The sequence below is a fragment of the Tachyglossus aculeatus genome, chromosome 11 (genome assembly GCF_015852505.1).
Source record: "Tachyglossus aculeatus isolate mTacAcu1 chromosome 11, mTacAcu1.pri, whole genome shotgun sequence".
Classification (NCBI taxonomy): Eukaryota; Metazoa; Chordata; class Mammalia; order Monotremata; family Tachyglossidae; genus Tachyglossus; species Tachyglossus aculeatus.
The window spans coordinates 41,423,287-41,567,465 of record NC_052076.1 but is presented as its reverse complement, the minus strand read 5'-3'; the positions used below and the strand labels follow the sequence as shown (position 1 = coordinate 41,567,465).

The 144,179-nt window shown below is 42.3% G+C and overlaps 2 protein-coding genes across 3 annotated transcripts; both read right to left on the bottom strand.

Moving 5' to 3' along the window:
- Window positions 1–2,804: 2,804 nt before the first annotated feature.
- CRISPLD2 (cysteine rich secretory protein LCCL domain containing 2) lies at window positions 2,805–49,954 on the bottom strand. Its single transcript, XM_038754759.1, has 15 exons — window positions 49,749–49,954; window positions 43,136–43,460; window positions 38,255–38,373; window positions 36,598–36,730; window positions 36,148–36,263; window positions 33,767–33,867; window positions 30,089–30,232; window positions 27,960–28,020; window positions 27,326–27,392; window positions 26,627–26,757; window positions 25,551–25,594; window positions 23,391–23,463; window positions 22,538–22,613; window positions 13,739–13,872; window positions 2,805–4,292 (listed from the first exon to the last, which is right to left on the bottom strand). Exons 2-15 carry the CDS (start codon window positions 43,373–43,375, stop codon window positions 4,238–4,240), a joined length of 1,494 nt encoding a protein of 497 aa, XP_038610687.1. The 5' UTR covers window positions 43,376–43,460; window positions 49,749–49,954; the 3' UTR covers window positions 2,805–4,237.
- Window positions 49,955–76,375: 26,421 nt separating this feature from the next.
- USP10 (ubiquitin specific peptidase 10) lies at window positions 76,376–142,433 on the bottom strand. Of its 2 annotated transcripts, XM_038753780.1 has the most exons (15): window positions 142,342–142,433; window positions 115,630–115,698; window positions 111,760–111,820; window positions 109,709–109,807; window positions 106,067–107,107; window positions 94,473–94,564; window positions 93,871–93,980; window positions 92,715–92,770; window positions 90,115–90,218; window positions 89,172–89,271; window positions 87,836–88,016; window positions 81,410–81,575; window positions 78,944–79,088; window positions 78,273–78,338; window positions 76,376–77,416 (listed from the first exon to the last, which is right to left on the bottom strand). In XM_038753780.1, exons 1-15 carry the CDS (start codon window positions 142,360–142,362, stop codon window positions 77,229–77,231), a joined length of 2,499 nt encoding a protein of 832 aa, XP_038609708.1. In that variant the 5' UTR covers window positions 142,363–142,433; the 3' UTR covers window positions 76,376–77,228. The 2 variants fall into 2 exon arrangements, with proteins under 2 accessions (XP_038609708.1, XP_038609709.1); XM_038753781.1 differs by lacking the exon at window positions 109,709–109,807.
- Between the last annotated feature and the right edge of the window lie 1,746 nt (window positions 142,434–144,179).

Sequence of the window (144,179 nt, the reverse complement as noted above, 5' to 3'; positions counted from 1 at the left end):
ATAAATTAAGCATGGCTTTTACCCAATCCTTCCCCCTCTCCACAACTCTTCCCACTGAGCCTAGACTATTGACTGTAGGGGCGGGGGAAATGGAAAAATTACCAAGTCTATTTTAATCCCTGGATACACTCCTTAAAAATTTAAATCCATGTTTGCATGCTCTATATTTTAGATTGAATGGGCCCCTAGGGCCAGGACAAAGCCTAACTTTATTCTCTGTTTAATGTGGGCTTTCATTTCATTAACTTTAATAAAATATTAAACTTCCCTCACCTGCTTCATCTCATCATCCATTAGGGGCAAGTCTACATTCATGGTGAACTTTGGAACTAGCTCACAGCCAAATAAACTCTACTGCTCTAAAGGTAACTGCCGAGCTGTGTCTGGGTCTGGTCTTTGCTCATGGTCTTAAAACTCTTGCTTTAGCGTTTATATTTATCCAAGTGCTCTCAGTGCTGTGAAAACATGAGTGGGATGGAGTATGCTTTAAACAAAATTCATGTAGGAGGTTCTGAGTTTTTCCTTGGAAATCTAATAGAATTCCTAAATGGAAAATGTGATGAATGGGGGGAATTCTTTTCTTTCAAAAAAATAAAAAGAAAAATCTGACTCCCAACTTATTTTCACATCAACACTGTCTGGAGTCCATATACAGTGTTAAACCTGGATAAAACAGCCATAGGTAACACCCATTAATCTTCCTATAAAAAGCCAAGATTACCTTAAAGCCTTAGGTTTAGAAAGACATAATAGAAACTGCTGAGAGAGCAAACTTGCTTATTTTGAATTTTATTTCACAAATGAATCAAACACATTAAAAAGGTATTTTACAGAAATACTTTAGAAAACTGAGTTTCAAAAACAAAATATGGCCCCTGGAAGATCATGCAAAGCAAAACAATTTACAATAAAATTTTGCACATAGGAAATACTAAAATACATCATTTTTCACAGAAAAAAGCACATACATAAACTGCAGGCTGAGATGGCCTACAGAAAATACTATTAAAAATAAATTCAGATTTTAGAACAAAGTCAACAATCCAAGGAAAATCCAAACCACATATTTTAGGAGAGAAGAGAGGTGAAACAACTCCATCCCAATGTTATTGACCTTATCATTAATTTACACAAATTCCAGTAATGTGGTAGGCACTGTGTAGAACCCAGAATGAGGAACCAATAAGCTTACAATTTCTTAATGACCTGTTTGCAAATTTCAAGGCCATTTAGGAAAATGCAAAGGCTTGACTCTGAGAACTTAACTGTAATTCTGTGATACCATTTTACATTCTAGTGGAGCCAGTGATCCCAAAACTGTATTCTCCTTCAATGCGTCTCTCTCTATCTGTGATCGACTACTTCTTATGATGTACACGGGGGTGGGGAAAAAAAAGACAGTTTTAAATGCTCACCATCGCCTATTTTAATTTCTCCATGGTAGGAAATAAAAAAAAGGATCTCACTCCATTATATGATATTGATCTGCCTTTCAAAGTAGATGGCATGGAATTTTCCATGAAGCTATGAATATTGAATGCAGCTGGATAAGTCTTCTCACTAAAAAAAAACAAAACAAACAAACAAAAAAAAAAAACCAGATTCCCAGTGCCTTGGTCCTTGAATTCCATTTAAAGGTGTTGAATTCCCAGTCAGCTTCATGGGAAGACCAGAAGCTTTGGCCCATAGCTAGCCCTCCAATGGTACTTGCTTAAGACCATGACTGAATTTATACCCAATCACAATTCTGGCAACAAATAAGCATTCAGTAGGGTTTTTTTGGATCTATGACCTCAAATTACAGTTCCTCAAGAGTCAAACCTTTAAGACTGGGCCAAGATTCAGACTAGTTCTAGGTTGATGTGTTTTCATTACAATATGGAGTCTAAGTTTTTTCCTCTCTTCTGCTCCTGTTTCCAAGATACATTGGTGATGAATGAAAAGAAAAATGAGAAAGATAGTGCTAGGATCAAGGGCTCTCTCCACTATTAGAAATGAGGGCAGGGACATTTTATTTAAAAATTAAATGTACACATCAAATGGAGCACAACTGATTTTTTCTATTCCAGATTTTTGTAGGAGACTTCTTGATCAGATGAACTGCTGAGATTCCTCTGTATGAGTTTCCTATTATCCCCAAGATTCCAAATCAAGTCACCTGATTTACCTTGCAGTCTGAGTTATTCCAAGTGGTCACTTTTAAGAAAGCAAAATACCCTGCAGCTGTTTAACATCTGTTTAGCAAAAATAAAATTTTAACTGTTATCTTGCTACCAATTCCTAAATGCTACATACCTTCAAATGTCACATTCAATAAATGTCATATGCAATAAAATATTTGGCCTTGTCTTCCAAATAGTTTTCCTGGGCGAAACCTCTGGAGAATGTGCAAACCGTCTTAGGTTTTAACGTGCTGCAAAGTCCTGTCTTAGAATTCATTCCATGGCAAACAAAGTCTCTAATTTGAAACACAAACTTCTGCAAAAGTGATTTTCTTAAATATTTCATGGGATTTCACCTTCTCAGATAACAAGTCTCATTCACCTCACAGAATGGATCTTCAGCAAGGTTCTCCAATAGGGGACAGACCTCCAAACATGGTACATGGAGAAGCAGCGTGGCTCAGTGGAAAGAGCCCGGGCTTTGGAGTCAGAGGTCATGGGTTCAAATCCTGCCTCCACCACTTATCAGCTGTGCGACTTTGGGCAAGTCACTTCACTTCTCTGGGCCTCAGTTACCTCATCTGTAAAATGGGGATGAAGACTGTGAGCCCCCTGTGGGACAACCTGATCACCTTGTAACCTCCCTAGCGCTTAGAACAGTGCTGTGCACATAGTAAGCACTTAATAAATGCTATCATTATTATTACAGAAACTAGTGTGACCCAGGGTTCTCCTGAGCCTTGAAACTTTGACAAATGCTGTTTCTTGGAGCCAGATCTAGCCAGGTAGGAAATATTTCACATGGGTTACCCTCTATAACTCAGCTATTAAAACCAAGGATGAATTTGTGAGCACAAAGCTGGGACATCTGTGCATATCCTCTAAAAGGACATTTAGATAGATCAAGTTTTTCTTGCCTGATTGTAATTAAATCCAACCCATGAAAAAAAAAATGTTTATGAAGATCTTAAAGATCCAAGTAGAGCCTAAAGATCCTGAGGATTATAAAAAAAATCCATTTCAAATCCCATATCTTACAAAAAGATCAATCTTGGATACCACTCACAGATGCACCAATGTTGGAAATCAGGGTCTGGCAAATGAAGTTTGAGCTCTAAAGAAGTCCATCAGCCCCAACCCTCGACAAAAAGACATAAGAGAAAAACGAACGTACTTCACATGAATGAAATGAATGACAAAATAACATCGATCTTTTGGATCATTGCTTAACTAGATAAAACCAGCACTGCTGTATAGAATAAACTGCATTGGGTTGTTAAAAACAACAACCGGTTGTGTGCTGTACCATGGAGATGTGCCAGAACAGGAACCTTATTCCTTCATTTTCCCACAGGTAACTCAGGCCTCTTATTCCCTACAGATTGTTTGACCAGCAAACACTTAATCCCACATTTCTCCATTGGTAGAGCTCCTGTGTTTACGATTCCGCACACCGCATTCTTCATCCTGCCTGACTCGATCCCTCTCACCCACAATATAACCTGCCATATCACCCTGAACTCACCAGCTGAGCTGGCCTGAACCAAACGATAAACCATTTCATCCCAAACCACATTCTACAAAACCATCCCTCTGCCCTGTCCCCCATTTCCCACCCTCATCCCCCAACACACATGAAGCTGTGAGAAAATTCCTCTCTTTCTGTTTCTGAGGTGCCTGACTTCCATATCAGGGGGTGGTTGGCTTGCCAGAGATTTGAGGTAGCCTCCTATTAACAGGCCACCTGAGCATTGGCAGCAGTCCCAGGGTGTCACCAAGGGATGCCCACGTTCGGAAGTGCTGATGGCTTGGGTTAGGCGCCTTCCCTCTGAATGCCGGATGTCCCGGGGAGAAACAGAGATGCTGAACTGGTGGAGATGAGATGTGGGCAGCTGCTAAAACCTGGGTGGTTCTCCATAAAGGAGATGAATGGGGCGGGTTTGCTCAGACCGGATGCCATAGCCAATGCCATTTGATAAGTTTCCTGCCTCTCCAACTTGCAAAAACAAAAACAAAAAGAGTTTTAAGAAAATCAGTCTCCTGAAGAAGCGCACTTCTTTGCTGGCCCTGGAGGTCTACTGCTTCACCGCGAAGATTCGGAAAGCCTTCCCATCACGAGGAGTCCTCAAGCTGGAAGAGAAAAAGAATCATGAGCCTGAATCAGGAGTTGTCTTCCATCCGCCATCCTCTTTTTCAGACAGAGAGCCAGGGATCTCTGCACAACACACCATGGGAACTCAGTCACTGACATTATCCCACTGAAGTTCTGCACAGAAAAGTCAATCTGTGGCAAATCCATTTGCTTTGCAAAATCTCTGTTTGAACCTAGGTTAACTCATAAATTTGGTGGCCGTAAGCAGCTCATACTCTCCCAATGGTCTCACCCTCTGATTTATTCCAGTTTTTTATCAAGTTCTTTTACCAGCTTCTTGTCATGGCAGTGTGAAGTAGAACAGTGTCTGCCTGCCTAGATTACTGTCATATTAACGGTGGCTCTAACAGGTGCGACTCTCCTCATGTCTGACCTTAGTATCTCCATGATGCTCACTAAAACACTGTTGGTAATGGTGAGGATGACCAAGGCATTCATTCATTCCTTCATTCAATCATACTGATTGACTGCTTACTGTTTGCTGAGCACTGTACTAAGCACTTGGAAAGTAAAATTCAGCAATAGAGACAATCCCTGCCCACACCCGGGCTTATAGTCTAGAAGATGAGCATGAAATTTGAAATGCAACCAGACATTCTGGGGAAAAAAAAAATGTTCAATGACAAAGTTTTCTATTGCCAGCTCTCATATTTTCTGGACAGCCTCACACATTTGGCTACCCTTGAGTGCCCTTTTGGAATATTAAGCAGAACGGAGTACATCATTTGATAAAGACATGAGACATGAGCCAAGACACGAGACAGGAATCTTCTGACGTGCTTACTTTGTAGCTAGCTCTTCAGAACTGGTGCCAGCAAGGAAAGCGAATGACAGTAACACTCCTGCGAGGGTCCCTCACACGAGGACAGTTATTATCCAATGACTGTGGGGATGATTTATGAGAAACACTACTCAAAGGCCTCCCCTAGTTTTATGGAAAGCAAATTTCCCAAAGTTTCTCTTCCCAGATGAACTAAAATTTCCCTTTCTGCAGCACACAGGGACCTAGGCCTCCCCCTCCCCCAGGGCCTGGAGTTTCTAATATTGCAGTAAATGTTCGCTGAAGCTGGCTCCAGTGAAAATGAGGCATCACCTAAATTAATAAGCACCGATATTTCTTTCCAAACCTTCCTTGGAAGGTTCATTCATTCAATCGTATTTGTTGAGTGCTTACTGTGTGCAGAGCACTGTACTAAGCACTTGAGCACTGTACTCCACACCCACCTCAACAATGTGCTACAAACCAAGAACTCGTTGGCTAAAAATTGGGCTTTCAGGAGCTTAACGACTCAGCTCTACATTTGGAAGATTCTTGGACCAAGTTCAGCAGCACCCAGAAGTTCAAATGGCTCACAGAAGCTCTCAGATCCCAATTATCTTCTATCATCCTCTCTGGCTTCCTCTCAGCCACCAACCTTCTTCTGCTCTGTCACAGGCTCTCCCCTCCACTATTCAGGTTTATGAGCCAGTAATCAGACTGGGACATCTTTCTGACTCTGCAGCAGGGAAATCTCAATTTGACAGCCACCAAAGGCGGCTTTCTCGTCCTTTTGGAACGTAAAGGAAACATCACCAATGCTCTTCTGAAATATCTAACTGGCTGGCAGGGCAGTGAGACCGGCAGCAGCTGGGAGCTTTAACTGCTGCCAACTATTTTGTTTAATAATAGAACAAGCTCTCCACTGCAAACCGCCAACAGCAAAAGCAGAGTTTGGATTGTGGAGTGAAAGGTGAAGGCGATTCTTCGATGGTGAAAGGCTTGAAAGAGGCTATTACCATAAAAAAAAATCAGAAAAATTAAAAGGAGGCCAGCTATGATCCCTGAGAGTGGTGGAGGGATCTTCTCCCTGGAAAGCTCTACAAATCAGCTAGATGAGCATCTGCCCTGGGTGGTTTATGTATGACTCTGTCTTTGGAGTTAATGTGAAGTAGATGAATGAAAAAAAAAATGAATTGAAAAGCTAGCTGTGGAAATCTCTCCACCTCCTTTAAGTCTTAAAATGGTCCCAACAGATTAGAAGTAGGACACGGACATACACATGAAACCAGGTTGGTTGGCAAACACTGCCATTCCCGAAGGCCAGCCATTTTAAGGCAGCCTGGAAGAAATCTGAAGCCTGTTAAGAAGGCAGGTAACTGGAGTGTTTTGATGTCTGTCTTCCCCCTTCTAGACTGTAAGCCTGGCGTGGGCAGGGATTGTCTATTTCTGAATTGTACTTTTCAAGTGCTTAGTACAGTGCTCTGCATACAGTAAGCACTCAATACGATTGACTGAATGAATGTCCCCTTCCTGCCCCTCAGGACAGTCTCTAAACAGACAGAGGAGAGACTACAGGAAGTCTCCTCAAATAAAGGTCCTCTTTAGAAGGTACATTCATGTGGGAAGGGATTAAGGGAAAGGGAGTGCTTGGCTTGCTCCTATTACTGTTCAGTCCTTGTGCATTATAAGGACCACTTCATACTTAAACAGCAAATGACTGCTCAGTGTTACACCCTGCTTCAGTGACTCAGTGCTGCCCAAAATGCCCAGCAACACAATGCCAAGAGAAGGGAGGGTTTTTATTTTTTCTCTTCCCCTCCAGCTGTATTGAAAGTGACCCAGAAAGGAACCCACTAATGAGCTCCATAATGAAAAATTGATTTAACTCTGTTTCATAAATGGGTTGCAAAGTAGGATGGCAGGGGCTATTTTGGAAGAAGTGGTCCCTCTGATATTTAGCCAAAACAATACAGAGTAAGACCCCTAAATTAGCTCTGCTCTAGTTTCCTGGTATCCCTGGCTTTAGGGAAAGGAGGGGTCCCCTATAGTGAAGAATAGTTTTCTCCCTTTTTAGAGATATGAGTTAGCTTTTCTAGGGGCCTTTTCACACCCTTCCACACCCGTCGCTCCTGGCAGCACAAGCTAAACTGCAAAAAAATCTGCTGGGAAGTGATCATCAGTTTGGAAATCTCTAGAGGAAGAGACACAAATGGCCGTCTCTTTCTTGTTTACATCTTGAGGGCCTGAGGCCCATTCACAAAGATCACCCTGCTTCTGTCTCTGTTCCAGAACAACTCCTCCACAGGTTCAATTCTGAAGTATGTCCCAGAGACTTTGATTTCTTTGGATGAGAAACAGCAGGGCTGAGTGGAAAAAACACAGGCCTTAGAGTCAAGGAACCTAGGTTCTAGTTGGCTCTGCCACTTAGTTGATGTGTGACCTTGGGCAAGTCACTTAACTTCTCTGGGTTTCAGTTTCCAATCAAATGAGGATTAAACACCTATTGTCCTTTCTATTTAGACTACAAGTCCCATGTGGGACAGGGGCTGTGCCTGACTGTACCTACCCTAGTGCTTAGAACAGTATCTACCTGACACATGGTAAGCACTTAAATACCTTAATAAGAATGATCATAATAATAATGAATGACCCTGTGCCCATCTTCTGCTGATCCTAGGTCAGTCAGGTATCCTGACAGGCAACCACTGTCTAGAAAAACTGCCTCCCCAGCCCCCTCCTCCCATCTTTCCTCCCTCTGTCAGGCAGGAGGTGTGGAACTAACCATTAACCAACTGACTGACTCAAGACTGCCCTTTCTGCCAAGCAGTGTGGTGGCTTTGAAGCAGGGATGTGAGCTTGCATACTTGACACACTCACTTGGCATCATTTAAAGTTATAAAAAGAAAAAAAAAATCACATTTAGGCAGGGAATCCACATTTGAAATTCAATGCCCAGAGGCAAACAGTTTGAGGAAGTTTGGAGGGAGTAAAAAACATGCGTTTTATAACGGAACAGCTGTTTCAACTGTCATTTACGGTGGTTGTGGAGTTGCCCACCAAGGAGACAGAGAAGGAGACTGGCAGAGGAGACAGGAAGTCTACAGCTCAGATTCCTCAGGATCTTGGAGAATGAAGGACTGTCTCAAATTTGGTTAAACTACAGAGCCGATTAGATCTGGAGTTGACAGCCCTAGAGTTTCTGTCTCTGGAAATCTCCCCCCGGCCACAAAAAAATGGGATGAATGTTCAGAAAACACAACCAAATTCCTGTTATCTGTCATTAAGATAAAAAAAGATAAGTAGTGCAGAAGAATTGTCACTGTTCCTCACAATGTTCACTGCCCAATGGAGCTTTTCTGGCCATGGATTTAAGTGGTGAGGTGAAAGGTTCCAGAGCCCCTGTCCCTCCTGGTAGCTGACAGTAACATTTTCCAGCTTCTTCTCCACATGTCTGTTCAAAATGGGACACTCTAAAAAAATAATCCCAAAGCTGGGATCCTGTCCAATTTATACCCTTTCATGGCTGATGCCCCAATTTTACTGATGCCCAAACTCACAGCCCAGTGCGGAGATGTTCAGAGTGAAATACTGGGCTACGGCAGTGGGGAAAGAGGGAGGGAAACAGAGAAAGGCAGAGAGAGAAGTGGAGTCAGAGAGAGACAGAGAAGGAAAGAGACAGTCATCAGAGTCAGAGACAGTCATCAGAGAGTCAGAGAGATTGCCAGAGACAGAGAGAAACAGAGAGAGAGAGAGAGAGAGAGAGAGATTTGGAGAGAGAGCCGAGAGAAAGAGTCAAAGAGGGATAGAGCTCGAGAAAGCGTCAGAGGGAGAAATAGAGAGAGGGGCCAACAGAGGCAGACAGACAGGTTAATGGGAGGATGAAACCTCTCTTGCCATCTTTGGAGATGGGGCAGACCGAGTTGCAAAAGACAGATTTTGACCAAGCTCCAAAATTAGAGTGGAGTCTCTGGTTTCCAGTCTGGGTTGGAAAAGCTCCAGGGTTCCATACTCTAAATCTGCTTACGCACAGTAGTCTGTCTGGTACTTCAAGGCTGCAAATCTCTGGATTTCAAGTCATGTATGCTCCCTCCATTTCCAGCCCCCTTCCTCCCACGCCCCTGGTCCCTCTGCTCTTGCTGAATCAAAGCCAAAGTCCCAAACACTTCATGACTAGCCAGGCTCAAAGTGGAGGTGGAGCCGGGGCAACAGCATCTCCTGACAGTTTAGTTCACTCCCAAATGCACAAGCTGGGTTACAAAGCTTCTAAAAAGAGTCCTTCCTTCAGAGGAGAAGTTTCCTTAGTGTTGTCCCTTTGCAAACCTATTGGCTAAAATGCAATCTGGCCAGCTTTACACATTTATCTAAATGACAAAAATCCATTTTCACTTTATATCCACAAGCCCATACAACCCTTTTGCACTTTGCGTCCGTTCCTGAAATTTCCGGAAAAAAACCCCACCGCTCCATTTTTGGAGTGGGTCCCGGGACTCCTGTTCCCACAGCCACCCGATGGGAGCTGTCTCTGGGAATATTTCTCAACCAGTTGCTCCTGGGGCAGAAGGGTGAAGGGAAGGTTCATTTAAAAAAAAAAGAAATAGGAGGAGAGAAGTGAGCCCTGCACAGATCTCTCCTCGGTCTTTTCTGCCGTCAGTCTTAGGAGACATCCTTCCTGCAGTGTTGGGGGATTAAGCCCTTGGCTTTTCTCACAGTCCATCCATTCAACCTCATATGTCTGGGACTCTGCCAGGTGAACCCTGGGCCCTGAATGGCGTCTGTGCATGGGAACTGACGTGACGGGGCAGCCGACCCCTACGTTCCACCCCCAAGGACAAGGACCAGGGGAAGGAACTAGCATTCAAGGAAGTCAGGAGGCCAAGCCTTCCCCAGCAGACTGCAGACACTGGCAGGACTGGCAAGGATGCTTTCAATCAATCAATCGATTGACTGAGAAGGAGCATGACATTGCAGAGAGCACAGGCTTGGGAGCCAGGAGGTCATGGGTTCTAATCCCGACTCCGCCACTTGTCTGCTGTGTGACCTTGGGCAAGTCACTTCACTTTTCTTTCCCTCAGTTACCTCATCTGTAAAATGGGGATTGAGACTGTGAGCCCCATGTGGGACCACCCCCTTCTCCTCAACAAGCTATCCAAACTTGGCTTCACAGACTCCGTCCTCTCCTGGTTCTCCTCTTATCTCTCCGGCCATTCATTCTCAGTCTCTTTTGCGGGCTCCTCCTCCCCCTCCCATCCCCTTACTGTAGGGTCAGTTCTCGGTCCCCTTCTGTTCTCTATCTACACTCACTCCCTTGGTGAACTCATTCACTCCCATGGCTTCAACTATCATCTCTCCGCTGATGACACCCAAATCTACATCTCTGCCCCTGCTCTCTCTCCCGCCCTCCAGGCTCATATCTCCTCCTGCCTTCAGGACATCTCCATCTGGATGTCTGCCTGCCATCTAAAACTCAACATGTCCAAGACTGAACTCCTTATCTTCCCTCCCAAACCCTGCCCTCTCCCTGACTTTCCCATCACTGTTGACGGCACTACCATTCTTCCCGTCTCACAAGCCCGCAACCTTGGTGTCATCCTAGACTCTGCTCCTCTCGTTCACCCCTCACATCCAATCCATCACCAAATCCTACCAGTCTCACCTCTGCAACATCACCAAGATCTGCCCTTTCCTCTCCATCCAAACTGCTATACTACTCGTTCAATTTCTCATCCTATCCCGACTGGATTACTGCATCAGCCTCCGCTCCGATCTCCCGTCCTCCTGTCTCTCCCCACTTCAATCCATACTTCATGCCACTGCCCAGATCTGCCCTTTCCTCTCCATCCAAACTGCTATACTACTCGTTCAATTTCTCATCCTATCCCAACTGGATTACTGCATCAGCCTCCGCTCCGATCTCCCGTCCTCCTGTCTCTCCCCACTTCAATCCATACTTCATGCCACTGCCCAGATCGTCTTTGTGCAGAAACGCTCTGGGCATGTTACTCCCCTCCTTAAAAATCTCCCAGTGGCTACCAATCAACCTCCACATCAGGTAAAAACTCCTCACCCACGGCTTCAAGGCTGTCCATCACCTCGCCCCCTCCTACCTCACCTCCCTTCTCTCCTTCTACAGCCCAGCCCACACCCTCCACTCCTCTGCTGCTAATCTCCTCACTGTGCCTCGTTCTCACCTGTCCCGCTGTCGACCTCCGGCCCACGTCTTCCCCCTGGCCTGCAATGCCCTCCCTCCGCACATCCGCCAAGCTAGCTCTCTTCCTCCCTTCAAAGCCCTTCTGAGAGCTCACCTCCTCCAGGAGGCCTTCCCAGACTGAGCCCCCTCCTTCCTCTCCCCCCCCCTCCTCCTCCCCATCCCCCCACCTTACATACAGGTGCTGTGGGGAGGGGAAGGAGGTATGTATATATGTTTGTACATATTTATTACTCTATTTTACTTGTACATATTTATTCTATTTATTTCATTTGGTTTACATGTTTTGTTTTGTTGTCTGTCTCCCCCTTCTAGACTGTGAGCCTGCTGTTAGGTAGGGACCGTCTCTATATGTTGCAAACTTGTACTTCCCAAGCGCTTAGTACAGTGCTCTGCACACAGTAAGCACTCAATAAATACAATTGAATGAATGAATGAATGGGCCAGGGACTGTGTCCAACCTGACGTGCTCGATGTGCTTGTAGGCCCCAGTGCTTAGTACCTGGCGCATAGTAAGCCCTTAACAAATACCATTATTATTATTATTTATTGAGCACTTACTGTGTGCAGAGCACTTTCACACTTTTTTTTTATAATAATAATAATAATAATAATGGCATTTATTAAGCGCTTACTATGTGCAAAGCACTGTTCTAAGCGCTGGGGGGGTTACAAGGTGATCAGGTTGTCCCACAGGGGGCTCACAGTCTTAATCCCCATTTTACAGATGAGGGAACTGAGGCACAGAGAAGTTAAGTGACTTGCCCAAAGTCACACAGCTGACAATTGGCAGAGCCGGGATTCGAACCCCTGACCCCATCTTTTATGGCCCCATCTTGTCACCTTCTACTCCCAAACCCTAGTTTTATCTTGGATGGTCCTTAATCCTGTTTGGAAAACAGACTACTCTTCCCACTTGCCCACTGCCACAGTTCACACCTCCCTCCTTATCTTCACAGATATTTCCCAAGCTGACATACATGATGAGGGGTTTCTGGGGGGCGGAAGAGGGTGGTACACTAATAGGAGCCAACACGCTAGAAATCTTCACTGTCACAGGGACAGTTTCTAGTCTTCATTTCACTTGGTTCAGTCATGAAACCCTGTACCATAGTTTGGAAAGCAAATGCTGCACTTCTCACTTGGTTTTGGATTTAGGAATTTGGAGAAGCAAAGGGTGGGTAGGAAAGTGTTGTGTAAACTGTTGTGAGGCCTGGTGCATGGAGTCAAGTTAAATGACAAAAAAGAAATTAACACACAGACTTTTGTCAGTTCCATTTTCATAGCCAAGCTGAAAATCAGGCTGTCACAGGATCTCTGATGTTTTTGGGGAGCTCCAGGAGAAAGGAGGATGCCAGTGTTCTGCATGCAATAGGTGCTCAGTAAATATTATTGATTACTTGATTGATGCACTGGGGGGGAGGCAGGAATCCATCACTTTAAATCTTTCTACCGTAAAGCCCTTTCAGTAGACCTCAGTAACAACCCTAGGATGAAATAGGGTCAGTAACCTCTTTTCCTTCCCTAGTTTTTTGTAGATGAGCCCCTTTTTTCAGATGTAACTGGTTCCAGAACTAGGGCCAAGGTTATCTAATCTAAGGACCTTTGAATTCTGTGCATATTTTTATGTTTGGTATCTTCATATTCCCATTAAATTATGGAGATTAACCTAATGAATAATTCCCTTATTATCAAGATCTACATCTAAAGAAAATGATATGATATCCAGGGGGCAAGAAACCTGCTCAGTATTCTTTCTTGAAATCCCAGTTCCTCAGTGCCAAGAGCAGTCATGGAAAAATGCTCACATTCTAGCACCAAGCCAGCTTGAGCTCACTCTCTCTCAAGGGTGTCATTTCCCTTTTCAAAAGCCCATTTGTTTATCCCTTGGGATTTTCTTTCTCTGTAGGCCAAAAATTCCACTTAATCAGCATCTCAATTTCCCTTCCATTGAGCCAATGGCATTTCCTTTCATAAAGTCTGCCGTGTTTCCAAAAGATGGGAGAGAAAGAGTAATTTGTAACAGGCCATGTGCTTATCTGCAGAATGGAGTTAATATTCCAGGACAATCAGGCCATAGCTATGGGCTCTGGGAATCTGGTTTGCTGACATCCATTAGCAATGACTTCAATGGAAAACCCAGGCGGAAATTGTGACAAACCATTTTGCACATTTTAAAATGCTCTCGGATTGACCTTCAGTGCAGGATCGTCAGCCAGACAACTACTCCACCAAGACTCAGTTTGTGGAAGAGTCTTACAAAACATCCACATTCTTAACTCACAGAGGGTCAGGAGTGTGCAAAAGATAGGAATGAATGAAACTAAGCTGAAAGTAAAATATTTGAGTTAGCTCAAGTATCACCCGTTTCCCTTTAATTTACATTTTCTGGCTTCTCCAGAGCCTGGGTAGACATTAACAGTCCAAGTGTTCCAAGAGTAGAAAAGATATGGTCCTACCTTTCAGACTGAATGCCATTCCTCATTGAACCGACATAAATCTTCTTCTTATCTACGGGCATCACATCGACGTACCCTCCAGTTTCATCTTTAATGACTCCAGCGTGCACTGCTGTCTTGCAAACACTAGAATTCTGGAAGAGTGAAATAGAATTGATTAACCAAGAGACTCAACAATGCTTAGCAAAATCAGGAAAGGATTTTAAGGTGGCACGTGGGGACTTCCCCAGCTTCAGAATCCAACATATGGAACTACTCCCACATTATTAGGTCATTTTTTGGCTTTTCAGAGTGCCCAGGTCATCTTAAGTCTTATGTAACATCAGTACCATGGTGAAGGCCATGGACCTCTTTGAATGTCAATCGAGGGCCATGAATGAAGAGAATTGCTCTTCACAATCCTTTGAGGTTAAACATATTGCAAGAACTTTTTTTTACTCTTCCCGAAGTAAATGTTGACGTCTAAAAATTCAATGTCACAATAGTGAGTGGTAGGAGTAATGGCATTTACTAAGGATCAACTGGGTGCAGTGCACTAAGCACTTAGGAAAGTATTTCAGGAGTAAGAAGTATTTTTATTAATGTCTGTCACCCCCTCTCTACTGCAAGCTCCTGGCAGGCAAAGAATGTGTTTTCCAACTCTCTACTGTACTTTCCTACACACTTAGTACAGTGCACTACACAGAGTAAGCACTCCATAAATTCCACTGAGGCATTTTCCCTGCCTTCAAGAAGTGTAACCTAAGCAACAAAAATGTTCTTTTACCAATTTTTCCTCTTGATTATATCTGTTAGGCTTTCATAGGAACATGCATTTTTACCAGCACGTTGATATGACAGATACATACACAGAAAGCCAAGAAGCAACACTGAATGCCAGAACTTGATCATAATTTAGGGTACCAAGATTTATATGCAGCTATCAATAGTCTCAAAAATATTTTTAAGAATATTGAAATGTAGAAAAAACGAATCTACTTTCCAGATCCATCCTCAGGGTCAAATGCGGGTGCAATTTTACAAATCTCAAAAGAATTTGTTTAGATTTCCTTGGAATCCTATAGTTTACACAATTTCCTCCCTGTCCATAAAAGGTAGATTTTCCTAATCCCTATGTTTTTATTATTTTGGATAACCTATCTCCTGGCAGCTTTTCACTGTTTGATTTTGCTTCTATTTATGGTAAACCCGGCAATGGAACAGTTTGTCTAAAAGAGATGCTCTGAATTTGTTCTAGACTGTATTGGGTAATTTATAAATCTAAAGTTGGCTCAGAAAATGAAACTGCACTAGTGGACTGGGAAAGCCTCCCTCTGATATCTGCTTGGAAACAGAGTTTAAGAGGTCATTTCTTAGTGCTTCTTTTCCCCATCCTGATTCTCTTTTGCCTATGTGAAACTTGCAGTTGACCCCTATAGGTTAAACTGCCCTTGCCCTTCTTTCTTAGAAAGCCGTTGGCATAGCACTCTTGCAACCTGTCAGTATGAAAGTCACCCCACAGAAGAATACTATCGCTGCTGCATTAACCACCCAGCCTTGTGTTTGACAAAAATGTCTGAGTGTCTCCCTTTCCTCTCAAGATTTAGGACTTCAAATTAAGAGGCACTGTAGCCTAGCTGGAGTGCAGACTCAGTCACGGTGAATAGAAAGACTAAGGTCTAGTAGAAAGATTACAGGCCTAGGAGTCAAAACACCTGGGTTCTAATCTCAGCTCCGCCATTTGCCTGTGTGACCTTGGACAAGTCACTTCACTGGGCCTCAGTTTCCTCAACTGTAAAGTGGGGGTGCAGGACCTGTTCTCCCTCCTACTTAGACTGTAGGCCCCATGTGGGACAGGGACTATGGCCAATCTGATGAACTTTTATCTACCCCAGCACTTCAATATAATAAGAATAAAAATATTGATAATGATCAGAAGTCCTCCTGTTCTGCCACCGCTGACTCACTGAATCACATTGGGTAAAGCCCAACCCCATGCTGTCTTCATTTACTCATTTGCCAAAAAAGGAATTGCAACATCTAATGCCAAGGAACCTTGGGTGTACAAGGCAAAAATCCTCAAAAAATGAACATAAAAAGGCATAAACAAAGGGATGAGTCTAAACATGTTCTCAAGCAGTTTGTTCACTTTCAACATTCTCAATTCTCCTGTTGGGCAAGACAAACTTATTGCAAACTATAATTTATTTGTAATTTGGGTGTTTACAGCACCTTGTCCAGTGCAATCTGGCTAAATTTATAATAAGCTTTAAAATAAGTTTATTGAGAATTGGAGGTTTTGGTTCAGCACTGAAAATAGGTCCTCACTCATTTAGAGGGAGTGGGTAATGCTTTGTGTCAAGAAAACTGAAGGGAATATTTATTTCATTTTCAAATTGTGCATTTGGTAAGATGCACTTGTCCAATGCTTATAACAGTGCTTTGCACATAGTAAGCACTTAATAAATTACATTATTATTATTATTAATAATAAGAGAAATGACGGATAAAATGTTGACAATTTTTGATAAAAAGGTGCTATTCTTCTCTGTGGGCTGATCTGAAGGAAGTTGCTTTGAGAAATTGTTGCGTCTTTGTAGTTTCTATTTGGTAACTCTATGGTTGTTTACCTGTAATACACTCTTGGGGTTTGTCAGAGAAGTGTGGTTTCCACTGGTGATAAAATCAGGTTCATTATGCAAGCTTCCTTCTTCAGGAAATTCCTCTGAACTAATTGCCTCTCCAATGAGAAATGCTTAGAAGCCAAAAAAACTTTATCTCTTATCCCCAGACACCTAATTTTGTCCTCTCCTCTCCTAAGTATTCCTGAACACAGATGGGCCACTAATTTTCCTCTCCATAAATCCCATCATGAATCGAATGAGAATATGGCACCTCTAACAGGAGACAACATTCTGATATTTTGTGGTTCGGTAAAACTCTTCCTTCCTCTTACTCCCTTCCTTTCCCACCCTTCCTCTTTCAGAGCTTTGAAGTACAGACTGTGCTCTCTGCACCTCTGGATTCTGATGCAACCAGAATTTCTAAAATTTGTTGTTGTTATTCCCACACCTCTGGGCTATAGAATCCCAGGCCTATAAGGGATTTTGTCCTCTAAAATCTCTACAGTAGAAGGGTGCCCAACTTCCCTTGGTAAAGCATTCCCTTATCACTCATTCCTTGTGGAGAGTACGATCAATTTGCAATACCTCCCGCAGTAATGGAAGTCCATTTCCCATTATTACTTCTCCTACAAGGCCACATCAAACATCTTTTCCTTGCCCTATACTGAAATGCCACAGCCAACTTCTCTTTCCAAAATTCACAAGTCCATCAAGGGAAAGATGCAAAGAGATTCCCTTCATTGGAGAAGAGTGCCCTTCAATAGCTCTTCCAAAGAAGGGGCATAGTTTACCCAAGATGGGACCCATAGGTGCCTTCTGGTTTTAGAAACTTTCACACCCTGTGTCCTGCTTGCTCTTGGCAAAACCCAACCACCAAGTTCCGAGATGAAAAACAGCAAAAGGGACAATGGGTAACTGAGAAGACACTGAGCCAAATGGCTCTGTGGAGAGCTAAGTTTCTAGGAGTCATGAACCGATGACGTTTCTTACAGAATATACCACAGGGGAGCTGCAGATGACGAGGGAAATGTCCTCAGTAAAATATGGCTTGGGTTTTTGCTCAGCCCAAAGCATTTGGCATACATCTGGGTATGAAAAAACACCCCAAACTCCTGCACAGTCAAGTAGAGAGCCTGTCTTTCCTTTGGGACCTGGGCAAGCTGGAAATCTCCTGCCTGAGCCAATAGGGTTTCTCCTCCCTTGACCTCCCCACCCTCACAAGAAAAGAGACTGTGTTTCAAAAAGAGCAGAATTCAAACTTCCTGAGAATTACTTTTAAGTGATCGGCTGGGGAGTGCTTAAGGATGGTTCAGATGAACACCCATCTGAAGCACATCACATCCTTTCCTCCTCCTCCCTGTCCCATAGCACAAAACATCCCCTCCAACAGTGCACAGTATCTCTTGGCTGCCTGGCCATCCATGTCACTGAGCATTCCTGCCAACTGAATGACCGGCCACAGTGCACTCTGTCCCAAATGAAGCACACAGTGCATACTTCTGGAGACAGAGAAGACCCGTTCTTTATATCCAAAGTTTCTGGGCAAAATGTGGATTTAATTTGTCTATTTTTAAGCATCCATCCAGCCCCAGAAGCTGGGCAAAAGCTAAGGATTTTTCTTCTCTCTGGAAATAGCCTTTTTGGGGGAGGCTTACTCTGGGACTTGAGAATCCTAGATTTTCTCATGTCTTTTCCTTCATTTCTTCCCTCAGTTGCCCAGCACCCTATAGAATTTCAGTAGTCAAAAACTCGTCCCTGGATCTTAGGCTCCACAGATCAAGTCATCACCTCAATCCCTTTACTTCTTTGCAAATGGCATTTTGAGCCCGACCCAAGGTATGCTCTTTCCTCAGGATCTTTCTTCCTAGTTCAAGAAATGGTTTCTCTACTTCTGTGAGCAAACACCAGCCCAGAACAGACCTGTGCTGTTGGTTAGGAGAGAAGTCTTCAAAGCTGATGAGCAACCAGGGATTCCAAAGGCTTTGGGCAGTGACCCCTCAACTCCTGTTGGCCCTCCGTCCATCTCATTTGGTAGGGACTTCAGGGGTGGGAAGGAGTGGTTGTGGATTTTCATAGCTTGTTGTTTCTAAATCTAAGGTTAACCCTCCAGGAATTTCTCAGTGGATTCCATTTTTCTCAGGCTTGGGTGAAAAATCCCCAAGAATGAACTTTAAGTTTAGGAACAAGCCACAGGAAGCCATTCTTTCCATATTCAAGTTCTCCACCAGCAGGGGATGACAGCATGAGATTGAACCTTGCTGGTTCAATCTCTCATCCTATCCCGACTGGATTACTGTATCAGCATCCTCTCTGATCTCCCATCTTCCTGTCTCTCCCCACTTCAGTCTATACTTCACGCTGCTGCCCAGATCATCTCTGTGCAGAAATGCTCTAGGCATGTTACTCCCCTCCTCAAAAATCTCCAGTGGCTGCCAGTCAACTTACACATCAAGCAAAAACTCCTCACTCTCAGCTTCAAAGCTCTCCATCACCTCACCCCCTCCTACCTCACCTCCCTTCTCTCCTTCTACAGCCCAGCCCATACACTCCACTCCTCTGCTGCTAACCTCCTCACTATACCTTGTTCTCACCTGTCCCGCTGACGACCCCTGGCCCACGTCCTCCCCTGGCCTGGAATGCCCTCCCTCTGCATATCTGCCAAGCTAGCTCTCTTCCCTTTGGTTACTTTAAATATGCTTTCCTTAGAACCCAGTACAGCTCTCTCACATAGTGAACGCAATGCTGTTCCCTGAAAATGTCATAAACTGTGAGACCAAGTGGAACCACCACCAAGAGGCAATAAAGATTCCAAGGAGAGAGACACACACCACTGAACATTTTTCAGTGAAGTTTTACTTCTGGGCCTAACTAAGAAGAGTCTCTGGGACCTGGGCCTCCTAACCTGTTGCAGGTTCAGAAAGGAGCTTCCATGCACATCCACCAGCGATTCAAGAACCTGCCTGGTTCTTTCCACTTCCCCTACCTCCTCACAATCTGCCTCCTCCGAACCAGGCTGGGCTTGTTCTTCCTACTGCTGCTTTTGGCCCAAGGCGCCCACTCAGCAATCCACTGAGCATCTGTTTGTTTGCTCTGTCCCAGCTCCAGGGCCCTGGGGTTTATCACTAACTCAAAGAGCTTTTCTACCTCTTCCCTCCTGATCCTGTTCTTTTGGGGCCAAGATGATCCTCATTCACTTTCTCCTCAAGCTGACGTTTCCCTGACATAATCCAGAATCAATTCTTCCAGTTTCCCTCCCCAACTGCTACTATTTTAAATGTGGGTCAACCCCCTTCAGCTTGCAGGCAGAGCTGGAGAGGAGCAGGGCCCGGGGTGGGGGGGGGGGGGGGTGGCAGAGCAAATGAATTGGGGAGTGGGGCGGGTGGCAGCGGAAATGTGCAACTCACTGCTTCATGGCGGGGTCCCTGGCCACTGGCTGGCTAACACACCCTCATCCTCCAGCCCCATGCACAGGACTCTAGTAGCTACCTCTGAGTGTTCAAAAATTATTTCATGACTCTCTTTAGAACAACAGGAAGAGAAAAGGTGTCATGCTGGGCTTGGTCCTCGAAATGGTAGGGGCCTTGAGGCTGACTTTCTTATATGACTCTGTGTTCAAGGAGTGAACATTCTTGCCTTCATTGCCAGAGCATTCAGATAGAGGTCATCATGTCCATTCCCCTGCTTCCAGGGATACTGCCACTAAACTACCGTAGAGAGATGGATATCTCAGCCTCAGAGAGCTCTAGGGAAGGAGACACTGCAATTTCCTTCAAGGACCCATTCTAAGGTGTAATAATGTGGCTTAGTGGAAAGAGCACAGGCTAGGAAGTCAGAGGTCATGGGTTCTAATCCCAGCTCCGCCACTTAATAATAATAATGGCATTTGTTAAGCGCTTACTATGTGCAAAGCTCTGTTCTAAGCGCTGGAGGGGATACAAGGTGATGAGCTTGTCCCACGTAAGGCTCACAGTCTTAATCACCATTTTACAGATAAGGTAACTGAGGCCCAGAGAAGTTAAGTGACTTGCCCAAAGTCACACAGCTGACAAGTGGTGGAGCAGGGATTAGAACCCATGACCTCTGGCTCCCAAGCCCGTGCTCTTTCCACTGAGCCATGCTACTTCACTTGTAAGCTGTGTGACTTTGGGCAAGTCACTTCATTTCTCTGGGCCTCAAGCTACCTCATCTGTAAAATTGGAATTAAAACTGTGATCCCATGTGGCACAACCTGATTACCTTATATTTACACCAGCACTTAGAACAGTGCTCGGCACATAGTAAGCGCTTAAATACCATCATTATTATTATTTCCCCCTCCTTCCTCTCCCCCTCATCCCCCTCTCCATCCCCCCGTCTTACCTCCTTCCCTTCCCCACAGCACCTGTATATATGTTTGTACATATTTATTACCCTATTTATTTATACATATCTATTCTATTTATTTTATTTTGTTAATATGTTTGGTTTTGTTCTCTGTCTCCCCCTTCTAGACTGTGAGCCCACTGTTGGGTAGGGACTGTCTCTATATGTTGCCAACTTGTACTTCCCAAGCGCTTAGTACAGTTCTCTGCACACAGTAAGCGCTCAATATATACGATTGATTGATTTCTGAAAAAGATCCTTATTTTTAAGTGCTGCAATGAAATCCCATTTCTTTTTGTTCTGCCCACTTTGGAAAAGGAGAATGGTTGGTTAACATTCCTGGAGAGAAACCCTTCTCCAGAGAAGCAGCGTGGCTCAGTGGAGAAGAGCACTGGCTTTGGAGTCAGAGGTCATGGGTTCAAACCCCGGCTCAGCCAATTGTCAGCTGTGTGACTTTGGGCAAGTCACTTAACTTCTCTGGGCCTCAGTTACCTCATCTGTAAAATGGGGATTGAGACTGTGAGCCCCACGTGGGACAACCTGATCACCTTGTAACCTCCCCAGCGCTTAGAACAGTGCTTTGCACATAGTAAGCGCTTAATAAATGCCATCATTATTATTATTATTATTATTCTAAGGCATGAAGATGATTAAGTCACCCCTCTGTCTTACCTTCCCCAGGGTAAATTGTTTTTCCCCTACTTCTGGAGCCTCTAGATCCTCCTGTAACCAGCAGCCCTTTCCCCAGAGTCTACTAGCCCCCTTCTTCTTCCTCTCGCCCTTCCCTGCAGCCAGAGCCCTTCTCCCCCATATGCCCATTGCCACTGCTCTGTGGCCTAGTGGACAACGGACAGACCTGGGTTCTAATATGGGTCCCACCACTTGTCTTCTGTGTGACCCCAGGCAAATCACTTTACTTCTCTGTACCTCAGTTACCTCATCTATAAATGGGGACTAAGACTGTGAGCCCCATGTGGGGCATAGACTATGTCCAACCTGATTAGCTTGTATCTACACCAGTGCTTACTTAGTACAATGCCTGGAACATAGCAAGGACTTAACATATACCATTAAAAAAAGAGAAGCAACCTCCTCCCTCTCCCCACTTCCCTGTGCCTCTCTGTTTCCTCATTTAATAATAATAATAATGGCATTTGTTAAGCGCTTACTATGTGCTGAGCACTGTTCTAAGCGCTGGAGGGGGGATACAAGGTGATCAGGTTGTTCCACGTGGGGCTCACAGTTTTAATCCCCATTTTACAGATGAGGTAACTGAGGCCCAGAGAAGTTAAATAACTTGGCCAAAGTCACACAGCTGACAAGTGGTGGAGCCGGGATTAGAACCTATGACCTCTGGCTCCCAAGCCCGGGCTCTTTCCACTGAGCCACACTGCTTCTTATTTGTAAAATGAGGGTTAAATACCTGTTCCTCTTTAACCTCCTTATGCTGTGAGCCCCATGTGAGAGAGGGACTGTATCTGAGCTGGTTATCTTATACCTACTTCAGTTCTTGAGACACAGTAAGCACTTACATACCAGAATTTTTATGAGGCAAATTACCAGTTGAACAGTACCTTTGCCAGTGGGAAAAGCAGAAAACTGATTTCCCAGAGAGCTCAAGGTCCTTAGCTAACTAATGAATACTCATCCAAACCTAGAGATTTAAGTAGGAGAAAGTGATAGAGGTTGAGGAAACTGAGGTTCAGACTGGAAGAGGGAGCTGCCCAACATGCCAAGTATCAGACTTCCTCTTTTCCTGCTAGATTGCACCATTTCATAAACAAGATCATGAGAAGCTTTCAAGAGTGCTCATTAAGGTGTTTAAGATACTCACATCTGCATAAATGTTGGTGCCGAACACTGGGGCCCAATAGGATGGTTCATTTTTGCAGTGAGCTGGACAGTAAATTCTGGAAAACATATAGAAATTATATTATTCTTTTCATCCAACGACTACAGAAAAACAAGGTGAATTTTTGAGTTCTTGGAGTACCTGACTGCCTAAAATCAGGATCCACACAAGGCCCTTTTTCTTTTTAAGAAGAAAATTTTTAAGAAGAAAAAATGGATTAATGGGTGTTAGTGGCGTACTGTATTTTCACATCTAAAGGGTGTTAATTCCAACACTAATTTTTGGTGCACAAAATAATTGGCAAATTTAGAAGCGCTACTATGATACTTCAGAGCAAATACACCTGCCTGGCTTCCAAATTTCTGAAGCTGATTCACGGGGGTGTATAATATTTAGTGGAGACAGATTACTGGCCCCCGAGTTACAGAAACTTAAGTAGCTGAAAACTCACTCAGAACAGTCTCAAATGAACTTAGGTTAAGAAAGTGGAACTAGAGTCATCATATTCCAATGAAAATAATAAGAATTTGGCTGATGAAGGTCGAAATCCTGTTCTCTGCTAAGTATTCAATAAAAACCAGACACAAGTGACATGACTATGGACTCAGCCAAGAGGTGAATTTGGACAAACTGATAAGATGATGGAGAAAATTTTTCATCTTCCTCTCCAGTTTAACTCGGAGGTTACTGGGACCCAGATCATCCCTTTAAATTCCTAACACCAGGAGAGAATCTCCACCAGTCTTGGAAGTTGACTACCCATGACCACCCTTTTCCTGGGATGAGGAGTAGGGATTTATTAACAGTTCTCTCAGTTCTGCTGTCTTGGTGTTACCTTGGGCAATGGGTTCCTGGTTTGTCAAACTGACACAGTTCCGCCACCGTACTGTAACAATCCAGAGTCTGCACTGTGGGAACAAACGAGTTGAGAAAGGTTTAAAAAGAGCTCTGGTAGTCAATGGGTTTAAGTTTATGCCTACAGAAAAATCAAAAGTACTTACTGACTACTTACTGTGTGCAGAGCACTGTACTAAATTTTTGGGAGTGTACAGTAGAGTAAGTAGACAAATCCCTGCCCTTAAAGTGTTTATAATCTACATGGGGAACGGACATTGAAATAAAATACAGATAAAGGAGGCCCTGACTAGAAATACATCTACACAAGTGCTATGGAGGCTGGGGGTGAGTATCTAAGTGTTTAGTGGGCCTGGGTTCAGGAAAGGTAAGAGTTTCATCCACAATCTAAGCCGTCGTTCAAAACAGTCATTCCCCTTGAGTATTGTTTGTCTGCATTTACTTAGGGAAGGCTGGAACAAAATGTCACCCAACAAGAAGGATTCTATGCTGAAAATTTCCTTCAACCCACCAGGAACAAATATTAGTAAACAAAAGGTGGTAAAGGTTTGGATGTTAAGATGCTGGAATCCACAAATGTACACATTGTTCTATTTCTAGCCAAAATATGTATCTGCAGTCACGTAGACATATGCATAATGCCTAATAGCCAACTGAGAATTGGTTTTGGTCAAAATATGAGTGACTTTTTTCTTAGTATTAACAGTGGACCTGTAAATACTATAAATGTAAACAGTACATCTGGGCTTGAAGACTGAATTATTCTTTTCAAAAGGAAAAATGGATGGGAAGACAACTCAAAACCTTACCAAGACAGAGGAGGATTTGGTGAGTGTTTGTTTGCTTATTTAATATCAAAGTAATGCAGACATGGATGAAAAAAGAAAAAATCTCAAATTTAGGTCCAGGCGCAATCCTACAACCACCTTCACCAGAGATAGTGGGCCACTAATTACTCTTGTCCTTGCAGGCATCATAAATTGACTGTCCTGATCCGGGAGCTGAAGGCTTTGGGATTTCATGATTTAACAAAGTGCTTTGTCCCTGCTGGGCTCAAAGCATCATCACCCTCATTAATGTCCACAAGCATCGATTGTGATGGGGTTAGAGTTAGATATGATCCCCTCTTTATGGCCCTTTAAATTGTTTGGGCTAATACAAGTGCACACAAAGAACCAAAAACTGGAACAGCTCACACACACAAAAAAAATGTATCAGCCCAAACTCCAAACTTCTCCCCAGAAGTGCAAATGAAAGTGATAAGCGAAAGTGATATTCTATTTTATTTTGTTAGTATGTTTGGTTTTGTTCTCTGTCTCCCCCTTTTAGACTGTGAGCCCACTGTTGGGTAGGGACTGTCTCTATATGTTGCCAATTTGTACTTCCCAAGCGCTTAGTACAGTGCTCTGCACATAGTAAGCGCTCAATAAATACGATTGATGATGATGATGATAAAAATATATATATATTTAGACCCTACAGGTGTGTGTTTGTACAGCTATCAGTGGGAAAAACAAATGAAAGGACATCCCTAAAACTTTATGTTGATCCTTGTGGGCAGGAAATATGTCTGCCAACTGTATCATATTGTACTCTCCTAAGCACTTAGTTCAAGTGCTTGGCACACAGTAAGCACTCAATAAATAGGATTGATTAATCACCATGGTTTTGCTCCTTTGATGACAACTCTCAGTCACTGGATCTCTCAGGTGAATGTTCAACGACCTTGCTGCATGAATGAGGATTCACCAAAATAAATCTCCCCCAAACATCCAGCTATATCTGTTTTGCCTCCCTTTGGTAAATAACCAGAGCCTTCACTAGGTGGGTAAAAAAAGTTCCATGTTCAAATTGCTGGAAAGGCATCACCAGGAAAATGACTGAATTCTCAAATAATGAATGGGATTTGTTGAGCTGCCACTGTGTGCAGAGCACTGTACTAAGCACTTAGGACACTACAATGCAATAGAGCTGGAAGAATTACACAGTGCCCAAAAGATTCTCAAAGACACTTTGCTTTTTCAAAACCTTTTCATGATGAATGTGTCCCAGAAGAGGAAATGATATAAGTACAAAGAACTCCGGGGAGAAATCCAGACAAATCTGTATTTTGCATATTGATAAAGGCCACTTTACTTACCTGTAACTTTGGAAACCATGAAGGAGTTGGAAGACTTGTATTTACTGTAAAGCAAAGGAAAAATATGAATATAGCCACAAAAATATGAATATAGCCACCTTCTAAAAATAGACCGTACTTCACCCAGCTATCACTGTCTTAGTAGTCGCTGAACAGAGACACGTTCTCAAATGGAATCAAGTACCAGAGACATGTAATATTTCCAAGAGTCTGAAATCTCATCAGCATTACACTTGCCTTGTGCTCTCATCCCCACCCTTAGTCCAGATACGTTTTGCCTACTTTAATTGATGAATTTTGCTCAATTTAGGAGACTGACTAGATAAAAAAAGGAAGCAGCATGGCCTCATGGAAAGAGCACAGGGCTAGAAGTCAGAGGACCTGAGTTCTAATCCCGGTTCGGCCACTTGTCCGCTGTGTGATCTTGGGCAAGTTACTTCACTTGCAGCATGGCCTAGTGGATACAGCATAAACCTGGGAGTCAGAAGGTCATGAGTTCTAATCCCAGCTCTGCCACTTGCCTGCACGTCACTTCACTTCTCTGTGCCTCAGTTACCTCATCTGTAAAATGGGGATTGAGACTGTCCCACGTGGGACAGGGACTGTGTCCAACCTGATTTGCTTGCATCTTCCCCAGCACTTAGTACAGTGCCTGGCACACAGTAAGCACTTAAATACCATCATCATTATCATTATTATTCCCGTGTCTCAGTTCTCGCAACTGTAAAATGAGAATTAAGTCTGTGAGCCCTATCTGGGACAGGGACAGTTTTCTCATCTGTAAAATGGAGAGTCAACATCTGTTCGCCCTCTGTTCAGTATAAACACTGACTGAAGCAGGGACTGTTTCCAACCTGAATACTTTGTATCTATCCCAGCACTTAGTACAGAGAAACTGCTTATTAAATTCCATATTTATTATTGCAATTGTCATCATTATTCCCAAGTGCTAAGCAGTGCTTGGCACACAGTAAACACTCAAACACCACTGCTTGGTAGCTTAAATGAATGTCAAAAAAGCGCAATGAATCATAGGACTACAAAAATCTGGAGATAAGGCCCAAATCAGGAATTACCTAGAAGATTCAATTCCATTCCTTTCAGACTTCACAAAAAAGGGGACTCTGCCCCTTCGGGTGATATCTACCAGACCTCCTTTGTCATCTATGACCCCGTAATGAATTGCTGCCCGGCAAATGCTGGATGACTGCAGAGAACAGAAGAGAGAGAAATTCAACAAGTCTTTCCTGAAAATCTTTTCAGACAAGAAAGCAACAGTTCCAAACAAATGTTAAAAGTTAGACCAAAAAGCCAATCTGATCAGAGTCTACTAGAAGGCTCGGTCATTGGATAATTGTCCTCCCATTTCAAACAGTTTACATTAATCTAAAATTACACAATTGTTTATCTTTATTCTCAAGGCTACTTCATTCTCAAAAAGCCCCCACTAGCAACTTTCAAACTGCTATAGGTACCCTGGCAAATATAGCTCCCCTCAGAGATTGTTTATAATTATTGAAAATAAAGTCTGTTCTCCTTGATGGCCATTAAGTAAGCAAAAGCTTTTTAGGCCTGGTTTGGTCACCTTACTGGGTAGACAAGAGCTTACCTCTCCTCCTAATGGAATGGTAATTCCATTTCAAGCCTTTTTTAGGGAAGGACTAGTAAAAGAGCCTCAAATTAAAAACTGCTAAACTTTTCAGTTTCCACTATTTCAACTTAAACCCTATTCAGAATATTTGCAGATACTCAAAAAACAAACAAAAAAAACTTACACTTTCATAAAAAAGAGTTCCAAAGATCTTTGCCTTGTTGTTCAGGCAGCCTGCTGGACACTGGTACCTGATTAAGAAAAAAATAAGTATATTGGAAATATTACAATCAGTTCTTAAACTCCATTGATTTGGTTTTTCAAACCTATTTTTTGAGACAGATGTATTTTCATATAATCTTTTCTTCAGAAGGACTCCATTTTTTAGCTCCTGTGGGGCAGATATTTTCTGTGAGGACTGTATTTTACTAAAACCTTAACCAGAGTTCTTGTTTGGATGGGTGGAGACATGAGACTTGATTTTAATGGTCTAGGTTGACAGGAATGCAGTGCATGAGAGGAACAAAATTTCAGTGCCAAACATTAAATAAATGGTGGTGACCAATTGGGAACTGTGGGTTATCATGGCCATCCATCATTTTTAGCATGAAGTAAATGGAGTTGCCCTCCTGCTAGACTTGGCATGCAACTTGTGTTGAAAGCAATGAAAGCCTTTTTCATAAGGATTATACAGCAACTTGATTCTAGTTAAAAGGAACAGAATGTAGTTCATGGATATTCCATATTAGCCAAGCCCATGGCAATGGTAACTCCTACTGGCCTACAACTGCACAATTGTGAACACAATGAAATGGTACCTGTTGCAAGTTGAACCTTTGCATTTGTCCCTCATTTTGGTTTCACACTTAATGACTTGTGCTAGGAGAAAAAAAGAAATGCAAATATCAGAGAAAAAAAAAAGACAGACAGAATGAAATTGCAGAGCCAGGACCATCTGTAAAACAACTGTTCAGCAATCCACCAAACATGTTTACTGAGTGCTTATTCTGTTCACAGCACTGCACTAAACTCTTGGGATTGTACTAAAGAGTTAATGGACACCATCCCCACCCTCAAGGAATTTACAATGTAGAATGGGAGACAGACACGAATACATATTACAGGTAAGGAGAAGCAACAAAGTACATGAACGGCTAGGGAGACTGGGGATGGGGAGTGTGAATACTCAAGAGCTTAGGTGACACAGAAGTGCTGAAGTGACTGTAAGGGGAAGCAGTGTGGTCTAGTGGATACACCATGGGCCTGGGTTCTAAAACCCCTCTGCCACTTTTCTGTTGTGTGGCCTTAGGCAGTTCACTTCACTATGCCTCAGTTACCTCACCTGTAAAATGGGGTTTGAGACGGAGTTCCATGTGGGACATGGACTGTGTCCAACCTGATTAGTTTGTGCTTACCCCAGAGCTTAGTACAGTGCGTGGCATATAGGAAGCACTTAATAAATGCCATAAAATGAGGGGAAAATAGGATGGGAAGATGACTTGAGGCCATTGGCAAGGCTTCAGGGAGGGGGAGAAGGGCAGGGTAGGTTAGCCAGATCCCCTATATCACCACTGGTTTGCTCTTCAGTGTTGCCTCTGCTCCTGCTCCCTTCTGGCTAAGCTCATCTTCACAAAGAGAGACTTCTCATGGAACACACCGCTGCTTGTTGGCAGGGGAAACACACAGAGATTCTTCTCTTGACAGGCAGTCTCCAAAAGAGTCCCTAGCTGCTGCTTACACTTGTCCACCACTAGGCAACATAGAGGAACTGGCTCCATATTTAACCATTATTTCTTTGGTCCTCAGGTCCCACACGTTCTTAGGCCACTGGGGTCCAGTCTTGGAGTTGAATACAAGGAAGTCATATACCTGAGCACTTAATACAGTGCCTAGCACATAGTGATTAACAAATACCACAACTATTATTATGAGGCTATGGTGCCCGTTTCTACGGGCTGGAAGAAACTGACTCATGTCTTTTGCCTTGGTGGATATAATAGTAATAATAATAATGACAACAGTGGTATTTGTTAAGCGCTCACTATGTGCCAGGCACTGTACTGAGTGCTGGCATGGATACAAACAAATCAGTATGGTCACAGTCCCTATCCTACGTGGGGCTCACAGTCTCAATCTCCACTTTACAGATGACTTAACTGAGGTACAGAGAAATGAAGTGACTTGCCCAAGGCCACACATCCGACAAGTGGTGAAGCCAGGATTAGAACTTATGACCTCTTACTCCCAGGCCTGTACTCTATCCACTATGCCATGAAAGGAACCACCAGTCCACAGGTCCAAACTCTTGTCAGGGACATCATAACTCTAAACAAATATTTCTGCACCAATCCTCTTGGTTAGGAGGCAACTTGTTTCATTAACTTTTCTCCCTTTGAGAGCACGAGTTGTGACCTCCATCCCAAAGAGGGGTTTGTCAGATAAAGCCAGAGACCTTTAATATAGGCTACTACCATTCTGGCAGGTGAAATTTAGGAGAATTATTCCCTCCAACATCAGGCAGAAGGTCAGCCTTCAACCTGGAAAGGACAGAAATGTTTTGTGGGCAGTCAACAATCTTTCTATCTTTCCTTAGAACGGGGCCTCAATTTAAACTCTGTCCTCACACAGGGAGAAAAAAAAAAGGAATCGTCAAATAAAATTCCTGACTGAAATAAAATGCCACCCAAGTGTAATTTGGGCCCGGCAGCTCTTAGAATGCTTATTTTAAAAATTACTTAGAGGGACAGAAAGAAAAAATCCCTTTTAAAAAAGAACATCTAGGGTTTGGGAGGCTTTGAAAGCACCACCTCACCCTGCTGCCCAGTGTTTGCCTACTGGAGACCTCTCAGTCCACCCACTCCACTCATATTTCCACCCAAAATAAGATGTCCTCCTAAAGAACTGGTTCAAAGTGGGCATGAGTTGAAGGACAAAGATGCTCTCTTACCCATGTAATTGTCCACAGTGGTTTTCCTGGGCTTCGTGGGTTTGGTTACCTTCTCTTGGATCCACACATGTTTTTCCTCGGGAATCTGAGCCACCTCGACTTCATTCGTCTCGTCTGTCTCTGGGTTTTGACCATAGGTCTCGTCTTATTCGTGGAGAGAAAAAAAATAACATATTGGTATTAACTGTAAACTCAACTGTGCTTTAGAAGGGCATGTTTTGTTTCTGTTGGTTTGAGGTTTTGTTTTGCAAAGATTCATTTCTGAAGATTTGGAAGCTCAACAAATACAAGTCAAATGCAGAATCGACCATGCCTGGGTGGAATTATACCAGGCAAGGTGGTTTGCTAATGGTCACAGTATTTGCTTTGTACCTAAGGGAAAGGATTGGCCAGAGGTTAGGACCCCTAGATGAAGGTCAGAATGCCAAGGTTCTGGTCCAGCTCTCTTCTGTACACTGGGATACCATGGCTGAGCAACTTCATGGAAATGTTCAAGGAAATAATCTGTGCCACTGAGCATTGGGAGCTATTCACGTGAAAGGGAGGATACCTGACTCAATAAAGCAGCACCAAAGGGTTTCTAAAGATACTGACTCTTCCCCATTAAAGCCCAGACCAAGTCTTCATTAAAAGCAGGAAAGACTCTGCCTCACACTCCCAGGGACTATTCACATATAATGATCATTTACAATTCAATCAGTGCTATTTACTGAGCACTTACTGTATGCAGGACACTGTCCTAAGTGCTTTCACAGGACAGGCCTTATTCTGTGAGGGGAAGACGAGATAGGGTAGAACTCATCAGATGACCTGATGTAAGTTAAGATCAGAACCCTATCAGGAAAATATTAGGCACGGCACTTTGATGATTAGGCAAAGGGGGCAGCTCTCCTGGGCCATCAACCTCAGCAAGTCTTGCAACCAACTGGGGTGGGGAAAAGCCACAGCCTTTTGAACAGCAGCCTTTATCCCAGACCCTCAAAGGGAAAGTAGCCCCAATATTACTGAGGGATGGAGAGTGGGCAAAGGTTGAGGGCACACACTGCCCAGGGAGGGCAGAGGGAACAAACTTTCACCCAGAAGCCCCTAGGAGTTGAACTGCTTCAACCCACCAGAGCTTGAATCCGCTTGAAAGGACAATGGGTTTGGTTTTAAGATCAACTGCAGAAGGGAAATCTGAAAATCCCCTTCAACCCACTCATAGAACACCTTGAATATCTGGAAGGACTCTCATAATAATTCAAAAGGAGACAACACTATATACAGCTAAAAGGCTATTAACGGCAAGTTAAATTTCAGTATTCCATTATTTGTGTCCAGTTCCTACTTAAAAAGTGTTGCCTAAACTGGATGTCACTTGTTAGCTGCTTCTTTTACTTAGAATATGATGGATCACTTTGCTTCCCACTCTAAATCAAAGTTCTCTAATTAAAAATCCTTTTAAAGATTTCTTCCTCATCTCCAATTGCTTGTCACATTTTCAACTTGTCTTCTGTAGGTAAATTTTTGCTGACTGGGAGGGTTCCTTCCCTTAGCCAAAGTAGCTCTGGGAAACAGAGTTCATTGTTTTATACGCTCTGCAAAATTCTTTTTTATTCTCCTTACGACTCTAGTTCTTGGGAAAGGACTCTGGGGGATAAATTACCATCTTATATTGTTCCTCAGATCCCCGACTGTTTACCTGCTCTGAATAAAGCCAAGGAAATAGAGAGGGGTCTAATCAACCAATTAATCAAAAACATCTATTGAGTATCATAAGCACTGGGTGGATGCTGATACAGATCCAGTCTCCAACCCACAAGGACCTTGCAAAGTAGAAATCAGATGAGGAAGGTTGCTCGATATCTGGATTTTGACTGATTGATTGATTTTCTAAATCAATTCCACTAATCAATAGGCTCTGAATATGCAGTTTCACTATTCTGTTGGCTATAGAAGTAGCTTTAGAGCCATCTCTGGTGAAGGTTTCAGTACCAGTGCAGAGAACTAGCTTCCTCAAAGAAACTCAAACCAAAAAAGTTGATCATCTTGAATCAGACAGGGTGCACGTTCATGCAGGCTGCATGGGATCATCATACAACCAAAATGTAGCATCCAGACCTGCAAATCAGCAGACCCAACGTCTGTTCTAATAACTGTGGTATTTGTTAAATGTTTAGCACTCAACACTGGGGTAGATTTGGGATAATCAGATTGGACACAGTCCCTACCCACATGAGGCTCACAGTCTAAGGGGGAAGGAAAACAGGTATTTAATTCCCATTTTATAAATGAAGAAACGGAGGCCCTGAGAAGTCAACTGACTTGCTCAAAGTCACACAGCAGGAAAATAGGGGAGTTAGGATGAAAACTTAGGTTTCCTGATTTCCAGGCCAGTGCTTTTCTGATTATGCTGCTTCTCAATTCATTTTTAATTTTTAAGCATTTAAAGATTAAATTTCCCTACCATGCATCAATGTAAAGAGAGGCAGTGTGGTTGACTGGGCATGGCAATCTCCAAAGAGGTCTAGGAGAACTTATGTGTGAGACCAGCTTTGAGTCAACTGAGACTTTTCAGGAACGTCCCAGAGCAGCTCACATAAGGGAGGTGCATGTCTGCCCTGGGTGTTAGACCATGGTGCTACATACATGGCTATGGACTTGGGCAGTTGCAGAGATAGAAGGAGGGGGCCAGAAAGCCACAAAATGTGCTTCATGTAACCTCACACCCCTCTGCCCACTTGCTCTAGGTATCTACAGGCTACCTGCACAGAGAGCTGATGGAGAGGGTGTGCTCCCATTTTAGCAGATGCAAAAATCATGCTGACAAAATGTAAGAGGGAGACAGAGTGGATTCCTAATAATGTTAATAATGATGATAATAATAATAATAATAATGGTATTTGTTAAGCATTTACTATGTGCCAGGCACTGTACTAAGTTAGAAAGCACAGGACTGGGAGTCAGGAAACCTGGGTTCAAATCCCACATCAATCATGGGCTTGTTTTGTTAAGTTGTACCAATGATTGATTGCCCTTATTGAGTGTTTACCATGTGCACAGCAATGTACTAAGCATTTGGGAAAGTACACTACAACAGCGTTGGAAGACATTCCCTACCAACAAGAAGATTACAGTCTAGAGTAAGCTTACAGTCTAAGCAAGTCACCTAACCTTTCTGGGACCCAGTTTCTTCATTTGCAAAATAGGGATGTCAGACTGTGAACCCTGTGTGGGTCAGGGATTGTGTTTGATTTCATGCCTTTGAGTCTATTCCAGAGCTTAGCAAACAGTAAATGCTTAATACATTCATTATAAAACTGTTAGGAAGTGTTAACTCAGTGGATAGTGCACTGTCCTGAGATACAAGAGAGGCTTTGTTCTCTTTCCTGCTTCTATCCTATGATTTTGAGACCAGTGGAAACAATTGAGCTCCAATTTCTTCAGATTTGATGCCTGCCCCATATTCACTTAACCAGAATGTGCCAAAATTCAAGAAAAAACTGGTAAGGTACTTTAGGAGCCTCTAAATAAAAAAGGTTCCACAGAACACAAATAACATTTTGTTTCCAGCCATTCCCCAAAATGAGGCTAATATGGAGAGCCGGTTGATTTTCTCTTGATGAAAGATATCCCTTTCTGCCTCTACCCTTCCCTCCAGAGCATACTGCTGAGCAATGGGGAGATAAAATTCTGTACCTCGGTAACACAGGTTGTTCTTGCAGCTGCCTCCGTAGCTGGGTGGGCACGCTGAGCAAGGACGGCCGTTTTTATAAGGAGCTTCTCCAATCCAGTTCCCCCTAAAGACAGGCAGAAAGACAGCACGAGATGTACTTGACTGCTGGATGGATATACAGTACAGCACACACACATGCACACACACTTGCCTCCCCTACTCTTTGAAGCTCTGTACCTGGTTCCTGTCTTTGCAGTCTCAAAACAGTGGCACCAGAGCGGTCAGTAGAAAATGAATGTTCTTACTGTACTTGCAAGCTGGCAGATTGCAGCAAAGATGGAAAAAGGCTGCTCTTTCCATGAACTTATAGTCTGTAGCTTTCTAGCGACAACTAAATAAACTGACAACACACAGTGGGCCCCCTTTTCACTTCACAACTGTTTAGACATGAGCTAGTATTTGCATTTGGCTCCCTCAGATGGCCCTTGCAATACGACTGCAGCCACAAGTCCACCAGTGTTCCTTGAATCGTGGGGCTGCTGACCTGAAATGCAGAGCTTGTCCATTTAAAAATGGGCAGCACTCTCCACCCCGGAGAGCCATTTCTGAGGCAAAAGACTGCAATCTCAACCCTAACCCTCCTCCTACAAGCCCTCGCTTAGGAGAGGCGGAGTTGAAACGGACAGGACAATCTAATCTAGTCTCAAAAATATGAAGTGGAAGTGTGCAACTGTCAAAATTGCACCACATATAAAGTGAGTTCTGGTTCCTCAAAAAGACTCCGAGACCTTTCAGAACATAATATGAAATGATGATTCCACCTAACTGCCACTGTAAGTACCTTCTTATCACTTGGCTGTCCCTTACAGTAAAATTGACATTTCCCTCCTCATAGAATATATTGTAGTCATTAGAATGGGAAGCAGCAAGGTTTAGTGGAAAGAGCACAGGCCTGTACATCAAATAATCTGGATTATAATCCTGGTTTTGCCACTTGTCTGCTGTATGACCCTGGGCAAGACACCTACATTTTCTGGGCCTCAGTTACCACATCTGTAAAATGGCGATTTAATCCTCCTCCCTCTGAGTTAGACTGAGAGCCCTATTCGGGATAAGAGCTGTGTCCAACCTGATAATCCGAGAAGCGGCATAATGTGGTGGTTATAGCATGGGCCTGGGAGCCAGAAGGTCATGGGTTCTAATCCTGACTCTGCTACTTATCTGCTGTGTAACCTCGGGCAAGTCACTTCACAGGCTCTGTTACCTCATCTGTAAAATGGGGATTGAGACTGTGAACTCCATGTGGGACAGGGACTCTATCCAACCCGATTTGCCTGTATCCACTCCAGTGCTTAGTGCAGTGCATAGCACAAAGCCCTTAACGTAATTACCATCATTATCATTATTTTTATCTTGTATATGCCTCATCAGTTAGTACAATGCCTGGCACATAATAAACACTTAGCATGTATCATTAAAAAAAGGCTAATTAGCATACTTGCTACTGAAAAGAAAAAAAAATTGGAACAAACTTCAAACCCAACCAATGACTAGTCTGGGTGCATTTGTGTGTTCAGATTAACAATTTACAGTGCTAACCCAATGAGTTTAGTTCCACCCTCAAGCCACCTGATTCAGCCTGGGAACTGGATCACAATAACCAGAGGGGAGGAAAATCTTCTTTGTGATTTCCAACACATTTGGGGCAGAATTTGATTAGGACACTAAGCCATCTCCTCTCATTAATATATTGGGTCTCCTATTTCACGGAATGTTCTGCAGTTATTTCTGATGATTTAGAAATGGGTGGACGTAGTTTTTGTGAGGAAAGGAGTTGTGGAGTAGACCTTCCAATGCTGCAGCCATAAAACAAACTAACAAAAAACAAAAAAACAAAAAAAACCCCACCTAGTTAGCCTCAATCCCACCAACGCTTCTAACTTGGAGGAGACAGCTAGGCTTCATGAAGAATGACCTAAGCCAATCTGCCCTCAGCTGAGCAAACTGCTGAAATGTTACCACAGACATGCCTGGTATTCTTTCCAGGGCCTCACTTTTCCTCTTAACCCCAAATGGACCCACGTGGATGTCTTAGTGTCAGCCAGTCCTTTGAAAACAACGCCATGTGTAAACAGGGCCCGTGTTCCTTACTTGATTTCAATCTCCAGATTTTTCTTTGGACTAAACTAGATTGTGATCTTAATGTGAGAAAGAAAAAAAGAATGGGAGATCAGGAGAGGAAAAGAGAAAGAGATGGAAAATGAAAAAAGAGGGAAAGGAGAAGGGGAGAAAGGAGGAGCAAAGGTGGGGAAAATGAGGAGGAAGGGGGAAGAGGGCAGAAAGAAAAGAGAGAATGGGGGGGGAGAGAGAGCACACAAAATGTAAGCATAATCATCTCTCTTACTTTGGGGAATAATTGCAGACGAGGTAGACAGCATTCTCCCACACTTCTCCCCACACGTTCATCCTCCTGCAGGTGTTCACAGCACAGCCAACCTTGTTGGTAGTGGCCCAAACTATCTGGAAGGACAAGGCATATGTGTTAAAGCAAAGTCAAACAAATCAGCCTTGGTTCCATCCCCTTTGGCCTCTTTTCAGAATCAATGCCTTTCCATTCTTCCCTGAGATAACCTGATTTATGGGATAGCAGAGGAAACACCTGCATTTCTTAAATGTCAACTAAGGGGCCGAGATCAAGATGACACTTTTAAAAGCAAGTGCCTTTCCTACTCCCCCATCATTTTTCAGGCTTCACACTCTCCTGGAGAGGACACCACTACCCTAGATTTCTCTCAACAGTCCATATACATTGAGAAGGGGCTTTTTACAAGGCAGCACCTGCCTGTCTCCTTACCTGGGTATAATGAGTGCACATGGTCCCAGAGCATCTCTCTGGACACCAGGGATTACACTCATGGGGGTATGGGTAGGTATAATCTTTAACTTCATCGTACCAAGACTGGACATGGAAGCCAGGAGAACGGTACCTGCAAGAAAAGAATCATGATATAACCTGGGCAAATCACTGTGAACCACAAAATCCCATTATGCCGCGATGCCCTCATGGAGATCAACTACTTCCAGTATTCTGGGTTCTTTGGATCCTACCAAGCACTCAGTACAATGCTCTGCACATAGTAAGTGCTCAATAAATGCCACTGATTGATTGATTTGGAGAAAAGGCACTATTACTTGAAAGTTGGGTAAAGTTAAAAGGAGACGTTACAAATTTCAACCATTCTGCCCTTGGCATTCTACTCAGATAAAACTACAGGAGACAACCCTTGAAACCCCAAAACCCCACTTTTATCACCTATGTGATTATGACCAAATCACATGTGAGAGACAGTGGGGGTTTTTTCCCCTCTTGAGGAAGTTCATATTCGTTATTGGGTAGTGTGAGAAACGAAGCCTCAAAAGGAAGCCAGCCTAGCAGTATCTGAGTTCTGAAGGATGTTTTGGAGTTGTGCCACTTGAAGCCTGGTTCTTAAGAAACGATTAATGATACCTGGACCAGCAAGGAGTGCAACTGGGTATCAGGTAAAAGTACCAGCAGATTGATTCTCACCAGAAGCTGGCAAGACCATTTGTTCTGTGGTGAAAAACAGTCATTTCTCCCCGGCCTGCTGGATCAGGGCTTAAAATTTACCAGGAAAGAAAATAAACTATTTGCTAACCCAGGATTGTGCTGTAACCCGCAAGTGTAAACAGAGTGGTTTCAATACAGAAAAATTAGGAAGAGAAATGCCCATTAAAGAGCAATGTGGCGAACAAGGTGGTTAGAGGCCTTGTAACAATTACTGTCTGGACCTAAGAGCAGTACGATGGTGGTCAGTGACAATTTTAGAGAAACTTCTCTTCGGACAGTCAGCTCAGCTGGATGGCAGCGCTGTCTCCAGAGGTGCTTTCGAGATCTTAACTTTCTTAAAATGGCTCCCTTACCTCCTGATAGTCAATCACTTGATTGTGTCAGAATGTCACAATCCCAGAATTAGACTGTAAGCTTACTGTAGGCAGGAAAAGTATCCACCAACTCTGCTATGTTGTATTCTCCCAAGCACTTAGTACAGTGCTCTGCACATATTAAGTGCTCAGTAAGTATTATTGGTTGACTGCCATGCAGTTGGATGTCATTAAAATGTATTTTTCAAATATTAATATACGAAACCCAGAAATGTTCAATTCCAAACTTCAAAGAGATTGAAAAACATTTGAACTTTGAATAAAAGCAAATTTAAGATTATAAAGAAGAGAAGATTGTTAAACAGGATCCCTGCTCTCCAGAAGCTATCAACTCTATTGTACTCTCCCAAGTGCTTAGTGCAATGCTCTGCAAACAGTAAGCACTCAATAGATACTTACTGTTGATTGATGGGTGCATTTCAAAACCCAGCTGTATAAAAAGATTGAGTTCCCTTGGTGTATACGAAATAAGAAAACGTCATCTGAAAACTTCACAATTGTAATGAGGGATCCCAGGAGCCAGGCCAAAGAGGCTTCTTGGTTCTTACCTGCCCCAGTGAACTGCTAGATTCTGTCCAATGGACATCAGTAGAGTAGTGGGTCCATGTTCCCAGATGCATTCATGGGCCCAGGCTTCTGCCGACTTCTCCAACTCATCATCCCAGGTCTATGGAAGAGTGAAATGTAGGCAAAGTATAGCAATTTAGAAACCAAGAGTCAATGGGTAGAATATGATCTTTGGGTGGTCCTATTGACAAGAACTAAAGCAGTGCTGCATCATGGCACTGGCAGGAACTACCCCTGGGCTTCCTGAATGAGCAGACTAGTTTCTCGAGTGGAGGGGACCTGGCTTTTACTTTTAATGTACACTCCTAAGTTCAGAATGCAATAATCAGAACAGAGCAGGGACTCACTAAATGTTACTAAGTGAATTAACGAAGTAATAATAATGGCATTTATTAAGTGCTTACTATGTGCAAAGCACTGTTCTAAGCACTGGGGAGGTTACAAGGTGATCAGGTTGTCCCTCTGGAGGCTCACAGTCATAATCCCCATTTTACAGATGAGGTAACTGAGGCACAGAGAAGTTAAGTGACTTGCCCAAAGTCACACAGCTGACAACTGGCAGAGCCAGGATTTGAACCCATGATCTCTGACTCCAAAGCCTGGGTTCTTTCCACTGAGTCACGCTGCTTCTCCTAAGTAGAGTAGAGAAGTAGAGAGGCTGGGTAGCCTAGTGGAAAGACCCTGGTCTGGAAGTGAAAAGGAACTGGGTTCTAATCCTAGCTCTGCCACTTGCCTGCTGGGTACCCTTGGGCAAATCATCTAACCTCTCTGTGCCTCAGTTTCCTCATTGGTAAAATGGACATTAAATACCTGTCATCCTTCCCTCTTAGAAGGTGAGACCCTTGTGGGGCAGGGACTGTGTGCAGTCTGATTATCTTGTATCTACTCAGCACATCATACAGTGTGCACAGTAAGCGTTTAATGAATATCACTGTTATTACTACTACTACTACTACTATTACTCTTTGTGGATGAATGAATGAAATCTGGGCTCCTCCTTTAGAGGACAAGCTCCTCCAAGGCCAAAACTATTTCTTCTGCTTCCTTTGTAACACCCCCACAAGTTTTTTGCATCCAGTGGGTGTCAAATGTTGTTTCCCAACTGACTGGCTGTTGAAATTTTAGAAGTCTTAAATACTGATGACAGGACTCACTTCCTGAAGACTTTGCTATGGCGAAGTGCTAAGGTTAGACCTGTCAAACCTTTGTCAGTAGGTAATCCACGGCCAGCAAAGGTGGATTACATCTCTCCCTATTCAGCATTTTCACCTGCCACAACCCCAGTGGATGAAAGCCCAGGAAGAAATATCTGGAGGTGGTTATAGGTGTCAGCTGGGCTGAACTGGAGCACAGAGAGGCTATCCAACCCTCTTGGATGCCGTAGATGCCTGCTTATTGAGGCCAATCCTTGCAATACAATCCATTGCAATGCTTATCAATGACACACATTAAAAACATTTGGCCAACATGTCAAAATCCGCCCCCTAATCCCATGCCACGAAACCTTCTCTGACCCCTCCGCCCAAGGGATTGGCAACCCATCTGAAGATGGAAATCCACTTCCAACAGGCAAATTGAGTCCATCTTCCAGTTCCCAGAGGCAGGGTGAAGTCTAAGCTACTTCACAGCTGGCTGAACCTTCAGGGTCACTGGCTTCTTAGAAATCATTGTTTATTTTGTATTCCAGTTCATTATCAACATGGAGAGTGCTTTGTTTTGGCTGAAGTCCATAGCCCTTACTACTGTTCTTTCAAAAAGAAATAAATAGAAATCCTTCTTAAGGAGAGAAGGCCCACCAGCCCTGTAGGGTTTTGTTAAGGTAATAGAATTTTTGGCCAGCTTCTCCCCAAAGAATGTACGCAAAAGTTCACATCTGGAACATGCAAAATCTTGTCAAAATGGAACCTGGGAACTCAGTTTCCATTAAAACAGAGGCACTCTGCTACTAATCTTAGATTCCTCTTTCCTTACATAGGCATGTCAGAGAATACATACTGATCTAAGTACGGCTTCGGATATACTTTATGCTCATCTCTGTTGGCTTTCCCTTCTTTCCTCACCTTCTCACTAAATTGGAGTCATCTTTTCCCCCGTTTGCTTCACCCCTCTATCTGAAACTAGGGCCCAGGCCGATCAGTCATGTAAGTCCATCAGATATGAACTCTGACATTCCCCCAGACAGCCATTTGGGTAGTAGGCCAGAAAGACATGTTTGAACTACTCTGTCACAAATTAGCATTGGTCCCCTTCTTTTTATGGAATGAAGGGATTTCTGCTGAAAGAAAGAATGCTGACCCCATTCCCCATCATATTTCCTCTGGGCTCCTCACCCCTAAGGTGACTTACTGTATTCAGCTTTTCTAGCCAAGAGAGGGTACAGTTAAAACAAAGGATTCAGGGTGAACTTAAGTGTTGAAACATTCTCTAGGTAATGTTAAGTAGGAATACATGAAAGACTGATTATAGTTTTTCCAAGTGTCACCATTCTATACTCCAATCCTTTCTTCACAGCATATAGGGCTCTTTCATTTGTGCTAAGTCTCCCATAAAACCACTAGAAAAGCACATTGAGCAAAGACAAACATGAACCAGTAACCATGCTTGACAAGTAAACAGAATCCAGCCAGTGAATACTCTGCAACTGCAGCAGAGTTAAACTCTCCAGCCAATGAAAATACATTTGGCTGCCTTGCAGAACCTTGCATTCACTTTTTTTAAAAAAAGAAAAGATCCATCCTCCCCAGTATGCCACGGACAGCTGAATGTTTCCATTTGCTAGTTGTTTTTAAGCCCCCAGATGAAATAATATGGATTTGAAATAGCAATTCTAAGAAGAGACAATTATTCTTTCTTGCTGACAAAGTCAGAACGTTTAATAGCTAAGAAGTTGGCACCAGAAGGTGAACAGTCAGTGCAATAACAGAACTGTCTTTACTTTTCTGCTTTTCTTTATTTTTCCTTCTCCCTTTTGATTTTATGAAGACTGATTTCTTGCAGACTTTTACAGTGAGACCTAACATATGCCCACAGAACTTTGAGTTAAAAAAAAAATATTGTAATTCTGAAAAGGATTTCTAGAGTTGTCCTGTCCCAAACATCCACTTCTGGAGAGAGTTGTTCTGAAACTCCCTTGGACCTAAGGGGCACTAGTTTTTTTCTTTAACAAGCTCCTTGAAAGGAGCCTATCTTATGCCTTCTGAAAATACTAATTGCTTTTACCCACCTGCCACTTGGATCATCAGTGTGTCTATGCTATTTAGTCAAAACAGAATCATCATTATCCACAGCATCTACTTGAGCACCCACAGTGGGCAGAGCACAGATCTTTGGGAAATATAAAATAGAGAAGAGGAAGATAGGGTACCTGCCTTTGAATCAATCGTATTTATTGAGCGCTTACTGTGTGCTGAGCACTGTACTAAGTGCTTGGGAAGTACAAGTTGGCAACATATAGAGACAGTCCCTACCCAACAGTGGGCTCACAGTCTTAAAGGGGGAGACAGAGAACAAAACCAAACATACTAACAAAATAAAATAAATAGAGTAGAAGAACTTATAACCTAATAAGAGAAAGAAATAGACACACGTTGCCAAATATAGAAAGGGTAAAAAAAATCATGGATGCAAAGAATAATCAAAAAAAGAAAGAAATTTGAAGAATAAAAGAAAAAACAGACACGTGCTAAGGTGGCTGATGGGATGATGTGAAAATAAAAGCAAATAGGACACTCATATGGCACATAGTAAAAATGGTGGGTGGGGGGTGGGGGGGCTAGCACAAGCTTTCAAATGAGAAAGATATTCTGTCTTTACTCCAGTCACTTCATGACCAGATAGACAAGATTATTGTTGCTCAAATGCTTCTGGTATCACCATCTGCTATTTTTAAACTCTATTCCAGTAGGGATCATCTATTGATAATCAGGTGACTTTTCCAAAAGCACAACTCAAGCAAGGAGGCTATCCACCCTGCCAGTGGGACAGGAACAATTATGATGTTCTTAAAGGCAGGAGTGGAAAATACTTTCACAACTAAGGAGATCCACTGGGGTCCAATTCCAAGCCTGGGGAATTTTCTTGAGGAAAGAAAATAGGCTTGTTAAAGAGAGACACTATTCTTAAAGGAAGTATTGGCCTTGTTTCACCTAGTAAAGTGGAAGTAACCTTTCACTACCTTAAATTTGAAGAGACTTATAGGGTTGAAAAAAAATGTGATAGCATACCATCCAGTGCATAAAGCATTTTCAGGCCCAAGTGGGAAGACAGCTATCATGAATAGTCTTCTCCCTGGGGCTGGTTCAGTGGTAATGGGCCCTTACATAATATTCATGGAAAATTTAGATTAAACACTAGGAAACAATTTTATAAAACTTAGAGCAGTTAAATGGTGGGAAAATCTGCCAAGGGAGATTGTGTAATGGTCATTACACCATTGAAAGGACTAGGCTAGACACTTGCCTATTAGAAATGATTTAGAAAAGCCAGGGGCAGAGGGATGAAGCTGATGATTCAAAAGACATGAATTCCTCCACTAGCATGAAAGCCCCTTCTAGGCCGGGAACATGTCACTTCTTTTTCCTGTACTTCTCAAGTGCCTAGGACAGTGCACTGCACCAAGTGGGAGTTCAAAAAACCCTACTACCATTATTATTTCCAACTCATATTAACCTGCAATCTAATTTTCTATTTAGTGTGGAATGAAATGACTCCAGAAATCAGACATTTTCCCCAGGAAAAAAATAATAATAAGATAGTGGCTTATAGTCCCCTTACTAGATATGGGGTTGGACTCTAACCCTAAGAGAAAGTGAACTAACGCAGACCTTGTCCTCTGAACACTTGTTTCCAGAAGACAGACTCACCATGTATTCCATATTTGATGCCGACGGGTAGACCTGGCCTCTCAGCTTGTTGTGGAGCATCAATATCTCTTCTTTGTCTGACCTGGCGATGGCTCTCCTGGCTCTGGAATGAGGCTGATCATTCTGATATTTGCTCAGAAGCTTCTCCAAATGAGTGGCATTGGGTAAGAAAAACCCCTGGGTTTCACTTAGGACAAGCACTAATCCCAAAGGAAGGATCCAAGACATGGCAGCACTCATGGTTTCTCTCTACTTGATGGGAAACTGGACAGAGAGGCAGCACTTAGTATTTTCCTTGAAGGCAGCTGCAGGGCTCTTAACAGATCTGGAATTAAGTAGAAGGGAAACAAACAGTAACTCAACCTCAGCATTAACCCAGATTTGGTATTTACACATGCAGTCAAGAGTTCCCAGAGAGGTAAGAGATTCCAATCAGGAAATACAGTGTAACAATCCAACCCAACTTCCCCTATAATTCCACATTCTTATCTCCGCTGGTACTACTGAATTCCAGAATTCCCCTATCAGATAAGCACAATAACACCTGGTATTTACATATACCAATCAAGTATTTACCTCAGAGACCTGCAATGAAAATCCAGCTCATAACACTCCCAAGAGGCAAACGACTTTCAAGCAGGTGGTCTAAGACTGTGTTCTGTATCTCCCTGCCCACCTTTGGGACCTTTAATAAATGCTAAGAATCAATGTTGGAGAAGCAACGTGGCTTAGTGGACAAAGCCTGGGTGTTAGATGGTCATGGGTTCTAATCCCAGCTCTGCCACATGTCTGGTGTGTGACCTCGGAAAGTCATTCTCTGGACCTCAATTACCTCACCTGTAAAATTGGGATTAAGACTGTAAACCCTATCTGGACAGTGACCGTGTCCAACCTAACTTGTATCCAGCGCTTAGAACAGGGCTTGGCACATAGTAAGTGCTTAACAAGTACCATAATTATTATTATGGTAAATAATCACATTACTGAAATGGCCCATTTGAATTTGCATCTACAGCCAACAGCAAAGAGTTTAGCTAGGAGTAATTGAGCTTGGCCAATAATTTAGTCCAGTGGTGCTCATCCTTGATTTAAAAGAACAAATAATGATACAAAATCTGAAACAATGGAGTCCAACACCAAGACTTCAAGATTTGTGAGGTAAACAGCATTCTAACACACTGGAATATGTTTTCTCTTCTGGATTTAGGTGGCCACTAGCTTTGCCCTTTTCCTCTGTACTCCCCACCAATTTTCCCCTCCTGTCCTGTTACACCTGGTTGGAGTGGAGAATACCAGAACGGTCACCCAATTGGCTACTGTGGCAGAGGAAAGTCTTTACTAATTTCCAGTGACTGTAGACTTTTTCCTCTAGAAGAAATATCCTCAATATAAACGGTCCCAGTTTCATCTTCCCATCCCTTGGCTACATCTCAGACCCTTTCAGAACTAAACATCCTTACAATGGTCCATTTCCAGGGCAACTTTCCATTTCATCTCGACAGAGGAGTGGATCAAGTTCATTTTTATTCCCGAGCAGGCACTGCACTCATATACATATATGCACCATGATTACAGCTATATGGCTGACTTTTCACTTGCAGAGATGAAAAGGGTTCAGAGATTTTAGTGATGGTGGTAGTGTGGGGAGGGGAGGCTGGGAAGGGACAGGCTTCAAAAAACTTAGTCTGGAAAGTTCCCCATTAGCCCTTTCAATCCTGAATGGAAAATATCTGGTCTTGTCAGAAACCTGGGATTTGCAAAGCTCCTGGGGGCCATCACCTCAAGCACCTTCATCGAGTTCACACCCTTGGCAACAGCTACTAAGAAGTAAATAAAGGTTTCCAAGAGGGAATATGTGTAGTTTCCCTCATTTAACATTGGGGAGTTTTTTTCCACAAGTATAAACTTTAGATTTGATGTTTGAGAACAACGTGAAAGCCTGATCCTTCCCAAGTCACTAGGGGTGCCTAGCTGATAAGGCAGAAGATTCAGAATATAATCTACATGGAGGCAATAATAGACTATATATGAAAGTGTACTATAAATATAAAACTGGGGGAAATTTTTCAAGGAAGGGCTAAGATATAAGACTGCAAGTGACATTGTGTCTTGTTTTGTTGTCTGCCTCCCCTCTTCTAGACTGTGAGCCCACTGGGTAGGGACTGTCTCTTTGTTGCCAAATTGTACTTTCCAAGCACCTAGTACAGTGCTCTGCACACAGTAAGTGCTCAATAAATGCGATTCAATGAATTAATTTATGTCATAAAAGATTCATTTCATTGTGAACAATTTATTGTCATACTAATGAAAATCATCTTGGTACATTTCAGTGACCCCTTCTTGACTTTGTTGTCAGCCAAAATTAGATGCTAAAATTGACTCCTTCCAAAAACTGAATTCTGCCCTCTCAAGACACTTTCACCCCCTCAATCAGGATCTTCCCCTTCAGAGATTTTAGAAGAGTAAAGATGTTCCTCCAAAGAGAAATTGAGTCCTTTTCTTTCTGCAACTCCACCCCATCTCTTTTTAGACTGTGAGCCCACTGTTGGGTAGGGACTGTCTCTATGTGCTGCCAATTTGTACTTCCCAAGCGCTTAGTACAGTGCTCTGCACATAGTAAGCGCTCAATAAGTACGATTGATGATGATGATCTCTTCTTAACCTCATCCTCTGATGTTGATGTGGTGACCTTTGATCATATCTATGGATGCCCTATCCACATCTGCCTCGCCAGCCAGCCCCTCCTAATTTTCTTATTAGGACCCTTGTCTACTTTCTGTGAACTCTGCTCGATTTTATAGCTTGCAAACTATTTAATATTATCAAACTTCAGATAACAGAATATTGCCTTACAAAAATCCACAAAGACAAATTCCAGGAAGCTCCTACTCTTTCTAGTTTTATTTCCAGAAGCAATTCAGTTTGTTGAACAATGAAAACATATCCACCCTTTCCAAAATGTTATGCAAGCAAACCAGCCCCTGTAAATGGGAAAATCTTTGCCAAATATCTAGGTTCAGGGGTCCAAAATGAGAAACCAGTTCCAAGCCTAGGGTTGCCAAGAGAGAGACAAATCACAGCCAGCTTTCCAAATTTGGGGATATCGAGGTGAAATGTCATCATTATGATGAAACAATCAAATTTGTCATCCGGAGATGACGCACTGGAGTACCTCAATTGCCACTCTTTGACGTAAAAACAAAGACAATCAAGGTCTTGAATTGCTGTAGACAAGCTGAAGAGCCTAAAGACCATTGACAACTGAAGGGTTTTTTCCCCCAATCTGAAATCAAATATTTGTGTTAAGGTGACTCAAGGGCCCCTGCCAGGATGATATCTCTAAGACTAAGGGGAATAGGAGCTGTCTTTAGTTCTGGCTCTAGACTCAGCTGGTCAGTTGGCACTATCTGTTCACAGAGGCTTCCCTCAAAGGAAATGAAGGAAATGTGTAAATATTGGATCCACTCAAAATGGTTTCATTTCCACAAATCGATTTCTAATCCTACTCTACTTCCTTTCTCCCGGTTTTTGCTTTCTTAAGGAACACTGTGAGAAAGGACAACATTCAACGAAAAGGAGTACTATTCAAAAAAATGTGTATACTCCAACTACCAAGTTTGAAACATTCCTAAATATAAGGATTTGATCTTGACCTGAGTTCTCTCTTCTAAGAAGGTATGCTTCATTAGGGCAGGACAATAGTACAATGCTATGCAAATGAAGATAAAAATCTACTTAGTTCAGATCTATTCACCACAATTTCCTTTACTTCTAGGCCCTCCTGGAAAGCAGAGTTTTGCTTATTAGTTATTATTAGGAGGGGATTTGGGGTAGATTTCCATGGGCTGGAACATCCTAAGTGCCATATTCTCAAATTTTCAAAAGTCCCTTCCAGACAATGGACTGATATTTGGATTTTCAGGTTTAGGTTGGTTGGGTCAACACTGGATAATATTCCACCTGCCCTTCTCCAGCTTCATCATCTCAAAGCACTTAAGATGGGGGCGGGGTGGGGGGAGAGAGAAGCAATGGAGAAACCTTATTGATGGCTGTGTTAGATATAATAGATGGTGGTATTTACTCACCTTGTACTATGTCAAGCACCGCGCTAAGTGCTGGGATACAAGATAGGCATAACCCTTGTCCTGTTCAGGGCTCAATTCTTTTTCTAAGAAATCCGTTTGTCCAGAAAGTATGACGAAGGGGTTGGTAGGACTGTTTGAGAGGGGAGTGCCTCCGATCCAATTTGGACTCAGGGTACTCTGATGAAAATGCCTTAAAACCAACACCCAAAAAGCTAAATGCTGATGACAAAAATAACTGGCTTGGGGCCTGTATTCAAGTTTCAAGCCTCTTTTTGTCTTGATTTTTGCTTATTCCTTTGGTAGGATGGAAACAATTGCTTGCACAGCTCACAGTGCAAGTTTAGACTATTATTATTATAATCATCATCACTTTTGATGAGACAAAGCCTAAGGATATCACTGAGATGCATGATGCCTTCTACCCAAGCTCACTGGGATTTCTTGGGTGATAATTTCAAGCTAAAGCTAGGGAAACCCTGAATCCACTAAGCAGCAGCAAAGCAATGAGTGTTTTTCCATTCATTTTGATATGAAAACTGACCCAATTTCCAAAAGTAAATGATATGCAGAATAAAAAGTTAATTTTTGCAATATAAATTTTCAGTCCTCAATAAGGGTGGCTTCTCAGAGATGTATTCAAAATGTGCTGCTCCCTTGACTTCCAGGATATGCTAAAGCACTTCAAAATTGTTTTGATATTGCCTAATCCTGATTAAAGGCTACTTCTTGAAGTCATAGGGCCGCGCAAGTATACAGCTGTGCTTATACAATACTGAGCCCTCTCCAAGTGATTCAGAGGGGGGAAAAAATAAATCTTCTCAAGGAAGTCTAAATGATTATGCTTTCCTCCATTGGTTACAGACATATCCTTTATTTGAAAGAAGAATCTCTTCTAAGAAAGGCCAGAAGACATGGCCAAAGCTAAAAAGAAGGACTGAAATAAAGGCAACGAATCTGCTTGTTCAGATTGGACTTGTCTGGTTTTGAAAGGGTTCAAATGTCTCTCTCCTTTCACAGTTTCTCCACCCTTTAACTACTGGATGCCCTCGGTTGAGAAGTTTGATGGATTCTCTTGTATTCCTGGCCCTCGAAGTTGGGAACGGTTACTCTGCTAAATGGAGTGAGCCCCTCTCCTCTAGGACCCAGGCGATATTTTTCTTTCTTTAAAAAAAAAAAAATAATCCACCAGCCCCAGGGTAGTGCTGCCATGTCAGCACATCTGGATCCGATCAGAAACCAATGAGTCGGCAGGAAGGGCCTGTGTCTGGAACAGACACGGAGGCACCTCACAAATACAATAAATTACAACTGGGGGACAAAGGGAAGGTATTTTCGCGACCAGAAGGCTCAAGGGAGGTCAGGGCTAAGTGAATTTCTCAAGAGCGGTTCTCAAATGTAGCTCGCAAGCTGATGAAGAACATCGTGGGTAAGTAAAAAAGTTTCTGAGCCGCGGGGAGAGAGAATAAATGTGAAGCTCCGAGCAGCACCCTCCCACATCTCAAAACTCACTCCTAGCGGCTCCACCCACAGCCAAGTGCCCCAGTGGCCTCCTCTAAAGATCCCCTGATGAGCATGGAACCAAGGCTGCCCCCCATTTCCTCTAAGGGCTGACGAAGCCCCCCAACACCTGGTTGCATGACTGCACAACATAGAACAGTGCTTTGCACATAGTGCAACAGTGCTTTGCTTAACAAATACCAACATTATTATTATTATTATTCTAATCATGGTCCTAGCCTCCTCCAGCTCCCTTTCCCTTCCCCAAGTTCAGTACCCACCCCCTTTTCCAGCTCCCACCCCCCTAAAGCAAGTTCTGCATGGACTTAAAACAGCAAGATATTTGATCCCAACACAGAGTGGGGGATGAAGGTTAGTTCTGGGAGAGGCACTCTGGCTCCAGGCAAAATACACCGGGGTTTCAACTCAAAAAGTCAGCTCTGGGTTGTAAAGGTGGACTGTTATTCGTGCCAAAAAGCACGTTTTAGGCACAGAAACAAATCTCTTCAAATGTCCCCCCACCCCATCAGTTTTCGGCCGAAGGATAAGCATTTCAAGTCGCTTTGGTTTAAAATAACTTGGGTAAAATTGCCCACAGAGCGGTCCGAGGGGATTGACAAATTCCAGGCTCGGATCCCAACTGGTTAAACAACATGCTGCTTGTGTCACCAGGAAGCTGATAATTCCAACTCTCCCGAACGCTGATAACACGTGGACGCTTAAGGCGCTGGAACAAGGGCACATCTGTACGCTCCGCATCCTCCTCCATCCCAACCCTCCTACATTCAGGGGGACCAAAAATAAACAAAACTTTAAAAAAAAAAAAAAAAAAAGAAAGAGTCACACACATAACCGTAAACATTTAGGGGGGAAGTTTACGCTCTCAAGGGTCCGTCACCACTCAACACCTCCAGGTTCTTAGAGGAAACGGTCAGGGAGAAATGAGCAAGAGTTCGCACGTCTTGGATTAAAGAGGGCATCAAAAGTGATTTTTTTTTTCCCACGGAAAGCCGATCGACGAGGAGACTCACCTCCCCAAAGGCGACCCCCTCGACCGGTTTAACTCCTTCTAGGCCGAAGCAGAGAAAGGGTGAAGGCCCTGTTTGAGAGGGAGCCCCTTCCTCCTCCTCCTCGACGAAGCAGGGCCCAGGCTGAGTTGTGTGCTGTCGTCTAGGAGTAAGTAGAGTCTGGACCAGCCGGTCCTGCCGCATTTATAGGCTGGGGCGGAGGAGTAGCTCTGTTTCATCCAGCCCCACCGCTAATTAGCGTCCTTGGCAGGCGCGGCTGCTTCTGACGACAGGGTGGGTTGAGCCAGGGGGGCGTCGTCGGGGCTGAAGGTGGGATGGAGAGAAGGAGGGAAGGAGAGAAGGAGGGAGGGACCCCGGGGAGGCGTGGACAAGGGGGAGCCTCCCCAAGCACCGGCCAGCACCGAAGCGGGAGCAGGAGGAGGGCCACCAATCGCAGCCCGATTTCCCAACTCGCAGCTGATGCGATCGTCTCTCTTTACTGCTATATTCTACTCTCCCAAGCGTTTAGTACAGTGCTCTGCACGTGAGTGATGTAGCAGTTGAAACGCAGGGGAAGGGCCCTGTACGCCCCCTTTTGTACTCTCCCAAGCGCTTAGTACAGTGCTCTGCGCGTGAATGATGTTGGAGCTGAAACTCAGGGGAGGGGCACGAATTGCAGTCCAGTTTCCCAACTCGCAGCTGATGGGATTGTCTCTCTTTACTGCTATACTCTACTCTCCCAAGCGTTTAGTACAGTGCTCTGCACGTGAGTGATGTAGCAGTTGAAACGCAGGGGAAGGGCCCTGTACGCCCCCTTTTGTAGTCTCCCAAGCGCTTAGTACAGTGCTTTGGGCGGGAATGATGTTGGAGCTCAGGGGAGGGGCACGAATTGCAGCCCAGTTTCCCAACGCGCAGCTGATGGGATTGTCTCTACTGCTGTATTCTACTCTCCCAAGCGTTTAGTACAGTGCTCTGCACGTGAGTGATGTAGCAGTTGAAACGCAGGGGAAGGGCACTCTACGCTCCCTTTTGTACTCCCCCAAGCGCTTAGTACAGTGCTCTGCGCGTGAATGATGTTGGAGCTGAAACTCAGGGGAGGGGCACGAATTGCAGTCCAGTTTCCCAACTCGCAGCTGATGGGATTGTCTCTCTTTACTGGTATATTGCACCCTCCCAAGCAATTTCCCAATTCCCAAGCGTTTAATACAGTGCTGTGCACGTGAATGATGTTGGAGCTGAAACTCAGGGGAGGGGCACGAATTGCAGTCCAATTTCCCAACTCGCAGCTGATGGGATTGTCTCTCTTTACTGCTGTATTCTACTCTCCCAAGCGTTTAGTACAGTGCTCTGCACGTAGTGATGTAGCAGCTGAAACGCAGGGGAAGGACACTGTACGCCCCCTTTTGTACTCTCCCAAGCGCTTAGTACAGTGCTCTGCGCGTGAATGTTGTTGGAGCTGAAACTCAGGGGAGGGGCACGAATTACAGTCCACTTTCCCAACTCGCGGCTGATGGGATTGTCTCTTTACTGCTATATTCTACTCTTCCAAGCGTTTAGTACAGTGCTCTGCACGTGAATGATGTAGCAGTTGAAACGCAGGGGAAGGGCACTGTACACTCCCTTTTGTACTCTCCCAAGCGCTTAGTACAGTGCTCTGCACGTGAATGATGTAGCAGCTGAAACTCAGGGGAAGGGCACCGTACTCTCCCTTTTGTACTCTCCCAAGCGCTTAGTACAGTGCTCTGCACGTGAATGATGTTGGAGCTGAAACTCAGGGGAGGGGCACGAATTGCAGTCCAATTTCCCAACTCACAGGTGATGTGATTGCCTCTACTGCTGTATTGCACTCTCCCAAGCAATTTCCCAATTCCCAAGCGTTTAATACAGTGCTCTGCACGTGAATGATGTTGGAGCTGAAACTCAGGGGAAGAGCACGAATTGCAGTCCAATTCCCCAACTCGCAGCTGATGGGATTGTCTCTCTTTACTGCTATATTGTACTCTCCCAAGCAATTTCCCAATTCCCAAGCGTTTAGTACAGTGCTCTGCACGTGAATGATGTAGCAGTTGAAACTCAGGGGAAGGGCACTGTACGCTCCCTTTTGTACTCTCCCAAGCGCTTAGTACAGTGCTCTGGGCGTGAATGATGTTGGAGCTGAAACTCGGGAGAGGCACGAATTGCAGTCCAATTTCCCAACTCGCAGCTGATGGGATTGTCTCTACCGCTGTATTGTACTCTTCCAAGCGTTTAGTACAGTGCTCTGCACGTGAATGATGTAGGAGTTGAAACTCAGGGGAAGGGCACTGTACTCTCCCTTTTGATAATAATGATGGTATTAAGCGCTTAGTATGTGCAAAGCACTGTTCTAGGCGCTGGGGAGACACAAGGTGATCAGGTTGTCCCACATGGGCCTCACAGTCTTAATCCCCATTTTACAGATGAGGGAACAGAGGCACAGAGAAGTTAAGTGACTTGCCCAAAGTCACACAGCTGACAGTTGGCAGAGTGGGGATTTGAACCCATGACCTCTGACTCCAAAGCCCGGGCTCTTTCCACTGAGCCACGCTTTTGTACTCTCCCAAGTGCTTAGCACAGTGCTCTGCACGTGAATAATGTTGGAGTTGAAACTCAGGGGAGGGGCACGAGTTACAGTCCAGTTTAACAATCCACATTTGACGAGATTGTCTCTCTTTACTGCTGTATTGTACTCTCCCAAGCGCTTAGTTCACTGCACACAGAAAGCACTCAATAAATACGATTGACCGAATGAATGATGTTTGAGTTGAAACTCAGGGGAGGGGCACGAATTACAGTTCAATTTAACAACCCACAGTTGATGGGATTGTCTTTATTGCTGTACTGTACTTTCCCAAGCGCCTAATACAGTGCTCTGCACACAGTAAGTGCTCAATAAATGCGATTGAATGAATGGATGTATGATGTTAGAGTTGAAACCCAGAGATATTTTGCCTCTAGCCAGAGTGCTTCTCCCAAAACCAACCACCATTCCCCACTCTCAGGATTGAGAAGGAATCTGTTGCTGTTTCAGGTCCATGAAGGACTTTCTTTAGGGGTGTGGGAGCTGGGATAGGGGTGGGACTGAACTCGGGGAAGGGCAAGCGCATAGTACAGTGCTCTGCACACAGTAAGCGCTCAATAAATACGATTGAGTGAATGAAAAGGAGCAGCACCAGCTGTTCCAGCCGCTCCGAGGAGCTCAGAGCCCCTAGGCCGAGATTCATTAATTCAATCATATTTATTGAGCGCTTCCAGTGTGCAGAGCACTGTACTAAGCCCCTTGGGAAGTCCAAGTCGGCAACATCTAGAGACGGTCCCTATTCAACAACGGGCTCACAGTCTAGAATGGGGAGACAGACAACAAAACATGTATTCAGGTGTCAAAACCGTCAGGATAAATAGAATTATAGCTATATGCACATCATTAATGAAATAGAGTAGTAAATATGTACAAGTAAAATAGAGTAATAATGTCAGAGGGGAGGGAAGAGGGAAAAAAGGGCGCCCTTCCCCCCTCCCCCCAAAGCACGGGGGCGGGCGATGATGATGATGATGATGACGGCATTTGTTAAGCGCTTACTATGTGCTGAGCACTGTTCTAAACGCTGGAGTAGATACAAGGTCTTCAAGTTGTCCCACGTGGGGCTCACAGTCTTAATCCACATTTTAATAATAATAATAATGGCATTTATTAAGTGCTTACTATGTGCAAAGCACTGTACTAAGCGCTGGGGAGGTTACAAGGTGATCAGGTTGCCCCATGGGGGAGCTCACAGTCTTAATCCCCATTTTACGGATGCGGTAACTGAGGCCCAGTGAAGTGAAGTGACTTGCCCAAAGTCACACAGCTGACAAGTGGTGGATCCGGGATTTGAACCCATGACCTCTAACTCCAAAGCACGAGCTCTTTCATCATCATCATCAATCGTATTTATTGAGCGCTTACTGTGTGCAGAGCACTGTTCTAAGCGCTTGGGAAGTACAAGTTGGCAACATATAGAGACAGTCCCTACCCAACCACTGCACCACACTGCTTCTCTTACAGATGAGGTAACTGAGGCGCAGAGAAGTCAAGTGACTTGCCTAAAGTCACACAGCTGATCAGTGGCGGAGTCGGGATTAGAACCCACGGCCTCTGACTCCCAAGGCCAGGCTCTTCCCACTAAGCCAACCCTGCTTCTCTGCAAGGCCTGACCAACCTCGACAGCAACGGGTGGCCGAGCCACCCTGGGATGGGAGCGGTGGAGAGGCAGTTTGGATAATGAACCAATCGTCTTTATTGAGCTCTGACTAGGTGCCGAGCTCTGTACTGAGCGCTTGGGAGAGTATAACGTAACACTGGGCCCGTGGTGGAGTCTCCCCCACTGCCCTGCGCTCCGAGACTTTTAGCTTGCGTCTCCTCCGAGCGCCACTAGGGGGAGCTCCACGCGGGGAAGCGCCACTAGGGGGCGCGCCTCTAGGCTGGCCTAACAAAGTCCTTCGCGCCTCTGGGTTCGGCACATTCATTCATTCATTCATTCATTCATTCATTCAATCGTATTTACTACTACTACTACTACTAATAATAATAATTGTTATTTGTTAAGCGCTTACTATGTGCAAAGCACTGTTCTAAGCGCTGGGGAGGATACAGGGTGATCAAGTTGTCCCACGTGGGGCTCACAGTCTTCATCCCCATTTTACAGCTGAGGTAACTGAGGCCCAGAGAAGTTAAGTGACTTGCCCAAGATCACACAGCAGACATGTGGCGGAGTCGGGATTCGAACCCATGACCTCTGACTCCAAAGCCCGTGCTCTTTCCACTGAGCCACGCTGCTGCTTCTTCTTTACTGAGCGCTTACTGTGTGCAGAGCACTGTACTAAGCGCTTGGGAAGTCCAAGTTGGCACCATCCCTACCCAGCAGTGGGCTCACAGTCTAGAAGGGGGAGACAGAGAACAAAACCGAACATATTAACAAAATCCAATAAATAGAATAAATATACACAAATAAAATAGAGTAATAAATTCACACAAAGATATATACAGATATACAGGTGTTGTGGGGAGAGGAAGGAGGTAAGGCGGCGGGGAGGGAGAGGAGAGGGAGCGTAATGAGCGTAATGGTTTGTGCCCCATAACCGAGACCCATAATTGAGTACAGTCACTTCTCATTCATTCAGTCGTATTTATTGAGTGCTTACTGTGTGCAGAGCACTGTACTAAGCGCTTGGGAAGTCCAAGTTGGCAACATATAGAGACAGACCCTACCCAACAGTGGGCTCACAGTCTAGAAGGGGGAGACAGAGAACAAAACAAAGCATATTAACGAAATCAAATAAATAGAATAAATATGCACAAATAAAATAGAGTAATAAACTCTCACAAAGATATATACATATATACAGGCGTTGTGGGGAGGGGAAGGAGGTAAGGCGGGGGGGGATGGGGAGAGGGAGCGTAATGAGAGTAATGGTTTGTGCCCCGTAACCAAAACCCATGATTGAGTACAGTCACTTCTCCTCTTATACAGCAGTTGCATTAAAAGCAGCATGGTTCAGTGGAAAGAGCATGGGTTTTTGGAGTCAAAGGTCATGGGTTCAAATCCCAGCTCCACCACTTATCAGCTGTGTGACTTTGGGCAAGTCATTTCACTTCTCTGGGCCTCAGTTACCTCATCTGTAAAATTTACTGAGCACTTACTATGTGCAGAGCACTGTACTAAGCTTGAGAAGCGCAAGTTGGCAACATATAGAGACGGTCCCTACCCAACAGCGGGCTCACAGTCTAGAAATAATAATAATAATGATGGTATTTGTTAAGCGCTTACTATGTGCAAAGCACTGTTCTAAGCACCGGGGAGGTTACAAGGTGCTCAGGTTGTCCCGCGGGGGGCTCACAGTTTTAATCCCCATTTTACAGATGAGGGAACTGACGTACAGAGGAGTTAAGTGACTTGCCCAAAGTCACATAGCTGACAAGTGGTGGAGCTGGGATTTGAACCCATGACCTCTGATTCCCAACCCCGGGCTCTTTCCACTGAGCCACGCTGCTTCTCTATTCATTCAATCGTATTTATTGAGCGCTTACTGTGTGCAGAGCACTGGACTAAGTGCTTGGGAAGTCCAAGTTGGCAACATATAGAGATGGTCCCTACCCAACAACGGGCTCACAGTCTAGAAGTGGGGGGACAGAAAACAAAACAAAACATGTTGACAGGTGTCAAAATCGTCAGAACAAATAGAATTATATGCACATCATTAACAAAATAAAAAGAATAGTAAATATGTGCAAGTAAAATAAATACAGTAATAAATAATACTAATGGTTATTTGTTAAGCACTATGTGCAAAGCACTGTTCTAAGCGCTGGGGAGGTTACAAGGTGATCAGGTTGTCCCACCGGCAGCTCACAGTTTTCATCCCCATTTTACAGATGAGGTAACTGAGGCCTAGAGAAGTGACTTGCCCAAAGTCACCCAGCTGACAGTTGGCGGAGTCAGGATTTGAACCCATAACCTCTGACTCCAAAGCCCGTGCTCTTTCCACTGAGCCACCTTGCTTCTCGCTAATAAATCTGTACAAATATATATACAAGTGCTGTGGGGAGGGGAAGGAGGTAGGGTGGGGGGAATGGGGAGGAGGAGAGGAAAGAGTGGGCTCAGTCTGGGAAGGCCTCCTGGAGGAGGTGAGCTCTCAGTAGGGCTTTGAAGGGAGGAAGAGAGTGAGCGTGGCGGAAGAGGGAGGGCATTCCAGGCCAGGGGGAGGATGTGGGCCAGGGTTTGATGGCGGGACAGGTGACAACGAGGTACAGTGAGGAGAGGAGATTAGTGGCGGAGGAGCAGAGGGTGCGGGCTGGGCTGTAGAAGGAGAGAAGGGAGGTGAGGTAGGAGGGGGTGAGGTGATGGACAGCCTTGAAGCCGAGAGTGAGTTTTTGCTTGATGCGTAGGTTGACAGGCAACCACTGGAGATTTTTGAGAAGACTGGGGCTCGTGGGCTTTAGATGGGGGGGAAAAGCAAGGCACTATTGACCCTCTGCCTGTTTCTTGTAATCCCGCCCATGAGGGAGAGTAAACCTCATACTGGAGTTCCCAGAGTCCCCGAAGCTGCCATACCCCTGAGCAATAAGATTAGAAGGTGATGCCAAAACACACTCTAAAGCTTCACGTTTGTCCTGGAACCGCACTATCAATAGGGCAGAAAAGCAGGGATTAGCATCCCTCTTTTACAGTTAGGAAGATTGAGACCCAGAGTTTCTCCTTACTGGACTGTGCAGCATCATTTCAATCAATCAATCAATCGTATTTATTGAGCGCTTACTGTGTGCAGAGCACTGTACTAAGCGCTTGGGGAGTACAAGTCGGCAACATATAGAGACAGTCCCTACCCAACAGTGGGCTCACAGTCTAAGAGGGGGAGACATTTCCTAGGTTTGTTCAAGCAACTGACTGTGATCCAACACCTTGAATAATTTTGCTCTTGCTTTTTAATTTCACTCTAACTGAGCTCCCTGGCAAAGTGAAGTACTTCACCCAGTGAAGCACCTGGACACAGGAGCCTCTTCCTCATCCCAGTCAGCCCCTGGAAGATTCCCCCTGCCCCTTACTCTACAGTCGCTTTTATGACCCAAGCATTTAATACAGTACTCTGCACATAGTAAGCCCTCAATATATATCATTCAAGGGCTTAGTTCAGTGCTTTGCACACAGTGATACCCCAGACACCCCAGATAGTATTGTCCGATCCCTGTCCCTCTCCAACCCCAGGGCCTTCAGCCAGGAGCCAAACTGGTGACTCGGAAATTAGTTGGCCAGAGATGGTCTCCTCGAAAAATCTGGGGGGGAATCACCCTCCTAGATCTGGAGAACTCCCTGCTGGCCAACTGGGCAAAATGATGCCTTCGAGGCGATCTCCATTTGGATCTTCACTACAGAACTCTGATGGATAGATCCCATTTCAGCCCCTGGGATGAAGACCAACACCTAGCTTTCTCAAGGGCAGTGCAGATGGCTGACAGTCCTGAGGAAGCAGGACTGTCATGAGGTGGCTCATGAGGAGGCTCTGACCATTGTGAGTGCAACAAATGTTGCATTTACTCACATAAGTGTCCCACTTTGGGAATAATTTGTGCAACTGCCCAATAGGAGAGGGATTACTTCTACCCACAAAGGGAGCAGGAGAATAAAAAGGAGGAAAGGAGGATAGAAAGAAGGAGAAGGTAAGAGGGCACTTGATATTTATTGCAAAGGCACTCGGTTAATTACGGCAACTCCTACCCCTTCTTCTCTTTCTGTCCTGGAGTTTGCTCATCTCTGTGAGCCTGTCTCTGTAGCTTTAGATCATTCTGACCCTGCTTTTCCTCCTGCCTTGATGTGTGCTGCTATCGTTGCTTAAAAAAATAATATTTTCTTTCCTCCTCCAAATTGGGGAGCCAAATAAGTGAGTGAATCTGGTATCCCAAATGCTTGCTCAGTCAATCAGTGGTATTTATTGAGCACTTACTGTGTGCTGAACACTGTACTAAGAGCTGGGGAGAGTGCATTACAATAGATTTGGTAAGCACATTCCCTGCCCACACGAGCTTACAGTCTAGAGGGGGAGACAGATGTTAATATAAGTAAATAATTTATGGATATGTACGTAATTGCTGTGTTCAACTATACCATCGCTGTCCGGGGCAGAATGGTTTTGCTTTACGTTTGTTTTTTTCTGTGACTATGGTGATGTTAATAAGCAGTTGCTTCATCAGTGGCAGAATAAATTAAGAATGTATTTTTAATTCTTCACCCAAGACCATACATGGAATAACTTTTTCCCCAAATAAAGCCACTCGCAGGACTGCCCTGCTCTGCCCGTATGACTAGCACCTGCCATCTTAGTTTCCTCTCCTTCTGACACACCCTAATTTTTTAAGCTTTGTACCATACCCTCTAATTTAGCCAATAAAGGTGAGGCAAGGGCAAGTAAGAAGAGGTTGCTGCTGGGTCTGTTCTCTTCTCATTTTTTTTTTCCTGATTAAAAATGAAATCACCTCAGCACTCATGGTAGCCTTGGGGCTACCATGTCTCTGGCTGCAGGTGTGGTACTTGACTCTCCCATTTGCTACTCGGGGAACTGGCAGTTGCTTCTCAAAACACAGTTTCCCGAGGAGGAAGACCTGGGAGGGGCGAAGCAGGTACACCCCTCCAAGTGCCTCGGTGGCCCTCTCTTTATAGAACAGCCTTGGTTTATCGGCTCGGCAAAATGTCATTGATGGCTACATCCAGTTGCAGTAACATCAGGTTTTCACCTGGAGGACATATTTACGGGAAGAAGAGGAAGCAAGAAATGACTTAGCCAATGATGATAATTAAATAGTAAAACCTTCATGGCACTGGGCTCAAGCAGCTTATTCGGTACAAAATATGAAATGGACCCAAAAATGCAGGCAGTTTTTTTTCTTCTTAGTGCAACTGGATTTTCTTCATTTCCCATGAGAGATCCACAGAGAAGCGGAGTGAAAAAAAAGGATGCACTTGTCCCCAAATTTCAAAATAAAAAAGAATGGAAATTGATTTCTAAAAGATTTTGAAGCTCTTTGCTTGGCATTGTTCTAGAATGACTCACTCATGCTCATTTTCTCTGTTTCTGCCCGCCTAACTAGGGCGAAATTATTGTAGAGTTGTAGAGCTTGTGTCCTGTCTTGTACAGTCAAGAACCTCATTGGTCAGAAAATGAAGGGTTTACTCAAGGATGGGAATTCCATAATAAGGAATTTAAAAGCTCCACTCATCAGATGAACATTACCTCAGAGTTTCGGTCTCTATATTTGCAGCCGAGAACTGTCAAAATATGCCAGGAATTGATTACCATGACAGCTGTTTACCTGGTACCCTTTGCACTTTCTTGCCCCTGCTGGTTGAGTTCCTCCTGGGGCAGAGAGTGACAGGAACAAGTAGAGAGGTAGAGAGACAGCGTATCACCAATGTCTTCCTAAGAGGTCTATTATTTGCGGGACCCATCCATGGCTGAAGCAACCAGAGCACTGTCCCTTAATGCTGTGGCTTGTCAGGCGGTTGCTTTGGTAGTCACTTCGTTGCCCATGTCACTCGGCTATTTTTCAGGATTTCTTCTGAATTTATATGCCTCAAAGAATGCACTAGATGTGAGTAGGATCAATGGGATGGGGAGAGGGATGAAGAGAGAAAAAGAGTGGGGGGGGGGGGGGGGGCAATGTGACCTAATGGAAAGAGCATTGGTCTGGGAATCAGAGAACCTGGATTCTAATCCTGATTCTGCCCATTGCTTACTGTATGACCTTGGGCAAATCATTTAACTTCTCTGTGCCTCGGTTTCCTTAGTTTATAAAATGGGGATTAAATACCTGTTCTCCCTCTTAGATTGTGAGCCTCATGTGGGACAGGGACTGTAGCCAACATAATTAATTTGTATCTATTCCAGTTCTTAGAACAGTGCTTGACACGTAGTAGCGTGCTTAAAATGTACCGTAATAATAACCATAATAATGATAAGGACAGAGGGGAACAGGCAAGGGTTGAGAGTTCGGGGCATAGCATTATGGCATCAGTGTCAGTTTGGTCGCCAGGAGAAGGTAGTTTGGGAATGGAGACTAAATGGGGAATGAAGACTTGAGAAAATTGGGTGGAGGCAATATCATTGGAGATTTCTTTGGGGAACAGGACAGATTTGTCGGGAGGAGGTGTTTGGGAGAGAAGGTAGGTGAGGTCAACTCATCTCTCTCATCCAACCCATTTATTCAATCTGACATCAAATCCTGTTTGTTCAACCTTCACAACATCACTAAAATCCACCCTTTCTTCTCCAACCAAACTGCTACCTTGTTAATCTGAGCACTTACCTTATTCCACCTTGACTACTGCATCAGCCTCCTTGCTGACCTCCCTGCCTCCTGTCTCTCCCCACTCCAGTCCATACTTAACTCTGCAGCCTGGATCATTTTTCCATGAAATAGTTCAGTTCAGGTTTCTCCACTCTTCAGGAACCTCCAGTAGTTGTCCATCCAGCTCCACATCTAACAGAAATTCCTTTCCATCAGCTTTAAAACACTCAACCACTTTGCCCCCTCCAATCTCACCTCCTGATTTCGTATTACAACCCAGCTCATGCACTTGGTTCCCCTGATAGCAACCTACTCACTGAAGTTTGATTTCATCTATCTTGCTGCTGACCCCTAGCCCACATCCTGCCTCTGGCCTGGAAGGTCCACCCTAGTCATATTTGACAGACAATCACGCTCCTCACCTTCAAAGCCTCATTGAAGGCACATCTCCTCAATAAGGCCTTAATAGGCCCTCATTTCCTCTTCCACTCCCTTCTGCATTACCCTTATACTTGGATTTTCACCCTTTATTCACCCCTCTAACAGCCCCGTAGCACTTGTGTACCTATCCGGGATTTATTTATTTATGTTAATGTCTGTCTCCCCTGCTAGGCTGTAAGCTTATTGTGGGGCAGGGAAACTGTCCACCAACCCTGTTATATTGTACTCTCCCAAGCAGTTAGTATAGTGCTCTGCATATGGTAAGCTCTCAATATATATGATTGATAGGAAGGGGAATCTGGATTTCAAGTCCAGGGGTTCCAAGGTTTTAGGGCTCCTGCCTTTTATTCCCAAATTTGTCTTTTGCTCATTCAAGTCTCCTGCTCAATACAATACCTTCCTCTGGCAGCCTAACTCACCAGGAAGTCCCAAAGAACAATAAATTACTGTGCGGCCCTTTGGGTTTTCTGGGACAAGAAAACTGTTTCTAGTGTCTTACAAAGAGCTGGACCCCAACCAATCCTAGGCTGTTGGAAAAGAAATGTATTCCGATCAATCTCTTTGACATCATGACCAAAGCAATGGCAAATCACAGATTCCTCCTCATCAGCAGAAGGCAGGCTGGGAAACCATGACCTTGGACAGAGCAATCCAGACGTCAGCACGTCTCATTTCTAATCAGCAGACTGAGGAGCAGGCCTCCCCCCATTCTCATGGCAGCTCTTAAAGCGACTTATTGCTAATTAGCCATTCAAGATAACCCATCGGCTAGGCCTCTCCCCTTGACAAAACTGGATGAATGACGATGGAGCTGAGGAGATGGCAGGGCCGATCCAGACACACAAATCAAGCCCACGAGATAGCCTCTGTTGACTCTGGGCAGACATCCCGGGACACTCCTGGGATCTGCTCATGGGAATGTGAGTCTTCATACCTGCGTAACCAGCCAACCCTAACTTGTGGCTCTGATCCCGGGATAAGCATAGCCCTTAGGGCTTCCTCACATTGGCTCCAGTTCAGTTTTGTCTAAGGGATTACTCAGCACCGCTTCACGTCAGTTTGACTTTCAGTCCCTGACGAAGAAGGAAAATACACTGAATAGTCATACAAAGAGCGCAACGTCTTATCTAGCCATGACACAAAGCCTTTCCTCTCTGGTCCCTCCCGCCTCCCCTCCCCTCCTCCACCCCCAGATTGACGATCACCCACACGAAGACTCAGTGAAGGGTGTGGAGGGTGAGATCAAGACCCATTTTTTTCCCCTACTCTTTCAAAGCCATTCCAGCTACTCTGGCTAATGACTGATGGTTTCTGCTGACCCTACAAGGTAACACAGGGTCCCTGGTTTTCCTTTTAGCACTCAGAAGGGCAACAACGATGAGGAGGAGTTGGAGCAGGGTTAGTTCCCAAGCAGCCTGCCATTTGCCAGAGCAAAAACAGTCCTCTGCTCAAGACCACACACCACTCTGGCGAAACACTGAGTCATCTGGCTGCAAAAAGGTACCTCATTAGTGCTCTTTTACCAGAAATGTTATTTCATCCTGAATACTATTGCAGAGATCAAGTAACAATTTCCAGATCCACAGATTTGACACTGGCAATTCCCAGACTTTGCAAAGCCCCGGGGAAATGTCTCTTTCTGGTGAAGGAAGAAGCTTTGCCTCTGCCTAACACCTGGGCTGACTGGCCTCTGGAGGACCTAGTTCCCAGGAATCCCTTTGTTGAAATGAACCTAAAACCTGAATCAGACCAAGGTGTGGCTGGGATACAGATCCACACATGGGAATTGTAATGTTTCCACCAAACTGGATAGAGCTGGCGGTTCCCAAAGCCCAAGTGAGAAGCAGTGTGGCCTAGTGGATAGAGAATGGTCCTGGGAATCAGAAGGATCTGGGTTCTAATTCTGGTTGTGCACCCATGGGCATGTCACTAAACTTCTCTGTGCCTCAGTTACCTCTGTGTAAAATGAAGATTAAGACTGTTAGCCACACATGGGACATGGACTGTGTCCAAGTTGATTAGCTTGTATCTACCCCAGTGCTTAGTACAGTACCTGGCACATAGTAAACACTTAACAAATACCACAAAAAGTAATAATAGGAGAAATATTCTATATCTCACAATTTCAAACATCTTCCATCACAATTACTAGAAATAAAATGAGCTTTACTCCTATTTGGGAACTTGGGAAAGTTCCCTCATTTTCCTGAACCCCAACTATGAAATGGAGATCCTACACCTATGTAGTAGTAATGATATTTACTGTACTAAGCACTTAGGAAAGTACAAGAGAAAGGAATGACACATTCCCTGGCCACAAGGAGTTTTCCTCTAAAGGGTGTAATTCCTACTTACCTAGTTGTCTCACAAGAATAATAATAATTGTGGTTGTAAGTGTTTACTATATGCCAAGCACTGCTGTAGGAGCTGAAGTAGATTCACTATAAGATGGATGTGATGGGGAATTGAATGAAGGTGTTCTCTTTCTCTTTTTTTTCTCCCCCCTCCACATTTCTCTTTCACTCTCCTCTGCTTTGGAGAGACTCAACCCCTTCCAATCAACTTGTAATATCTTTATCAGACAAGTCTGAACACTCTTCTGCCCTCATCCACCAGGACACAGTGTCCCCTTGGCCAAGAACACAAGAACTAGATATGGAGAAGTGAACTGAATTGCCCTGGCCTGTATTTGATCTGAAATAAGCTGGAGTTATTCCAAGGAGATCAGCCTGGATGACTTTCACACCCTCAGGTGAGATCATTTAAGTGGGAACCCACTTGCTGAACTCCTCTGTCCCCAAGAGCAATCACATTTGTCAGCCTTGGGGAAGCTGTGAACCTCTTAGTCTAGGAGTTCCCTGATCATGACAGAAGGCTAGGGCAGCCTTGGGGATCCCTCTCCTGTAAGGATTCCAAAGGGATCACGGACCTCTCAAGCCTATCAGGACAACTGAGGGGAGGTCAGGACCCTCCAAGCTCAAGCCATCCAAGTCTGGAGAAGCCGGCAGGGTTTCCTGGTCGTTGGTTGAGCCCTAGTGAGCCGGGAACCCATGCCTGCAGAGGCACCTGGGGGGATGTCTGCATTTCTAGACTGTGAGCCCACTGTTGGGTAGGGACCGTCTCTATATGTTGCCAACTTGTACTTCCCAAGCGCTTAGTACAGTGCTCTGCACACAGTAAGCGCTCAATAAATACAATTGATTGATTGATTGATTGATTTCACCACACCTGTCGTCCAGGTCCTCCTTTCACAACCAAATAGCCTCCTCTTTGCAGTGTGTATCAACAAGATCCTCAGGTAATTCTCCCAAGTCACACTATAGAGACAATGGAGCCAAACTGGTGACTTAGAGGGCCAGAAATGAATTCTCAGCCTGAAATGCTTCCTGAAAGTGATTCGATGCTGAATCAGATATGCTTGCTTATCTCAGTCCTGGAAGCAGCATTCTTATATCATCAATCGTATTTATTGAGCACTTACTGTGTGCAGAGCACTGTACTAAGCGCTTATGGCAGAATCCCACATTCGCAGACCCCGTTCCTGATCAAATCACCACCAATAGTTTGCTCTAATTTTTTTTTAATGGCATTAAGTGCTTACTATTCATTCACTTAACCAGTCATTCAATCACACTTATTAAGCACTTACAGTATACAGAGCACTGTACTAAGCACTTGGGAAACTGCAATATAGCAATAAAGAGTGACAATCCCTTATTCTGTGCCAGGCATTATACTAAATGCTGGAGTAGGTACAAGATAATCAAGTTGGACACAGACCCTGTTCCACATGGGGCTCACAGCTTTAATGCCCTCTTTACAGATGAAGTAATTGAGGCCCAGGGAAGTTAGTGACTTGACCGAGGTTACACCATTGAAAATGGCAGAACCAGGATTAGAAAGTCAGTTATCTCATCTGTAAAATGGGGATTAAAGCTGTGTCCAACATGAGTATCTTGTAGCTACCTCAGTGCTTAGCACAGTTCCTGACACATAGTAAGCACTTAAAAATACCATTTAAAAAAACCCATAACACGGGCTGGGGAGTGGGGAGGCATAGGTTCTGGTCCTGGCTCTGCTACTTGTCTGCTGTATGACTTTGAATAAATTACTGAAATGATCTCTACCTCTGTTTCATCACCTGCTAACGGGATAAAACCTTGTTCTCCCCCCCCTCTCACATTGCCATCTGGGACACGGATTGGGTCTGATTGGATTATCTTGTATCTACCCACTGTTTACAACATAGCAAGGGCTTAAGAAATTCCCCACATCATCATCCTCCCAAGATTGGGCTGGTGTGGCTGAATAGCTCTTGGTCCTCTAGGCTTAACTCCTTGTTGAAAGGTGAGGATAACTCAGGCAAGTTATTACAGTCATGTTCCTTCAGCTCAGCCCCAGGGCTACTGTGGGTTAAAGTGTTGGAGATTGCTGCTTCTCCTGACATTCCCTGGTTTGACCTAAGCACCAGAGAATAAGGCTTCTGGGTTTGTCCTGGTGCAGGAAGAGGGTGAAGGTTTATATTGATTTTCCCAATGAAGCCTGGGAAAAGTGACCTGGCAAGCTTGGATCCACCGGTTCTTTGAGTTATGACATTCAAATTAAACTGCAGTTCAGTTTAGTGTGGGCAAAATGCAATTTTCAAGTTCAAAGGAGGGGAAAAAAGATCATAAGACACTTCGGGCACCAAACAACTCTTCCAAAAACTCCATCTTGATGAGTTAAGCATAAACGAATCCCAAACATAAGGATTAAGTTTTCCTTTAAATATAGATGAGTTTTAAACTCCAGAAGAAATGTGCCTGGGAAAATGTGTTTGGGGTTTCATCAAACCCAAAACAGTTGGGAAACCACCCGAACTGGACTTGCCAAGCCCCAGACTCAGCCAGGGTTGGGAGACCATTCCTGGTTCTAATTGGTATTTAATTGATAGGGTTTCATGTGCTTGTGTCTTTGCAAGAACCGTTACGGAAAAAGGGTCAAGAGATGTCTACATTGAGAATTAGTTTCCAGGAACATGGGGGCAGGGTAGCCTGCTACCCAAACCCTGACTCCTCCCACATCATTCATTCAATCATATTTATTAATAATAATAATAATAATGATGATGGCATTTAAGCGCTTACACTGTTCTAAGCGCTTGGGGGGATACAAAGTGATCAGGTTGTCCCACGTGGGGCTCACAGTCTTAATCCCCATTTTACAGATGAGGTAACTGAGGCTCAGAGAAGTTAAGTGACTTGCCCAAGGTCACACAGCAGACATGTGGCGGAGCCGGGATTCAAACCCATGACCTCTGACTCCAAAGCCCATGCTCTTTCCACTGAGCCACGCTGCTTCTCTATTGTGCAAAGCACTATACTAAGCGCTTGACATCTAGGAGAGCAGGGCACCTACCAATCACCTTCAGTCTTGCCCCAGATCCACTCTGGGGCACTGAACCAAGGTGGCAGCAGCTGCAGCGTGAGTTGGAACAGCTGCAATAAAGTGAATTCTACAGCCGCAGTGGGAATCAGGGGGCATCCTTCCATTAAAAAAAGGTATTTGTTAAGCACTTACTATGTGCCAGGTACTGTACTAAATGCTAGGCTGCATACAATTTAATCACGTTGGACACAGTCCATGTCCCACGTGGGGCTCGTAGACCTAATCCCCATTTTACAGATGAGGTAATGAGGCAGAGAAGGTTAGGGAGAAGCAGTGTTGCCTAGTGGAAAGCACCCGCATCTGGGAGTCAAAACAACTTGGGTTTTAATCCCAGTTCCAAAACGTTTCTGCTGTGTGACCTGGTGAAAGTCACTTCATCATCAATCACATTTATTGAGCGCTTACTATGTGCAGAGCACTGTACTAAGCACTTGGGAAGTACAAATTGGCAACATATAGAGACAGTCCCTACCCAACAGTGGGCTCACAGTCTAAAAAATTAATTTTATCTCAGCACTCTCAGGTGATCTATTCTAGACCCTCCTAGGTATTTACAATTTTTTTTTAAACTCTCATACCAGAGAAGGGATTAGAACCCAGGCCTCCAGCCTTTCAAGGCTGTTACTTTCCCTCTGAGCCACCACTTCACTTCTCTGGGCCTCTTACCTCATCCATAAAATGGGGATGAGGACTGTGAGCCCTATATTCATTCATTCAATCGCATTTATTGAGCGCTTACTGTGTGCAGAGCACTGTACTAAGAGCTTGCTATATGGCCACGGATTGTGTCCAATCTGATCACCTTGTAGCCCAGTGCTTAGTACAGTGCCTGGCACATAGTAAGTGCTTAACAATACCATAAAAAAGGACTTGCCCAAGGTTGCCAGCAATATAAGTGGTGAAGCCAGACTTCCAGGACTGGGCTCTTTCCATTAGTTCCCTCATCTGTAAAATGGGGATTGACTGTGAGCCCCCCGTGGGGCAACCTGATCACCATGTATCCTTATTATTATTATTATTATTATTATTATTATTATTATTATTATTATTATTAGTCCACAGTGCCCAGATGGAGGGTTTTCTGGGGAAGGGAGGAGTGCCACAATTGGCCTAACCCCAAGGTTTTAACTTTGCCCAGACTGGACCACCCTCAATGGTTTGGCTCTCAGGATGGAGCAGGAAGAGGCAGCCACAGAGAAGCAGTAACATCATCAATCGTATTTATTGAGCGCTTACAGTTCTGTCCTCTGACAGATGCTATTCTGTGTCCAGCGCACCCTGTCAAAGTGCAGTCCCCTGCAACCAGCCTACTACTTTTGTTCTTTTTCTGGTATTTATAAATAGTGCTTACTATGTGCCAGGCACTGTACTAAGCACTGGGGTAGGTAGAAGCTAATCAGGTTTCGACCACAGTCCGTGTCCCACGTGGGGCTCAGAGTCTTCATCCCCTCTTTACAGATGAGGAAACTAAGGCAGAGTAATAGTCTTCTCCCAGTCCGTTTGCATTCACAGTCATTAGTCACAGTCACCAGTCACATTAATGATCATATTGTTTTTACATGCTATTAAGCATTTATTTATTGTCACTCATATTTCCGGTTTTTTTTTTTTTTGTCTTGACTCTAAAGTTTGATCCGTGAAGTCAGGGATTGTGTCTTTTATCTTTACGACACTTTTCACAGCACCTGTATATATGTATGTACATATTTATTACTCTATTTATTTTACTTGTGCATATCTATTCTATTTTGTTAATATGTTTGGTTTTGTTCTCTGTCTCCCCCTTCTAGAATGTGAGCCCACTGTTGGGTAGGGACTGTCTCTATACGTTGCCAACTTGTACTTCCCAAGCGCTTAGTACAGTGCTCTGCACACATTAAGTGCTCAATAAATACGATTGATTGATTGATTCTAAGTACCTTATAAATTGTTCTGCATATGCTAGGCACTTGATAAGTAGCACTGATTGACTGATGCTTACTGTGGTTATGCAGGTTATCCTCTTATCAATGAGAGGCAGTACTGCCTAATGGAAAGAGCAGGGGATGGGCGTCAGGAAACTGGGAATCAAGATCTTGGGTCCCAGTCCCAGATGGGCCATTTGCCTGCTGTATGATCTTGGGCTAGTCACTTAACCCCTCTGTGCCTCAGTTTCTACATCTGGAAAATGAGGATAAAATACCTATTCTCCCTTTTGGACTATGAGTCTCCTGAGGGGCAGAGACTGGACTCAATCTAATTATATTGTATCTCAGGCTTACTATTGCCTTTACCCCAGCATTTAACATGGTACATAATAATAATAAGAATAGTATTTATTAAGTGCTTACTATGCACCAGGCACTGTACTAAATGCTGGGGTAGATACAAGAAAATTGGGGTGGATACAGTCCCTATCCCACGAGGGGCTCACAGTCTTAATAATAATAATAATAATGGTATTTGTTAAGTGCTTACTATGTGCCAAGCACTGTTCTGAGCACTGGGGTAGATACAACGTAAATAGGTTGTCCCACATGAGGCTCAGTCTTAATCCCCATTTTACAGATGAGGTAACTGAGGCACAGAGAAGTTAAGTGATTTGCCCAAAGTCACACAGCTGGTAAGTGGCAGACCAGGATTAGAACCCATGACCTCTGACTCCCAAGCCCGGGCTCTTTCCACTAAGCCACACTGTTCCTTAATCATTTTAATGGGGATTAGTCAATCAATCAATCAATTATATTTATTGAGCGCTTACTGTGTGCAGAGCACTGTACTAAGCGCTTGGGAAGTAACATATAGAGACAGTCCCTACCCAACAGTGGGCTCACAGTCTAAAAGGGGGAGACAGAGAACAAAACCAAACATACTAACAAAATAAAATTAATAGAATAGATATGTACAAGTAAAATAAATAGAGTAATAAATATGTACAAACATATATACAGGTCTTAGTCCCCATTTTCCAGAGGAGGGAACTGAGGCCCAGAGAAGTGAAGTGGCTTGCCCAAGATCACAAAGCAGACAAGTGGCAGAGCCGGGATTAGAACCCACGACCTCTGACTCCCAAGCCTGTGCCTTATCCACTAGGCGTACTTAATACATACAGTATTATTATTACTATTACTATTATTGCTGCCTCAGCAACTTTCATCCTGAATGATAAGAAACCAGAAAAGGAGCACTACTGTATTTTCATACACAAAGCCTGCAAGTGTACAACAGAGTCATGGATACAGTCTTGCCATCAGTAGCATTGTCTTCTCAAAGGACAAAATCAATTTTTATTTTAAAAGCTTATTAAATGGCAAATTAACTGGCCTGTGAACTGTTTCATTGCCCTGTTAACATAGCTTTGTCCCAGGACCAATTTACAACATCTGTTTTCCAGAGAAGCAGCGTGGCTCAGTGGAAAGAGGCCGGGCTTGGGAGTCAGAGGTCATGGGTTCTAATCCTGGCTCTGCCAATTGTCAGCTGTGTGACTTTGGGCAAGTCACTTCTCTGTGCCTCAGTTATCTCATCTGTAAAATGGGGATTAAGATTGTGAGCCCCCATGCCATGGGATAACCCGATCACCTTGTAACCTCCCCAGCACTTAGAACAGTGCTTTGCATACAGTAAGTGCTTAATAAATGTTTTGTTTAATTAATTTGTAAATATTTATTCTATTCATTTTATTTGGTTTATATGTTTTGCTTATATTAATTTATTTATTTTACTTGTACATATTCTATTTTATTTGGTGTATATGCTTTGTTTACATTAACTTATTTATTTATTTCACTTGTTTATTCCATTTATTTTATTTGGTTTATATGTTTTGTTTTATTTATTTATTTATTTTACTTGTACATATTTATTCTCTTTATTTTATTTTTTAATATGTTTTGTTTTGTCGTCTGTCTCCCCCTTCTAGACTGTGAGCCCGCTGTCGGGTAGGGACCGTCTCTAGATGTTGCCAACTTGGACTTCCCAAGCGCTTAGTCCAGTGCTCTGCACACAGTAAGCGCTCAATAAATACTATTGAATGAATGAATGAATGAATGCCATCATTATTATTATTATTATTATTATCATCCGGTTCTTGATCACTGTTATCCTTCCATTAACATAGAATTGTAATGTATCACTGTCATTTTGGGTAATCAATTTGACTCTTCCCTTTTGGGGAAGAATGGGTGAACTCAGCTCACCCTCGCCTTCATCACTGTCAGTTCATCATCCTTTACGCCGCTTTGGCGCCACACATACCCCACCTATGTGAACTTACCTGCATTTCCCTCCCAGTGCTTAGTAGAGGGCTCTGCACATAGTAAGCGCTCAGTAAATACGATTGATGAATAGTAGTAGGATTTATTAAGCCCTTACTGTGTGCAGAGCCCTCTACTAAGCACTGGGAGGGAATGCACAGGTGGGGAGTAGACACGGCCCTCGTCCCTCAGGGATCTCACAATCTAAAAATGAAAAGGGGAGTGACAAATCATCATCATCATCAATCGTATTTATTGAGCACTTACTATGTGCAGAGCACTGTACTAAGCGCTTGGGAAGTACAAATTGGCAACACATAGAGACAGTCCCTACCCAACAGTGGGCTCACAGTCTAAAAGGGGGAGACAGAGAACAAAACCAAACATACCAACAAAATAAAATAAATAGGATAGATATGTACAAGTAAAATAAATAAATAAATAAATAGAGTAATAAATATGTACAACCATATATACATATATACAGGTGCTGTGGGGAAGGGAAGGAGGTAGGATGGGGGGATGGAGAGGGGGAAGAGGAGGAGAGGAAGGAAGGGGCTCAGTCTGGGAAGGCCTCCTGGAGGAGGTGAGCTCTCAGCAGGGCCTTGAAGGGAGGAAGAGAGCTAGCTTGGTGGAGGGGCAGAGGGAGGGCATTCCAGGCCCGGGGGATGACGTGGGCCGGGGGTCGATGGCGGGACAGGCGAGAACGAGTGGAGACAGATACAGAAGACATGAAACAAAACATCAAACAAGAGAATGACAAGTAGGGGGAAATCCTGTCCATTACTATTTCATCATTAGAAAATAATATTCTTTACTGCAATGCAGTTATGACCTTCCAGTTAGTGCAAAAACCAAATAATTGGTTATGACTATCATTCTTCCCCTTTAGAATAAAATCTAAGTCATTAGAACACTAGCTGCAATAAGACTTTTTCAAAGAAAAAAATCCCCCTATATTGAACATAATCAAGTTTTTTCCTCAAATACTATATAAACTCCTAAATATTTCGTATCCCCTATTACCAAAGTAACATCAGCAATCGTGCCTGCATAACTTTAAGTATATCTTTGAATACACCGGATTTCTGTAACTTACAATTTGTTCTTCAAATGCTGTCGAGTTGTTTCTGACCCATAACGATTCCACGGACATTCAGAACTTTCTGTCACAAGGTTGTTCCGGTATCCGTATCCATAGGCTTTTCTTGGTAAGGATATGTAAGTGGTTTACCATTGCTTTCTTCCACGTGGTAAAAACTTGAGTCTCTGCCATTGTCGTTGATTAACATTTTGATCACTTGCTCATCCTCCTTGGACTCTTTCCCGTGTCGTTGCTGCTCAGCACAAGTGAACTGACGCTATTTATCATCATCATCATCAATTGTATTTATTGAGCGCTTACTATGTGCAGAGCACTGTACTAAGCGCTTGGGAAGTACAAATTGGCAACACATAGAGACATAGAGATATTTAGAGAAGCAACATGGACTAGTGGATGGAGCACAGGCCTAGGAGTCGGAGAGTCATGGGTTCTAATTCCGGCTCCACCACTTGTCTGTTGTATGACCTTCATCATCAATCATATTTATTGAGCGCTTACTATGTGCAGAGCACTGTATTTGACCTTGTGGAAGTCACTTAACTTCTCTGTGCCTCAGTTCCCTCAACTGCAAAATGGGAATTAAGACTGTGAGCCCCAAGCGGGACAGGGACTGTGCCCAACCCAATTATCTTGTATCTACCCCAGCGCTTGGAACAGTGCCTGGTACATTAGTAAGCACTTAACAAATACCATAATAATGATTACTGTTATTAGGACAAATAATAACTAGCTGTTGTTGTTAGCTACTAGAAATACAGTAGTATCCTCCCAAAACAGGGTTAAAATCTAATGCTATCCATGTTAAGTCCAACCACTGGCATCTTCACACTGTAATAGTCGGCATTCAAGAACTACATTTCTTTTAAAGCCAGACTATTGTTCACAGTTTTGATTACATCACCTTTCTTGTTCACGGCTTTGATTACATCACCTTTCTTGTTCACGGCTTTGATTACATCACCTTTCTTGTTGCCTCTCTCATTTAAGTTGAACAAAAACATTTTGTAAATGTTATCTTGTGAAATAAGGGGCTTGGGGCTTCTTTGTATTTCAAGTTAAATATGAAACATATGCACTTCCCTGGGTGCACCATTCCAATAAATACAAATACAATTTTCCAAACCACTACCAGACTGTAAGCAAGCAAGCATTTCCAAGACAGACCATCTCTGGATTCCCCTAAACTTGGTTTTGCTACTCTGACTTCCGCGATTCAGAGAAGGCCATTGTTTCTGCAGAAATATTAAGAATCTGGTTTGCCCATAATTTTCCATTCAAATTTATCACAAATAAATAAAAAATTCACCCAAGTTGCTGCCAAGATCCAGTAAGTCCACTTCTTGAAGTACAAATTTCCAGTTTGTGCTCTGCAATAAATCCCATTTTAGCCAAGAATGGAAACAATCCAGAACTAAGGAAACTAAGGAAATGCACTTGAATCACTTGATATCATTATAGTTTCCTCACTGATTAGCATCAGGATGCTTGAATTGTATCAGATTAACCAAGCTTGTAAAGTCATTTATATAAAACATATTGGACATTTGTAAGGCCTGATCGGCAGAAAGATTTAAAATATCTACCAACTGTTTGCCTGCATTAAACCCTTTGTCCCATGTCACGGTAATGATATACCTGATAATTTGTAGGAATCATAACTCAAGGAGTATTGGGCTGAGTTTACAGTTCCCTAGACTCGTTGTGGGCAGGGAATGGGTCTTGTTATATTGTACTCTCCCCAGTACTTAGAACAGTGCTCTGCACACAGTAAGAGCTCAATAAATACAATTGACTGAGTCCAGAGCCTGTTTTCTGCTTTAATTTTTTTGCAGCCTAACCAAATTTTTTTTGTGGGGTAATGGAGGTTAATGCTTCTGCAAATGACTTCTCCCCATAGAATCTGTTTAGAACTAATTGGATAAGTATTCACTAAAAATTAGCCACCTTTATTAAAGGCCACACTATAGTGTCATCGGTATCAGAAAGTGTTTTCCAACATATTTCGTAGACAGATACATTCCAAATAAGTAAAGTTAGGGTGAACAGAAACAGCAGAATGCTACTCCAGCACTTGTTTGGTTTAGCCATATTGGTTTGGCAAAGTACAGTTATTACAATTAAGATTGCCAATAGAGTATTTACCACAGATAAAGAAGGGAGACTAATTAGTATTCTCTAATTGGGCATGGAGATCAATAAAAAGTGCACTCGGCTTGGTTGTGCTTTTTCTATTATTTTTTGGTGGCCAGCTACTTTCAGAGCTATAACAATGGGGCTTGGGTATGCAGCACGACTACTTTCTTCCCCAACAATGCAAAGAAGCACTTGTCAATGAACATTAGAAAGTTTTATTTCTAGACTCTAAATTCACCTTTAGGCTATAAGCTCATTTTGGACAGGGATTGTGCCTACTAACTTTTGTGTTGTACTGTACCAACTGCTTAGTACAGTGTTCTGCAGGCAAAGCGCTTAGTACAGTGTTCTGCACACAGTAAGTGCTCAATAAATACTACTGAATGAATAAGTGCTCAATAAATACTATTGAATGAATGAATGAATACGTGCTCAATAAATACCATTCATTGAGTGCAAACCACGAGTGCAAGCATGGAGTGGGGCAAAAATGTCTGGAGCCTCAAAGTTGTGTGTTGTACTGTATAAAGAGGAAAGGAATATATTAATATTTATTAGTAAGTACATATATACAGCAATGCATCACAATATCCCAATATTTTTCCCTAACTTCAAGTTTTAAAAAAATTAAATACTGCATAGAATACAGTAACTGAGTATTCCATTGAGTACCGTAACTGTACCTATTTGATTTATTCATTCATTCATTCGAGAGCTCACTGTGTATACTTCAAGCGCTTAGTACAGTGCTCTGCACACAGTAAGCACTCAATAAATACGATTGAATGAATGAATGAATGAGCACTGTACTAAGCGCTTGGGAAAGTACAACGGTAAACAGGCACACTTCCTGCCCAGCTCTCAAGCATTTGCTTATGAATAATATCAAAGGATGTTCATACCAAACTAGATCACCGTGGGGAAAAGGAGAGTTTTTAAGACCTCAAATTAATCCTTAGTAAAAAGTGTATTTTCCTGGTACACCCTGTCAAAGTTGGGCAATTCAGGTGTAGCAAACAGGCATGCACAATACACAGTATTTGTTTTTATCAAATTGGTATTTGGCCAGAAAAACAGAACTTACTTTGTGGTCTCCCTGCACCTGTTTGCAAAAGACAAATGGCAAACAGGCAGCACTTGGATGCACATATCTAATCCAAAACGTCATCCTTTGAGTCCCCAGAATACAGACTTCAACCATTTAAAGTGGGATTAACCAGAATTCTCAGCAGTAATCTGGGTGGGGTGAAGAAGTATTCATTTCATTTTAATCTGCCATTTAGAGATGTAGAAAATTGTTATTGTACCGAGCCAGCAACATGCTTTAATGGATCTGTTGGATCCCTTATCTCCCCTAGATTTAGATTTGTTTCTCATAGATTAGCCAGGTTTCTATAGGACTTCACTGGTAACTTTCAACTTCAGTTCTAAAATTCTAGCGTAGCTATGGCTCCCTCTAAAGGTAATTTGGCTTTTTAACTTTAATAAATACAGAATTTTTAGAAAAAGAAACAAGAGCACTACTCGGGTATAACCAGACCTAGTATATACTTCTTTCAACTACATGAATAAATCAATGGATCGATTTCCCTGAAGAGGTTTAATGCAAAATAGCTGCCAAGAAAATCAGGAAAACAAATTCAAATTCTATAAAGGGAGGCACCATGGCCCGCTGAAAACAGAATGGGACCGGGAAACCTAGATTTCAATCCCAGTTGCTTCCTTGTGACTTAGGCAAATCACAACCACTGTGCCTGTTTCTTCAGATAATAATAATAATGGCATTTATTAAGCGCTTACTATGTGCAAAGCACTGTTCTAAGCGCTGGATCAGATACCTACTCTCGCTGTCTCTCACACCGAGACCCCCTAAAAAACAGCAAGTAGGTCTGATTGTATTTTCTTGTATCTACCCTGGTTGTTGGCACAAAGTGCTTCAGTTCCCCCAAAGCAAGCACTTTGAAAATAGCAAATATGACTTTATAACTTCCAAACTAGCAACGCCATTCTTTACGATGTTCACTATGATAAAATGTAGTATTTTCCTAATAATAGCAATTGTGGTATTTGTTAAGCGCTTACTATACGCCAGGCACTGTACTAAGCGCTGGGGTGGATACAAGCAAATTGGGTTGGACTTGTCCCACGTGGGGCTCACAGTCTTAATCCCCACTTTACGGATGAGGGAACTGAGGCCCAGAAAAGTGAAGTGACTTGCTCAAGATCACAAGCAGACAGGTCCTTCTGACTCCCGGCCATGCTCTTTCCATTAAGCCATGCTGCTTCTCTCAGGAAAAAAAAAAGGTACATTCCTATATAATCACTGGACTGTCAGAGGACCTCAATCCATATTAACATGCCATATTAAATTGCAATTTTAGGCCAGTTCGTTTTGTCATGAGAAATTTCCTTTACTGAGATTAGATGTTCTTTGAAAAAAAAAAAAAAAAAAAACAACAAAAAAAACCCCCAAACATTCTCTCATTTAAACCAACTTTGTGACTTTATTGATGGGCGACAACTTTATACTCCTGGATATCACTAAACTGTGTACAATCAGGAATTCAACATTATAGGAGAGCAGACAGCGAAATTAAACAAAGCAGACTTAGAGAAATATCAATCTTCATTATTTTGCCCATTTTAAAATCTTTTGTACACAGAAGCACAAATGCAATTTGAAATATTTTAATAGCAATAAAGTTACAATCACCCATCTATATAGACTACCATTTTAACTCCAAATATTTTTCTGCAATGTGGGCTTAAGCAGCTTCCCTTCACACAATTATTTAAAATCTACTTCTCGCATTAGGAGCCAGTAACTCTATTTTACACATTTTCTCTTGAAGCAGTTTCTTCTCTGACAACTGGCTCGCGTTTTTCATTTGTGAAAAAAAACTAAGGGGGAACGTGAAGTGGAGAAGAGAGATGGATTTTAAAAATGTATTTTTTTAAGATAAAATTCACTTTCACAGAAATTTACAAGTTCAGTTGCTGGTGCAGGGTTCTACTATGCAATTAGGCCGGGAATCAGATGCAAATACCTTTAATTATCTTGGGAATCAACTTTTTTTTTTTTTCACGTAAAAGCTCGGTCTTTTAATTTCGTAATCAAGTGACAAGTCTTTTCAACCAAATGATTTCAATTTGGAAGTTAAAACAAACTAAATTGTGCACAAACCCCAAGGAAGTTCCTTTCACGCTATCCCAAAGTTGCAAAGGGGGAAGAAGTTGCACTCATAAGCGATTAGAGGAGGATAAAAAGTTAGTGAGAGTTGGCGTTCTACAAAGCAGGTATCTTGCACACGCAGCGTTATCGAAGGAGGTTTTCACAGCAGGTCGACTCGGCGGTAGTACAGGAGGTAGGCTGTGCGTTCGGCGGACGGCTTCACCACCTGGTATTGGTTGATCACCTTGACTGCCTGGTCGTCAATGCGTAACCAGCCATTCAGACCAATCTGGAAGACATCTGTAGTGTAATGACCACCAGTTGCACTGTTTCCATGATGATAGACCACTAGAGTGACAGACAAATGAAAAAAAAAAATCAGTAAAATTCAAATATGATCTCCAAGCACTCACCACTGAACCATGGGAAAGAAGTTGACCTAATATGTTTGCCAAAGAACGATGGATTCCGGATAATCGAATGTGCTTTTCACAGAAACATTCCTCACCAAAAAAAAAAAAAAAAAAAAAATACAGAAATCTGGGTGAATACACTAAGTTTCTGAATAAAGGATTAATATAATTAGAAATCCAAAAGACTTTCATGGGAGTAAACGGACTTAAGCAGCTTCAATCTTTAAATATATGTCTTCAGAGTTTATTAGCTTGCTTTCCGTTGAACACCGACAATGAGGTAAAGTTTGATTTTCATGCAGAAGCATTTTGATATAACTTGCACATAATCCAAATACAGACAGGACTTTTTTTTTAATGGTACTTATTAAACATTTCTTATGTACCAGATTCTGCATTAAGCATTGGGGTAATTACATGATATGCCTAAGATTTAGTAAACAATTTTTCCTCAAAGTTCTGCCCAACGTAAAGATTAAACACTGAAAGGCATTGAAGTAAAAGGGAAATATATTGGGCTCATCTCCATTTTATAAACTAAGGAAAGGATTATGTTGGTTTGACCTGATAATCTGCTTTTTTTATTCATTTGAAGGGCATAGGTTATTTAATATTGTAATCAATAAGAATAATTTGTTGAATACTAACAAGATAGAAACTAAAATATCTTCCTTATAAAAAGTCAAATTACAAAACTATTTAAAATTATTTAAAAACAACAAAAGCACCCACAAAAATAGAGTTGAGGACAAACTTTTTTATTTCTAGGAAGAAACACAATGTATACGTACCAGCAAAGAGACGGTAAGTTCTGTGGCCTTTAAAATTCTTACTTTTCACACCTGGAGAAAGTAGCTCTGAAAAATGAAATGGTGGTTTTATGAGCTACTTTTTTTAAATCACTAAACACAATTATAAGTCACTGACATAGCCCCCTGAAGAATGAAGCAAACAAAAAAAAGCAAACTTTCTACATAAAAGGCAGACAAGGTAGCCTGTGATTGGTACTGGAACTGAGAGAAAAGTTTGCGATGTTGCTTAACATTTTGTTATTGCAGCACAGTTTGTATTAACATCCAGGAGCTTGACAAAAACTCAGAATATCACTAAACAATCTTTAGTCCTCCAAAATATATTTAATATCGTAATCACAACAAAACATCATATCTACAACTTTTGCAGCATTATATATGTAGCAAAGGTTTCATGAAGTTGGTTGAATTTACATTTTACTTAAATGCTGGAATGGTTGGTAAAGAAAAAATTAAGGTTTTACGTCGCATCGATAAAAAAACACTTGTGTGGTTTAAATTAAACACTCTCCTAAGTTCACAGCTGCACATAGATACACAGTACGCATACTGTACATACGTACACAGTGACTAAGTATTAAGCTTCTAGATGGAAGAAAAGTATTAGAAAGCTTTAGAAACCTTGGGAAAATAACCTCTCATCCTATTACCTTTGCTAATTTCCAAGTCAACTGGATAGTCAATATTCTTGATAAGTTTCTGACATCCACCAGTCTTCTCGTATACAAATCGTTTAAGGTGTAGAACAAGAACAGGAGGAAGCTTTTCCAAGGTCACTCTCCGGCTAATCTCAACCTAAGATATGCACAACATGTAGACACATCAGACACAGCAGGGGATAAACGGAATCTAGTTTTTAAAATATTTAACTGATACATTTGTAATATTAACAAAATACTTAGAGAAACCCAAGAGGTGACTGCAAATTAAGATGAGTCAAAGACCAAAAGTAATATAGAGTCGGAGTTTGAACATCTATTAACATACCCTTTGACTCGGCACGTATCTGAAACCTTTTTATAAAAATGATTACAACTAATTCATGTTACGGACTTCGCTAGGGGCCTAATCTTAACTATCAATAGCTAACCTTGCCTTCTGATACTGATACTGTCCTCATCTCTCTGGCCACTCATTCTGTTCCAAGGGCTCCTCTTCTACCTCCCACCGCCCTAATGGTGGGAGTCTTTCAGGGCTCAGTTCTCGGTCCCCTTCTATTCTCCATCTACACCCACTCCCTTGGAGAACTCAACAGCTCCCAAGGCTTCAACTACCATCTCTATGTGGATGATTCCCAAATCTTCATCTCCAGCCCTGATCTCTCTCCTTCTCTTCAGTTTCATATTTCCACCTGCCTTCAAGAATCTCTAAACTTGGATGTCCCGCGGACATCTTAAACTTAACATGTCCAAAATGGAACTTCTCATCGTCCCACCCAAACGCCATCCTCCCAGTGATTTTCCCACTATTGGAGTCAGCAACACCAACCTCCCTGTCTCACAAGCCTGTAACCTTGCTTTTATCCTCGACTCATCTCTCATTCAACCCACCTATTCAATCTGTCACTAAATCCTGCCACCTCCTCCTTCACAAAATGTCTAAGATCCACCCTTTCTCCTACATCCAAAATGCTACTACACTAATCCAAGTACTTATCCTATCCCAATCTGACAACTACAGCAGTCTCCTTGCTGACCTCCCTGCCTCTTATCTCTCCGCACTCCAAGCCATACTTCACTTTGCTGCCTGAATCATTTTTCTATGAAAACGTTCAGTTCACCCCCACTCTTCAAGAATCTCCAGTAGTTGCCCATCCACTTTCTCATCCAACGGATGCTCCTTACCATAGGCTTTACAGCACTCAATCATGCTGACCCCTCCTATCTCACCTCAGTGATTTCCTACTACAATCCAGCATGTTCACTTTTCTCCTCTAATGCCAATATACTCACTGTATCTAAGTCTTGTCTGTCTCACTGCTGACCTCTTGTCCATGTCCTAACTCTAGCATGGAACTCCCTCTCCCTTCATATCTGACATAGGTGATCACTCTCCCCACCTTCAAAGCTTTATTAAAAACACATCTCCTCCACGAGGTCTTCCCAACTAAGCCTTCGTTTACTCATTTCCCCCACTCCTTCACCCTTCTGCATTGCTCTTGCCCTTGGATTTGTATCCTTTATTCACCCCACACTCAGCCCCATACCACTTATGTACATATCCATAATTTATCTTAATGTCTGCCTCCCCCTCTAGATAGTAAGCTCCTTATGGGTGGAAATTGTGTCTACCAATTGTTACACTGTACTCTCCCAAGTGCTTAGCACAGTGCTCTGCACCCAGTAAGCACTCAATACAGTGAAATGATTAAAAAAACTGATACCGAGAAAACTACTGCACCAGGAAGAATTCAATCTAGAGGATCCCACTAAGCATCGCTACAATGCTGGTTTTCCATTTCCAAGCTTTCATTTGTCTCTCTAGAGATAAGCTAAGTCACCCAATAAAATCTTCAAGTCTCTGCTTCAATCAGTTTTGGTAAACGAGACTGGTCAAGATAAACACAATAATCCCAATTTGGTATTCTCATGTACAAACAAAATTAACCTTAAAAAAATCAAATAAATCACCGCATACAGATGCAAACTGTTCCTTTTTTTAACAATGAACCTTATATATTCTATGAATCACAAGCCCAGACCTTACTTCTAGGACAAGTGAGTGGTAGGGGTCAGCTAGAATCACACAGATCTCCATCCACTTTTAACCATATTTTAGTCTTCTCCAAGTCTCAAACTCTCTCTGTCATTCCACTTTTCTCCCCACCCTCTTCTTTCCTTTTTTTAACCAGTTAGAAACCTGCATGACCCAGGTCTAGCTTACAAATCATATCTTTGCCTGGCTTCTTCCAACTCTCTCCTAATTTCAGTGGTATGGCAAGTAGGTTGGTGTAATCAGGGTAAAGTGAGGGAGCTGGATTGTAGCAGGAAATCAAGGACAGTGACTGGAAATTCTGAAACTTTTTTCCCCACCTAAGGTGTACCATAGGGAAGAAAAATATCTTCAAAAAAATTACGTTTGGCTGCACAAGGTTTCTTATGCCAGAGATTACTCACCTCTTGCTTGGTTTTTGTGGTATAGCCTTGGACGGACTCTCTCGCCACCAAGCTTTCCAATGCATCCTGGACTGTGCGTATTTTGTCAGACTGGATATCCAACTGCAGGGTGAAAAATGGTTGCAAAGTGGCAGATTCCTTAGAACTTTGCTGATAAACTACAGACCTAAAAGAATGGAAAACAAGAGTAAAAAAACTATCCTCGACTCTTACACCGTGTCCTAAAATGAAATGCTTGCTCAACAACTTGTGATAAAGCTGATTTTAAACCCATCATTTCATAAGTTTATTACAACCAGTTAAAAATATGATCAAAAATGGTAATAATGACTGAACCTGTCCTTATGTCCTGCTTAAAAAAAATGTGATTAGCAGGTGTTCAACTAAAAAAGCTCTCATTGGCTTTGCCTACTAAACTGCATCAATTTGGGCAAGATTAGTATCCTGACCCTCTGCCTAGGTAACCCCAACTTCAAATATTTAGGAGAAAGCCAGAAAAATTCTCAAATCTTTTTCCAGGTGACAAACACAGATCAGTACAGAGTACCAAAAAGGGCTTGAGTTTTCCAAAATGCCTTCCCTAATCTAGACCCTGAAATTCGCCTTCCCACCCATGGATTGAGTCTATATATTCACAGTATATATACTTCCTCATGCCTAACAAACTATTTCGTGTGTTCACCTTGAATATGAGAAAGTCCATCCTGGAATTCAATTTAAAATCACCCAGCTCCGGATTTTCACTTGAAATCAGGCCACCTCTCAGCTTTCCAGATTCAAGAATCCTAATCTTTTCAGTCCATTCTTATACAGAACAAAGATGCTCTATATCCTGATTACTCTGATCATTTACTCACACTTCGTAACCCCTGGAGAGATTCTAGAAAGCACCAATACGATTTTGCAATGCTCGGAAAGGTGCTCTTTATCTTTAGGAAACCCTGACATAATTTTAGCACATTCCTGTTTTCCCTTATCCAGGTATAAATACTGTTACCATTGACGCACTCAGGTAAAGAGAGGCCATCCCATTCAGAAGCAATTACACACCAGGATCATAGTTCAAGATAGGTTCTCTTCATTAAAACTTTCTCCTGGGCTCACATGCCAGTGCACACCAATCCAGCACAAAGGAGCACACCTTTTAGAGCCTAAGAAACTCCCAAAGCCTCCTAAATTCTTCTTCTTAGTTTCTGGGTCATCAAAGAACCCCGCAGGATGAGTAAATTCCTCCTTTGTTTTGATGAAGAAATTCCTCTTTTTGGACATGCAAATTGTCCTGGTTCCTCCTCCTTTTGAGGATGCTATAAAAGAACCCCTTTTAAGATATTCTTTGGTTCAATGATGGTAAGCCTGTACTCTTGAGGAAATTACTCCTTCTTGTGATGCAGAATCAGTTCCTGGAGGCCCTTCCTGGGTATGCCCCCCTTCCAAGAATAAGCAGTTCCACCAGAGTTGACCAAATTACCTGTCCTGAGTGGACTGACATTGATTGACCAAAGCAGGCCAGTACACTGCACTGCTGCTATTACTTACTCCGTAGTTGGCGGTAACCAGTGGCCCACCGGAAACAACTACCAGTTTTAGTGTTAACAGACTATGGCATGAAGCTATTATTCTTCTGAAACTGAATTTTTTTCAAATAATTATAAATTGAATTTTGCAAAATGTGGTTGAACTTGCCGTTGAGAACCCTATCATTTTGACCAAGTCATGGACAACTTAGATTTAAATAAGGTGAATCTTAGAAGTTTGCGCCTTAGGTCTCTGTACCTTTGCTTAAAACAGACAAATAAGGTCACCCAAGTAACTTTTCAAAAAGAGGCCAACTTGGTATTATGTCAATGTACTTTATGTTTATTTACATAAATCACATGTTTCAGATCAGTATTTTTTGACCAACAAATTGAGTCACAATATATCCTCTAGACTGTAAGCTCCTCATGGGCAGGGAACACATCTACTAACTCTCATAATATACTTTCCCCAAGTGCTTAAATCAATCAATCAATCAATCAATCGTATTTATTGAGCGCTCACTGTGTGCAGAGCACTGTATTAAGCGCTTGGGAAGTACAAGTTGGCAACATATAGAGACAGTCCCTACCCAACAGTGGGCTCACGGTCTAAAAGCTTAATTCAATGCTCTGTACACAGTAAGCACTCAATGAATGCTACTGATTGATTTTCTTGTGCTTTACTACACATTTAACATTAGGATTTAATTCTTGTCCTGAAAACTTCCCAAGAGAGTTCTTTAATTCAGGTACCTCAAACACTAGAGAATGTCTAATTTTTTCCTATATTGACAAATATAATATTCTTTATTATGAGAGCAATCTACCAAGAGGATTTTGGCATTCTTCATTTGTGCCGGCTCCTTGGCATGCAATGAAGAAATCTTTAGCATGGGATAATATTAATATCAATAATAATAATTGTTAAGCATTATGTGCCAGGCACTGTACTAAGCCCTGGAGTGGTTACAAGCAAATCAGGTTGGAAACAGTCCCAGGTCCATGTGGCGCTCACATTCTCCATCCCCATTTTACAGAGGAGGTAACAGACACAGACAAGTGAAGTGACTTGCCCAAGGTCACCCAGCAGACAAGTGGAGGAGCCAGGATTAGAACCCATGACCTTCTGACTCCCAGGCTCGGGCTGTATTCACTAGACCATGCTGTCACGGAGATGATGCTTTGAAAAAAATAATAAGCTCCCTAATGGGAAGACTTAGTCTGCTTATTTTCTTATGGTATCCTTCTCTTTTTCCAAGATATCTGACATTGTTTTAAATAAATCCTAGTAATTTATAGTAGTGACAGGGCCATGGTTGGGATTAGAATCCATCAATAGGATCTGAGAACGGAAAACTGATACATCTGTGGCATCCACTCTGTGGTCCCAACCTTTAAGGGAAACCACCCCTGCTTTAAAGGGGTAACAGCAGGAAATGGTGAATAGAAAGTGAGCCTAATGACAGTCATGGTCATTTGCTTCATCCCTAACACTGGTTACTATTGTCCCCTGTGGAGAACAGATATTGACAATATTTTGCTGGGTCCCCTTTTCTTCTTTAGGACAGTAATGTGCCTAACAAATGAATCTGTGAAAATAAAATTATTTGGCAATTCCCTGAAACTCACCCAAAATTGCAGCGAATCAAGGACAGGAACCAGAGATTTTATTTCTGTTATATATTGCCAAGCACACACAGTTGTCTCCTGTGTGACATTGCGCAAGTCACTTAACTTCTCTGTGCCTCAGTTACCTCATCTGTAAAATGGGGATTAAGACTGTGAGCCCCATGAGGGACAGGGACTGTGTCCAACCTGATTAGCTTGTATCTACCCCAGCGCTTAGTACAATGCCTGGCACATAAGTACTTAACAAAATTAAAAAAAAATTAGATCAGTGCATGTTGTTGGTGGCAGGAAGAACTACATTTGGTTAAAGATGGGTGCTCAGTCAATATATCATTTATTTTGCATCGGATGAGCTTTACAGTACTCATTTCATTTTCATCAACAATTCTATTCCTACTACTGATAATATTAATATCAATAATAATAATTGTTAAGCATTATGTGCCAGGCACTGTACTACGCCCTGGAGTGGTTACAAGTAAATCAGGTTGGAAACAGTTCCAGGTCCACGTAGCGCTCACATTCTCCATCCCCATTTTACAGAGGAGGTAACAGACACAGACAAGTGAAGTGACTTGCCCAAGGTCACACAGCAGACAAGTGGAGGAGCAAGGATTAGAACCCATGACCTTCTGACTCCCAGGCTCGGGCTGTATTCACTAGACCATGCTGTCATGGAGATGATGCTTTTAAAAAAATAATAAGCTCCCTAATGGGAAGATTTATGCACAGCACCGTACTAGGTGCTAAGGAACATAGAACCAAAGCTGAAGACATAGTCCCTGTCCTCAAGGATCTTACAATTTAACAAGTGAGGCAGGCAGACCTAAACCTTATACATATAACATGACAAGTAGAAACACAGACACAACTGGCAGAAACAAAAACAAACAAAAAATGAAAAGTTGGAATGAAGCAATAAGCCCCTGTGCTCTAAGGGTGGTAGATGGCAGGTGGGGAAATCACTACAGAATGCCTCTTGAAAGGGAAGCAGCAGGGCCTAAAGGAAAAGTGCCCACACCTGGGACTCAAAGGACCTGAATCCTAATCCAGGCTAAACCACTTCCTTATATACAACCTTGGGTAAATCATTTAACTTCTCTGTGCCTCAGTTTCCTCACTGGCAAAATGGGATTCATTACCTGATCTCCCTCCAGACTTTGAGCTCCGTGTGGCACAGGGTCTGTGTACAACCTGATTAACTTGTATCTATCTCAGTGTTTAGTACAGTGCTTAACATAGTAAGCATTTAACAAGTACCACCATTATTTACAATTCTTTTATTTCACTCCTAAGTGATGCTTCAATTTTTTTAATGTTCCAAATGCATACGCTCCGTATTCAAGGCCCCCAAGGAGCAAATTCTAAAATAAATGGAACCTCTTTCTTTGATTCTGATAGGGAACTTTTTCTCCTTACAAAAAAGATCCTTAGAGGTATTCAGCAACCCAATTTAACATTCCAAGAGGTAAGGCTAAAATCCCCCCCAAACAACAGCATGTCAATTCAATCCTGTTTTCTTAACTGTTCTTTCCGTTTCATTTTTCTCTCTCTGATGCTTTCATTTGGTGAATTACTACCAGCAAATTTGTGCTCAGATCCTTTCTATCCTTCCCTTAGCCTCAGAGAAAGAATTGTTCCAACAGTTCAACATGGGACGCTGTTTTCGTGGCCTACTCGGTGACCTAGTTTGTCTGCTGAATAAGATGGGTGTGGTGTAAGTAGACAACAGCTGTGAGAAAGGACCTGCAGGTCTTTTGCTCAGAGCAAACATTTTCCCTATTATTCCATTTTTGTCTAATTAACGTGCACCAGTGCAAGCCAAACGAGTCTGCAAATTCTCATGTTTACTTCAACAAAAAACTCGACTTAGAACTCAATAAAGCCCTAATGAACAGATGTTTTAAATATGCATAATAGTATTGGACAATCTTGACCCCTTGGTATGTATACAATCTGTGTGTGCTGTATCTCCCAAATTCTAGGGCAGTCATCAAGTCTTCTATTTGTATTCCCTCATGTACCTATTACAGTACTCCGCATACAAATAGGTATTAAATATTTATTGATGATTTGCAAGGGTTAAAAATGACCAAATCACCCCAAGTCAGTGTGCCTCAATTTCTTCATCTGCAAAATGGGGATTAAGACCGTGAGCTGCATGTGTAACAGGGACTGTGTCCAATCTGATGAACTTGTATCTGCCCCAGCACTTAGAATAGTGTTTGATAGTAGTCACTTAATACCATTTTTTTTTAAAGTGGGGAAAGTCAGTGACTACTAATTCACCTGAATAAAGTTCCTTGTCTCTACTGAAGAGAAAACTTTTATGGATACAATATAGTCAGCTCTTTCTTAACACATGTTTTTTACCATGTGTTTTGGATAGTGTGCTGTAGGGCAATTAAGGAATGGTCTTCTAAGCCATGCACAACTGCCTGGATAGAACATGATGAGATACAGTCAGAAATGGTTGTGTGCATGCAGGCAAAACTGGTCAAGGAGTGTGTTACAAGTATATATGCTTCCTTTTCAAAGATTTCATAAAAAATGTAACCCTGTGCATTATTTGCCAACTGACTGTACTTAGCTACTTCTCAAAAATTAAGAGAATGAATGAGGCTGTTACCAAATTCTAATTAGCTAAAAAGCCACTTTTATCCTCCTTGAAAGGTATATATTTTGTGGGCCTCTTTCCTCAACAGTAGACCGTAAAACAATTAATTTACAACTGCAACTAAAACTGTAATTCTAAAAGCAATAATAATGAGTTGCAAAACTTCTGAAATAGCTGAAACAACCATAGGGGAATAAAAGGCATTCGTTTGGGGAATGTCAGAAATCAATGGAGAGCATCCACTGCCTTCAACGGGTCAGGACATTTGAGCTTTCTCCCAACCACTTGTGCTCAAGTAAGAGAGTCCTAAAGGGAGTGGGACTAGATCCTGGGAAGAGAACCCAATTTCTGCTTTGATAACTGGCAAATTCTGTCTGTAACTTGAAATAAATATTAAGGTACTAACCTAAACTTACCAATTCTCAAAGCAAAGGCTCTACTCTTTCCTTTTTCCCTTCACTAAACTGCACCCACACATATTTTAATGGGGCTGGTTACTGATAAGTTTAGCCGCCTTTTCAGCTGGTCTCTTCTTAGTAGCAGCTAAGTGGGAAGATGAGGAAAGACAGACAGAGGTAACCATCCCGGAGAACACTGAAATCTTCAATTCAGCTTCGGAGCCGGGACGTATATGAACGCTACGTGACGCAAAAGGTACTATACCTTATATGTCCACCAAAAATACCAGTAATTGGAGTCTGAACAAAATCAGCTTGTCGAGTGATTGAGGTTTTATTCCGGGGACCCACTTGTTTCCATTCATCCTCACTACCTTCCCCTTGATCGTCTTGTTCTTCATCTTCATTTGCAATTGGTGCTTCAGGTCCATTAGAGACAGAAAATTCTGAATAAATACAATAATAAAAAGGAACTTACTCTTAATAAAGTTACATGAGATAACTGAATCAAATCCCAAGGGAAATGGGTTGAAGAGCGGCCTTCTTGGACAATAGCCTTCTTCCAAATTTTTCAGTCTGAAAAATGTTTCAGATTCCCAGCAAAACAAAATTACTACTTCAGAAAATAACATTTGTTTGAATCGTTCAGAAATCATACCTACCACGTTATTAATCTTCAGCTAAAAGAACATTTTTTTTTTTTACCAAAAACAACTCTGAGGTTTGTATTGCTTTTAGTGCAGATACCAGAATTCACAAATAAGCTTGAAATGGTGCTACCTTAAATTTGATGACAAAGCCAAAACCTACAATCATCTTTTTAAAATCTCGTAGTTTAAGGGAACTATAGTTTCACTGAAATATTTTAAAATAGGTCTGGAAATTATTATTTAGGATAATTTTCATATCACTACTATGTAATACTCCATAATAACAATTCTTGAACAGACGATTTACTGTGAGTTTTGGAAGATGTGATTTCCTTTCATATCCTGCAGACTGTTCGCTCCTTGTGGGAAGGGCTCTTGTCTATCAATTCTACCGTTTGTACTTTCCCAAGCACTTAATACAGTGCTCTGAACATAGTAAGTGCTCAATAAATATCAAGAACTGTGGATAGAAGAGATACCTGAGTCCCGTTTTTGACCCTGTGAATGAAGTCTAGGGAGAAAATGGCAAAGTATCTAGAATTTAGGGGCACATTCATTTCTCGCAGATGACTCTAACTGGGAGGTATATTTACCACCAAATTACAAAAGTTTCCTAAGTGTCAGCAAAGCTTTTATGCCCAGTTATGGAAACTCCTGAGTGTGACCATCTTTCCCCTAGAGACAATACATCTTTTTTGATCATTTCCCACAGTGCAAGGACCACTAGAAATCAAAAATTGGTCCGTTGAACGAATACACACATAATACCGCTATGAGGGAAAAGCTGGCTTGTTATCATCATCATCAATCGTATTTATTGAGCGCTTACTGTGTGCAGAGCACTGCACTAAGCGCTTGGGAAGTACAAGTTGTTAGTTGGGAAAGTGGTAACTGAGCCCACAAATACAGTATTTTTTCACTGAAATACAAGAACTACTTGAGTTAGCCTACTTTCATTATGAGGTGAAAGAAGCTTCTTTAAGTTCAACATTTCTTCATGCAGTCCATTTAGGATAAAACCTAGATATTCCTCGGCATCTTCCTGTCGACCCTGAAAGAAAGGAAATCACGTTACTGAAACTCAAATTATTCTCCGACATCCTGCGGGAGTCGAAAATATCCATTTTTCCAGTAGCCAAAGTTAATGCATTAATTCTTAAATTCCAAAACCTAGGTGTGAAGACTAGAATCAAAACATAGTAGTCTTCTCATCTTGTGAAGATCACTTCTGCCGTCTCATGGCGGTCTGCCTTGCTTCACAGAACACGGCCCCAAACTTTGAAAAGTTCCCAAACTTTGAAAAGCAGTCCTGAACCTCACCATTCTAGGTATGAACCTGAAACTAAAGAACAACCTGGCTCTCCTCCTCAATCAATCATATTTACCAAGCGCTTAATATGTGTAGAACACTGTAATAAGCGCTGGAGAGACTACAATACTACCGAATCAGCGGACACGTTCCCTGCATGTAACGAGCTTACAGTCTAGAGGGGGAGACAGACATTAATATGAATACATGTTTTGCACATAATTTTGTACATATTTATTACTCTATTTATTTATTTTACTTGTACATATCTGTTCTATTTATTTTATTTTGTTAGTATGTTTGGTTTTGTTCTCCGTCTCCCCTTTTTAGACTGTGAGCCCACTGTTGGGTAGGGACTGTCTCTATATGTTGCCAACTTGTACTTCCCAAGCGCTTAGTACAGTGTTCTGCACACAGTAAGCACTCAATAAATACGATTGATTGATTGAATAATTACCTGCATCCAAACTGCTGCTTCCAGGTCCAGCTTGAATCTGTTCACTTACTTTTGCATTTAAAAATAGCAACTCACATTAAATTCAAAATGCTGCATACTGGATACATTCAAAAGAGTCTAAACGATACCTTTTCTGACAGGCTTGACTTGATTACTGTCAGTAGTCTATAAATATAAGTAGGTTCAAAGGCAGCTCCTGGTCGGATGTCCCTCACAATTCTGTCCCCAAGAGCTGCAAGAAAAATATGGCAGAGGATTATCAATATAGTCATGGAATAAGGCAGTGACGGAAGGCACTTCCAGGAACAAAACATGGCAACCATGCAAGCATGATTCCTCAACCCTAATAAATAAGCTGACATGAAAATGTATTAGCCTGGAAAAGATACACTTGCCTGTATTGGGAGCTACAAGGTCACTGTCATTTTGGTCACTGACAGAAGTGCCCACCTTTGGATGCCCAAGCCTCACTCTTTGTAAAAGTGAGGTGAGTGAAGCCAGATGGCACATTTCTAAAAACTTTTGGAATGCTGTGATAAACTGCATGTGGAGGAGGGACGGGGGTTATATAGGGGGTCACGGGGAGTATCCTACTCCCCGGAAGATATGTGCCAGGCAATGTCTCTTATGTTTAATTCAGTTTTTCAATAATGACCTGCTACCTATTTTTAAGTTTGTCTTCGCCTTTGGATTCTGGGCATTCTGACTGTGCCTAATTCATCTGACCTCTGGGAAAATTCCTAAGTGCTTACTACAGTGTTCTGTGCAAAGTAGGTGCTCAAAAAATATAAGTAGCAACAGCATTTATTTAGTACCTGTCTGCAGAGCCCCATACATTGTGCTCAAGGAACATAGTACTAAGACAATATTATCCCTGCCCTCAAAGAAGTTCCAAACTAATGGGCAGGAGAAAGTAGGTGCGAAGTTAATGTAAAATACTCAAATATTAAAGAATGAATTAAAAAAATTAATAAAAAAGTAAAAAATAATGTTGAAGTGCCTATTAAAATGACATGACAGGGAAGTGGATGGGAAATAATAAGAGAGGAGGGAAGGGCCATATTTAGGTGAAGCAGAAGGAGGAGGGTGTTCAATAACTTTTCCATATGTGCACTGTAGTCATTCCATTTATAGAGAGAGAGACAGAGAGAGACAGAGAGAGAAAGGGGGAGAAGGGGTTAGGGGAGCGAAGTACACATCCTGTTAGCCTGGGTGCAGGGGAGTGAAACAGTGCACAAATGGACAAAAATTACCCAGTATTTAAGACACGGGATAACCTCAACTCTTTGTATCTCTGTTATGCAGTACTGCACTTAACAGAACAGAAAATTGGACAAGCTGTATCTAAATTATTCTAGCTAGAACCTAACCTACCTTCACTTCCCAGTTTCCTTTTTCCTGCTACCCCAAGCTTATAACCTTGAAACATCTGATTTACTCATCTTTTCCTACCCTCCACATCCTGACCTTTCCCAAACCCCTTTAATTTTACATTAGCCAGATCCACCCCTCTTATACAGTAGTCACAGCCCTAGCTGTGTCCAACACATTATGTTATGCAATAGCTTCCTTTAGTTAAAGTTTCTCCTCACCTTCGACCCACAACATGAACAACCTTGCACAAGCATCATTTTCATCATATCATCCCCGTTCTCGGGACCTTTTCCATGGTTTCCAAGTGACTCTTGCATGATACTGAAATTCCTGATCTTGGACTTTAAGGCTCTTACCCAACTGGCCTAGTCTCTATCTGCACCCTAGCCTTGTTTCTCCTACACCTAGGCAAACATTAATCTATCATCCCTGATTAAGTTCTCATCTCCCCACCAAATATCCCCCAATACCACTTCAGCCATTTTTTTGCACTACCTACAACTGAAGTACTCACAACCCCCACATATTCTATTATTTTCTCCTAGATGTAATTTAAGTGTCTGCCTCTCAGGCTTGACTGTAAACTCCTTGAGAGCAGGTATTATGTTTACTAATTTCTAGTATCCTCTCTCAAGTATTTACTACAATGCTCCACACACAGTATGTGTTCAATAAATGTTAATGACATACCGCCCACCCCACTCTTCCTCTAAGCCAACACACATCTTCCTACCTGCCAGATAATTACAAAGAAATAAAGCAAAACATGGCACCGATGCTTAAAAAAGAAAAGCCAACTTCTTGACCGAGTCAATTCAATATATCAAGTGCTAAAAGTAGTTACCTTGACTGGGATTTTATTGTCAATGCCAATGAATGAGTAGTATAAAATTACATGGCATTATTTTACCAATCTAGTGTTTCCCCAGGGTATTGACTGGTAATTACAGATGGTCAATTCTCTTACAGGTGCTTTCATTACTGGATTTGGAGTAAATCCCGAAAAAACTGAAAATTGAAAAATTATGGGAAAATTCCCCAAAACAGGCTTCTATCTGGATTCAACAACAGTGCAATGTTGGACGACATGGTTGTGCACAGGCATAACATTGGTCAAAGATTAGTCATACAACTTGAGTTTTCTTTAATGAGTTCTTCAAAAATGAAAAATAGTACTTGAAATCATCTTTATGACTTTCCCCGTGAACACTTTTAATTGGTTTGGTCGGATCTTGGAAACAAGTTAGGCTGCATTCCCAAATTAACTTCTTTTGAGTTCTTAAAACCATTGCTTTGTTCTCAGTTATAAGCAACAGATGCATCATCCAATATTTTCGGCTAGCTTTCTGCTCACCTTGCTTGGCTTTTGACGGTACGGGCATATTGGTAAATTCATTCATGAGGCGAACACTGAAAAGTAAAAGAAAAATGTTATTGGGATACGGGTCACTTTTCAATCACGAAAAGTCAGGAAGACCAGAGCTAAGAGACAATGTTCCTAGAATTATTAAATAGGGATTCAATGAGACTGTTTTCCCCTTTCTGTGGAAGGGGAGGAGAGGCTGTTAAAAAGTCTTCGTGGTCCCTCTTATGCCCAAAAGAGAGTATACATTTAACTGAATTCTGGGGTGAGTGTCGTTGGCATTGCTTTGCTGCCCTTTCAATGTCCCTCTTATGTAGGTTGCTGGGAAATCTTGGGAGCTGCTTTAGGGGCGATGCACAGGTGCTGGAAACCTGGAAAGGGACCCTGGTTGAACCCAAGGACAGATATGGCTCAAGAGAAAACTATGACTTGGAGGGAGAAGCACATGCTGCCTTTAAGAAGCAGTGTGGCTCAGTGGAAAGAGTACGGGCTTGGGAATCAGAAGTCATGGGTTCAAATCCCGCTCCGCCACTTGTCAGCTGTGTGACTGGGCAAGTCACTTAACTTCTCTGTGCCTCAGTTACCTCATCTGTAAAATAGAGATGAAGACTGTGAGCCCGCCGTGGGACAACCTGATCACCTTGTATCCTCCCCAGTGCTTAGAACAGTGCTTTGCACGTAGTAAGTGCCTAACAAATGCCATCATTTATTTTTTTATTTATTGTGATGGCTCCTGAAGCCATATAGTTGTACCTTTGGTAACTACTAAGTGTAAATCATGAAAATTGGGTATTTTACTACAGTAAGTGGTTGAGTTCTTTTGGAGGGTGTTAGGAGTAGGTAAAGGCTAAAAGATTCTCCCTGGGTCTGATGTTCACAAGAAGCTAAACAAACAAAATCTCTGTCCCTTATTTAATTTTGTCAGTTTGTTAGCCAAAGTCAATTCAATACGCTGATAAGAGGCTAACCCAAATCCTTACCAAATGTGTGTGCGCATATATAGGTATATATACACATGAATATATATATATATATATATATGCACACACACACACATATATATGCGCACACACATGATTCCACTAAACAATCAAATATACCGAGCTGTGAGAGGAATTAGCAGTAAAACAGAAACAATGCTACTTACAAACTGTCTATCATTGGTGTTGATGTGCATGGCCGTTGTTCCTTTGTATACAATGGAACGAACTTCATCAGATGGTACATTGGAGGGCAAGCAACCAGTGCCTGCAATGTCTGAATAACAGCATTAAGGAATCAACCAGGAGATGACGAAATAAGGCATATTAAACGTTTTCTAGAAACTTAAAGAGTCTGTGAGTTTCTTGAGGCCAAGGACTCTTTTGTAATTTTCCCAGAAATCAATGATTGCAAGGATTTATTTTAAAAACAATCACAAAATTAAAAAGTGGTTCTGGGATATTTTCCGATTTATTTTAAATTACGCATACTGACCTGCATAACTAATGCCGAGAGATCTATACATCTTTCGGTACTAAAACCTTGAAACATATCACTGTTCAAACAGATCAATGGTCTATCTAGCTCAGGGTTCTTTCTCTCCAACTCTGACAACAGGCTGCTTGTATGAATAGTGAGATGGTTGTCCCTCAACATTCATCCATGACAGTAGTGAGACGTGAGAATATCTGGATTTTCAATACAGTAGGAAGCAGGCATCATAAAAAACAAAAACAATATTTTTTTGAAGGCTTTAGGGAAGGATACAGCATTGATATAGCACCAGTTTCCCTTATTGATCAGTCCTCGGGGTTGCAAAGATACTGGTTTGTGTATTAGTGTTACATTCTCCAGTAACTCTGTAGATTTAAAGATAATATGTTTAGCAAATAAAGGCTTGCTTACAGAACAACACAAGTAAATCAATTCTCAAACCTGATACAAATATACAGCCCAGTGTTTTACCTTGATTAAACACACCTACAAAAGTCAAGGAAAATATCAGATAAGTTGAAATTTTACAGTTTCTTTAAAATTTTTCTACTGACAATCAATTTGATACGTGAAAATTGTTTTCCATAACCTCCTTTGATATTCAAAATAATTCTAAAGAGCCAACTATTTAGATGGTAAAGTATAAAATATTCTGTTTGATTTTTCCACATTTTGTTGGCAGTAAAAATGGAACATACTCCATACACTCAATGTCATTTCCAAACACCCTCTGCCCACCATTTTGCTTATCCCAGAAACACATACTTTAGGACATGCATTCGACAGCCAAGTACCTAACATTAATTATTGGCTCAAGGCCTCTGTCATCAAAATACATATTAGAAGAAGAAAGCAAGCAAGCGTGACCTATTCAGAAACATTCCGACTGTTCCATATACATAATACAAACTTTTTGGCATTAAAAGAAACATCCCTCATTGTGGCAGGGAACACATCTACCAACTATGTTACACTGCACTCTCCCAAGCGCTGAGTACAGTGCACGCAGTAAGCGCTCAATAAGTATCAACTGATTACAATTCCTTGATTCTTGCATAAAGATGCAATCTGTAGATAACACGTCTATGCATTTTACAAAGCATTATTTACTAGTTCCTTGTTTATCGTTATTTTCAGAAAGTGTCCATGCTTGCTAAGCCGTGTCCGATTTTGCAAGTTAATGCATAAAGTTTAATATTACGTATAATTTTGCATATCTTCCTTCGCTAAGCTTACTGCCCTGATATTATTATTTTAATGGCTGTTGCAGTATATTTTAGATGAAAACATATATGGGTGTCCCTTGCCTTAAAACTGAATTGTATCCTGAGCATATATAATGAATGACAAATCCATGTGTAGAGTGAGCAATGTAATTATATTGCTGTCCAGAAGCTAACAGCTTATACTACAGCAAAGCAAGATTCTAGGACTCAAGTAGGAAGTTTTGGTAAAATATAGCTGATCCAAATTTCCCTCCCACTTTCCCAAGATATGAGGATAATGCGTGCATAGATGAGATATGCTTTTACCTTCCTTTTCTACAAAGAAGTACTGGGAAAAGGCAATGCACAGCCAGTCTATGTAAAATGAATCCAGCTCAGGGAGCAGGATTTCAAATTACAAGACAAACTACATCTAGGCAAATCTCTGCAAAAAGAAACAATGAAGGGAGGATTTGAGTTTTAGCCCCTTTTCTTTTCTACTTCCCCAGCCTTGGGAGACAATACCAACATTCAGTTAGGACAAGGATGCACAGGGCATCCTTCAGTCCTCCTTTTACCACCATGCCAACAGTCACGCCAAAGGGAAATCCTAAGCCGGCAGCCAAGGATGGGTGGGTAAAAGCCGACAAGTGGGTATGCCTTCAGGCAAGAATTTCACCGTGTCTTGTGAAATTTTAAATGAGGCTCCCCATGACGGTCTCACAGAGCACCTCTGAAAAGGCTCTGGTAACACTTCCTGTTTTGTTATTTAATCCACCAACAGAATTTATTGGACACTTTGAGCGGAACACTGCACTCGCGAGGGCACAACTGAGTCGGCACAAACAATTCCTGACCTCAAAGAGTAGACACTAAAATAAATAAGGGAAAGGGAAGTAACTGAGTATAAGGATGTGTACGTAAGCGCTGTGAGGGCAGGTGAGTCCTAATAAAACAATCCAAACTGTCTGTATGCAGGGTTGGCTTTAGAAATCTGCCCCTCCTGAGGCAGGGGAAAAAAATGACTGCTTCTTCCCATTCAGAATGACAGCATCACATTACACTGAATGTGCACGCAGCACAAGTCAGTGACACGCTACATCATCTGTTTGGGTTTCTGAACGTATAACGGTCCTCTGCGGGGACCCCTGAACCACCCTGACCTGCTCCAGAGCCACTGCTTTCATACCCTAGCTCCCTGTTCACAAAGCTGCAGCTTCTGACCAGTGGCTACTTTCCAATTTTTCACTAACGCTCCCCACTCAGGCATCTGAAAGTGGCCCGTCTGCAAGTTGATCATCCCCTTCAAAGTTAGTTCCCAGAAGGACATATCTAATTTCTCAACATACATGCCCCTGCAAAAAATGGAGATTCAATAAAATTCTAATATTCAATTATTAACATTCAGGAAGATACCCTAGAGCTTAACGTTTAATTTTAGCATTATCAATGGGTCGCCATTCCTTACACATTTCTGCTCAAAGTACACCTTCTCCAGTATTATATACCTGCTATGCATATTTTACCTGAGAAGAATTCTCAAGAAGCAATACAAAGAGAAGAGCTAAAATACCTTACTTCTGCCACAGATCAGAGTCTTAGAGAGTAAAAGCAGTAGAGATGACAGCAGGAGTGAATTTACAGAGTTTCACAATCACAGAAGCAGCAAGTCCTACTGGATAGCACACAGAACTGGGAGTGAGAAGGACCTGGGTTCTAATCTTGGGCTCTGCATTTGTCTGCTTTGTGACCTTGGGCAAGTCACTTGATTTCTCTGTTAACTGACAGTTACCTCATCTGTAAAATGCATGGACTCCGACCAACCGGATTGGCTTATAACTACCCCAGTGCTTAGTACAGTGCCTGGCATAGTAAGCACTTAAATATCATTTTTAAAAATTACAGTAGAATACTGAATTGCTTGAACTGTGTATTACAGTTGGCACTGACGAAGGATATGTTGCCAACTTGTACTTCCCAAGCGGTTAGTACAGTGCTCTGCACACAGTAAGCGCTCAAAACGATTGAATGAATGAATGAAGGAGAACATGCCAAGCCCTCTAGAGACTGCAAGCTCCTTGTGGGCAGGGAACGGGTCTACCTTCTTTGTTGTATTCCCCATTCCCAGGTTCTTAGTATAGTGCTCTGCACTAAGCATTCAGTAAATACCACTAATTGATTAAAGTCAAACTGGTTTGCATACCAGCCTTCCTGGTTGTGGCTCCACACCAATGTCATGTCAAGTTGACCTGCTTCCTTGCCAATTCCTGGTGTAATACTGTCATTTTGGGAATCCACAGTGCTGCCATTGCTACTTCCAAGTTTTACGCTCCTACCCTGGGCATCACCTTGCAGCAATCCTGTATTCTCCCCGACCTTCACAGGGTTCAGAGCCTAAGAACAGCACTGCAGGCACTCAGCATGGCAATTGGAAAAGGCAGCAGAGGAAGCATTATAGCTACAACTCCCACTGTGAGGCTTTAGCAAGCACCTCTTTTGCAGGACTTCTCCCCTGAGCTTGTCAATAACCCAAAATAGTTAATTTACACTTAAAGGAAAGGAAAAATCTATCAGCCACAAATGCTGAATTTCTGGCCTGTACGAGACTGCTTTAGAGTTTCTCCATTCTCCACAAAATATAATAAATTAGAATGAATGGTTTGATTATTTAGGCCTGGGAGAGTATAGAAATCAATTTCATTTCTCTTAAATAAAAATGAGACTGACTCCCTGTGGCCACTTTAATGACCGCAAACAAATATTCAGAACATTTCTCGTAGACAAATGTCACCCCAACTGGCGCACGAAGGGGTCAGGTTAGGAGAAATCCTGAGGGGGTTATTGAGATCAGACCATCAGATCCCTGAGCCGCTATCTGGTGCATCAGCACATTGTGGGGTAACATGAACAGGTGAATCAGTCTCCACTTACAGGGCTTTGCCTCTGCAGTCTGTCCTTCCCAGCCTTTAAGATGTGCTGAAATGCCAAGTTCAAACAAACTGATTTTTCTTAGCAGGAGACAGAGAGAGATGATAGGTCATAGGAACTCATGAGGAGGATGACTGCCTATACTGAATCAGACAGTCATCTCACAGCCCTGATCCTGTTCCTGTTGCATTGTGCAAACCTCCACGGTAGGGAGCCTAGCATCCAGATGGCTACATTGCACTTGGCCTAGCCATGCTCAGCCCACAGCCCCTCCTATGCTGCCTTTCCAGAAGCCTCCTGTCCTGAGAGACTATCAGCTCTCTGTGAGCAGCCCTTGTAAGGCATTGCCAAGAAACCAATACCAAGTCTTCCCTGGTGCCCAGTTCACACCCTCTCATTCCAACAGCCCTTGAACTACACAGTACTGATATCATTTCTCTTGGCCTTTACTCCTGCCCCATAACACAAGGACCTGGGTGCAGACCCTCTGCCTTTTAATAGCCCTTCTACCTCCCTTGAGGAAGCTCTCTGGAAGGAATCAAATAGCTTTAATTCCTCTACTGACCTGATATTCTCCCAGCCTCTCTCTGGTGGGCAGGAATTAAATGTGCCACATTCCAAATATAAGTGCCAGCTCCACGTTTGTGGTTAAGATCACTGATTTCATCCCCTCGGCTTTTTAAACTCGACTCGGAGACCTATTCCTCCCCGGATTCAGAAAAGATGGCACTTCTGAGCAGTGCTGGAAAGAGCTAAGCGTTTCCAAATGGAGCTGAAAAGACCTTAAGACCCATCTTTCTGGCCTTCTAGGATTTCAAAGCCAATCCCCCCCCTTCCTTAGAGTGGCCATTCATCCACTTTAATACCCAACAATCACTTTCAGCTGGCTTGTCCTCTTTCAGGTTTCAAAGAGGTACTCAATTTAGTTTAATGTCTCTTTTCCCCTCTAGACTGTAAACTCCTTGTGTGCAAGGAGTTATTGTCCCATCTCCCACAATGAGTTGTCTACACCGGCTGTCGAGTTCCTCTCATCCAATTCTCTCCTAGGCCCCCTCAAATCTGGCTTCCACCCCCTTAACTCCACAGAAACCGCCCTCTCAAAGGTCACCAATGATCCCCTCCTTGCCAAATCCAATGACCTCTATTCCATCCTAATCCTCCTCAACCTCTCAGGTGCCTTGGACACTGTCGACCATCCCTACTGGAAACATTATCCAACCTCGGTTTCACTGACACTGTCCTCTCTCTGGCTGCTCACTTTGTCTCTTTAGTGTTCTCCTCCTCTGTGTCCCATCTCCTATCTGTGGATGTCCCTCAAGGTTCAGTTCTGGGCCCCTTCTATTCTAAATCTACACCCACTCCCTTGGAGAACTCATTCACCATGGCTTCAGCTACTACCTCTATATGGAAGACAACCAAATCTACACCTCCATCCATGATCTCTCTCCCTCTGCACTCTCGCATTTCATCTGGTTTCAAGACACCTCTATTTGGATGTCCTCCTGTCACCTCAAACTGAAAATGTATAAAATAGAACTTATCTTCCCACCCAAACCCTGTCCTCCCCATGACTTTCCCATCACTGTACATGACACCTCCATCCTTCGTCTCACAAGCCCAAAACCCTGGCGTTATCCATGACTCCTCTCTCTCATTCAACCCACGTACGCAATCATCACTAAATCCTGCCGGTTCCGCCTTCATAACATCACTAAAATCCACCCTCTCCTCTCCATCCAAACTACCATGTTAATCCAATCACTTTTCCTAACCTGCCCTGATTACAGTATCTGGCTCCTCACTGACCTCCATGAATTCTCTCTCCCCATTCCAGTCCATGCTTAACTCTGCTGCCTGGATCATTTTTTTTTCAGTCCATGTTTCCCCACTCCTCAAAAACCTCCAGTGCTTGCCTATTCACCTCCGCATCAAACCAAAACTCTTCGCCATTGGCTTTAAAACATTCAATCACCTCGCCCTCTCCTACCTCACCTCACTACTCCTACTACAACCCAGCTGGCAGACTTTGCTCCCCTAATGCTAACCTCTCCTCACTGTACCCAACATCTCGCCCACGTACTGCCTCTGGTGAAACGCCCTCCCTCCTCATATCCAAAAATTATTCTACCCCTTTCAAAGCCTCACTGAAGGAACATCTCCTCCAAGAGGTCTTCCCCAACTAAGCCCTCGTTTCCTTTTCTACCTCTCCCTTCTATGTCACCCTCACTTGCTCCCTTTATTCACCACCCACCCAGCCCCACAGCACTTATGAACATATCTGTAACATTTATATTAATGGCTGCCTCCTTTAGACTGTAAGCTCGTTGTGGGCAGGGTTTGTCTCTTTTTATTGTTGTATTGTACTCTCTCAGGTGTTTAGTACAGTGGCCTGCACACAGTGAGTGCTCAATACGACTAACTGCAAGAAGTTTGCAAACTCCAAACTCCTTGAACAAGCTGTTTTTATCCTCTGTTTCAAGCTCCTCTCATCCAACTGTCTCCTCAATCCCCTCCAATTTGGTTTCCATCCCCGTCACTCTTCAGAAACTACACTCTCAACAATCACCAATGATCTCCTACCTGCCAAATCCATAGGTCCTCTACTCCTTCCTAATGCTCCTCAACCTCTCAGCTGCCTTCGAAACTGTCGACCATCTCCTCATCCTGGAAACATTAACCAACCTCAGCTTCACTGTCACTGCCCTCTCCTGTTCTGTTCCTATTTCTCTGGCTGCTCATTCTCAGTCTCATCCTCCTCCTCTGCCTCCCAATTCTTAACTGTGGGTGTCCCTCAAGGTTCAGTTCTGGGTCCCCTTCTATTCTCTATCTACACCCATTCCGTTGGAGAACTCATTTGCTCATATGACTTCAACTACCAACTCTATGCGGATGATCCCCAAATTTACATCTCCAGCCCTAGTCTTTCTCCCTTTCTGCAGTTCCGCAATTCCTCCTGCCTTTAAGACAACTCTATTGGATGTCACACCGTCACCTCAAATTTAACATGTCTAAAACAGAATTTCTTATCTTTCCACCCAAGCCCTGTCCTCCCCGACTTTCCCATCACTGTAGATGGCTCCACCATCTTTCCTGTCTCACAAGCCTGTAACCTTGGCGTTATCCTTGACTCCTCTCGTTCAACCCACGTATTCAATCCATTACTAAATCCTGTCAATCTGACCTTCACAACATTGCTAAAATTCACCCTTTCCTCTCCATCCAACTACATGACTACATTAGTCCAAGCACTTCTCCTATCCTTCCTTGATTATTCTATCAGCCTCCTTGCAGACCTCCCATCCTCCTGCTTCTCCCACTCCAGTCTATACTTCACTCTGATGTCTGGATCATTTTCCTACAAAAACATTCAGGCCACGTTTCCCCAGAAACTCCAGTGATTGCCCATGCACCTCCACATCATGAAGAAACTTCCCATTGGCTCTGAAGCACTCAATCATCTTGCTCCCTCCCATTTCACCTCGCTACACTCCTACTACAAACCAGCCCACATACTTGGCTCCTCTAATTCTAACCTTCTCACTCTACTTCGATCTTGTCTATCTCATCACCGACCTCTAGCCCACATCCTGCCTCTGGCCTGAAATGCTCTCCCAACTTCAAAGCCTTATTGAAGGCACATATTCTCCAAGAGACCTAAGTCCTACTTCCCTTGTCTCCCACTCCCTTCAGCATTTTCCTGACTTGCTCCCTTACATCACCCTCCCACACTGCACCTATGTACTATATACTACGTACTACAAATTTATTTATTTTCATGTCTGTCTCACCCTCTAGACTTTTAGTTCACTGTGGGCAAGGAATGTATCTCATATTATACTCATTATACTCATATTATACTCTCCCAAGCATCTAGCACAGTGCTATGCATACAGTAAGCTCTCAATATCGACTGATTGATCGATCTGAAATGCCAAAACACTTATTGCCATTTATAAGTGGCTCATCTTTTATCCATGCTCAACTGTATCCTCAAACCTATATTTTATCCAGTAGTAAAAGACAAGCTAGGTAACTTGCATTTATAATAATAATATTTGTTAAGCACTTACTATGTGCAAAGCACTGTTCTAAGCGCTGGGGGGATACAAGGTAATCAGATTGTCACACATGGGGCTCACAGTCTTAATCCCCATTTTACAGATGAGGTAACTGAGGCCCAGAGAAGTTAAGTGACCTGCCTAAAGTCACACAGCTGACAAGTGGCAGAGCCAGGATTAGAACCCATGACTTCTGACTCCCAAGCCCAGGCTCTTTCTTGTATCTACCCCAGTGTTTAGTGCTTGACACATTTAGTAAGCCCTTAAATACCATAATACTAATACTACAATTATTAAAACCACATTAAGGGAAAATGAGAACATTAAAAGCCATGACCATTCTTAAATATTAGTTGACTGATACTGGAGATAAGGATTGGGAGCATTTTGGACATTCTCACTTTATTATTTCCATCTATTCAAATAATTTTCGTATCCATGAGTTAAAACAATCTTATCTTGTTTTCCCACATTTGAAGGAATAAAGATGCCAAGGTTTATGAGGCTGGAAGTAGATAATGGCTTTAGAAAGGGATCCTACTTTTAAGAAAAGGAAAATTTCTAGCCTACTAGATGTGACAGTGTTAGATATGGGTGGCACATCTGGAAAAAGTGGTCTTGAGCCAGATGTGCTAATAGTGATACACATTCCTAGAGGTTTGCAAATGAGTGCAAGGTTTAACGTGACTTGTGGTGGCTCACATGATTTAGAGTGGCTTGGTGCAGCCTGAGGAGTAGTGGATGTGTGGTGGCAGTGCCAGTTGCATCACTAATTAAAACAGTGCATGGGCACATGTGGGGCGGGAGGGGTACAGGGCTAGGGAAGGAAGAAAAAGCCACCAATAGAGGTGTGGAGATTTGGGATGGGCACAAAAAACGGGAAAAAAGGGAAGGGAGTAGGGCAGGAGGAGGAGAGAACTGATTTTCCAGTTCACTGGATTTGGGGTGGGAGGGAGAAGGGGGAGACATAATAGTCTCAGGGCACGTAAGAAATCAGTGCTGGACATGTCCCTGGGTTGCATGCCCTGTAGAGTGCCCATAACCTGGGGTTTGCCTGAATTGGCTTGAATTTTACCTATTAAACAACCACATAAAGAACTATATCTACTGCTAAACAAGAATGAACAATTTAAAATTACTTTCAACAGCAGAATCAAACTCAATAAATGCTAACGTGGCTTTCAAATCCTAGAATTCAAAAATAATTTAACATGCTGAACCATTCTGAACTTTACAAATAACACATAGTATTTGTGGAAATAAGTCTTCAATGAAAGACTATCACACTCAGTACCTGCATAAGCCCAAAATGAGTAATGCACTTAGTAATAATAATAATAATAATGATGGCATTTGTTAAGCGCTTACTATGTGCAAAGCACTGTTCTAAGCGCTGGGGGGGATACAATGTGATCAAGTTGTCCCACGTGGGGCTCACAGTCTTAATCCCCATTTTTACAGATGAGGGAACTGAGGCTCAGAGAAGTTAAGTGACTTGCCCAAGGTCACACAGCAGACTTGTGGCGGAGCCAGGATTCGAACCCATGACGTCTGACTCCAAAGCCCGGGCTCTTTCCACTGAGCCACGCTGCTTCTCTAAATGATTTCAGGAATGTATTACAGAGGTTACAACCAAGCTTCTGAAATGACTTCCCTGTAAGCATTATCTTAAATGAGCATAAAAAAATTTAAGTGACACAAATATCCTTTCTACATATAAATTCACATCTGACACCTGACAAAAGAATCCAATTGATAACAGACCTGAAAAGGAAGGTGACATTTCTAAAATATTTTTCATCTGGCTAAATTCCTTAAAAGGTTCACTTCATAGTAATTTCAAAAGAAGGGCAAAAAAAATTTGCTGCATTTAAATTATCCACACATATCAAAAGACAACCATTTTCCATTTTTCAGGCTTTTCAGAAAGTAAACTGAGTCAGTAAAAATTCTGCTTTAAAATACAGCTCATGTAGATGGAACTATAAGACATGCACATTTTGCATTATTTGATGTGTGTGGCAAATTCTGCTAGTGATTCTACTCATTTTTATCGAGAGCACTATTTGATTTCTAAAGTATATAAAACAATCTTTATATTATTGTCGGTCTCTCCCTCTAAACTGTAAGCTCATTGTGGGCAGGGGACATTTTTACCAACTCTGTAATGTGGTACTGTCCCAAGCACTTAGTACAGTGCTCTGCACACAATAAGCACTCAATATGACGGATTAACAAAGCCCATTTTTTATACTTTACTCAAAATTCACTGACTAACCACCTTTTGATTACTCTAATACTTTTTCTCTGCTCTACTAAAAGCAAACAAATCAAGCCCTTTCACCCTATAGAAAATACTCAAATCTAAATATTGACAAAGAGACCTTTAGATGATGACTTTGGTAATCTCTTAAATATACAATGGTAGGTCAATGATAGTCTGTTTTAAAGACGACATTGCTCTTCCAGGGTTTATTTTAAATGTAACTGACTTCTGGGGTTATGGACCAGAGTCAACAGAACTAAACAATATTAAGTCACTCTGCTAGTCTTTTTTGTAGGAGAAATGCTTGCAGAAAATAAATCTAATTCTGATCACAAGTCCTGAGTTTTAGCCAATTGCTATAGGCTGAATCTCCCTTCCAAAAACTGAAATCAACTGGTTAGGTCTGCTTCTTGCAGTTCTGCTGCTTTCAATTTTTAGGCTGATTATTAAGGTAATATCTCTACATATGGTGAATCAAAAATAATTGGCCTTGACCCAATAAAATAACATTGCCAGAAAGTAAATTCACTGTAATCATGTTTTGGTGATATTTCTTCAGTAAAACAAAAGTTTCAAATTTAGCTGAATAGGAATCAAACATTCTTTCACTTCATCATATATCTCTTTGTATTTCGCACTTTTTGACAGGCTTTATGTTTCAATTTATTTTAACTGCCACATGAAATGCATGGGTTGTTAATCACTGCATTTAGCTATTTCCATGACAGCAAATTAAATATAAGACATAGCTGTATTCATTTTCTTAGACCTTTCAAAAAGCAAGTTCCTAATGAGCCATAATATTTCATAACACTTCTCCAACCCGGAGCAGATATGGAGGTGTGATAATGGTGAAGAAATTTGTTTTAGAGCTAGATGTTACATCACAATCTCTTTTGTCCTTAAGATTAATAAAATTCCCTCCATACAATAAGGAAATCAAAAAAAAGGACTTACGTTGCAAAGACAAAGTTGACGCTATACAAATGAGAAATTTGGCCTAGTCTCTATAGCAACTATCTCCCTGTAGAATAAGGCTAGTTCATCACATGATAACATAATGAATAAACAATACATCATGCTATTTAACCAATAATGCAGAAACTAGAATTCTCTCCATACCATTTCTCATTCAATTTGGCCTTTACCCTTTCTTTCATTTTCTTGGTTTCACAATATACTTTACTTGGAATAATAATATTAAGTAGTAGCCTAAAAAGGAGAAGAGTGGAGATTGTTGTGGTAAACACCTTAATCCTAGGATTACTCCAAATTCAGCCAGTTTCTACAATTTGCTGGCGTTAGGGTTTGCGGGAATTCTAGCACTCCAAGCAATTTGAAATCAGTACTTAAAAGCCTACTGCGATTGCCCGTTTCTTCACTTTCAACTTCCACCTTTTTTAACTATACCTGCAATCTTTATGGCTACAGGATCCTCTGAAACTGGAACAAGCCCTTCTTTGACTTCCACCTGTTTTTCAGGGACCAGAGTAGAAGTGGGAGGAGGGGTACATTTAGTTTCAACATAGGCCACGGGTGTGGAAGCAGAGGGCTTAGAATTGTGAAAAAGACTAGCCCAGGATTTGGGAGGTTGATTAACAGAGACTGATCCTGAAACGGGGGTCGTGGTCTCAGCAGTAGGTGAAGCATCCTCATGCTTAGCCGGAGCTGTGCCAGAACTTTCCACAGTGTGTAATTCTACCCCATTGGCAGCTGTGCCCTCACCAGAGGATTCAAGTGTTTGTCCATTAGTAACTCTGAGAGTTTCAGTAGTATCAGTACCAGGAAAAGGCTGTGCAACAGCTGTCCTTAATGGGCTGCCTCTGCCAGCCTCTGAAGAGATGCAAGATTGTTCGGAATTAGTAACACCACATAGCTCAGGCTGCCCTGCAGTCCTAGCATTATCGAGCGCGCTAGAAACAGAATCATCAGACACAACTTCACTGATGCAGTCCACGGAGTTCTCAGGGCTGTTACAAGTCCTTGGGCTGGCTGATGAAGGTACATCTCCCATAAACTCCGCATCCTCTGTGCTCATATTGTTCAGAACGGAAGAATTTGTATGACCGTTTACAAGGGTCTCTGAAGGGATCAGACCATCACTACCATCTTTCAAGTAACTGTAGTATCCAGGCGGTCTTTTTTTCTTCTTTTTGCGCTCTTTCTGTCCAAGGCCCCCAGAAAGGCTGTCATTTTCGGCGTTTTCAGCTTCGACATTAGAATTACTATCCAAAGCCAGGGCCGGGCCCGGGAACTGGCAGTCAACAGAGTTAAAGTTGCTTTCTTTACGTAAGTCGTCATGGGATTTAGGAGAAGATGTGCAACCAAGAATAAATTCTGGAGCCTGAGGATTCAGTGTACTGGAAATACTGTAGTTAGTGTTATTCAGCACAGAGGCATCTGGCTCAATAACTTCATTAACACCAAATTCAATTCTTTGGTATTCTTCCCCTGTTAAAAGAAGACAAAGATGCTCCATTAGTTGAGTTACAAGACTTAAAATGCAAATATCCAAATTGCTCTTAAAGTTATATCTGACCAGAGATCTCATTCTCCACAAATTTCCTGTCCAATCAGTGGTGGACTTATTTTTGCATCAGAACCACTCTTTCAACATACACTTACTGAATACATTTCTAAAAAGTGGTATTTTTTTTTTCAAAACAGCCTCATCTATTAGTTTGCAGTGACAATTAATGAAAAGCTATGATAATGCATCATACTACAAACATGTATTTTGCAGTATGACAAAATTATGCTCATTGACATAATCAAAGCCTAAAATTATATTTATTTACTCAGAATTACCATTAAGTCCAAGTAAGCAAAATACAATTTTCCATGTTTCATAAACTGTGAAATTCACTAAAGTTGCAAATAGGATGCCAGTTCTCTAATTTTCAATGACCTTTTATCTTCATCATAGAATCTTGGGTCTCCTATCAGCAGATAGGTATTTTAGCAATCCGAAAACAAGTATTCACAACGCATACCTTAAGAAACTTCACAATCTCAAATGTGGGACACTTATGGTAATTCTCACAAAAAAACACTGCTAAACAGATGTATTGATACAGTTACGAGAACATTGAGAACTGTGTGGCAGTAGAACCTAGATGGGGAAACCAAGAAGTCAATGTCTTTTTGCCTTTTACATATAACTGATTTCAATGATTTAACAATAGGAAATTAGAGTATATTACTTTATTTCAAAATAAATTCATTTCAAAAGCCTTACTTCAAAAACGCTCTTTATATCCACATCGACATGTCTCAGTCCACATACTGGACTGAGGATTCGGACACAAAAACCTTGTCTCCAAGGCATCGTGCATGATTGGACCTCTCAGTAACTAGGAAGCCCCACTTCTATGTGGGACTACTCTGAAAGGCGCCAGAGTCATGTTATCATCAAATCTTGTACTCTGCTGTATTCAGATAATTTTGGAAACATCCATAAAATTCTCCCATGGTATTTATGTAATGACTGTAAGTGGAAATGCACTAATTGCTTCTTAAGCTCACATATCCTGTAGAAATTTTCCCATCCCTTCCAATCTCACACACAACACACAAAAAATCAAACTTGCTGCGTTTTAATACCATTTCATATCACCACTCCAAAAAAATTCACTTTTCCAAATTCCGATACCCCTGAAAATCCTAACGAAAAGATCGGAGGTCCATCAACATCATTCTACTTGGTGGTATTTGAGCACTGCAACCCAGTTCATGATCAAAGGTATCTGAGCACTTTAGTCATCTATCATTTAAAATATTTAGCCTGCTCCAATTCCTGAGACCTCAGAGGTGTTCAAAAGTTACTAGTAATCAAGATTGATTTATTCTTCCATTTATTCCTTTCTGTAATGTTTATTTAGATCTGCTTTCCTGCACATTAAAATGGAAAAATTAAAATAATAGAGCAGCATACTAAAGACCTAGATTACATTTATCAGTATAATCTGACTATGCATTGGGAACCTCTATCACATTCTTCCCTTGTAATACTTCTTGTTACTAATTCTTAATGGCAGGATATTGCCTTATTTGACCTTGAAGACCTGTCTAAAAACAGGCATAAACTGCCAAATTTTAGAATGACAGAATTAGAGTGGTCAGTGGGGAGTTCAGGGTCCCTGTTAAGATGGTATAGTGAGTTAGGAATCATGATTTCTCTCACAGAGGGTCCAAGAAGCACACCTGCAGGAGACTGGCTCAAGGAAAAAGCCCTAGAGCACTCAATGTATGGGGTATCTAAAGAAAGTATTCTTGGGGTGCCAATACAAGTTAAAAGACAGGTCAAATCATTTGACATTTAGAGGAGAGTAGGAACAGGAAACCAATGATATCCTAGGCAAAAGAAACCAGTAAGGATATTTGATGGGAAATCTGAGGCATTTTGGTCACCTGCCTAACTGAGAATGGGGAATATTAAAGTACCTGGATAATCAAGCCCAGGGGAATTTTAAACATCAGGCAAGGGATATTTGGCCTCTAAAAATTTAAGAGAGATTTTATCTGTTTATTTTGAACATACTACTGAAGATTTTATTTAAAAGTTGAGGTGAAGTAGGTCATTTATTCCATTTAGCATGTCTATTTTATCTTGCACCTGACTATAAAAGTCTCCTCATTAATGCCACTGACTCTCCAGTCTTTACCTCTAAAAAATATCAGGGAAGGCCCTTGCCTTATATCTTTACTTCCGTCCTCCTCCAGAATTCAAGGTTTAGTGGCTCCTTGAAAAGTTTACAGGCGATTTATAAAATAGAATAACATAAAAGCAAAAATGATTCTTTAAGTGGGTTGCAATTTATTGTAAACAGTACTTTTACTATTTGTGGCAATCCCTACCACCAGAAAAACCAATCTTTCTACCTAAAATGCCATAAAATTAATTTTCAGAGTGAAAGTATCTATTAAAAAGTATACGGGTAGGCTCAATTTTTTCCCTCTGTCAGTGTCTATAGTATCTGTATTTAGTTCCCTTTTTAAAAGAATACAAAAGAAATCAACTCTTTCAAAGAAATCAACTTTTCATCATTGTACCTAGAAGTTGACAGTCCACTTTGCTTCCAGGCATCTTTGTTTCAACCCATTCCGTGATGTTTCGAGGATGCAATGTTGTATGGATTGAAATGGATGCACCTGAAGGTATGAAGAATACTACACATTGACAAGATACTCTTTAGAAATGTTACAATGTATCGTGTCAATGCGTTATGTGTATGCTGTAAATGCGTATTAAGAATTAGTATGCACTGTGCACCATGCAGCTTGAGCAAGATTTTGATTATTCATAATAGGCATAGACAGCTCCTTCAGTGTCTTTACATCTTAATTTTAAACTTGGACACCATGAAGCAGTTACGGTTTGGGGAAGTGGTATTGGTCTGACCTTTTCAGGACTATGTCAGCATGATGCTTATTAAAAATATTTCACAGGCGCTAACTGCATTATAGGCATAGTTCACATCAGAGGCAGGACTTCTGCCCGATCTGGCTTGAACTGTTCATTAAGAAGCCATCACAATGGACATCCACATGCATAACGCAGGGCACGTCAGTTGACATAAAGCCCAATTTATTAGCTTAATCTGATGTTGGAAAAGGAAAAAAAAACTCCTCATAATGTTTCTCACAAACACACACTTCGTATGGACCAAAATGCCATACAAGCCATACAAGGCAGTTGGATTTGCTTGGAAAACTAACTCATGACTTCAGTGGAGTCAACTGTAATCGAGTTCTCAAATAGTAACACCATTTAAATACTCAAATTTTAAAATTAACTGACTATTCTAGGCAGGCAAAATTTAATTGGAAAGCATATATGTCAAGTGCTAGGGTTATAAAGCACAAAAGGGAATTTGAAATAACTGACATCTTTACTTCTTTTATAAAAATATGTGGACATTGTGCTGACTGATTAGGACCTTGTAAGACATTTATACACTGATGGGCTCTTTGAAATTAAAAAAAGTTACCAGTGATTATTAGGGAATCACAAGAAGTTAACTTGGGTATAACAGAGGACCCCTGAGCTGAAGGTACTTTCAACATGTACGTAGAAGCTTATCCACTTCCACCCACTGTCTAGCGTAGACCATTTTAAGGAAGTGAATGGTGGACCTATTTTTCAGATAACACTTATTTCTGCCCTTAAATCCAATGGAAAACTAACGACCAACGACCAACACCAAAGGCCAGCAGGAAACCTACAGTAGGAATGCCCCAGACTCTAAAGTCTTCGAAAACAGACTAGAAGCACAGTTTAAACCCAGCCCGTAATACAAGAATATTAATTTCAGGACTAACTTTAACCACCTGGTAACTTGTAGCAATAAAATGGAACAAAATCTTCCCAGCTCCCCACCTCAGGAACAAACGCTGTGGATATTAACTATGTTTTGTTGCAAAAGCAGGAGATTTGGACTCAAGTGGCAGTACAGTGGCAATTAGAGCAGGCCAACAGAACACCAAGAGAATTCCCAAGGGAACCGCAAGAGACTCAACAAGAATGTATATAACAGTTCACCAAAGCCGTCACTCATCCACTTCTGGAAAACATGCTCCAAAACTAGCAAGCTTAGAAGACTGTTTACCAGCAACAGGATCAATGCAGGAAGCCTTATGATAAACTTGTTTTTTGAAAAAGGAGAGAAATAATGAAAAGTGATACATACCTGTTGCTCTGGAAACTGTTATGAGAAAAGAAAGATGCTTCCCTGTACCAGAGGTTATACAATCCTTACTTCAGAGCAACCAATTTAGTTCACTTAGAAACCCCCTTTATATCAGAACAAAAATGTGTAATAGAATGAACACATCTTAAATTTGTAAGAAGAAAAAGGGTCAGTTACAATAAATGCTTGCTCAAAATATACTAACATTCTCAAAAATGACAATAAAATAGCAAATGTTTATGAAGCAGCCTACTATACACATGTATGTACTCATGCTCATCAAGCAGGAAGTTAAGACTATAAAATATTCTGCCATACCATCATAAAAGCCAGAGTATTTTTTGGAGACATTCCTGCACCCAAAGCCCCTCCACCCCTAATTAAGAGGGGAAAACACATTAACGATCAACTTACCATCATGGAGTTCATCTGTGGACTGACTGCCACATAAAATGGATTCATTGTATGGAGGAAGCTGCAGGGGAAAAAGCGTTTAAAGTAATTTAATAAACAGCATTTGATCTCTTCATTAGAACTACCTGGAGTGGTTTTTTTTTAAAGTTCAATTATTTCAACATAGAACATTTGTTCAAAAGACATAAATCATATTTTGATTAAAGCAATCTATGTAGATGCACAGTTTGGTCTGAGTGATCTCATGAATACTAACAAAAATGCCAGTGAAGTCAGAGTGTCAATAACACTGCTTAACTGATCAAGCAAAGAACTTAATAGCCTTTGGGAAATGCTGTGCTCAGACTAAGAAATATTTCCTTTGCTACCTCACAAAACAGGCAAAATGAAAAGGCTCCAGAAAGCACTCAGTCAAGTATCTACTTTGTCACCAAACTACTCAGTGATGACCAGCACAAATAACTAGAGGAACAGCACTTTGGTAAACGAAACCAAACGTTTAAAAGTCTATCACTGGAAGAATGCTTGAAGAGAAGACCCTGATAATAACACGTTTCATTCATTCATTCATTCATTCAATTGTATTTATTGAGCACTTACTGTGTGCAGAGCACTGTACTAAGCGCTTGGAAAGTATAATATAGCAATAAAGAGAGACAATCCCTGCCCACAACTGGCAGGGGGAGAGACGGACATCAAAATAAGTAAACAGGCATCAACATAAATAAATAGAATTATATATATGTTAAGTGCCGTAGAACTACTGCAGAGCACATATCTGTAACTTCTTTATTTATGTTAATGACCGCCTCCCCACCTCTAGACTGTAAGCTCGTTGTGGGCAGGGAATGTGTCTGTTTATTGTTGCATTGTACTCTCCCAAGCGCTTAGTACAGTGCTCTACAGAGTAAGTGCTCAATAAATATGACAATGAATGAACCAGAGAACTACAGAAACACAATATTCATTTATTTACAGTAGTGTCTGTCCCCCTCTAAACATAAGCTTGTTGTGGGCAGGGAATGTTTCTAGCATCTCTGCTATACTGTTATACTGAACTTTCCCAAGCACTTAGTACAGTGCCTGCGCACAGTAAGTGCTCAATAAATACCATTAATTGATTAAAGCAAACGTTGCATGCGCATTCATCAAACCTGATATTTATCTCCATCCTTGTATTAAACCACCAAAACTCTGAAACACCCTTCTGTTTCAAAGTATGGGGAGGGAAAGGCGGAAAGGATTCCAAGTCAAATGGAAGCATGAGAAAATGTTTCACTGTTCTTTCTGAGGGTTGAGGCAAAGTGATGGGGGGGGGGGGGAATCAAGAAGGAAAAATGCAGTGTCTTTCCAAAGTTCTCTTGAGTAAGTACACAGAGTATAAAAGATATCCACAGTTAAGTAACCAAATGCGTGAACCAAAATTCTATTTATTCTAAAAGTATTGGTAAATCATTCTTTCCTCAAGGTAAGGCTCAAAACTTCCTGGGCAAAAGTTACCTAAAGATCTGTGGGTAATTATGTTGAATGTAAGCAGATGACTCAGGCATACTGAGCCTCTGACATAACCACAGGCCAGTTTTCAAGGGAAAAAAATTCTAGGGTGTCACATAATACGATGGCAGCTCTTTATTAGATGGCTTGGATTTACTGACTGAAATAGTCAAGACTTAATAGATGACCAATTCCTACTAACTTAAGCAGAAAGACTAAACAGTAACCTTTTGGAGGCAGATGCGATAATAGGCCTTCTTGGAAACTGAACTTATTTTCACTCCAAGAAGGAATATTCTAACCCTTCCACTAATTATTGTTCTTGAAACAGGGTATTTCCTAACCATCTAATCAGGGATGGTCAAAATCAGTCCCAACAATCTCTGCACAGAAGGGAATCGTGTCCATCTACACTGGCTGCGGTGCCAGATACAATTAGCGACTATGGCATACCACATTCTCAATGGCAACAGAATGAATGGGTTAACATATGAATCCATGAGACTCAGAGAAAGTACAGCAATATAACTTCTGCAGTTGAAGCAAACACTAAAAATTAAAAATACAACAGAAAAGCAGTATGGTAAACCAGATTTTCTGTATTCTTTTTTTTTTTTTGTAGAGAAGTTTCAGCTCTGCCACACTACCTGTGCCATTTGCCTTTGGACAGTTTGCCACTCCGGACCTCAGTTTCCCTATCAGGTCTAACATCTGTTGTTCTCTATTCCAAAAGGAAGTTGAAAGAGCTCAAGTTCTTAGAAAAGCAGCACGGCTTAGTGGCTAGACCACAGGCTTGGGAGTCAGAAAGACCTGGGTTCTAATCCCAGCTCCATCACGTCCGCTGTGTGACCTTGAGCAAGTCACTTAGGCATCCATCAATTATCTCATCTGTAAAATGGGGATTAAGAGTGCGAGCCCCATGTGGAACAGGGACTAAATCCAACCTGGCTGATTTGTACCTACCCCAGTATTTAGAATAGCACTTGGCACATAGTAAGTGTCTAACAAGTACCACAATTACAATTAATATTATTATTAGGAATAAAGGCACTAGATAAATTCAAGATACAGTTGTTTTTACTCATTACCATTAATTCCACCTTCTCTTTTGATTTGTTCCACTTACGTCTCCTCCAAAGATTTAAATCAAATGAAGACAATCTACTGAATCGACAATATAGTATCTGGACAAACTACATATACATTGCTCTCAAACTCTCCACCCCCCTTCCCCTCTCTCCCTCCTTCATATTCATACACAAATGCAGTGGGCAAGCCACTGTGAAATAAAACAATTCTTATGGCTGCTTTTAGCTGCCAAAAGGCTTAGATATCTAGTTAGAAGGTATACAGATCTGCAGCCTTCCATGGGCATCATAATACCCCACTAAAATCACACACACACTAAAAAGTAACTTCAAGCAAGTCTGAACCATTATGGTATTTCACAAGTCTATCATTCGCACTGCGTTAGACATTTGTCTGAAAAAACATTCAGTCCACCTCTCTCCAATCCTTAAAAACCTCCAATGACTGTCCATCAACCTCCATAAACTCCTTACCATAGGCTTTGGGGTACCCAAAGCACTTTTCTCTCTCTGATCTCACCTCACTTATCACCTACAACCCAATATGCTCTTCTAAGGCCAACCTACTCTCTGTACCTTGAGCTCATCTATCTTGCCACCGACCCCTTCCCCTCGTCCTCCCTGGACTCCCTCCCACCTTCAAAACACTCTTAAAATCACATTTCTTCCAAGAGGCCTTCCCTGATTAAGCCCTCATTTACCCTCCCCACCCTCCCCTCTGAGTTGCCTATGTACTTAAGGGCTGTGTATCCCTTAGGCATTTTGAGATTCACCTCAGGCCACCAGAACTTATGAACACATTGTTATTATTACTAAACTTGTTAAACACTTACTATGAATCAAGTCTGTTCTAAGCATTGGGGCAGGTACAAGTTAATCAGGTCAGACACAGTCCCAGCCCAAATGTGGCTCATAGTTTAAACAGGAGAAAGAACGGGCATAAAATCCCCATTTTACAAATAAGGAAACTGAGGCAAAGAGAAGTGGCTTGCCCAAGGTTACACAGCAAGCAAGTAACCAGCAGAGTCAGGATTAGAACCCAGATCCTCTGACTCGCAGGCCAGCACTCCTCCTTCCACTAGGACATGTTAATGGCGGGGATGTCTACCTATTCTATTGTATTGTACTTTCCCAAGCACTTAACTTAGAACGCTGCACACACTAGGCTCCCAATAAATACTATTGACTGATTTATCTCAGTCACCCAAGATCACTCTACATTGTTCAGGATTTTAAACTAATTTTGATTAAAAAGTTATGATATCTAAATATATAATGATAGTCTTACCTCAACAGAGCAACGTGGAGTCACAAAGAACTGTTTAACCTCATCGGGACTAAAATCTCCAAAAATATACTGGGGAAACAAAAAGAGAGTAAATGGTTACACAAAATATACAAATTGTCCATCATTGGTAAAAACAAAAGTCACTGAACATCTTAAAAATTCACTAAACATAGAGATAGAATCAGTGCGATAGGCAGCCTCATGTCTAAAAACCAGGATATCCATAATCGTAAGTCAGTTTAATTCACTGAAACACTAAATCCTTTTCAACTACAAAATAAGCATCGTTTTCCTATCCCACGAAGCTGCTGACAGTTGGTGAAGAATTCACTGAAGATGAAAGACGTTCACCTATAACTAGTAATTATATTTAAAAAACAAAACCAAAAAATTCTCACACATGAAACACATTCAAATAACAGGTTACGGCACAGTTCTTTTTACACATTTTCTTATAGTAAGCACGCAACAGACTTGTATATCTTTTGAAACCTAAAAACGATTTGTAATGGGCCTCGATGTCTTTTCCTGCCCCTCTTTACTTTCTCTCTGCACCTTCTCAGGCTCTGGGTCTTCATCTTTCTCTGCTATTCATTTCAGGAACGGGAAACCATGGAGATTGGACAAAGAGGAATTACGGAAAAAAGAAGACTGCTTCAGGGTTGAAAGAATCGAAATAATAGTGGTGGTGGAGATATTTATTTAGCACTTACTATGTGCAAAGCACTGAACAAGAAAAATAAATGAAATGGGCAGGACCCCAAACCCCAAGGGGCCCACAATCTAAGAATAAGGAATGAATGGGGAGTGGCAGGAAGGAATGCTGGATGTTTGAAATGCAGAAATATTACCATTTCTGCCTGTGGCAGTTCTTATCCTGCTTTGTAGGTAACCATCAATAACCACCAGACTGCAGCTCTTGGGGTGTGGTGCGTTGAGTAGTCTACCCAGGTAGGAGCTAACGATACAGTCAGAAAAGGCTGTTCGGAGTCAAGCCAGTTCAAATCTCTGGACAACTGACATCTGACCTGACATTTGCCAGCCAGGTTTAAGGGACCTTGAGATGAAAGGAATACTTTGGATTCAACAATCGAGTTAAATGGCAAATACCTACTAGAGCTATTCTGTTTTATTAATTCAGGACTGTGATCTAGAGCAGATTAGTTTTTTTTTCTATTCTAGTTTTACATAACACAAGTGAAATGGCCAATTAAACTGAGAAACTGATAGATTTAATTAGAAAGTATTCTATACTATTCAATTTTGTTCCATTACTTCCATTATGCTGTAGTGGCAGAGGAGATAATTTATAAACAGTCGGGGGGGGGGGGAGGGGGAAGGAATGACAAAGGCCAAGGGTTTAAAGAAAACAGACAACAAACAACATTTTAAATTCCTCAAGAACACACTTAAAATAGAACTGCTATAAGTACTTCTAAACCAAAACTACCTAATAATAGTGGTATTTTGTAAGCATTTACAACGTGTCAAGCACTGCGACTACATTCTGAAGTAGACATAAGTAAGTTCAGGGTCTAAAGGAAGAAAAGGCATTGAACCCCCATTATACAGATGAGAAAACTAAGATGTGAAGAAGTTAAGTGACTTGCCCATGGTCATACAGCAGGCAAATGGCAGAGGTGGGATTATTACTCAGATCCACCGAGTCCCTGGCCCACACTCTTTCCACCAGGCCATGCTGCGTTTCATAAAAAGCCTCAAACTTTTACACACCACACCTGGCTTTAATTTTCCAATGGGGCTATAAAATCTAGGCCCTAGCAAGGCTTCCCTCCTTATCAAGTAGAGCAAGAGGGACAGAAATAATGGAGAAAAACGATGGGTAAGTGGGGTGCGGAATTGTTGCCATCTTAGTACACTGCTGCCATCAAAGTTCCACCATGCCAACCTCCACAACCCTTTAGGAACTTCCCCATGGGGTTGTAATTCCTACTTTATGGAACAATGTTACAGAGGAAATACAATAGAACTAAACAATATTGCTGCAGGCAGTTTTTCAATATTATGCAAAGACAGATATAAAAATTTGCATGAGATTATCCTAGGAGGGAAAATGGATTAAAGTAAGAAATGTAACACTCTGGAGGAAAACCCAAAGGGGCTCACTCAAAAATTCATGACAGGACAAACGACTAATTTAAAGGCACAGTATTTGGCTATGAATGGAAACTGCAAAAAGATACCCAAGGCGGGCTGGCGTTTCTCTGAAGGCCAGAGAAAAGGTTCTCACTAAATGGATATTCATGCATTCATTCATATTTATTGAGTACTTACTGTTCACAGGGCACTGTTCTAAGTGCTTGGAAAGTACAATTCAGCAAATAAAGAGAAACAATCCCTACTCACAACGGGCTTACATATAGAAGATGGGCTAACATGTCCCAGGACTGGAATTTGGCCATCAGTATTCTAGAGCTATGTTAAGTCGCTGCTGGGAAAATGTGCTATCACACCAGCTATAAGTTTTGGTATTGATGATGGGGGTGGCAAGGACTGAAACATCAATTCAAAATTGCTTTGGAAAAGGCCAGGATGACATGACCACAGTATTCTTTTTATTTTTTGACAACCAAAGAGCTTCTTTTCCTTAAAGGCTTTCTTTATCTTGGGTCTAAAAACGAATAAAAATTACCTAGCATATACACTTAATTTTCACATAGGAAAAGAGGGAATTATTGACAGTCCATGAACAGGCCAAAGACTTTTAGGGATTAATTTTTTAAAACACCCAAAATTAAATACTCTGTTTTACTTTTCTTAACATCGCAGTACCCCAATGAACTTAAGTTGATTTACTAATCCACCCTAATTTTATCATGGTCTATTTAAAATAAATTAAATGCATTTGCACTCAGAATTATCAATATATTCACTGCATTCAATAGAATCGACATGTGCTTCGGAATACGTTATCTGGAAAGTCTGGTCATTTTTAAAAGCATCAGATTTTTTTTCTCCTGGTGGGCTTTCCCTTCTTGCCCGATAAAAAGTATGGAGTTTCCTTGGAGAACTGGGATCACCATTCTTCTACCTCCAACACAAAACCCTTACCTCGAAACTAACTTTTGGAAGTTATAAAATTCTGGATTGGCACTGAAATCCAAGAAATAAATTTGACAAATGGCCAGGTCTTCCAATGTCTACCTGTCTATGTTAAGTGGTCATTTAGCCACCTGCAAAGATGTGAAAAAAGTAACATGGCTTAAAAAATACCTGCTTTGCTAATGTTGTATGTGAATCAAAAATAAAAACTACAATAAAACGTATGCAAATTTTAAGAATTAAATCAGATTACCTCCCCAATTTAAAATTTGAAACCAGAAAAACCCATACCTTTTATACAAATACACACACTACTAGATACTTTTAATGGAAAAATTATAACTGGTAATGCAGTGTGACACCTTAGGTTTAAAATGAGGATGAAGTAGCGTGGCCTAGTGGATAGATGCAAGCTTGGAAATCGGAAGGGCCTGAATTCTAATCTCAGCTCTGCCACTTGTTTGCTGTATTACCTTGGGCCAGTCACATCACTGGTAAGCGCTTAGTACAGTGCTCTGCACACAGTAAGCGCTCAATACGATTGATTGGTAAAATGGGGGCTAAGACTGTAAACCCCATGCAGGACATGGACTGTGTCCAATCTGATTAGCTTGTACCTACCTCAGCACTTAGTACAGTGCCTGGCACATAGAAAGTGCTCAACAAATACCATTAAAAAAAATTTGACTTTTAACAGGATTAGAATTCATTATAAAATGACAATTCTTCTAAACTGATATCTTTGCAACAAAATAAAACTAGTTTTGATAAAGAGAACGTTTGAACAGTAACAAACGCCAAGCTAGCTCTCTTCCTCCCTTCAAAGCCCTACTGAGTGCTCACCTCCTCCAGGAGGCCTTCCCAGACTGAACCCCCTCTTTCCTCTCCCCCTCCCCATCCCCGCTGCCCTACCTCCTTCCACTCCCCACAGCACCTGTATATATGTTTGTACCGATTTATTACTGTTTATTTTACTTGTACATATTTACTATTCTATTTATTTTGTTAATGATGTGCACCTAGCTTTACTTTTATTTATTCTGATGACTTGACACCTGTCCACATGTTTTGTTTTGTTGTCTGTCTCCCCCTTCTAGACTGTGGGCCCGTTGTTGGGTAGGGACCATCTCTATATGTTGCCAACTTGTACTTTCCAAGCACTTAGTAGTGCTCTGCACACAGTAAGTGCTCAATAAATACGACTGAATGAATGAATGAAATACAATATTGCCAGTGCAATCTAGACGGTCACACCTCCCAGAAACAAGCAAGGGGAAAGGATATTGATTAATCCCTAACCTTCCCACCAGTTTACCTTCCCTACTGTGTCACCTATACCCTCAGTCCAACACGCTAAGCACTTGGGTGCTCACCTGGCCCTTGCCCATGGCATTGATGTACATAGCCTTATACTGGGTTGTTTCCCCTAACTGCAATTTATTGTACCGTCTGCCTCTCCCACTAGATTGCTAAAAAGCAGGGTAGCCCAGAGAAAAGAGCATAGACCTGGAGTCAGAGGGCCTGAGGTCTAGTTGCAACTCAGCCACTTACCTGCTGGGTGACCTTAGACATGATGTAATTCAAAGTAACACCTTAAGAATTTGATCAAAATAGCCAGCTAAGTATTCAAATAGTATTATGATGACCATCTTACTTTTAACCTTCCCAATAAATGATTTTGCATGTGCATTATGGTCTCAAGATGACTTTGAGAACAGATTAAGGCTTGATGAAAGCACTTGATCCTTTATAAAGTACTTAAGCAGCTGTTAACTATCAGCTACTTAACACTTAAAAACATCACAACACAGAACTATCACTCCTGTTCTCATGATCATCCAAATTTTCTTGGCAAGTGGAATTCTAAACTTATGTTTATGCAACTTGTCAGTAGGGAAAAACTTCACCTACACACATATTTGCCATATCTGTATTTTGAGAAATTTTTTTTTTAAAAAAAGGTTAAAGCCAAGTTCTTAGGGAGATGAAGAATGGAAGGCAAACAGGGAGGGGAAATGAGGGTTAGTCAGGGAAGACCTTCTGGGAGAGGTGATTTTAGTAAGTTTCTGTGACAATGGGGAGAATGATGATAGAGGAGCAGCATGGCATAGTGGATAGAACATAAGCCTGGGGGTCAGAAGGTCACGGGTTCTATTTCCAGCTCTGCTACTTGTCTGTTGTGTGGCCTTGGGCAAGTCACTTCACTTCAAGGCCCTGCTGAGAGCTCACCTCCTCCAAGAGGCCTTCCCAGACTGAGCCCCTTCCTTCCTCTCCCCCTCGTCCCTCTCTCCATCGTATATATGTTTGTACATATTTATTACTCTATTTATTTATTTATTTATTTATTTTACTTGTACATATCTATTCTATTTATTTTATTTTGTTAGTATGTTTGGTTTTGTTCTCTGTCTCCCCCTTTTAGACTGTGAGCCCACTGTTGGGTAGGGACTGTCTCTATATGTTGCCAATTTGTACTTCCCAAGCGCTTAGTACAGTGCTCTGCACATAGTAAGCGCTCAATAAATACGATTGATTGATTGATTCTCTTGCCTCAGTTACCTCATCTGTAAAATGGGAATGAAGACTGTGAGCCCTGTGTGGGACAGGGACTGTGACCACTCAGTTTGCTTGTATCTACCCCAGTGCTTAGTACAGTGCCCGGCACATAGTAAGTGCTTAACCAATACCATAATTATTACTAACTGTTGGATATGAAGGGGGAGGGAGTTCCAAGCCAGAGGGATCAAAGGGGTGAGCAAGGGATCAGGCAAGAAAGCGGAATTAGATGCATGCCCTTAAACTCTGTTGCTTTCCCCTATAACTTATTTTAGGGTCTGTTTCCCCCACTAGATTGAAAGATTCTTGAGAGCATGAGAGAAGTTGCATGGCTGAATGGAAAGGGCTCAAGCCTGGGAGTAAGAGGAATGAGTTTTAAACCCAGCTTTGCCACTTGCCTGCTGTGTGACTTTGGGTGTCACTTAATGTTTTTGTGCCTCAGTTTCCTAGTTTCCTCAAATGAAAATGAGGATTCCCCTTAAACAATGAACCTTATGTAAGACAGGGACTGTGTCCGACCTTATCACCTTGGATCTAATCCAACGTTCAGTTCAGTGCTTGTCACAAACTGAATGCTTAAATTCCATAGTTAGTACTATAGTGTGGCTGAAACATATGCACACCTCACCCCTGCCTCTCCTCTCAATTATATTGAGTGCTTACTGTGTGCAGAGCATTGAACCTGGGGAGAGTACAATACAAAAGAGTTGGTAGACACATTACCTGTCCCCAAGCTTAGAGTACAGGAGAGGCAAGCAATTAATATAAATGTATATAAATACCACAGGACCGAAGGTGGGTTGAATAAAGGATGCAAATCCAAGTGCAAGGGTGATGCAGAAGCGATTGGGAAAGGAGGAAATGAGAGCTTATTTGGGGAAGCCACCTGGAAGAGATGTGGTTTTAATAAGCCTTTGAAGGTAGGGAAAGTGATCTCCCTTTCCCACCGAAGACAAAGCGGATTTGAGAAGACGCAACCATGTAAACCCTGCTGAATCAGTTCACACAGGCACCATGCCACTTCCAAGCCTGGTACCACCATCCTGTGCCACTGCTCCCACTTCCCAAACACAACAGCTGCAAAGGAAATGGTGCAAAAATGGATGGCAACTGCCTTTTCCATTCCTCACCCACCTCCTCTTTTTCCCCCCACTCCTCCCCCCATCCCCTTTATGCCCTACTTATCTCCATTTCCTTCACTTCTTCAATGTTCCACCCCAAGTTTGCTCCGAATCCAAAATGAAGAGCTGGCATCCTTGCTACTGTGTGCTCAGTAGCCGCCCTGGTCTAGTGAAAAGAACAAAGGTCTGGGGAGTCTGGAGACCTATGTTTTAATTCCAGCTCTGCCACTGGCCCACTGTGTGATCTTGGGCAAGTCAGTTAACCTCTCTGAGCTTCAACTTCCTCATAATGGAAAATGGAAAGAAGATGCTCACACTTTCTACCTCTTAGATTGAAAGCCCCACACGGAGAAGGGACTGTGTCTGATCAGTTTATTTAGGTACCTACCCTAACACTTAGCAGAGTGCATGACTCATTGCAAGGGATTAATTCAGTTGTAATTATACATGAAATACAGGCAGTGAGGACAAAGAAAATTTGCACTCACTTCTAAATCATTTTGACCAGGGGCATGAATCCAAACTATATCCTGTCAGCCAAATATGGCCCAACTTTATGCCACGAAATCCATCACTCTCAGCAACAGCAAAGCCGTTTGGTGTGGGGGTCTACTTGGATTATTTCCAGGGGCTTGCTTAAGGGACCAGAAAGTGATATTAAGGAAGTAATTCTCAAACTGGCAAGTAGCTCTGATCTTTAATCCACTTCTCTCCCTGCTGGTAGTGGAATATCAACTGTGGCTACTTACATGGCCAGTTATTGGCTTTATTTACTCTGTTGGGGGGGCGGTGGGTGGACACACTAGATGTTGACTTACTACTGGAATGATTTTCCCCTAATACTCACCCAACCTCAGGAAACTGCTTCCAAACTAAAGGGACTTATTACAAATACAAATGGGCATCCCTCTTTCAATACTCACTATTATGTGGAAATAACTCACTTTATAAACTCAAAGTTTCAGTGCTAACCTTGTGATTCAAACTGCTGCTGGACAGTACACACAATTTCCAAAACTACAACAAAATAATTTTATTTAAATTACTGTGTTTTTGCATAGGAATTTTGTTGAAGTAACTTCTACCCACATAGCAGAATAGGGAGTGGTTGGAATGGTCTGCCCCTTTATTTCTAGTTTATTGTTTGATATTCTATTGCATGCTGCTTCTGTGTTTAGGACAACCTTAGAAATCATTTTAAAACCATCCATATCCACCACACTTGGTCCGCTTTAAAGTACAACAGAAGACCAAATTGAGATGGTCACCTCTTCTTTTGGGAGATTAAGTGTCATGACAACATGGCATCAAGCTTCAGTTTGAAGTAAAGCACCTATAAAGACATAGTAAAGTTCAAATTTCTTATGGCTGCAAGACCTAAATATTCCAGAGACGTTTATGTTCAGCTTCTGATGCAGTTTCAATGCTATTACCTACATGCCAAGTTTTTCATTGAATGACAATGCAGTTTGTCTCCAGGCAATAATAATAATAATAATAATGTCAGCATTTGTTAAGCGCTTACTAGGTGCCAAACACTGTTCTAAGAGCTGGGGGTAGATACAAGGTAATTAGGTTGTCCCACGTGGGGCTCAGAGTCTTCATCTCCATTTTACAGATGAGGGAACTGAGGCCCAGAGAAGTTAAGCGACTTGACCAAGGTCACACAGCTGACAAGTGACGGAGTCGGGATTAGAACCCACGACCTCTGGCTCCCCAGCCCGTGCTCTTTCCACTGAGCCATGCTGCAATGAGGCAGAGCAAATCTCAAAATATCTTTGCTGAGGAGTAGACGAAGAGTTGAAATGTAAAATGTCCAAAGCAGCTGCTGAATGCTGAACTGAAATGAGTCTACTATAAGCAGGGAAGGTAGAGTGTTTTAAAGACACAGTGAAGTTACAACCTTAAATTATGCAGCACAGCAACAAACTGTTGAGACACAAATGACCCAGAGGGACTAACCCAGCACTGGGCAATCCAGAGGGGCATGGCATCCCTCAAACAGAGGGTTTTGGGAGGATTATGACTCTAAGAGGGAAAACTGAAAACTGTGGCAGATGCTACAAATGGCATATACAATAGCCAAGGACAATCTTGTTCACAGTGCAGAAGGGTCTTCTCAGCCACCTCCGCACACGTGGACAAAATTCAGCAGCCGTTGCACCATCCTCAAAAGCAAAATAAAACTTGAGAGTCATGTATTTGAAGCTGGAAACGAGGAGCCTGTGAGAACCAGGTGAACGCTGCCACCAAGTTATATTCTATGGTGCCCAAGGCGGGTGCTACTCCTGGCCTTATCAACAGATAGTCGCACGACCACACTGCCCCATTTGTAAAATGATTCCTGCCTTCCACTGACTAAAAGTAAAATTGTAAGGAAGAATTATGGCCTGAACAGCAAAATTATTTTCCAAAACAGATTTTCCCATCAACAATAGTAGTACATTTATTACTGTGTGCAGAGCCCCCAGTATTAGGTGTTTGGGAACAGTCAAAACAAGACATAGTTCCTGCCCTCAGGGAATTAACAGGGGTGTCATCTTCAGAGACCAAGACTATGTTTCTCAACTTGAGCTCAGGCAGCACCCCGAAAAACTCTGAGTACACTCTCCTTTCTACAGTAAATGCTCCTTGTAGCTGGTCTGCCTAAACCCATGCACTGACCAGACCAAGAAAGCCTCCTAGGTTCCAGCCTCAGAGATAGTCAGCAGTTACTTGGAAATTGTGGTCAGGGACTTCAGATAAACTACCCTTGTGGCTGGATCCTGCCACAGCTGCTATGGGCTTACCTAGTTCCCTTAATAATAATAATAATACTAATAATGGGACTTGTTAGGCACTTACTATGCATCAAGCACTGGGTCAGAAAGAAGTTAATCAGGTCAGACACAGTCCCTGTCCCATAGGGAGCTCCGGGTCTAACTAGGAGGGAGAAGAGTTACTGAATCCCCATTTCACAGAAGAGGAAACTGAGGCACAGTGAAGTTATGACTTGCCCAAGGTCACTCAGAAGGCAAGTGGCAGAGCTGGGATTAGAACCCAGATCCTCTGACTCCCCAGCCCTCGTTCTTACCACTAGGCCACACTGCTCCTCAATAGGCCATGCAAATTGTTGGCTCAAACCTGGGACCTCCACAGAGCCCAAACTTGAAAGCAATGCAGAATATATATAGAGAGAGAGAGACGGGACAAAAAGCAGAATTTAGATAATTAAAATAAAATGTGTTCCAATAGTCAAGTCATTAGAAATCAGATTTATTTTATGCTAACATTTTGTGTTAAATCTTTTCTTTTTCACTTTCCATATTCCATCAAGTGCTACAACCCATGCAGCAAAATCGTCCTCAGTGAAATTTCTCAAGACCTTCCTCAAGAACAGGGCTATCATCCTCTTCCCAGGCACTAAGTTTAGATGAAAATCACAACAGTAGCGTAGCTGGTGAACTGGAAAATTGCCCAGTACATTGCAAATGCTACATGATCCACGAACAGTCAGCAATAAGAAGATCAACAGCTCATTCCCATTCCCCCAACAGCTTAAGTTATTACTGAACTCCTGATGAGTATCTAAAATTTCATAAAATTCAATGATGGGTCATCATCAACCATACCGATTTTGTAGAAAATGCTACTGTGAGAGGAGGAACCTCAAGAAAACAGTACAATATCAGAAGTACTGAATGCTTAGCACTTGGATATTCCTGTGTGTTTGACATTTTTTTAACAGTATTTGTTAAGTGCTTACTATGTACCAGGCACTGTATTTATACCTGGGGTGGATACAAGGTGGTCAGGTTGGGTTAAGACCATTTTATAGATGAGGTAACTGAGGCACAGGAGTAAAGTGACTTACCCAAGGTCACATGGCAGACAAGTGGCAGAGCCAGGATAAGAACCCAGGTCTTTCTGACTACGAGGCCTGTGCTTTATATACTTTGGTCGGTCTTTTCTCCTTACCTTCCCACAAATGCACTCAAACCTCTTCCAAAGCAGCCCCTGGATGTCTTTACCCTTTGCTGCTGCCAAATCACAAGTCAGATTGGACAAGTATAGCCACAGGTTCTAAGGACCCTTTTGAGAGGCAGCATAGTCTAGTGGAAAAAAAAAAACCCAGGTGTGGGAATCAGAAGTTTCACCTTAGCTTTGCCAATGATTTATAGCATAATCTTGTGCAAGTCAGTCACTCTGAGCCTGTTTCAATATCTGTAAAATGGAAATATTACCACTGTTCTCCCTACCTCCCAGGGATATTCTGAAGACAAAAAGGCTGGACTATAAGAATTTATGGCGGTAACCAGGTTGTTAATATCCTGTTTGTTCCGGGCTCTATGCTTCAGACCTCAAGACACTTTCAGTGAGTTCTTCTGATTCCCTTGAGGTCAGAGGAGCACTTCTATTTTAAGCTGTACTCACCCAAGTCCTAGCCAGTGTTTCTCAGTAAAGATTTTTTTTTAGTTGGAGCAACTGGTCAGGTTAGGTGGCAGTGGATGGTGGTAAGAAGTGTGGCAGGCAGTGCATGAACAAATAAAATAAGCCTCGTGTCCCACTGGTGAAATGTTCAAGATTTCTCAAATCTGATTTTTATTAATGTCCTAATGAACAGAGTATTTCCTCCTCCACATCAAGATTAGTCTAGTCTGTAAGCTCCTTGTAGGCAGACCTCATGTCTACCTACTCTACTGTATTGTACTCTCCCAAGCTCTTAGACCAGTGCTCTGCACAGGGTATGCACTCAAATACCACTGACTGACTGATGAGATCACTTACTTTATACTGATACACCCTTTTATTTATCTGCCCTCCCTAAAAGAGGTACTAAATGAGAAGGCCAAATGAGCCAAAGACCTAATGACTAATGAGTCAGAGGGTGATGATCCAGGCCCTGGCAGAGAGACTGTGGCGGGGGTGAAAAAAGGCAGTGGAGAAAGAATAAAAAGTATATTGGTTTTACTTGGCCTACTTCAGGCCAAGTAGGTAGAAAGACAGACTGGAAATCAATCTTTAGTAATGAAACAGAGTAATAATGATAATAATAATAGTATTTGTTAAGTGCTTTGTGCCAGTGCTGTATTTAAGCCTTCTACATCCTAGCCCGCACACTCCGCTCCTCTGGTGCTAACCTTCTCGCTGTGCCTCATTCCCACCATCAACCCATGGCTCACGTCCAACCTCTGGCCTGGAATGCCCTCCCTCCTCAAATCTGCCACACTTCCCCCTTCAAAGCCCTACTGAAGGCTCACCTCCTCCAGGAGGCCTTCCCAGACTGAGCCCCATCCTTCCTCTCCCCCTCATTCCCCTCTCCTTCCATCTTACCTCCTTCCCTTCCCCACAGCACCTGTATATATGTTTGTACATATTTATTATTCTATTTATTTATTTATTTTACTTGTACATATCTACTCTATTTTATTTTGTTAGTATGTTTTGGTTTTGTTCTCTGTCTCCCCCTTTTAGACTGTGAGCCTGTGAGCCCACTGTGGGCCCACTGTGAGCCCCCTTTTCCTCAGCTCCCTCTCCCCTTCCCATCGCCCTGACTTGCTCCCTTTGCTCTACCCCCTCTCCGCCCCACAGCACTTGTGTATATACGTATAATTCTACTTATATTAATTCCTGTTCATTTTGAAATGTATACATCTACAATTCTACTTATTTACATTGATGCTACTGATGCTTGTTTACTTGTTTTGATGCCCGTCTCCCGGCTTGTACACTGTGAACCTGTTGTGGGCAGGGATTGTCTCTCTCTGTTTCTGAATTGTACTTTCCAAGTGCTAAGTACAGTGCTCTGCACACAGAAAGTGCTCAATAAATAGGACGGAATGAATACAAACAAATCAAGTTGGACCTGAGTCCAACTTAATTCTCATTTTACAGATGAGGTAACTGAGGCAGAGAAGTGAAGAGACTTGCCCAGGGTCACACAGCAGACAAGTGGCAGAACCGGGATTAGAACCCACGACCTTCCGAATCCCAGGCCCGTGCTCTACCCACTATGCCATTGGTCTGCTGGCTGGAGCCCAGGAAAGGCTCCATTTCAGGGGCATAGGAGGAGTCAGGTAACTACCTTGAACCTGAAAAATCCCTTTTTTTTGCTGTCCACAGCAAAGAAGTTAGAAATGATCTAGAGACCAGGACTAAGACTGATCTCAATTTTGTGATAAGCTGGTGGCTACCCTCTTTTGGAAAAACAAAATTATCAGCTCTTAAATAATCAAAAGCCGACAGAAGTGAATGATGTACAATATTAAAACAACATGACCAAATCACAGTATCAATACATTAAATAACTACAATTTGTCATTATGAGCTTTGTTAGCAATCTGTAGAAGGAAGACTTGAAACATACAAAAAGGTAGGTGAATTGCTACTGAAGTAGTTTCGACACTGTTGAATGAAACAAATCCAGATATTTTCTAAACCAGTCTCTTGCCTGTGGATCCATCAATATTCAGTAACATGAAGATGTAGTTAAATTGATTTTTAGCAAACAGTATGCTGTATCAGAAGTGCTCAAATAGGCAAGTGTCTGACCACATGGCCAAGTGACGGGAGGCAGAATGTTCGTGGAGGCAATTAGGTTCTTCCTTCAAGAATGAGATTCTTGCTTTAATTAGAAGGGAAGGGGAAACAAACAAAAAAAGGAAAGAAAACTGGACATCTTTTTTCTCATGGACAACAATTAGGATGCCAAATCAAATGGCTTTCATCTCTAGTGCTTCAAATTAAGAGATTCCTAAATTAAAATGAAAATCATTGTAAAATAATTCTTCAAACTACAGGTCATGTATTCTCCTAAGTGCTTCGTACAGTGCTTTGCACACAATAAGTACGCAATGAACACCACTGATTAATTGATCACTATACAAGACAGCTACCAAAGCAAAATATAAAAGATCTGCAACATTTATATTCAAAAGTGTTAAAACTCCACATCTAGAATAGATGTATGCCCATTCATTGCAATTGGCTTAGGTCTAATTGTGCTACTAAGTATACCTACAAGCCTTTCAGTACCATGAGGCTTGTGACAATCATCATCTGCCCCAGCTCCATAAGGCCATTACTATTTGCAAAATCAAAATAATGGTCTGCCATCTGAATTTATTACAGACACATGGATTTCTGACCAATAAAACAAACGACGCAACTCCACAATATTCCTTAATCCTGATCTTATTGTTACATCTGATTGTACAAAGAAGTTTCGCTGAAAAAGGAAACTGCAGCACAAGCATGTGTAATCCTTTGGAAATGAACATCTACATTGCTGAAGTGGCACTAAAGTGACAAATGACTGTAATCCCATGGCCCAAAGCCAGCAAATTCTATTACAACAGATTGATCTGTTTTGCACAATACAGAATGCTGCATTATGGTGACAAACATCTAAAGTATAGTTCCAAAACACTTGCCTGTATTTTAATCACTCGTGTTAGAAAGGAAACAATTCTTCTCAACCATTTCTTAAAACTACACCTATGTAACGGACAAAACACTTTCCTGTATTTTAATCACTCGTGTTAGAAAGGAAACAATTCTTCTCAACCATTTCTTAAAACTACACCTACGTAATGGATTACATATATTTGAAGTCCATTCCAGGTTCTAAAAATTAATCAAGGATTTAAATGCAGAATGATAACAATGAAGTTAAGGCAGAAGACTAGGATAGCTCTTCAATTACTTATGTTTGTCATATTTATAGAGAATTAAATCAATCACCAAATTTGGCATTAAATCAGAAACAAGCAGGCATAATTAAAGCTGAGCCTTACACTTTCCTGCAGTGTTTTTAACTGAATGTACTTCCCAAGCGCTTAGTACAGTGCTCTGCACATAGTAAGCGCTCAATACAATTGAAATAATAAATGAATGAATAAATTTACAAAGTGGCAAAAATATAAGATGTGCATACTTCTTTCTACTATTATGTAGTATTGAGGAAGTATGCCACTGCAAAAAACTTTGCCGAAACTAAGCCTCAACGTTTTAGCAGTCAAAAATTTTCACAGCAATTGTTGCAACTCCAACCTTTCAAGGCTTTTGAGAGAGGGTGGGAAATGAGGGCAAAAATGCCTTACAGAAACCCTACAACCAAAACGAAATACATACAATTGCAAACTTATTACATTAAACATAGTACTGACCTCAGTAATTATAAAAATTTTACGCTGAACACATGTAAAAATGCCCAGAATGAATGAAATGAGAATATGATGGATCATTAAGATCTACAAAGCTGCTATGTTTTCATAAGAAGCAAAATAAAAGGGAACAGCCTGGAATTAAAACTAGTCCAATATTTCAGTTTCAAAATACGCGTATCAAATGTAATATACAAAACCAGAAATTGAATCTCATGAACACATAACAAATGTACCTACATGCATAATGGTCTCCTATATTACAAACTTTCTATGAGGCTGCTGCTTTCGAACCCTTTCCTCAAGGAACAGTAATCATGTAAAACTTCCTAAACTTTTTCCTCTTGCAACCTTCTCTATTACACCTTATTCACATTTTCAGTTCTCTTAAAACACAAACGACCCAAAGCAGAAAACTCCTAAATCCAAGGTTGTTATTGTTCAAAAAACTGTAGTGAACTTAATTCAAATGAAACTCAGATGATTATTTTTCTTTAACCATCCATATTTCATTTCCCATAAAATCAATTGTGTCTACAAATATCTCCCCCATTACTAGATCATGAAGTTAATATGAGTGTCTGAAATTGTACAATACTGGTCTAGAACAAAATTCAAAATCAGTAGAGAAGCAGCGTGGCTCAGTGGAAAGAGCCCGGGCTTTGGAGTCAGAGTTCATGGGTTCAAATCCCGGCTCCGCCAATTGTCGGCTGTGTGAGTTTGGGCAAGTCACTTAACTTCTCTGTGCCTCAGTTACCTTATCTGTAAAATGGGGATTAAGACTGTGAGCCCCCCGTGGGACAACCTGATCACCTTGTATCCTCTCCAGCACTTAGAACAGTGATTTGCACATAGTAAGTGCTTGATAAATGCCATTATTATTATTATTATTATTACTACAGAAATCACTTCAAAAGTCAAAATTCACTCAGAATGCTGATTTTCTTTTGTTTTCTTTGAAGTTTACAATCAAACTGAATTCAATATTAGAAAAGAGGAGGAGGCAGATTACCAATGCAAAGTGGCAAACCTTAGAAAAAACAAGTTTATTTTTGAAAGATGGGGTGCTAAAGAAGCATCCATGTGGACAAACTATAAGAGGGGAACTGATAACAATCATGTTTCCTTAAAAGTTGTGTATTTGATATCTGGCATAAAATAATATTAAAAACGTTAAAAAAAAACCATAAGAAACCCAGTGAAGAAAATACAGTTTTCACCTTTACCAAGCAATTCTGGTGATTTACCCGCATTCTCTGAAAGTCAAAGTTTAACATAGTGAGCTTTGAAAACAGTCTGTAGGGTGTTCAATCATTCCAACACCGACTCTCCAATTTGATTATTACCCTTTTGGGGCTTCCTTATCTGTTCACTATTTCATTAAGTCACCATTTCCTATCTATTGACATTTCAATTTTTTTAAGTTTCCAAGCTTTAAAAAGCGTATTAAGATATTTTAGCAACGGTATAATCACTTCCAAGATTCACATGTCGGCAAATCAACTGCCTCACTCAATCTCGACAATCATTTAGATTTTGATCCAGTATAAAGGAACATCTTTTTCCTGGAATAAAGGCCAAGGGAAGCAGCATGGCCTAGTGGGCAGAGAATGGGCCTGGGAGCCAGAAGGACCTGGGTTCTAATTCCAACTCCGCTACTTATCGGCTGGGTGACCTTGAGCAAGTCACTTCACTTCTCTGTGACTCAGTTACCTCATCTGCAAAATGGGGATTAAGACTGTGAGCCCCATGTGGGATAACCTGATACTCTCTATCTACCCCAGCGCTCGGAACAGCACCTGACACATAGTAAGCGCTTAAAAAATACCTGAAAAAAAGACACCATTTCTGTGTGTTGTTTTTTTTTCCTTCTACCCACCTTTTGAATGCATTCCCCCATATCTAAGAGATGAAATGTTGGAATTCCAATGGATTATATTTAACCGCTTTAGTGGATTCGTTATTTGAGGTTAAAGACTGGGGGGCTTGTGCGAAATTCACAAATGAGTCGAATCCAAAGACGTTCCCCAAACCCAAATTTTACCACGGCACTGGTGATTTGGGTTTTGCAGGGCACTCCAACGATGAGAGCCCACTCGCACAAGGACGGTCTCCAGCTTCTCCAATGGATTCTACCGAACCCTACCCACCCCTCGGGGAATCACAACTTCTCTCGGCAGGTACCGGCTATGGCTGAAAAGCATTTCAATCGCATTTATTGGGCACTTACTGTGTGCAAAGCACTGTACTAAGCGCTTGGGGTGCAGCTCCTCTGCCGCTAACCTCCTCACTGTACCTCTTTCTTGCCTGTCCCGCTGTCGACTCCCGGCCCACGTCCTTCCCCTGGCCTGGAATGCCCTCCCTCCACACATCCGCCAAACTACCTCTCTTCCTCCCTTCAAAGCCCTCCTGAGAGCTAACCTCCTCCAGGACGCCTTCCCAGACTGAGCCCCCTTTTTCCTCTCCTCCTCACAGTCTTAATCCCCATTTTACAGATGAGGTCACTGAGGCCCAGTGAAGCTGTGACTTGCCCAAAGTCACACAGCTGACAATTGGCGGAGTTGGGATTTGAACCCATGACCTCTGACTCCAAAGCCCGGGAGCTCACCTCTTCCAAGTGGCCTTCCCAGACTGAGCCAATCTGCCAATCTGTTGCCAATTTGTACTTCCCAAGCGCTTAGTACAGTGATCTGCACAAAGTAAGCGCTCAATAAATACGACTGATGATGATGAGCCCCCTCCTTCCTCTCCCCTTCGTCCCCCTCTCCATCCCCCCGTCTTACCTCCTTCCCTTTCCCCCATCACCTGTATATATGTATATATGTTTGTACATATTTATTACTCTATTTATTTATTTTACTTGTACATATCTATTTATTTTATTTTGTTAATATGTTTGGTTTTGTTCTCTGTCTCCCCCTTCTAGACTGTGAGCCCACTGTTGGGTAGGGACTGTCTCTATATGTTGCCAACTTGTACTTCCCAAGCACTTAGTACAGTGCTCTGCACACAGTAAGCGCTCAATAAATATGACTGATTGATTGATTTCCACTGAGCCACGCTGCTCAATCCAAGTCGGCAACATATCGAGACAGTCCCTGTCCATCCCTTCCTACCCTACCTCCTTCCCCTCCCCATGGCACTTGTATATATATATTTGTACAGATTTATTACTCTATTTTACTTGTACATATTTACTATTATATTTATTTTGTTAATGATGTGCATATAGCTTTAATTCTATTTCTTCTGATGATTTTCACACCTGTCTACATGTTTAGTTTTGCTGTCTTTCTCCCCCTTCTAGACTGAGCCGGTTGTTGGGCAGGGACCGTCTCGATATGTTGCCAACTTGTACTAAGCAGCGTGGCTCAGTGGAAAGAGCCCGGGCTTTGGAGTCAGAGGTCATGGGTTCAAATCCCGGCTCCGCCAACTGTCAGCTGTGTGACTTTGGGCAAGTCACAACTTCACTGGGCCTCAGTGACCACATCTGTAAAATGGGGATTTAGACTGTGAGCCCCCCGTGGGACAACCTGATCACCTTCTAGACTGTAAGCCCGTTGTTGGGTAGGGACCGTCTCTATATGTTGCCAACTTGTACTTCCCAAGCGCTTAGTACAGTGCTCTGCATGCACACAATAAGCGCTCAATAAATACGATTGAATGAATGAATTGTAATCAGGTTGTAGAAGCAGCGTGGCTCAGTGGAAACAGCACGGGCTTTAGAGTCAGAGGTCATGGGTTCGAATCCCAGCTCCGCCACGTCTGCTGTGTGACCTTGGGCAAGTCACTTAACTTCTCGGAGCCTCAGGTACCTCATCTGTAAAATGGAGATGAAGACTGTGAGCCCCCCATGGGACAACCTGATCACTTCTATCTACCCCGGCGCTTAAAACAATGCTTTGCACATAGTAAGTGCTTAATAAATGCCATTATTGTTATTAGGGACTGTCTCTATATGTTGCCAACTTGTACTCCCCAAACGCTCAGTACAGTGCTCTGCACACAGTAAGCACTCAATAAATATGATTGAATGAATGAAATATGACAATGAATGGTGAGGGAAAAGGGGGGGTTTGTTGGCATTTTCAGGAGGGCCCAGGGGATGCCTTCCGTCCCTCTTCTGACGGCCCTGTTTAGGGGGCGGGGGAAAGGCATCAGGGGGCTCCTCATTCATCCATTCAATAGCATTTATTGAGCGCTTACTGTGTGCAGAGCACTATACTAAGCGCTTGGGAAGTACAAGTTGGCAACACATAGGGACAGTCCCTACCCAACAGCGGGCTCACAGTCTAGAAGGGGAAGACAGACAACAAAACAAAATTTATTAACAAAATAAAACAAGTAGAATAAATATGTACAAGTAAAATAGAGTGATAAATACGTACAAACATATATACATACATACAGGTGCTGTGGGACAGGGAAAGAGGTAAGGTGGGGGGATGGGGAAGGGATAATGATAGTATTTGTTCATTCATTCAATCATATTTATTGAGCGCTTACTGTGTGCAGAGCACTGCACTAAGCGCTTGGGAAGTCCAAGTTGGCAACATATAGAGATGGTCCCTACCCAACAGCGGGCTCACAGTCTAGAAGGGGGAGACAGACAACAAAACATATTAACAAAATGAAACAAATAGAATATGTACAAGTAAAATAAATGGAGTAATAAATACGTACAAACATATATGCAGGTGCTGTGGGGAGGGGAAGGTGGTTTACTTGTACATATTTATTCTATTTATTTTATTTTGTTAATATGTTTAGTTTTGTTGTCTGTCTCCCCCTTCTAGACTGCAAGCCCGCTCCTGGGTAGGGACCGTCTCTCTATGTTGCCAACTTGGACTTCCCAAGCGCTTAGTACAGTGCTCTGCACACTAAGCGTGCAGTAAATACGATTGAATGAACGAATGATTGAATGAATGAATGTTGCCAACTTGGACTTCCCAAGAGCTTGGTCAAGTGCTCTGCACATAGTAAGCGCTCAATACAATTGAATGAATGAATGTTGCCAACTTGGACTTCCCAAGCGCTTAGTCCAGTGCTCTGCACACAGTAAGTGCGCAATAAATACGACTGAATGAATGAATGTGGCCAACTTGGATTTCCCAAGCTCTTAGTCCTGCGCTCTGCACACAGTAAGCGCTCAATAAATATGATTGAATGAATGAATGTTGCCAACTTGGACTTCCCAAGCGCTTAGTCTGGTGCTCTGCACACAGTAAGCACGCAATAAATACAATTGAATGAATGAATGAATGTGGCCAACTTGGACTTCCCAAGCGCTTAGTCCGGTGCTCTGCACACAGTAAGCGTGCAATAAATACGACTGAATGAGTGAATGTGGCCAACTTGTACTTCCCAAGCGCTTAGCCCGGTGCTCTGCACTCAGTAAGCGCGCAATAAATACGACTGAATGAATGAATGTGGCCAACTTGGACTTCCCAAGCGCTTAGTCCAGTGCTCTGCACACAGTAAGCGTGTGATACGACTGAATGAGTGAATGTGTTCAACTTGGACTTCCCAAGCGCTTAGTCCGGTGCTCTGCACACAGTAAGCATGCAATAAATACGACAATGAATGAATGAATGTGGCCAACTTGGACTTCCCAAGTGCTTAGTCCGGTGCTCTGCACACAGTAAGCGCGCAATAAATACGATTGAATGAATGAATGAATGTGGCCAACTTGGACTTCCCAAGCGCTTAGTCCAGTGCTCTGTACACAGTAAGCGTGAAATACGATTGAATGAATGATTGAATGAATGTTGCCAACTTGGACTTCCCAAGCGCTTAGTACATATCCACTTTACTTGTACATATCCATTCTATTTATTTTATTTTGTTAGTATATTTGGTTTTGTTCTCTGCCTCCCCCTTTTAGACTGTGAGCCCACCGCTGGGTAGGGACTGTCTCTCTATGTTGCCAACCTGTACTTCCCAAGCGCTTAGTACGGTGCTCTGCACACAGTAAGCGCTCAACAAATACGATTGATGATGATCATCAATCGTATTTGTTGAGCGCTTACTGTGTGCAGAGCACCGTAGCCCCACATGGGACAACCTGATCACCTGATCCCCCGCGCTCAGAACAGTGGTTTGCACATAGTAAGCGCTCAATACGACTGATTGATTAGTACGGTGCTCTGCACACAGTATGCGCGCAATAAATACGATTGAATGAATGTGGCCAACTTGGACTGCCCAGGCGCTTAGTCCGGTCCTCGGCACACAGTAAGCGTGCAATAAATACGCTTGAATGAATGACTGGAAGTGAATGAGGTAAGGCGGGGGGAGATGGGGAGGGGGAGAGGAAGGAGGGGGCTCAGCCTTTCCTCCGGCCGGCGTCCGGCGGGAAATGGGCTCCCATTTCCCGGAGGGCTGTGGGGGGAAAAGCGTGTCCTCCGTGCCGGGGAGGAAAAGGTCAAAGGAGGCTCGTCTCCCGAGGCCCGCGCCACCGGTTCAGCCATGAGGCTGCAGAAAGGACGGCGGGCCTAGGCCGGCCCGGCCATGTGAGCCCGCCCTTCAGTGGGGACCGTCTCTCTATGTTGCCAACTTGGACTTCCCAAGCGCTCAGTACAGTGCTCTGCACACAGTAAGCGCTCAATAAATACGATTGAATGAATGAATGCGCGCTCTCCTCCCTCCCGGGCTACGGCGCGGGGCTCGGCCTCGCCCCACCCACCATTCATTCATTCACTCATTCAATCGTATTTATTCATTCATTCATTCAAGCGTATTTCAATCAATCAATCGTATTTATTGAGCGCTTACTGTGTGCAGAGCACTGTACTAAGCGCTTGGGAAGTACAAGTTGGCAACATATTGAGACGGTCCCTACCCAACAGTGGGCTATTTATTGAGCACTGTGTGCGGAGCACTGCACTAAGCCCTTGGGAACTCCCCCCTGCCTTACCTCCTTCCCCTCCCCACAGCACCTGTATATATGTTTGTTCGTATTTATTACTCTATTTTATTTGCACATACTTATTCTATTTATTTTATTTTGTTAATATGTTTTGTTTTGTTGTCTGTCTCCCCCTTCTAGACTGTGAGCCCGCTGTTGGGTAGGGACCGTCCCTGTATATTGCCAAGTTGGACTTCCCAAGCGCTTAGTCCAGTGCTCTGCACACAGTAAGCGCTCAATACGATTGAATGAATGAATGAATGAAGGTCCAAGTTGGCAACATACAGAGACGGTCCCTACCCAACAGCGGGCTCACAGTCTAGAAGGGGGAGACAGACAACAAAACATATAAAACGAATAAAATAAATATGTACACGTAAAAGAAATAGAGTAATAAATACGTACACACATATATACATATATACAGGTGCTGGGGGGAGGGGAAGGAAGGAAGGCGGGGATGGGGATGGGATAATGATGGTATTTGTTCATTCATTCATTCAATCGTATTTATGGAGCACTTACTGTGTGCAGAGCACTGCACTAAGCACTTGGGAAGTCCAAGTTGGCAACATACAGAGACGGTCCCTACCCAAGGGCGGGCTCACAATCTAGAAGGGGGAGACAGACAACAAAACATATAAGCCAAATAGAATAAATGTGTACAAGTAAAATAGAGTAATAAATACACACATACATATATATACAGGTGCTGTGGGGAGGGGAAGGAGGTAAGGCGGGGGTGATGGGGAGGGGATAATGATGGTATTTGTTCATTCATTCATTCAATCGTATTTATTGAGCGCTTACTGTGAGCAGAGCACTGCACTAAGCGCTTGGGAAGTACAAGTTGGCAACATACAGAGACGGTCCCTACCCAACAGCGGGCTCACAGTGTAGAAGGGGAGAGACAGACAACAAAACAAAACATATAAACCCAATAAAACAAATGGAATAAATATGTACAAGTAAAATGAATACAGCAATAAATCATCAATCGTATTTACTGAGCGCTTATTGTGTGCAGAGCACTGTACTATAAATACGTACACATACATATATATATATACACACACACACATGTGCTGTGGGGAGGGGAAGGAGGTAAGACAGGGGGAGGGGGAGAGGAAGGAGGGGGCCCAGTCTGGGAAGGCATCCTGGAGGAGGTAAGCTCTCAGTAGGGCTTTGAAGGGAGCTTAGAATAGTGCTTGGCACCTAGTAAGCGCTTAATAAATACCATCAAAAAAAGGGGAGGAATCAATCGTACTTATTGAGCGCTTACTGTGTGCAGAGCACTGTACTAAGCACTTGGGAAGTCCAAGTTGGCAACATATAGAAACAGTCCCTACCCAACAGTGGGCTCACAGTCTAGAAGGGGGAGAAAGACAACAAAACCAAACAAATTAACAAAATACAATAAATAGCTTGCTTGGCGGACGTGCGGAGGGAGGGCATCCCAGGCCAGGGGGAGGACGTTGGCCGATAGAGGGACAGGATTGTACATATTTATTACTTTATTTTACTTGTACATATTTATTCATTTTATTAATGTGTTTTGCTTTACACTGTGAACCCACTGTTGGGTAGGGACTGTCTCTGTATGTGGCCAACTTGTACTTCCCAAGCGCTTGGTACAGTGCTCTGCACACAGTAAGCGCTCAATAAATACAACTGATTGATTGGCAGGTTTGTACATATTTATTACTCTATTCATTTTACTTGTACATATTTATTCTATTTATTTTATTAATGTGTTTTGTTTTAGACTGTGAACCCACTGCTTAACAAATACCAATACCATCATCATCATTATTATTATTATTATTCTCTGGGCCTCAGTTACCTCATCCGTAAAACGGGGATTAAGGCTGTGAGCACCACGAGGGACCACCTGATCCCACTGCTGGGTAGGGACTGTCTCTATATGTTGCCAACTTGGACTTCCCAAGCGCTTAGTACAGTGCTCTGCACACAGTAAGCGCTCAATAAATACGATTGATTGATGGTTTTGTTGTCTGTCTCCGACTGTGAGCCCGCTGTTGGATAGGGACCGTCTCTATATATTGCCCACTTGTGCTCCCCAAGCGCTTAGTACAGTGTTCTGCACACAGTAAGCGCTCAATAAATACGATTGATTGATTGTTTCGTTGTCTGTCTCCAACTGTGAGCCCGCTGTTGGATAGGGACCATCGCTATATGTTGCCCACTTGTGCTTCCCAAGCGCTTAGTACAGTGCTCTGCAAACTCCGCACAGTACTCTGTACAGTATAGTACTCTGCACACAGTAGGCGCTCAATAAATACAATTGAATGAATTGGATGAATGACTGGCACACAGTAAGCGCTCATGTTTCCCAAGCGCTTAGTCCAGTGCTCTGCAATCTCCGCACAGTACTCTGTACAGTATAGCACTCTGCACACAGTAGGCGCTCAATAAATACAACTGAATGAATTGGATGAATGAATGGCACACAGTAAGCGCTCATGCTTCCCAAGCGCTTAGTCCAGTGCTCTGCAATCTCCGCACAGTACTCTGTACAGTATAGTACTCTGCACACAGTAGACGCTCAATAAATACAACTGAATGAATTGAATGAATGAATGGCACACAGTAAGCGCTCATGCTCCCCAAGCGCTCAGTCCAGTGCTCTGCAATCTCCGCACAGTACTCTGCACAGTATAGCACTCTGCACACAGTAGGCGCTCAATAAATACAATTGAATGAATTGGATGAACGAATGGCGCACAGTAAGCGCTCATGCTTCCCAAGCGCTTAGTCCAGTGCTCTGCAATCTCTGCACAATATAGCACTCTGCACACAGTAGGCGCTCAATAAATACAATTGAATGAATTGGATGAACGAATGGCACACAGTAAGCGCTCATGCTTCCCAAGCGCTTAGTCCAAGTGCTCTGCAATCTCCGCACAGTACTCTGTACAGTATAGCACTCTGCATACAGTAGGCGCTCAATAAATACAATTGAATGAATTGGATGAATGAATGGCGCACAGTAAGCGCTCATGCTTCCCAAGCGCTTAGTCCAGTGCTCTGCAATCTCTGCACAATACTCTGCACAGTATAGTACTCTGCACACAGTAGGCGCTCAATAAATACAATTGAATGAATTGGATGAATGAATGGCGTACAGTAAGCGCTCATGCTTCCCAAGCGCTTAGTCCAGTGCTCTGCAATCTCTGCACAATATAGCACTCTGCACACAGTAGGTGCTCAATAAATACAATTGAATGAATGAATGGCACACAGTAAGCGCTCATGCTTCCCAAGCGCTTAGTCCAGTGCTCTGCAACCTCTGCACAGTACTCTGTACAGTGTAGCACTCTGCACACAGTAGGCGCTCAATAAATACAACTGAATGAACTGAATGAATGAATGGCACACAGTAAGCGCTCATGCTTCCCAAGCGCTTAGTCCAGTGCTCTGCACAGTATAGTACTCTGCACACAGTAGGCGCTCAATAAATACAATTGAATGAATTGGATGAATGAATGGCACACAGTAAGTGCTCATGCTTCCCAAGCGCTTAGTCCAGTGCTCTGCAATCTCCGCACAGTACTCTGTACAGCATAGCACTCTGCACACAGTAGGCGCTCAATAAATACAATTGAATGAATTGGATGAATGAATGGCACACAGTAAGCGCTCAATAAATACAACTGAATGAATTGAACGAATGGCACACAGTAAGCGCTCAATAAATACAACTGAATGAACTGAATGAATGGCACACAGTAAGCGCTCCATAAATACAATTGAATGAATTGAATGAATGGCACACAGTAAGCGCTCAATAAATACAATTGAATGAATGGCACACAGTAAGCGCTCAATAAATACAACTGAGTGAATTGAATGAATGGCACTCAGTAAGCGCTCAATAAATACAATTGAATGAATTGAACGAATGGCACTCAGTAAGCGCTCAATAAATACAACTGAATGAACTGAATGACTGGCACTCAGTAAGCGCTCAATAAATACAACTGAATGAATTGAACGAATGGCACTCAGTAAGCGCTCAATAAATACAACTGAATGAATTGAACGAATGGCACTCAGTAAGCGCTCAATAAATACAACTGAATGAAATGAATGGATGGCACTCAGTAAGCGCTCAATAAATACAATTGAATGAATTGAACGAATGGCACACAGTAAGCGCTCCATAAATACAATTGAATGAATTGAATGAATGGCACACAGTAAGCGCTCAATAAATACAACTGAATGAAATGAATGGATGGCACTCAGTAAGCGCTCCACAAATACAACTGAATGAATTGAATGAATGGCACACAGTAAGCGCTCAATAAATACAACTGAATGAATTGAATGAATGGCACACAGTAAGCGCTCAATAAATACAACTGAATGAATTGAATGAATGGCACACAGTAAGCGCTCAATAAATACAACTGAATGAATTGAACAAATGGCACACAGTAAGCGCTCAATAAATACAACTGAATGAATTGGATGAATGAATGGCACACAGTAAGTGCTCAATAAATACAATTGAATGAATGGCACACAGTAAGCGCTCAATAAATACAATTGAATGAATTGAATGAATGGCACTCAGTAAGCGCTCAATAAATACAATTGAATGAATTGAATGAATGGCACTCAGTAACCGCTCAATAAATACAACTGAATGAATTGAATGAATGGCACTCAGTAAGCGCTCAATAAATACAACTGAGTGAATTGAATGAATGGCACTCAGTAAGCGCTCCATAAATACGACTGAATGGATGAATGAGGACGAGGCCCAGTGAGGGGCTGAGGAGAGGAGGGCGCGGGCTGGGCTGGAGAAGGAGAGAGGGGAGGGATGATCCGCCATCGTGGAAGCCCAGGGTGAGGAGATTTTTTCCTCAGGCCCCACTGGTTCCGTGGGACTTACCCGGGGTCCGCGGAGGGCCATGTTGGGCCGCTTCAATGGGCCTCCGCTCTCCTTCCGCTCTCCTCACGCCGCCGCCGCCGCCATCTTGTCCCTCGCCAGGCCCACGCTGGGCCCCGCGGCCGCCGCGCCTGCGCACTGGCGGCTGAGGCCGCGGAGGGCGGGAAGGGCGGGCCGCCGCGGGGAGCTGTGCGCAGGCGCGGACCGGAGGCGTGGCGGGGCTCAGTCCATCCATTCATTCATTCGACCGTATTTCTCGAGCGCCTATTCGATCGTATTGATTGAGCGCTCACTGTGTGCAGAGCACTGGACTAAGCGCTTGGGAAGTCCAAGTTGGCAACACATAGAGACGGTCCCTACCCAACAGTGGGCTCCCAGTCTAGAAGGGGGAGACAGAGAACAAAACAAAGCATATTAACAAAATAAAATAAATAGAATAAATATGTACAAATAGAGTAATAAATATGTACAAACATGCATACAGGTGCAGTGATATGTACTTAACAAATACCATTAAAAACAAAACAACAACAAAAACTGGGATTAGAACATTCATCTTCTGACCTCCAGGTCCATGCTTTTTTATATCTACTTCTTAATGTAAATGTTTATAATAATGATGGCATTTATTAAGCGCTTACTATGTGCAAAGCACCGTTCTAAGCTCTGGGGAGGTTACAAGGTGATCAGGTTGTCCCACGGGGGCCTCACAGTCTTCATCCCCATTTTACAGATGAGGTCACTGAGGCCCGGAGAAGTGAAGTGACTTGCCCAAAGTCACACAGCTGGCAATTGGCAGAGCCTACTGTGTGCACTCAATCAATCAATCGTATTTATCATTCATTCATTCATTCGATCGTATTTCTCGAGCGCCTATTCAATCGTATTGATTGAGCGCTTACTGCGTGCAGAGCACTGTACTAAGCGCTTGGGAAGTCCAAGTTGGCAACATCTAGAGCCGGTCCCTACCCAACAGCGGGCTCACAGTCTAGAAGGGGGAGACAGAGAACAAAACCAAGCATATTAACAAAATAAAATAAATAGAATAAATATGTACAAATAAAATAGAGTAATAAATATGTACAAACATATATACAGGTGCAATGATATGTACTTAACAAATACCATTAAAAACAAAACAACAACAAAAACTGGGATTAGAACATTCATCTTCTGACCTCCAGGTCCATGCTTTTTTATATCTACTTCTTAATGTAAATGTTTATAATAATGATGGCATTTATTAAGCGCTTACTATGTGCAAAGCACCGTTCTAAGCGCTGGGGAGGTTACAAGGTGATCAGGTTGTCCCACGGGGGGCTCACAGTCTTCATCCCCATTTTACAGATGAGGTCACTGAGGCCCGGAGAAGTGAAGTGACCGGCCCCAAGTCACATAGCTGGCAATTGGCAGAGCCTACTGTGTGCACTCAATCAATCAATCGTATTTATCATTCATTCATTCGTATATATTGAGCGCTTACTGTGTGTTCTCAATCAATCAACCGTATTTATCATTCATTCATTCAATCGTATTAATTGAGCGCTTACTGTGTGCAATCAATCAATCGTATTTATCATTCATTCAATCGTATTTATTGAGCGCTTACTGTGTGCAATCAGTCAATCGTATTTATCATTCATTCAGTCGTATTTATTGAGCGCTTACTGTGCACTCATGCAATCAATCGTATTTATCATTCATTCAATCGTATTTCTTGAGCGCTCACTGTGTGCACTCAATCAATCGTATTTATCATTCATTCATTCATTCAATCATATTTATTGAGCGCTTACTGTGTGCAATCAATCAACCGTATTTATCATTCATTCATTAAATCG

What these genes read in the sequence shown, in the direction of transcription:
- CRISPLD2 (XM_038754759.1), bottom strand. Translation starts at nt 43,375, where the DNA reads ATGAGTGCTGCCATGTCTTGGATCCTTCCTTTGGGATTAGTGCTTGTC. An exon ending in CATCAAATATGGAATACATG is followed by an intron (nt 38,374 to 43,135) that starts GTGAGTCTGTCT and finishes ACTCTTCCATAG; the next exon opens with ACCTGGGATGATGAGTTGGA. An exon ending in AATGGCATTCAGTCTGAAAG is followed by an intron (nt 4,293 to 13,738) that starts GTAGGACCATAT and finishes TTTCTCTTCCAG; the next exon opens with CTTGAGGACTCCTCGTGATG.
- USP10 (XM_038753780.1), bottom strand. Translation starts at nt 142,362, where the DNA reads ATGGCCCTCCGCGGACCCCGG. An exon ending in AGTCAAGCCTGTCAGAAAAG is followed by an intron (nt 89,272 to 90,114) that starts GTATCGTTTAGA and finishes CCTTTCTTTCAG; the next exon opens with GGTCGACAGGAAGATGCCGA. An exon ending in TGACTTGGAAATTAGCAAAG is followed by an intron (nt 78,339 to 78,943) that starts GTAATAGGATGA and finishes TTCATTTTTCAG; the next exon opens with AGCTACTTTCTCCAGGTGTG.